Below are 143626 nucleotides of genomic sequence, written 5' to 3'. Positions count from 1 at the left end.
CTGCGGTCTGTGGATCCATCGGGCATCTGTGAAAGAGTTCCCCGGCTTTTGTAAATTCTTAGTATGAAAGAAGCAGAGGTGTCTAATGAGTCATCTGATGACCCTTTGTGGCCGGGCAGGGGGTGGAGCGCTTGCACTGAGTTGACTGTTGCACTGAGGCCAAAGCAGGACAGTGTTTAACTTTTAATGCCCTTTGCTGAGGTTCATACGGCCCCACAGAAGCACCTGCAGAACAGATGTGTTGTGGAGGGAGGCAGAGCTAGGTAGGTGAGGGGCTTGGGGTGGATCAACACGCTTTAAGGTGGTGGTGGTGGTGGTTTAGTTGCTAAGTGTGTCTGACTCTTGGCAGCCTTATGGACTAGTCCGCCAGGCTTCTCTGTCCATGGGATTTCCCAGGCAAGAATACTGGAGTGGATGGCATTTCTTTCTCCAGGGGATTTTCCCCACCCAGGGGTCGAGCCTGAGTCTACTGCTTGGCAGGTGGGTTCTTTGCCCCTGTGCCCCCAGGTAAGCCTCTGACTGGAGGTGTAAGACCTTAATGAACAAGGTCCTCAGGCAATTAGAACCTGAAGTGGGAAGAATCCAGCTTTGTTCCCTGAGGCCCCATGCCCTTGGCCCTTTCCTGAATTCCTGCTTTCACTGTCCCTCTGAGTGTGTTTTGGACCAGCTCAGAGCCAAGGAAGGTGGGTGTTGGTCAGTGCATGAGGAGTGAGGGAGGTGTTTGGAGTAGGGGAAACGGGAATGGAGGAAACTGGGAAGCTCAGAGTGCGATGGGGAGGGGCAGGACCAAAGCAGGGGGAACTTTTAAGGCCCAGTAGAGAGTTTGGGAGCTTCCCCGGTGGCTCAGTGGTAAATCTGCCTGCAAGGCAGGAGACCCGGCTTCAGTCCCTGGATCAGGAGGATCTCCTGGAGAAGGGAATGGCAACCCACTCCAGTGTTCTTGCCTGGACAATTCCTTGGACAGAGGAGCCTGGCGGGCTACAGTCCATGGGGTCACAGAGTCAGACGTGATTGAAGCAACTCAGCACTGCAGAGAGGATTTGGTCCTGGAAAGGAGTGGGGGCCATCGAGGGGCTTGAGGAGCAGAGTGAAGACAGATTTTGTGTTTTTGAACTGTCGCTGGGTCTGGTGCAGGAAAATTGGTTGGAGGGAGCAAGACCATGGGAAAGGTGGCAGGTGACCTGGACCAGCATGTTGCTAGCGAGGACCTCATGCGTGGCTGAGCTTCTTAAAGTCTAGACCCAAAGATCAATCCTGCTGTTTCCTGTTTGAGCCCACAGTTTTCTGCCTGGGCACTGGCGTTAGGAACTTAGTTAGTCTTTTTAGAAGAGGTTTGGTCCTTCTGCCTATAGGTCACCTAGGACGTCATCAGGGTGATTGTCTGTGTGTCAGGGTGAGTCCAGCGTCCACGCAGGAGAGGGACATGGGGCACAGTGGGTGGGAGGGCAGTGGGGAGAGGCTGGGTCTCAGGAATGGAACCAGATCATGGATTTGGTTTATTAGCTGGGCTTGGGGGCCCTGAGAGTTCAGATGTGTTGTGTCAGAAACGTCACTTTGGAGACTGGGACCAGAGGGGCTGAAACCGGAAGCAGGGTGCCTGTCAGCAGCCTAGACAAGTTGAGAGGACCACAAGGCGTGGCAGAGGGTGTGGATTAGAGAGCGATTTAAGAGAGAAAGGCGCACGACTTTTGTTTGTGGAGGTCTGGACTTGGCGTGAGGGGCAGGGAGTCTCTCCCAGTACAATAATAGAAGTCTCTGTGATAATGAAGATGTTCTGTGTTCGTGCCCTCCAGTAAACTCGTGGGGATGTGTGTAGTTTAAGCACTTAAAATGAGACTAGTGTCACCAAGGAAATGAAGTTCACTGTTATTTAATTTTATTTGAATAAACCCAGGAAGAATACCCACTTCCTGCATGGGGTATAGGGCAATCACACTGTCGTAGGCTTTGCTAGTTTAAATGTTAGCCTTTTTCATGTTCTAGCAACCTTGAGATAATAAGATAAAGGAAATACACAGCTCAGAGAGGCTGAGTAACTGACCCCTATTTGAAGTTGTTCAGCCGGTAAACTCGGTTGTCAGACTTCTAAGGCTGGACTCTCTGGGCTGGACCCTACTTCCTCCCGCAAAGAGCCTCAAAGTCTCTTTCCCAGGAGAGTGAAGTCCTTTCCAGAGGTGGCTTTGTTTCCAGGCTGAGCCCTCCTTATCTGTCTCTGCTAAAGTTAACACAGGCTGTTGTGTGATAAGCCGCAGGCAGGGACCCAACAAAACTCTTTGAGCTGGTTGTTTTGCCTGAGGCTGCTTCTTGCTGCCTCTGAATCTTCCTGATGGTGGCTGTTTATTTCAGCATTCCTGGAGAATGGATGGAGCAAGGAAACAGGTGAACCTGCAGACCAGCCGCGCCATGTGGTTTGATTTTTGTAAAGTGGAAGTGTTTGTTGTTCAGTCGTGTCCAGCTCTTTGCTGCTCCACAGACGGCTGCCACCAGGCTCCTCTGTCCATGGGATTCTCCAGGCAAGAACACTGGAGTGGATTGCCATTTCCTTCCCTGGGGGATCTTCCTGACCCAGGGATCCAACTAGGATCTCCTGCATTGCAGGCAGATTTCTTTACCATCTGAGCCACCAGGGAAGCCCTGATGTAAAGGTTTGGTAGTAAAAAGAGCTATAGATTAGTGCCTTACATGAACTTTTGGGGGTCACAGTGGACCAGGTGGTGCCTGGGATAGTGGCAGGATTATGGGGCTTGGGCCAGGAGTGAGTGTTGCTTGTCCCCTGACTTCCTGGGGAACCTTTACCAAGACACTGTCTCTCAGTCTCAATTTTCACATTTGTAAAGTAGGGTATTTGACATCACAGAACCTTTAAGACTCCTCCAACTCTGCAGTTCTATAATTTTAGATTTCACTGGAGGTTTATTTTCTATTAATAGAACATCTCTTATTCCTCTTGGGATGGATAACGCTGGTGGTTCAGCATGCCTTAGCCTCTGTACGGACACATTTTCCCCATTATTGGCTTATTATTGAGTAACATGTCTCTTTGAGTTACTATAGCGTGTCACATCCGATGGACAGACTGTTAGTGAACACTTCAGCTGTTGGCAGTGTTCCGAGTAAAAGGTCAGGTGTATTTGTTTGCCATCTGAGCCGCACTGATGTTCGGAGAAAACTGGGACGACTACCTTTATCATGGTGGTTGGCCTCTTGAAAGGGTTTAACGTCAGCCTTGGCCAGGTGAGAGGTAATAATGAATGAGATTGTGCCTGTAAGCGCGTAGTGTTTGCCCTTGGATCTAACAGGGGTGTAGAAGGTGTCAATAATTAGTGCTGCTTTTTGAACTAAATGGTGATCTGTACATTTTTTGTTAGTGGTGGGTTTTGTTGTTTTCTTGGTTTGAGCAGGTGAGCCCAGGCTACTCTGGAGTTGCTTTCAAGAAGCAAACGGACACGTTTCGATCACTACAGAATAAGGATTTTTTTTCCGCTGCAGTTTATGTCGACTGAATAAAAAGCGTTTGGTTAAGTAGCGTGTTTTCAAATTGAGGTTTTTTATTTCCTGAAACTTGGAAAAAAACCAGCTCATCCTGGAGACCTCTCACTAGTAATGGCTAGGTCAAGTGGTCAAGTTTCACCAGAATCCAGGTTAGATGCGTATGTAGTTGTGGAGAAGTAGTGTTAAAATGAAAGTCTGCTGATGCTGAGGGAGAGAAGCTGGCTGCTGGGGTGTTGTCAGTAATAGATAAACCTCTTCAGGTTAAGTGCTTTTCAGGTCTTTGGTGCGCTTAAAATCTTCAGGAGAATCCAATCAGTGATGGGGATGATGGCATTCCCTTTTGACAGATTTGGAAACTGAGGTTTAGAGAGTGGTGATGCTTCTGGTCTCCAGATCCTGTTTTCTCCACCGTGGCCCTGGGTGTTGTGGTTTCAGGGCAGGCCTCTCCTTTGCAGTTCTGGAAGCTAAGTTTTTGTCCTTTTGCAGCTCGTTTTCAGCTCAAGTGAACCTAATTAGGCCAACACACTCGCCAGAAATAACCTCTGTCAGTCAGGTTCCCAATAATTCATCAGTGCTTGAAAACTTCCTCTTGTTGCCCAGTGATTTCTGCTTCTGTGGCCCCCTCCCAGGTCAGCTGGGGGAACCAGATTGCTTGGAAAAAGGCAGTTTGTGGGAATCAGGTGAGACTGAGGGCCTGAGGGTGTTAACGGCCAGGGGAGGAGGGGCTCTGCTGACGAAGAGCTTGCTTTGTGGCCGGAGGCCTGCAGACCCGCCTGGGTGTACTCACCCGGGTTTGGCCTCCTGTAGGGACGTTCCAGTCTTTAGGAACCACACGGGGATAACACTCAGCTGTCATTTCCAGGTCTCCTGTCCCCTGAGGGCAGCAGGTGTAGAAATCACTCCTCAGGGTGGGTTCCTTGGGTAACTGGAGCAAATGGGGGTGTTGAGGGTAAGAGCTTGCTGCGTTGTCTGTTCAGGCCTTCATCTGAACCAAGTCGTTTGTAGTCAAAGGGGTGTGACTTTTCCCACAAATTCTGGGGGCATTTTATTCCATCGCTTGATGGATTGGATACATGAGTTCAAAGCCAACATTTGGAGATTTTCATGAATGTTTACAATGTCCCGTCCCTTGCTGTGTAAGAGGAATGTATTTTGAGCATGTTTCCCACATGCCTGCTTATCTCTATGCTCATTTATACTGCTCAAGAACCATGTGATAATTCATTTATAGAAAGAAATTGACTTTTCCTAAGGATATTTTTGAGGATCCCACAGATTTGAAACTTCTGTTTCATGGTTTGTACTTGAGTGAAGGTGTAATTTGTCACAGAAAGTGATTTAAGTTTTTCATTATGCTACTTGTAATAAAGGGCTTCCCTGGGGGCTCAGTGGTAAGGAATCTGCCTGCCAGTGCAGGAGACACAGTTCTGTCCCTGGGTTGGGAAGATCCCCTGGAGAATGGAATGGCAACCCACCCCAGTATTCTTGCCTGGGAAATCCCATGGGAAGAGGAGCCTGGTGGGCTGCAGTCCATGGGGTGACAAAGAGTTGGACACGAGTGACCAACTAAAACAACTTGTAATAAAACACTGTTCTTGACAAGCATTTTCTCCCTCCCCCTCGAAACTTTGACTCATTGACTCCCTGATGCATGCTTTTTTTTCGTTTCTCTCTTTATCTTGATACGCTTGGTCTTCTGCCCGTCCCTCTCCTCTTTCTGGTGATGTATGGCGTGGGGTGTGCGGGAATGAGGGTTTCAGGGGTCAGCACCTGGGCCGGGTTCAGCTGGATTCTGGCTGGCCCAGCAGGTGTGCTGTCCACTGGTAGCTGTCCTGGAGGCTAGACCAGCTTGAACGGGGCTGAGTCCATTCCAGCAGGGCAGGCTCCAGCCCCAGTGTGCTTATCACACGCCTGCTTGCTTGTTTGCCGACATCCCGTTGGCCAAAGAAGTCATATGACCAAGCCGGAGTCAGTGAGAGGGGCTGACTGGACCAGGGCATGGTGAAGGGGAGAGGGTTAACTCTCCGGCACGTGGAGTTAGGGAGCTGGGAAGCAGGGTTTGCTTTGCTAGCTCTAAGTAACGAGTTTGGTGTGTGTAGTTTGTTGTGTTTTGCGTTAGACTCAGTTAGATAAACATTTATTTAGGGTGGAACATAGGCATTCAACGAGTAAGGCAGTCTCTGACTACTCTGAAGTTCGTTCATAAAATGCTCATAATCTCAAATTTAAGCAGAAAATATCCTATCCAAACTTTTATTCATGACTTTGGATAAAAAGGACAGGAACTGCTTATACAGATCTGTGTTGGGGCCGGATTTTGCTCTCAGAAAATGCTGTTAGGTCCTTGTAAAAAGGAATGGGTTGCTATGATGACTGGGCTTTGGGCCTGCAAACTGCGGTGACGACACGATCACCAGGGAAACCGAAAGATGCGGCTTCTGAAAGGTCCCTGGAGGCTTTTGTTACTGTCGTCGTCTGGAAGCTGATGGGCTTAGAGGATGGTGCTGGGGTTGGGGGCAGAGTGCCAGAGGCGCGCTGTCCTGTGGGGACTTCTAGGATCGGGTACTCAGCGCTGCGGAGATCTCCTGCTGGGCCCTGGGTTTAAAAACAAGGCCAGATTGGGGTACTTTCTAAAGTCACTGTGGGGTTTGGCTCTGATAATCATGCTGCTGAAAGAACAGGAAATGAGGTAATGTCTTTAAACATGTAATGTTACAATGAACTGTAAATGTCTAAATATGGGCAGCTATGCAGTTCATCACTGCATAGTTATTGTGTTGAGATTTAATGTGATTGGGTACTTCCTGTGTTGGCGGGTGTGATCCTTAAAGGTAGCCATCAGCGTTAGAGTCTGGAGGCTCATCTGCCTGAACGTGCTGGGGAGCCGGTTCTGGGCCTTCATCACCTCCTCCTCTAGGAGGAGGACGAGGTTTGAGCACATAAGCCGGCAACCGGCCGCCCAGGAGCACCAGCCCTCACCTGTTACGTAAGTGCTCAGGGCCTGCAGTGTTGACTTGTTCTCTAAGAAAACTTGGAAATCACTTCATTTTGGAGTTAAGTCCAGCCCACAAAAGTTTAAGTTGTTCACACTCTTTTGCAGAAGTGTGCTTGTAGTGTTTAGGTTTTCAGTTTGTATCTGCGATCATACATATAAAGGAGTGTCAAAAGTAGTTGAACAATAATCGAGAGAACGACAGACAGATTTCCAAAGTTCTTCACAGTGGTGACAGTTTAGGGCATGTGACTTCTGCAGTCACTGGGCGCCCAGTGACTGTTCAGACAATATTCTAAACTGTCGTGTACAGCAGGGTGAGATAAAAGACTCCGTCCCATGTGGGGAAGTGGCGTAGATTATTTGGGGGGCAGTTGGATTCATCAGCTGGTGAGCATCTCGTATTGACTCCTCTCGTAGGGAGGAGTAGGAAGGACCCTGAGCTCTGTCCTGAGGGGGGAGGTTGAGAAAGCCTTTGCGGTGCCCGAGCTCTCTGACTCCAGGGTTTGAGTCCAGAGCACTTTTCCTCCGAGAGGTTCCCAAGCTTGCAGAACTCGGTCTGTTAGCAAGGTTTCCTGTTGTGTAGCTGTTAACACTGAGGGCTGGTGAAGAGCTAGGTCAGTCACTGAAATCGCCAGGCTAGGGCCCAAGGTCGCTTATCCTTGGGATTATAAGGTACAGTGGGAAACCTCAATATTTCTCCTTTCCTTAGAAAGTATCTAGCAGAGAGGAATGGAAGGACCTGACCTTTGATGACTCGGGAGGAGTTAGGGCCCAGCAGCACCCTGGCACAGGGTGGGCACCAGGGGGCAGCACTGAGCTCGCCTGCAGGCCTGCCTCAGCATCTGGGGAAGGGCCCTGACACCTGACGGCCCCCTGGACCTTCTCCCCTGGGTGGGGTGATGCCTACAGGCCGCTGCACGGGTCTGTGTCCATTTTCAGGGGATATTCTTATGATCCTCTTTAAAGCCTAACGATGCTCCTAGACTGGTTAAGCCTAGTTTCCTTACCCTGGAAAATCATTTTTAGTGACCCAGTTCTGAATGAGGGGGGAGGAAAAAAAGATTACACGTGTGAAAGGTGGTTTTCGGTTAGTGCGAGTTGGGCTGTGACCAGCAGGCACTTAGGCATTCTGCTGACTACTTCTCTGGAAAGTGTTTTGGCAGCATGTGCTGAGATATTTTACAGGGTTCATACTCTGTAACTCAGCAATTCTGCTTGTCAGAAATCTCTCCTAAATAAAATTTCAAAGTAGATAAAAGCTTTGTGTACAAAGTTGGTTGTCATAGAGCTCCAGTGATGTCCTGCCTTGGGGGGATGGGGTGGATGAAGTGCCTGATGGCCTTGCAGTGGGACAGAAGTTCATGCATGTTGCTGTAACACTTCTACTTATGGACAGTTTTTCTTTCCTCTTTTTTTTCCTTTAGTTTTTTCTCATTATGAATAGTTTTGAGTAACATAAAGAAATGTTTTTATTAAAATGCATGAAAAAGTAAGATATGACCTATGGTCTCGAATGATGTAAACATTTTCAAGTAAAAAATCTAGAGGGAACTATACAAATGCTAACAGTCATTGCTTGTAGGTAGTAGGATTATGGGCTTTTTAATCTTTATTTTTCTGTATATTTCCTTCTTTACAGTAAATATTAGGTATAGAATTGGTGGAGGCAATATGATTCTGGAAAGATGATAGAATGTGGAGATTGTTTGGCAATAGAGACCTAGCTGGTTTGAGAGTCCTGTTTTGTGTAAGCTAAGAACTGACCTTGGACTCAGACTGTTCCGCTGGACTGGGTGTTAGCGTGGCTGGGCGGAGGCCTGGCATGTCTCAGTGAGCCGCTCGGTGCCTTCGAGAGCGAGGCTCGTCCTGGAGACCCGTGTGACTTGCTTTGCTGTCCCCTGACGTTGTTTTCCCTCCCGTGATAAATCCCTGGTGTCCATGTCCCCGGAAGTGGTCCTAGAGCAGAGTGGTAAAGGGACAGCGCAAACCCCGGCCCTGAGCCGCTGCGTGGCCTCCTTCCCCCGCACTCCTTCCCAGTCTCCTCCCTCCAGAGTCGGGCTTTGGGGCTCCTAGGTCTAAGGCTCTGCCTGGCCTATTAAGTCACAGGATTAGGAGTGCAGGCTTAGGAACCATTCTGGATTGTGTTTTTGTATGTGATGGTTTTCAGTAATTCTGATTTAGAGAGAGCTCTGGGACCTTTGATTTTAATTCCAGCCTCATCTTTTTCAGGGTACTTATGAAAGAATTTTCACCTGGGAAGTAGAAGTTGCCTCTGAATCTCTTTAGGGCTCACAGATGGATTCAGTGGAAAAGACAACAAATAGAAGTGAACAAAAATCAAGGTAAATGACGTCGAGTGCACCTTCACACGGGTGTATAGCCTCCACTGCAAAGCTCCTCATGTGTTACTTAGTACCTGCGAGGGCCAGTCACAGCGGGTTAGGAGATGGTCTCAGAGGCCTTTGCTTCAATGTAAGAAACGTTCCAGGAGACAGTTCTCTTTCTGCCCAAGGAAACCACTGTCGCCTGGCCTCCGCACCAAGCAGCAGGGAAGCAGAGGGTCACCTCTAAGGCTGGAGGGTATTGTGGTTTGCAGGAAAGAAATCTCTGACGATAAACGGGCAGGTGATAAACTTTACTCCATGAAGTAACGCAGGAGGAAGTGCTTGCCGGGGAGTGGGTCGTGGAGGACCTGCGTTTTGCCAGGGATTTTCTTTTCTGTCCCTGTAATCAGGGATCATTTATCGTCATAGTTTTGTATTTACAAGCTCTTGGCAGTTTTAAAGGAATTTAAATTGCTGAGCTTCTTTGTTTACATACACGCATCACTCTTATCAACACCATGGGGGACTCGAGACGGACAAGACAGTAGAGTCCCCACGTCCCTTACGGAGTGAGGACTGAACCAGTGAGATGCGTACACAGAAAGGGAAGTGCATACGGAGCGCAGCGCACAGGCTCGCCCTGCGGTCAGTGTGGCGGGGTCGAGGCGTGGGTCCAGCGCCGGCTGTGTTGGACCCGCCGCCTCACGGACGCTCACGGCTGCAGCGTCTCCCTCGCGGTGGCAGTGCTTCCATGCTGGCTTTCATTCTCCCCCTCCCTTGTTTTTAAGCAGAAAGTTTTTAAAAAGCCTCATCCGGAAACAGCCCCAGGAGCTGCTCCTGGTCATTGGGACGGGCGTCAGCGCAGCGGTGGCCCCGGGGATCCCCGCCCTGTGCTCCTGGAGGAGCTGCATCGAGGCCGTGATCGAGGCTGCGGAGCAGCTGGAGGTGCTGCATCCTGGGGACGTGGCCGAGTTCCGCAGAAAGCTGACCAAGGACGGGGACCTGCTGGTGGTCGCCCATGACCTCATCCGGAAGATGTCCCCGGTAAGTGCTTCGAGGTCAGTGCTTCCGGACTCCCTGGGGCAGCTTGGCTCGAGGCCAGGCTGGTGAACCGGGAGTACGGGGCTTAAATGACTCCACGAGTTGGGCTCACGAGCCAGAAGGCCTTCAGTTCATCAAGATAGCATCCCTTTAAATGAGGGTCCCAGGAACCTTTAAATGGGGGTCCCAGGCTGCTCTGGGGACCAGCCCAGGGCCCTTGTCCTGGTTCAGTGCGGGGCGCGGCCGCCAGCTCTGCTTGGGTCTAAGCAGGTCAGCCGCGACTCCTCACACGACAGGTGGGTCCCCAGAGTGTCAGGGAGAGAACAGAGTATCTTTGTCTCTTTGGGACAGGACCCAGCAAGGAAGAGAGGTTGGCGTTGGGGCGCGTGCTCGCTGAGTGGTGCCCAGAGCCTGTCGGGCTGGTGCAGAAGCGGGGAAGCTCCCACAGGGCGCGGCCGCGTCTTTCCTGAACAGGCTGCCCTTGGAGCGGAGGTCCCAGGCACGTTTCTTCCATTTCTGAAAAAGTACAGCCATCATTTCATCTGGGGCGGAGAGATATAGGAGGATTCACAGAGGAGAAAATGAAACTGGTACCCAGAGAAAGCGCGGCTTGATGGCGATGGCGTTTACAGGGTGTTTACACTCTCACGTGAAAGCCTGGGAGGGGCGCAGACCGTGCGGCCTCCGCCTCGCGCCCAAGGCCGGCTGCCCGACTCCTGCCTGAGTGACCTGAGCGTTCCGGCGGAGGGGGGCGGGGGAGAGCGGCGGAGGGCCGTGCGTCCTTCCTGTGGGGTCTGACGCACCACAGACCAGTCGCGTTGTCGCGACATCTGCCAGAATTTGCCCGGTGGCCGTGGTGACTGTACCAGAGTCTGGGAAGCGTCAGCTGGGTGATGGTGCCAGGTGTGGGTGCAGTGTGAAACACGGGATGGCTCCATCATAGGCGGGTGGCTACTGCTGGTTTGAGTAAACCAGCTTTTACGTCCGTTTACCTATCACTTAGGGCTGCGTTCATGCTTCCGGAAAGCCGGCTACCGGCCGCTGAGCTCCTCACTCGCCGAGCCCAGAGTGGTCTGCCGTCCGGAGGCCCCTCGGCAGGGAGAGAGCAGGGCCGCTGGGCCAGGGGGCTCTGGGCGGGCCCCGGGCCTCGGGCGAGGGTGTCCCCTCTGAGGGGCAGCTCCTATGCGAGGTTAATCAACATGAGTGTCCGGGGCTTTATCTTTTCTACTTTTTTGTGTATTTTTGAGAACTTCCATAAAGAGCTAAAGTGAGGCCAGTTAGAGTGGTGGTGTTCTTCTGTGTTCAGCTGGTTGGGAGCAGGGACGTGGAGTGAGTGTGGAGTCGGTTTTCCCAGGGGTGGAGTTCTGCCTGGGGATTCCCGGGGAGCCAGGAAGGGCCGGGAAGTTGCAGGCATTTTTAGGGGTAATTATTGTGACACCCTGTGGAGCCTGAGCCGCGTGCTGTGGTCGGCCGGTGGGGTCGTGAGAGATGGGGTCAGTGGTGGTGGGTCTTGGTGGGGCTAAGCCTCCCAGGAGCCGGGGTGATGAGTCGGGCAGGTGGGGGACTTCTGGGAAGAGGCTGGCTGTTGGTCCTGCTATGGTTTGGGGTGTGGAGGTCCCCGGAGGAGGCGACGGAGGCGTGCGGACGCTGTGGTGCAGGAAGGGTCGCTGGACGTGGACCCACATGCGCTGTGACACGGCAGTGAGCAGGTCCGCCAGGTCTTCACCGGTCAGGCGTGCGGTGCCAGGGACGTGGACGCTGGTTCTCAGGGGAGAAGGAGGGGAACGCTCACAAGAGAGTGTGAAGGTGTGGGGGCTCCCTGAGGGCAGGCCCGTGGAAACGGATGGGGGCGGGGGACCAGAGCGTCTGGCAGCGGGAGCCCGAGCTAGGAGACGGGGACAGCCTGGAGGGCAGTGGGTCCTGTGGGCGCTCGTGCGTGCACGCCACAGGCCCAGGGCCAGGCTGGCTGGGGCGCCCCGGGGTCATGCGGGCCTCCTTGCCCAGCACCCCCCCTGCTCTTCAGGCGTCCGCCCGCCTCCCTCTGGCCCTGCCGGGCGGCTCCACCAAGCAGCTCTGCTCAAGGCCCCAGCGACCTCGGCGCTGCGTCCCGGGCCCATCCCTCTCCTGACCCCGGGGCTCTGCAGCACCGGCAGCGTGACACAGTGTCCTTCCCTGGGCGCCCGCCACCAGCCCCGGGCCTCCGTGGCTCCCGAGGAGGGAGAGCCCAGGCGGCCCTGAGGTCTGCAGGACACCCGGGGTGTTGTTCCGGGTCACCAGTCTGACCTCACCTGTGTCAGATGCCCTCGCTCACCTCCTGTCAGTTCCTGCTGGGCGTGCCCTCTCCAGAGCTGCCTCTTCCTTGGCGCTGGGCTCAGAGTCCTGTATCAGTGGTCCTCCCGATGCTCTTGACCCGGGCACCCTCTCCCCCACAGGGCCGAGCCCCCTTTCTCTGCTCTGCTTTGATAGCGTTGATTGCTGTTGACATTTCATTAACATATTGACACACTGTCTCCCTCTTCCAGAGTTTTAAAAAACTCTATGAAGTCAGCAGTTTTCTTTCTTTTATAAAAAATACTACTGTCTCTCTTGTTGTTGAGTTACTCAGTTGTGTCCAACTCTGGGACCTCATGGACTGCAGCACGCCAGGCCTCCTGTCCATCACCAACTCCTGGAGTTTGCTCAAGCTCATGCTCATTGAGTTGGTGATGCCATCCAACCATCTCATCCTCTGTCATTCCCTTCTCCTCCCACCTTCAGTCTTTCCCAGCATCAGGGTCTTTTTCAATGAGTCAGCTCTTTGCATCAGGTGGCCAGAGTATTGGAGTTTCAGCTTCAGCATCAGTCCTTCCAATGAACACTCAGGACTGATCTCCTTTAGGATGGACTGGTTGGATCTCCTTGCAGTCCAAGGGACTCTCAAGAGTCTTCTCCAGCTCCACAGTTTGAAGGCATCAAGTGTCTCTCTGGCACCTAGACTGTTCTCTTGTGCCTGGGGGCTCAGTGGTGGTGGAGAGACGGTGTCTCTGTAACCCCGGTCCTCCTCTCCGCAGCGCACGGGCGACAGCAAGCCCAACTTCTTCCAGGACTGCCTGATGGAGGTCTTCGACGACCTGGAGCGGCACATCCAGAACCCGCTGGTGCTGCAGTCCATCCTGAGCCTGATGGAGCGGGGTACCATGGTCCTCACCACCAACTACGACAACCTGCTGGAGATCTTCGGGCAGCAGCAGAGCAAGCCCATGGAGTCGCTGGACCTGAAGGACAAGACCAAGGTGCGGGGCGGGGCGGGGCACCCGCGGGCGGAGGCGCGGCGCCAGGGCGTCCTGTGTTGCGATGGCAGTGCGTGTCAAGTCTGTTCCTGCGGTTTTTCCTTACTGTCCTACTGTGAGCGTTTCCCCATCACGAAGCCGTCTTAAGAAGTGTGGTTTTAGATGGAATTTCATTATGAGACGAGGTTATCATTGTTGTGAGCATTTTGCCACAATTATAAATAGTGCTAAATGCAAATTCTTACCCTTTCTAAAAGTTCCTAGAAAAATGTTAGGGTCAAAGGGTATGACTGTTTTAAAGACAGATGATATAAATTATCCAAGTATTCTCCAGAAAGGCTCCCCGCTTACACACCACAGCTGTGGGAGGGTAACCCACCTTCCTTACCTTGCCAGCCCGTGGCGTTGCTAAAAACCCAACCCAGTGCGTTTCTCCCATTGGATGGGGCTCCCATTTTATGCTTTTATTTCTGTTACTGCTAAGGTTGACCATGGTTTCATCGTATCAGCTGAGTTTTCTGTGTGTGTGCGCGCCTGTGGGTTTACACCATCCCTGCCTGTTCTTTCCTCACTGCGGGGGCCGCGGGTTCGGTCCCAGACCCACTCCCCACGCAGGGACACCAAGGGCCGCTGGGCTGACGCCTCGTGGTGGAGCTCCGGTTCGCACCCTCCCCCGAATCATTAGTGACACACGACAGGACGCCCGCTCCACGTCCGAGTCACGTGGCTGCGTCCGTGGGGCCGCTCACTGTGGTACCTGGAGCGTCTAGGAACCAGCTGCAGATGGCAGGGAGCCTTCTCTGGCTGCTCTGCCCGCGCGCGTCGGTTGGTCTTCAGGTTAGTCTGTTTGTCTGAGGTGGTCAGTCCAGCGCGCTGATGGCAAGGTCCCGGGTGTGAAGATAAAAGGAATGTACGTGACGCACAGCTTCTCCAGGACCTTCATTCTGTGTCTTGAAATGAAGCCAGTAGAGAGCTACTTGATAACTTATTTTTTCTGTATGTATATATTTCAGGGTGTAAAATCAATGTATACCTAACAGTAATTAAAATATAACGTGATTTAGAATGGAAACCTTCATAATCTCCCTAAAGTCATCAGTCTTAGCCATTTGCTATCACCTGAAATGTTAAAGATACTTTCTGTATAACTGTCTTGGTCTTGAAACAGAGAAGTTCTTTTTAATATGGCAGGACGGGAAAACCAGCCCTGACAGCTGAGTTTCTCTTAGGTTTAAAGAGATAATAACAAATCATAGCATCTCTCTTACTTACACCGCGGGTAGGTCTGAGAAGCCGTGAGTCGGGTCGGGCACTCTCCCCAGCCTGTGTTCCTCTGTCTGCCCCGCCAGGTCCTTCAGTGGGCGCGGGGGAACATCAGGTTCGGAGTTCTTCACATTCACGGCTTGTACACCGACCCGTGCGGGATGGTGTTGGACCCTTCGGGATATAAAGACGTCACTCAAGACCCGGAGGTCATGGTACGCCCTCCCCGACGTGGCCCTGGTTGTGCCCCTGGGGCTGTGTGGGGGCTGCTAGCCATGGGTGGTCTAGCAGGGTCCAGGGCTCCCGCCTCTCGGCCCCTTGAACAGAGGCTCTGTGAACTCGAGCGAGCTTCTTGCCCAGGGATGCAGCTCTGTTTCGGGAGGGCAACTCACAGGCCCAGCTGAGGTTGGGAACGTCCCTCCGTGCTCGTCCTCTCTGTCCATCCGGGCACCTCCTTTCCTTTCTCTACTGAGCAGTCTCTTTCAAAACCTAGTTTTCAAATTTCATTCTCTGCAAGGCTTTTTTGTTGTCATAGACAAAAGGAGGTGTGGCGAAACTGCCTTGTGGCTTACTGTGAACTCACTTTTTATGCACTTAGAAGCCAAGGGGGTCCTCACTGATGGCTCTGGAGCTCACGGTCCGGTCAGGCTGCCGCTCCCCAGGCACGGGGTGGTGACGGGCTGGGCCCCTCCGCTGCCTTGGCATGGCCGTGGGCGGGCAGGGGCAGTCCTGGCCGACACTGTGCCTCTCTGGGTGTCTGGGTCAGCGATGAGCCTCTGTGCCCCCGCCTCAGGCACCATCACTGCCCCCCTCAGCTCCCCCTCAGCTCCTCTGCCCTCACTCCTGATGCCAGGCCCTCCCCTCGGAGCTCCCGTCCTCCATTCGTTGAGACAGGTCAGTTGCAGGGACTAGGTGTCTCCACATAACTGAACTGAAGAAAAATTCCATGTCCTTATCGTATGTTTTGAACATTCTAAACTGCATGTGATTCTGGAGGATTGGAATTGAGAGGCTGCTCTGGCTGCAGGTGGGGGCGGAGGGGGCAGCCGCTGCGCTGATGGGGGCCTGGCCAACACGCTGGCTCCCGGAACGAGCCCCCTCCCTCCCTCTGCCGTCCCCACTTGGCTCCTCTGCGGCTCTCGGGAGAGGCCTGTCGGGGAGCAGCGATGACGCGGCGTCGCACACAGGTAACGTGACGCCGTGAGAGCTTGCTCACAGTCGCGAGCCCAGCCTCCTGGTCGGTGCTTTCGCAGGAGGTTCTCCAGAACCTGTACCGCACCAAGTCCTTCCTGTTCGTGGGCTGCGGGGAGACGCTGCGTGACCAGATCTTCCAGGCCCTCTTCCTCTACTCCGTGCCCAACAAGGTGGACCTGGAGCACTACATGGTGGTCCTCAAGGAGAGCGAGGACCACTTCTTCAAGCACCAGGCAGACATGCTGCTGCACGGCATCAAGGTAGTGTCCTACGGGGACTGCTTCGACCACTTCCCCGGGTACGTGCAAGACCTCGCCGCTCAGATCTGCAGGCAGCGGAGTCCAGGTATGGCTTCTTCTGTTTGTTAGTTTGCTTTTTCACATTTCAGTGTATAAAACCGATGGGATTCTTCCATTCTACCCCCTTTTTATAGATATAAATTAAATGCCATAAAATTGAGAAGTAATTTTACATACCATTAGATTCACCAGTCTTCTTCTTTTTTTTTTTAATGTTTCTGTGTACTTAAGAATAGCAGATTGGGGTCATTGGCATGGTCGTGATAGCCTGCAAACTGAGTTTTTTAGTTAAAGCTGCGCGTATAGTTGTACACGTCCATTCCTGTCTCAGATGACATGCCCTGCTTCAGATTACCTTAACCGAGAAAGACAGCTGCCCCGCCAGCTCCATCAGCTGTGACCCTGGCAGCCTGCAGACGCCGCTGTCTCACACCTTTATCCTCTCACGCTGCATGTTAAAAAGTTAAAACCGCAGCACAAAACGATCGCATGAAGACTTACTTTCTTTTTTCAAATAACATCTTTTCCCTGTTCTGCTGAAGGCAGCGCCCCTTTTAAGTAATTCTCCTCAGCCCTCCTCTGGGGAGCTGATCATCTACCAGGAGTGGCCATGATACATGAGCACTTGTTCAGCTGGTCATCTTGCCATCAGGGCAGCTTGTGGCTTGGAGTTTGTATCATAAAACATGGGTGATGGCAGACCCGGAGAGGTCTGTGTGGGCTCACCTGTCCTTGTGATAGGAGCCCAGACATAGGCACCCACAGGTGGTGGAAGTGGGGTGACCGCAGTGCTGCCTGGGCATGACCAGCTGTGGACTCGAAGCCTGGAGAAGGCGAAGGCCAGGGTGCACAGTGCAAGGGTGATCTGGCAGCTTGGTTTCTCCCCACTGGCCCTTTTCAGAATTGACGGTAATGAGCAAAAGGGGCCAATTTAAGTTGCATTTCCATTAATGAAAGTGTCATCAGGGTGGCAGCTTTTTACTAAGAGAAGGAGCAGGGAGCTGACACTTGCTATTGCACATTGCTATGAATCTTATGTCCTTGACCTTATTTCATTTTTAGTTACAGTATCCACTGCCACTGGGCTTCCTGGTGACTCCATGGTAAAGAATCTACCTGCCCTGCAGGAGATGTGGGTTCGATCCCTGGGTCAGGAAGATCTCCTGGAGAAGGAAACGGCAACCCACTCCAGTATTCTTGCCTGGGAAATCCCATGGACAGAGGGATCTTGGGGGTACAGTCACTTGGGTTGCAGAGTCAGACAGGACTGAGCGGCTAAACAAATCCACTGCTACTAAGCAGATGACTTTAGGGCTGCTGAGACAAGCTCAGAGAGGTGGCTCAGTTGCCCATGTTTTGAAGCTGGATTGGGGTCCTGGACTGACAGCAGGCGGACGTGCCCTCAGGGCGCCCCACACAGGCCTGCCTGCTGACTTGGGCAGCAGCTCTTGCCTCCCCCGCTCTCCGCGGACCTCACCCGGGGCTCCCTCCCGCCTGTGTCCTTCTTGGCAGGGGATTCCTGTCCCCATTCAGGCCCCCTTTCCCAGGCCCTAGCAGCTGAGTGGCTTTGACAGGCTGCCGGGGGCCGAAGGTCGTTTGGACTTAGCATCTGTGGCTGTGTCTTTGAGCACGTGTGAGGGGACAGCCCTGAGGTGTCCTCCTGCTGAGAGCAGGAGGTGGGCTGGGGAAAGCGGGGGAGGGGGGTGTGGCACGATGGTGCCCGGCTGGCTCGGGGGCGTCGTCCCAGGGTGGAGAGGACGGTCAGGAGTCAGGCCCAGCTGCCCCGCATGCTGAGCGCCCCTGAGGCTGGGCAGGGCCCCCACGTCAGAGCCAGCCTCGCCCGCCTCCACCACGGCCGAGGAGGGAGAGCTGTCAGGCGGCTTCTGCTGACTGTTTTCCTTTCTTCTCCAGATGCCGATCGAGTGGACAGTACCACGTTGTTGGGTAAAGCAGATCTTGATTTTCGCCAGCCTGGTGTTTCTTTACACATTCTAGTCTTCCTACCGTCACTTATAAAATCAGAGAAGTGTTTCTCACATTAAATACTTAACCTGTGTTGTGTCAGGACAGCCCCATCAGGACGAACAGCAGCACCTTCATGAGGGTCGCTGCTGCCACGAAGGGGTTAAAGAGACAGCCCTTCAACTGCGGGGCTCAGCTCTGTCAGACAGGGGCCACCTACTGGCGCCAGGAGTGATGTCCTGTCCTAGAGCCCAGAGGCCAGGGGATTGGAAGAGTCTATTTGTATCATACCATTTGGTCTGAGATGTATTAACAGTTAACTTTTGACCCATTCTCTTCAGACATTTTAATTGCAAAGGTTCTGAGTGTTCATGTAAATTTTTCTATTTACTTACTACTTCTTTGAGATGTGAATACTCTGCCTGTTTGTGAACTGACAAGCTGTGCCTGAACTCGGGCGCCCCGCGTCCACCCCTGGTGAATGTTGAGCCAGGCTGCCCCACCTGGCTCAGTCCGTTGGGTTAGAAGAGGCTCCTCTCTGGTCAGTGCAGCAGGGGCCTTGGAGCCCTGGGCTCCTTGCCCATCTCAGCAGAGCCACAGATGGAAACTGGTTAGTGCTGGACGGCTTTGGTTTAGGAATTACTGAAGTTACACTCAGCTTTCCATTTCTAACTTATTTCTATGTGAAAGGACATATTTATTTTAGTTGCTTTCTTTTGACTCCCAGAACCATCCATCTCTGTTGAAAAAAGCAGTAGCTTGACAGACATCTGTACCTAACCACAGGGATTAGTTGGTAAGCTCTTCAGTAAAATCAGATTTACAAACTGGTCCTTGGAGGGTAAATTCTAGAATAGTAAGTGGTTTTTAAATAAAAATTTTCAATTGAAGTACAGTTGTGGTATGGTATTATATAAGTCACAAGCGTACAATACAGTGAATTCACATTTTTAAGTTATCTCCATCAACAGTTATAAAACCCTGGCTCGATCGGGGCCGCACATGCAGCCCCAACAGCTTGTGCCTCCAACTCTGCCCCTGCACCACCTTCCCCTCCCCCCTCCCCATAGTAACTAGGCTTTTTCCTTTGTGTCTGTGACTCTTTTTCATTGTATTACTAGTTACATTTTTTTAAATTCCATGTAATACCCTACAATATTTGTCTGACTTAACTTTACTTAGCATAATGCCCTCGAAGTCCGTCCATGTTGCTGCAAATAGCAAAATTTTGTCTTTTATGGCTGAGTAGTATTCCATCTTATGTATACCTGTCTACACACACACACCATATTCTTTATCTTCATCTGTTGACATTCACTTGCTTTCATATCTTGGTAACTGAAATCCTGCTGCTGTGAACACTGGGGTGTGTGTATCTTTTCTAATTAAGAGTTTTGGGAGGTTGTTTTTGGATATATACCCAGGAGTGGGATTGCTGGATCAAATGGTAATCCTATTTTTAGTTTTTGAGAAAGCATGATAGTTTTCCACAGTGGCTGCCCTCGATTAATTCCCACCAACTGTGTATGAGGTTCCCGTTTCTCTACGTCCTTGCCAGTATTTGTTATTCATGTTCTTTTCCATAAGAGCCATTCTTAGATAAAGTTTTTAATAAAAGTTTTCATCTTTCAGGGAATGCATGCCAGGACTGTGCAAAGAGGAAGTTAGAAGAAAACGGAATTGAAGTTTCAAAGAAACTCAGACAGTCAGATACAGGTACACAGTCTGTCCTTTCTGGGCCACTGCAGGTAGGCGTTGCTTGTAGGTATTTGCAGTCACTGTGCTTTGCTTCAGTGTTCCTGGGCTCTGGGGGAAGGAGCGATGCGTACATTGTTCCAGCTGCCCAGAGAGACCCACTTTAAACGTTTTTTGTTTAAGTTAGCGTGTTTCTAAAGAAAAACCTGAGAGAAGCACACAAAACGTAAGGTCAGCCCAGTGAGTTTTCACAAAGTGAATGAATACACCCACGTCGTCGCCTCCTGCTCAAATGAAACACTGTCCAGAGCCTGCCCAGCCCATCTCGTCCCTGTTTTACTCACCCCTCACCTCTCAGGGGCGGCCGCTCTGCTGATTTGTGTCACGTCAGTGTCTGACCCTCCAGGACAGAGTCTTTCCCTCCAGACTCTCTCCTGCTGCTGTCTCTCTGTGTCGGGGGTTCCTCGGTCGCCTGCTGCCGTGTCAGAGGGTGGCCTGGGCGACTGTCCGCGTTGGCTGTGCGGATGCTGCTGCTGCATGCGCGTGGCTCGTCCCACCCCAGCCGACCTCCGCGTGGTGGTGTGTGCGCCTGTTGGCAGCAGAGCACACTGCCTGGTGGGGCTCAGGAGCGGTGGGCTCCTTGGGGATGCCCCGCCCACACCAGCAGCCTCCTGGCCAGACGGCTCTGGCCGAGTGGAGAACGCCGTCTCGTCTTCCTTACGGAAAGCTTTGTCCCGCTGCGTGTGGGTGAGACCCAGGTTCATCCTCTCGGAGCTGCAGGCAGCCCTGTCGTGCACACACCCTGCCAGTCCGCTCCCGCTGGATGTGTGGTGAAACTGCCCCTTCTCCAGCCCACTAAGAGGGGGAGCATAATTCCTATTCCTGGGCTGAAATTTCCACAGAGCTTTGCAAATCTAATGTCATAACTGATTTTGTCCCCTGATGGTATTTATAAGTCAGAAAGCCATTTTTAGACAGCAGCCACTGTTTCCATTATGGAGGTATTTTCAAAGTCTTTAGCACATAAGAAAACTGTAAACAGCCTCTGCAATAGAGATCCCATTGCAAATACTTTTTTAAGATCAACTTTAATGTGGTATTCCTTTCTTTTTGTTGAAACAGATGACGCTGGAGGGTCTTGAAATCTTTAAAACCAATAAAAGCTGCAACCTGAAAACCAGCCTTCTGTAACCACAGTGCCATCCCCAACGAGGACGAATGTTAGAGAACTCCACACAGGCTCTCTCGATCCTAAACCATCAAAGACCCCGAGAGCCACGTGGGTACGTGCCCGCGAAGCTGGGTGAGGGAGTCTGCCGCGTGCTGAACTCTGAGGTGACGCGTGCACACAGCAGGTGTCCTGTGTGAGGACTGACGAGACCGCTCCCTCGGGGGCCAGAGCGGCGGGCAGGGACATTCCTGGTACTCCCAGCTCCACGCGACACGCCTCCTCCTGAGGTGGTCTTTCTCCTCCAGTGAAAGGGGGAGAGTAAAGGCTGTCCAAGCAACAGTAGTTGCCAAAGAGAAAATAGCACAGGAGACACTTAAATTTTATAATTTTTGTGTGGAAACATGTTACTGTAGAAAAAAAATTAGAAGTATGTTTGTTACATTGTTAACTACCGAAGAAGGAATGGATGCTGGAGGCACTGAGGGAACTAGTGAGGGTGCCTGGATCTGTAGGGCTTCTTTGGAGTTCTGTACTTGCAGTTATTTTGTTTTTTAAAGAAGGGCAAATCTATCTGCTACTAAGAAGTGAAGTCTCCAAGAGGCAGAAGGCCTTTTCAAAAGCACAGGGCAGTGTCCAGGTGTGTCATGTTACAGATAACCGAGAAACTGTAAGTGGAGCACAAGACCAAGTTTTAAACTTTTAAATCCCAAGCTCTCCTAGCCTTTATTCTAGGGGTTAAGGTCCAGCCTTTCTGTTCTTAGCTCTTTCAAGTCCTCTCCCCGCGGCCCACATTGAAGGATTTGCAGAGTGAAGACTTGACAGAGACTTGTGGGAGCACTATAGACGTCAGGGCTCACGGGGGCAGACAGCGCGCTGCTGTCTCGCAGGCCGTGTACTTGTGCCCACGGAGTCGCTCTCTGACCCTGGCACCGGCCCTGCGTGGCTTCTCTGCCGAGGCTTCTGTGTTACAGCTCCCCACAGGTTTAGACAAAGGGAAGAACAAGGACCAGGAACAGGGAGTGAGAGAGAAGCCAGAGAGCTCCTTAAGACCTTTTTTCTTCCTTTTTGAAGCATGGAAAACAAATCTTTTATGTCACTCTGGTCAGAAATAAAATTTTATCTTCAGCTCTGTTTGCTCGTCCTGTCTTTGGTTATGACACAATGTGGTATCATGTATTTAATGAGAAATTTTACCTTGAATTGTGAAATTGATTACTTGGAATATTTAAATATTTTTGAAAAGCAAACATCTTAAGTTGGCTTTTAAAAAATTGATACATTTACAAAATGCAACCAAGGCAACATATGTGAAGGTTGGTCAGACACAGGATACAACAATATCGGGCTTCCCAAGTGGCTCAGTAGTAGAGAACCCACCTGCCAATGCAGGAGCCGCAAGAGCTGCGGGTTCTATCCCTGGGTCAGGGAGACCTCCTGGAGAAGGAAATGGCTACCCACTCCAGTGTTCTTGCCTGGAGAATCCCATGGCCAAAGGAGCCTGGTGGGCTAGTCCATGGGGTCAAAAAGAGTTGGACACGACTTAGCCGTTGAGCATGCAGCAATATTAAAGCATAGAAATGACATGAAACAGGATATAAAACTGGAGAAGGAAGAGTCCGCTCAGGATAAGCTTTGAGCACCACAGAGAATCAGAGGCCTCCTTGCTATAATGAATCAATGTGTCTATAGCCAGTTCTGCTGTGATTCTTACTTTGAGATGAAAATTCATCCCAGCATGATTGATACACTAGAAGCAATCTGAGCACAGGCCTCCCTGGTGCTCAGCGGTAAAAAACCCGCCAGCAATGCAGGGGCTGCAGGAGACCCAGGGTTCACTCCCGGGGTCGGGACGATCCCCTGGAAGAGGGCATGGCCCCCACTCCAGTATTCTCACCTGGAGAATCCCCATGGACAGAGGAGCCTGGTGGGCTACAGTCCATTGGGTCGCACAGAGTCACAACTAACTCGACTTAGCACACATGCATACAAGTATAATTTCATCTCTGAGAAAGAGTGGGTCAGGGAGTGACTAAGTATGGCTTTGTTTGCTGCCTCAAGCTAGAATAGCTTTTACATTTTGTGTTAACTATTTAGCGTGTGTAAACCCAGCTGTTTATTAAGCTCCTGTCTCTTTATTTGGGGAGCGGGGGGCATGGTTTCCCATCACCCTGAGGTTCTCACTGTGTGCTTCTGCATGGCATGCGGGTTTTCAGGAGTACGGGTATACTGCGTTACAGCAGAACAGTGATGTACTCTGAAGGATCAGTGGCACTCCATGAGTCCGAGTTACGAGAGAGCATAGCCCAGGCAGAGGTCAGGGTCTGCCCTGAGCCCGTGTGGTGTCAAAGGGCAGCTCAGTGTTAGGTGCTGGCCGTCAGGAAAGAAGGCGGTGGTTTCGGTGGTGTTCCCACCACTGAGAAAGGAGCAAGGACAGCTGCAGTGGCACCTGAGAGCTCCAGTTCTTAGGGACAGAGTGCATTCTGTTTACCTGAAATAATATTGTTCAAAAGTGACTCACTCCATTACTTTAGGAGGCCACTCCTTGATTAAATGGAACTTGGGCCCAAAGCAGCCTTAAATACAAGACCACCGACCACCAGTACCTTAGAATTCTTTAATTCCATTTTTTAAATGGAAATGAAGTACTACTGAAAACTAAAACTTTCTTTCCTATCCCTAACAGTGCAGAGAGGGTCCACTGTATCCTTGGGCTACATATCTGTAGACTCAGCCAAACTTGGATTAAAAATAGGAAAGGGAATTTCCTGGTGGTCCAGTGCTTAAGACTGTGCTTCCACGGCAGGGGGCACAGGTTCAATCCCTGGTCAGGGGACTCAGATCCCACAAGCCACACCACATGGCCCAAAAAAAAGGAAAATAGTTGAGAAAAGATGTTGAAAAGTTCCAAAAAGCAGTACTTGAGTTTGCTGTGTACAAGCAACTAGTTACATAGTATTTACATTAATACTAAGCATTATAAATAATAGTAGAGATGATTTGAAGTATATGAGAGGATGTGCATAGGTTATACGCAAATATTATTACACCAATCTGTGTAAAGGACTTGAGTGTGCTTGGATTTTGAGATCCATGATGCCCAAAGATAAGGACGACTGCTTCCCTATGAAGTCAGTGTTAATTGGGAAAGCCTGTGTTCTTCAGTGTTTCCTTAACAGAAATTATATTCAGAGAACTTTAAAAGGCATAGAAGCAGACATAACTCAATTTCATCTTAAAATTTTTTGTGTTCCGAAAATTGCAGATTGTAGACATTTGAAATTAAGACTTTTTTATTGGCATTTCCAATATTAACTTCAGTTTCTCTGAAATAACTTTCCATGAAACAGTTTCAACACCCTATAACTATTTAAAAATTATGAGTTTCCCTTAAAGATTACTTAAACATACAACAAGACAAAATTAGAGTAAAGATGATGCAGGATTCAAAATTTTCTGACCGGCTTTCAGAATGCAAATTTAAACTGTGGTGGTTTCTTTGTTAAACTCAATCAAAGCTGACTCTCATGGGACACGTTACCTACTGGAGTGGGGCCTGGACACTCCTTCACAGAGGTGAGCTGTAGCCTCTCTGCCTGTAACAGTCAAGCTTTTCCACAAATGCCACAAAGGCCGCCTAGCTTCTGCTCCAGAAGCAGTTTGGGTCTGAACTGACCAGACTGGCCTGAGCACCGCGTGGCTGCTCCCGGCTCAAGTACCCTCTAGGTCCTACAGGGACTGGCGCTGTCTCCTGCTGCTTTCTCTGCCTTCAGTATCTGGATACTGAGAAAGATCTAGGGTCAAAACTCGGCTGAACATGCAGTCATCGTGCTGAAATGGAGAGAAGACAGTTAAAAGTCAGTGCAAGTAGAGAGTAAGAGGTATTAAATGTAAAGTAAGAGCCATTAGTGAGTCTGGATTTGCATTTTAAAGGAACCTTCTTATAGCCATCTGAGGTGTTAACTTCTGCATTTCCATCAGCTTTATGTGTTGTTTTTGGTAAGGGCACCAGAGTACGCCACCCAAAAATATGCGTCTTTTGCATGTGGATTGTTTTGAGCCAGAGGCTACTGAGAACCAGCAGATACAGGAAAAGCTCTAAAAGCTGAGCACAAATTTCCCTTTTGTAAAGGAAATTTACATCTTTGTAAAGGTGACATCCTCTGCACTCTGAACTCTTCCTCAGTGGAGAAGGCACTCAGCCAGCAGAGCAAATCCGACTGAACAGTCTGGCTACTGTGCTTTCTCGGGTCACTGTCCCATCGCTTGCCTTCCCTTCCCAGAAGCCCCAAGGGCCTTTTGCTTATTTTAGCCTAGGGTGGGCTACAAGTCCAAGTTCTCACCCCTCTGAGTTACTCACTGCTGGGTATGCCCACGTGTATGCACGATGCACATTAATGAACCGTCTGGTGTGACTGACAGGGCCCAGCTGAGACCTGGGTTCACCCCTGAAGAGTTCGCCCCTCCCCTACACAGTAGTGAGAACTTCCACTTCTCTCTGGCAGCATGCTTCCAGTGACCCCCTGACATTAATTAGGCACAGGAAGGGAAATTTATTTTATTTTTGGGGGGAAATTTATTTTTAATCTTAGTGCTTTTTTTTCCAGTTTTTTAAAAAAATTCATTTTTATTGGAGTACAGTTGCCTTAATTTTTATCTTAAAGGAAAACTCAGGAAGTAATACCTAATAATTGTTCAAGCACTGAGTGATCTGGAGGAGCTGCTCTGCTGCATTAGCTCAGCTACGTACTTTCAACGGCTTAAGAAACAGAATTACAGAAATTACTATACAATTTGGAGCTTTGTCAAATTCTTTGTTTTTTCTTTTAGTAGTTTTGGAAGAGAAATGGTTCCTTGTTAGTTCTACAACAGTGCATTTGTTGTTGCTAAAACATTCAAACACAGAAATATGGAAGATAATATCAACAGTTTACTCTGTGTAAGTTAATGTGTACTATTGTTTTAAAAACAAAATTATACTTACTGTTGTGCAGTTTTTTATTTCCCTTTTCACTTAAAATATAACTTGAATTTCTGTGTACTGCCATAGAAAAATATCTAAATAGTTACTATTAAGTCTCATTTGACTAAAAAATAGTTAGGCCTATATTAATAAACTGCAGAAATCAAACAGTATCTATACTAGGAACTTGTGGTGTCAGGACACACTATAAGGTGACTTTATCTCTCTTTACTTATCTTTACCTCTGGATAGATGCCTATCAGTGCATCAGCTTTGGAATAGAACTCCTCTTTCAGGGAAATGATTATCATCTGAAACTGTTCCTGAGTCTGCTCTTTGATGTAACTTGACACCTGGGAGGAAACAGAAAGCACACGTTTCATCAGCAAAGGCCTCCTTTGCAGGCGCTTTGAGGACAGACTCTACAGGTTTCTGAATCTGCCCATTTTAGGTGACGAGGCACTTACTTCTCTCTGTAAACTCAATAAATCCACTACAGAAATGGAAATAGTTCAGACTGTAAAATAAGAGGTTAGTAAAAAAATATATAAGGCTCATTAAATCTATGATTGAAAACTTGGAAGAATATTTTTAAGAATAAAACTCTAACTTAAGATACCATGATGTGAATCGGCAATCAGTCTTGACAATAAGATGAAACTACCACTCGGATATTTTGAGGGTAAAAGGGTGGCATTTAAACTTCCAACTTCCTATATTGCCATCAAAGCCTCAAGATGAGAAAAATATGGCAATTATATATTCATAATCCATAATCAACTCATTTGGTTAGAGGGGAACTCAAAGACTCCTTCAGCAGGCTTAATTCCAAGGAATAAGAACAAGATAGACTGAACAGAAATGGGTCTTGGTGGACAGACTCTACTCAGAACTTGGAAAATTATGAAGAACACTTTGAACTCAAACTACAGTTTAACAGATTTCTTGCCAACACCCTGGATTTCTCTGCAAGCTTACACTGTGTCTTCTCCTGACTGCACTCAGGACACGAAGGACACATTTTGGAAGCAGGAATGGCAGCTGCAGTTGAGGAATGAGTCAGCAGTTGAGGTGAATGATGAGAGGGAGAAAATGCTTCAGGCTAAGAGGCTGAATTCATGGAAGGAACTCCCTCATTAGAGGCAATGGTAGCCACTATGAGACAGGTCTTAAAAAGTCTTGGGATGTTGACAGAATGGAAGAGGAGATAGGATGCAAAAATGTAAAGCATGCATTTTGCTAGGAGTCACCTGTGATAAAGTTTGGGTACCCTGACCACAAGCGGGAGTGGAAGCTCCTTCACAGTTGCTCATATTACATCACGCTCATACTCAATTCAGCAGTGGGGTGCCAGGAACATAAATCTCAAAGGGAAACTGGAAATTAAGAGGCTTTTAGTACATAGGATAGGTGCCAATAGAAAAGAGTAGTAAGTAAGACCTAGTACTTAAAGATTCCACTAATACAAACATCTAAATTTTGCTAGAAGATATGGATATATTGGGCTTCCCTGGTGACTTAGCAGTAAAAAATCTGACTGCCAGTGCAGGAGATGCGGGTTTAATCCCTGGTTCGGGAAGATCCCGGAGAAGGAAATGGCAACCCATTCCAGTATTCTTGTTTGGAAAATCCGAAGAACAGAGAAGCCTGGTAGGCCACAGTCCATGGGGTCACAAAAGAGTCAGACATGACTGAGTGACTAAACAACAACAGAATATGCTTCAGTTCCTCTTCAAAGAGAAGGGGAGTGTACGAAGTCCACAGTGATAGAGCCACCCCCGCCCCCCCACACAGGGGAGATGGGATACAAAGTGCTAAAATTAACCTCCTGAGGGGAAATTCTCCCAAATGAGTCCAGCCTTGGAGTCCAATTAGCTGATACAGATTGGCTGGCATTCCAAAGAGATGAATCAAGATTCTCTCTTTACTCCTGTGTTTGCTTCTCCCAATCTTCCCAACATCTCTAGCAGGTCACAGAACGTGGCTCTGACCTGTTCGCTACAAGTTTCAGGGGACTCGTGATTTAGTTCCTAACTTTTGTGGGTGTGGCATTGATACGCTATTACGTATACCGTGACATGTTCAAAAAGCAAGGCCCTATTGAGATCTGGGTTAGATGAATACAGCCTGGGAAATGCTGGGAGATGACACTGTTGCCACTAGAAGTTACCCCAGGCTGTAGCTCCTGGAAAGTCCCTGCATCTCCCAGGCATCACACAAGAGGCTCAACAGAAAGAAATCAAGGGAGGTCAACTTCAGAGACTCAGGGTGGTGCCCAAGACTCAATACACCTCTCAGGGCTGGACTCATTAACCAAGATTGTAAGACTAAAAAGTATAACGGAGAATGCCAACTTAACAAATTACTAGAGACCTTCTCTGTCAGCATGACCAGAGCAGCCTCCTTATAAACAGCTATAAATGCAAAGTCCAGTCACTTCTGGAAGGCTGATGAACCTAGAATCAAAACCAGGAGTTTAATTCGTCTCCTTCCGGAAACGGATGGCTCTGGCAATAGGACCACGGCCCAGGGTCTCTGCAAGATGGGGCTGCTAGCATTTGCCTCCATCCGGTGGTCTCCTTCCAGTCTACCCCATTCTCATGTCCGAAGTTTACAGTCAAGGTGTGTGAGGCATCTGAGAGTCTCGCAGGCGGTCTGTCCGTCTGTGTGCTGACCTTTAGGCTGATTTTCAGTTGTGTCCTTAGTTCCCTTATGGTCTCGAATACTGAAAACAGCGTTATGTGGAAACGCACTAGCTGATGGGAGACATTTTAATACACGAAGGGGAGCAAAAGTTTGAACTGTAATTCCTCTGGAATTTTATTTAGATGTGTTATTTTGGTCTTTATTAAACAACTAATTTGGTCCTATTTGCCATATGGTCTACTTTTAGACCCTCTGGGTCCCAATACCTAGATTTGGGGAAAAGCAACTCACCCAGTAGCAGTGTTGTGGATCCAGCAGTGATCCTTACTTAAGTCCCCTAAACCCTGAGTGAAAACTACTACCCTGAATCATCTTATTTTTAGATTTTTAACTTAGATTTTGCTTTTATACAGCAACTGTCAAACTATGTTTGTTCAGAGTAAATTGCCTTCTAACTGCATCCTGACCCTTGAATTGTAAACACTGTACTGGAAGTTAAATCAGAAAGGAACTTACTTTGCCAATGTTAGTATTGTCCAGCGCTGCATCTACTTCATCTAAAACAAAGAATGGAGCAGGCCGAAAACTAGAAAAAAATTACAATCAAGTCAGTTACAACTTTGTTTTACGAGACTTGGAGGACAGGACTAAGAACATTCAGAACAAATAAAACGTGTCGTTTCGTATGCCTTTGTTTAAGTCACCAATGGCCTCTATGTCGATAAATACAGTGCTCAATTCCCAGTCCACATCCCTTCAAAGGAAGGTGGATGGAACCAGGGCGGTGCTCCCCAGCTTCCTCTGAGTCAAGGACACCACGGTCCGCTCCCCGCCCCACCACTGCTCCAGGTCCCAGTCTCCTCTGCCAGCTCCTCCACAGTCTAACTTCTCGACACTGTGGTGCCTCTGGGGCTCAGTGATCAGAGCACTCTTCTAACTAGATTCTTTGATGATTTCATCTGCTCTCAAGGTTTTAAGTATCATTCATTGATGGAATGCTCTCACATTTCTATTGACAGTTCTGACCTCTCAAACCCTTGCCTCACTGGTCCAATGGTTTACTCAGTTTCGCGTGGGTGTCTGCTCAAACTCAAGCAAAATCAAACTTTTCACCTATCCTCAAACCCACCCCTCCTGTGCTCCTCTCCAGTTCAGTTAATGGCAGCTCTTATCCCTCTAGTTGATTAGGCTCCCTCCTACCCCGTGCCTCATCTGCTCCCATACTAGTCCGAACCGCCACCATCTTCAACCCTGATTGCTAAAACAGCTCCCTAAACCTTGCGCCTGCCACTGCAGACAGTCTGTTCTCTACAGGCACCAGGCTCACTTGGACTCATTTCTTATGTCTAGAATATTCTTCCCTTAGAACTCTTCTCTAGAACACCCCACCCATGTGACTTGCTCCCTTAATTTCTTCAAATCTTTGCTCAAATATTACCCTTTCAAAAAGCCCTTCCCAGAAGATTTTTTAATATTGCAAACCCTTCCCTGTTACTACTGCCATTCCCTCCTTTGTCTCTATAGCAACTGTCATTTTCTAATAGTCTCTATATTAGAGAACTAATTTACTAATACACCTTATTTATCATCTGTCTTCCCCAACTAAAATTAAGTCTCTTTGAGGCAGGGTATTTGTTTTCACTCCGGTCTCTCCAATGCCCATTAACACCACTCAACACAGTAAATATTTAATAAATATCTGTTGAATAAATGGATGGGGGTGACACCTAGTAACAGTCATATTCTGCTAAGAATCACTCCACACAGGTTCCTGTTTAAGTCCCTGCCTCCTCTTTTTCTCAAGTCTTCCTGCATTAATGGCATCTTCTTTCCCTTTCCTATCATCACTAATTCTTTATCCTTCTTGAGACCAGTAACAAACAGCTATAAAACTTCTGTGTTGATCTTTCTGATAATGAAAATAGAGAGGCTCTATTATCTATACATTAGTTCTTCATCTAATGCTTTGAACGTTGAAAAGTTAAATGCTTTAATTTTAGCTAACATTTTTCCCATGATTTATTTTACAGACACAAGTGTCACCATCATCAGTGGAAATGAGGAGGTTAAACTTTTTTTTTTTTTTTCAGAAGAAATACTTTGCTTAACATTCCTTACTATATCACTGATCTCTGAATATGGACTAGGAAAATAACATAAAAGTTAGGTGTTTTTATTTTGTTTGGATTTGTTGTTAGAATTGTCTTTTGGCAATCTTGAATTCAAAACTGACCATTTGATACCCCCTTTTCTCCTTTCTTTTCAATTAAGCTGGACATTAGCAGCTTTTGATAATAACAAATTGAATAAAAATCTGTCAAAGACTGAATTCTCTCTTAAATTTGCTGTCTAAATTATTACAGGCCTATAGCATAACCTGAATTGTCTGGCTGAAAAAAAATGTTTTTTTTACCACATACGCTGCATAAAGACAAGTAATTAGCAGACCTTCTGTAGGAAGGGCCGTTTGGTCTCTGCCCTGACACAGAGTCAGAGGGCTCACTGTGACCGTACCTGTGCACAGCGAACAGGAGTGCCAATGCGGCCACGCACTTCTCTCCCCCTGACAAGTTATCCATCGGCATGAACCGTTTGCCTGGGGCCACACAGTTATAGCTGATCCCCTCCAAGTAAGGCTCTTCTGGGTTCTCTGGGCTAAGAAATGCCTGAAACACATGTTATTTATTTAGCAGTATCAGAAACTGCTAAATTATTAGTAACGTTCAACTTGGAACTGCAAAATACTATTGGTTCTGTTTTTCTCCATTTGATGGAAAAATATACCAATACTTGTAAATAATGTATTCAGCTCTACTTGTAATCAGAGATAACAAGGTTCACTGGATGGGGAGTACAGGGAAAACATTCTGACACACACAGAAGATAAACTCTTCCCATCAGTCTGCTGTTCAGAGTTCAGAAGCATATGCTGCAGTCTTACTGAAACAGCCTGCATTCAATTCTTCCACTGGTCCCCTCATCAAATCTTTACTGAACACCTATTATGGGTAAAGTCTATAGGAACAGAGATGAATCCTGCCCTCAAGGAGTTAATGGGTTTCTTCTAGTCTTACTTTATAAAAAATGAGTTATTTTTTGGATTAAAGATCTAAATGTAAGACCAGAAACTATAAAACTCCTAGAGGAAAACATAGGCAAAACACTCTCTGACATAAATCACAGCAGGATCCTCTATGATCCACCTCCCAGAGTAATGGAAATAAAAGCAAAAATAAATAAATGGGACCAAATTAAACTTAAAAGCTTTTGCACAATGAAGGAAACTATAAGCAAGGTGAAAAGACAACCTTCAGAATAGGAGAAAGTAACAGCCAACAAAGCAACTGACAAAGAATTACTCTCAAAAATACACAAACAGCTCATGCAGCTCAATACCGGAAAAATAAACAACCCAATCAAAAAATGGGCCAAAGAACTAAACAGACATTTCTCCAAAGAAGACATACAGATGGCTAACAAACACATAAAAAGACACTCAACATCACTCATTATCACAGAAATGCAAATCAAAACCACAATAAAGTACCATCTCACGCCAGTCAGAATGGCTGCTATCAAAAAGTCTACAAACAATAAATGCTGGAGAGGGTGTGGAGAAAAGGGAACCCCCCTACACTGTTGGTGGGAATGCAAACTAGTACAGCCACTATGGAGAACAGTGTGAAGATTCCTTAAAAAAATGGAAATAGAACTGCCATATGACCCAGCAATCCCACTACTGGGCATACACACTGAGGAACCCAGAATTGAAAGAGACATGTGTACCCCAACGTTCATCACAGCACTGTTTACAATAGCTAGGACATGGAAGCAATCTAGATGTCCATTGGCAGACGAATGGATAAGAAAGCTGTGGTACATATACACAATGAAATACTACTCAGCTATTAAAAAGAACTCATTTGAATCAATTCTAATGAGGTGGATGAAACTGGAGCCTATTATATAGAGTGAAGTAAGTCAGAAAGAAAAACACCAATACAGTATATTAATGCATATATATGGAGTTTAGAAAGATGGTCTCGATGACCCTATATGTGAGACAGCAAAAGAGACACAGATATAAAGAACAGACTTTTGGACTCTGTGGGAGAAGGTGAGGGTGGGATGATCTGAGAGAACAGCACTGAAACATGTATATTACCATATGTGAAATATATCACCAGTCCAAGTTCGATGCATGAAACAGGGCATTCAAAGCCGGTGCACTGGGATGACCCTGAGGGATGGGAGGGGGGTTCAGGATGGGGGACACATGTACACCCGTGGCTGATTCATGTCAATGTATGGCAAAAACCACTACAATACTGCAAAGTAATTAGCTTCCAATTAAAATTTAATTAATTAACTAAAAAAAACCACCCCACCACCACCACCACGCTATTCTTGGTTGAAATTCTAAGTATGTGATTCAAGATTACTTCAGTCATAAAAGAATATCATGAGAAAGAGGGAAACCCAAGTATATATAACCTGGTCTACATCTTTTGTCCACATCCAACTGCACAGTATTTGCTGTGGGTCCTGATCACGGAAGGGAGAGACCAGCACGACAAGGGGCGTGTCTAGACTTGAACCCTGCCTCTAGTTCCTTCCCTCTCCACAGACCCCACATCAACCTCTTTCCCCTACATTACCCTAACTCTACTGCAGAGACCACTCACAGCTCTACAAAGTCAAATTAGTACAGATCACAGAATTCCAGAACTGAAAGAGAACTTGGAAACCAGATGATCTAACCCACTCATTGTGCAGATAAAGAAGCAGGACCAGAGATTTTGACTTGCCAGGATGACTAGACCTAGAACATAGGTCACTGTGATAACCAGTTTTCATGCGCTGACTTTACCCAGTAAGTGGGTTGCTCAAGAAAGAGTGATGGTGATTTACCACCATTAAAGAAGAACAATACAAATAACACAAAGTTGCTACTCATAACTGAGGGTGAGAAATACATACTTGGGCACTGTTGTTTCTGCAGAGCTTCTTGTAGATTTGATCAATTGAGATTGAGATGTGCTCAAAACACTGGTTGAAAAGATCGTATCTCCTTTTTTTCACCTGTTCAAACTCTTGCCTACATATTCTGGCTTCCTTTCTGCTGGCCTCAAAAGCTAAGAGAGAATCAATGTTCTTTATTTTGAAGATCACTGAGGGCTTTTCTTATTTTAACTTTAAAGCATAAAACATTTTTAAGCGAGATTTTGAGTTTGGCCATCTTGAATTAAATCTACCTTCAAAACATCTCAGCTATTATTAAGTCCAAGAAAATGACTATTAAAATTGATGAGCCCCTTTGCTTGGTAGGGCTGATTTTTAAATAATAATAACAAATTCCAACAGAGTATCTAGTATGCCTCTTGTGCTGGTATGAAATAAGACACTGTTCAAAAATAACCAATACACCTGTTTTTAAATTAAAGCAAAACTCTTTTCAAAAAGGAAGAAATTAATAATTCAGCATTAAAAGTACATTACTATAAGATAACAGGGGAAAAAATATATATACATATAATCAAAACAAAGGAACAGTTCAGGGGGGATTATTGGTAAATGTTACAGAAATCAAAACCCCTAATACCAATGAATATGATCTTGCTATCAACTAAAGTTTAATTTCACCGTCTGTGGACTCCTGAAACTTGTCTCTGACAGTCTTCAGGTTCTCCACGGCTCTTAGGTTCGGGGCTGCTGTCTTCAACAGGATGTCTTCTTGGGATGCTACTTGTTGTAGGAGGAGTCTAAGTTGGGCCTCAATTTCTTTATCAGATTGTAGAGCCTATTATTGGTAAAGAACAGCAGTGATTAGCATGCCACTTTGATCCAAACTGCTGAGGTAAGTAGGCACAGGGTCCTTCAGGGTACGGCCCCTATTTCCCTCGCTCTGCATCCAGCCCTGCTGGCCCCGGTAGCCCTCTCTGAGGGCTCAGGCGTCATGGATGCTGCCCTCTTGAAACACACTTCACCTTACTATTTCTTAATCTGGCTTAAAAAGTAAACAATTCACATTATTGCTTCTTTTGAAAAAAATTTTTAATAGGAGAATAATTGCTTTATAATACTGTGTGGGTTTCTGCCATAAATCAACATGAGTCAGCCACAGGTATTCATATGTCTCCTCTCTCTTGAACCCTCCCTCCCATCTCTCTCCCCATCCCGCCCCTCTAGGTTGTCACGGAGCACAGAGTCACAAAGCAAATTCCCACTGGCTATCTACTTTACATATGGTAATGTGTATGCTTCCATGCTATTCTCTCAAGTCACCCCACCTTCTCCTTCCCCCACTGTGTCCACAAGTCTTTTCTCTATGTCTGCGTCTCCATTGCTGTCCTGCAAATAGATTCATCAGTACCATGTTTGTAGATTACATATGTAAGCATTAATGTACAATATTTGTCTTTTTCTTCTACTTATTTCACTCTGTATAAAAGGCTCTAGCTTCATCCAACTCATTAGGACTGACTCAAATGTGTTCTTTTTAATAGCACTGTATATGTGTACCACAATTTCTGTATCCATTCATTTGTCAATGGACATATACTCGTTCATGAAAAAATATTGATCATCTACTATGTATGAGGATCGAATGATGAAAACTACTCTGTCTTTGCCCTTAAAGAGCTAACAGGGAAGTCAGACATGCAAACTGGCGTTGACAACAGTGTGAAGCCCTCCACCAGGTAAGCATGAACACTATGGGGCAGCAGAAGGGATCCAGCCCATCTGGTTCTTGTTCAGCCACTAAGTCACGTCCAACTCTTTGCAACCCCATGGACTGCAGCAGGCCAGGCTTCCCTGTCTTTCACTGTTTCCTAGAGTTTGCTCAAACTCATGTCCATTGAGTCCATGATGCCATCCAATCATCTCCTCCTCTGCAGCCCCCTTCTCCTCCTGCCCTTAATCTTTCCCAGCATCAGGGTCTTTTCCAATGAGTCAACTCTTGGCATCAGGTGGCCAAAGTATTGGAGTTTCAGTATCAGTTCTTCCAGTGAATATTCAGGGTTGATTTCCTTTAGATTGGTTTGATCTCCTTGCAGTCCAAAGGACTCTCTGTGTTCTTCAGCACCACAATTTGAAAGCATCAATTCTTCAGTGTTCAGCCTTCTTTATGGTCCAAGTTGCACATCCATACATCACTACAGGAAAAACCATAGCTTTGACTATACAAACTTTTGTTGGCAAAGTGTTGTCTCTGCTTTTTAATATTCTGTCTAGGTTTTTTATAGCTTTTTTTTCAAGGAGCAAGTGTCTTTTAATTTCATGGCTGCAGTCACCATTCACAGTGATTTTGGAGTCCAAGAAAAGAAAATCTGTTACTGTTTCCACTTTTCCCCCTTCTATTTGCCATGAAGTGATGAGTCCAGATGCCATGATCTTAGTTTTATGAAAGTTGAGTTTTATGCCTGCTTTTTCACTCTTCCTCTTTCCCTTCATCAAGAGGCTCTTGAGTTTGTCTTCACATTCTGCCATAAGAATGGTATCATCTGCATATGTGAAGTTGATATTTCTCCTAGCAATCTTGATTCCAGCTTGTGATTCATCCAGCCTGGCATTTCACATGATGTACTCTGCATAGAAGTTAAATAAGCAGAGAGGCCATATACAGCCTTGACATACTCCTTTCCCAAGTTTGAACCAGTCCATTGTTCCACGGCTGGTTCTACCTGCTGCTTCTTGTCCCACATACAGGTTTCTCAGGAAACAGGTAAGGTGGTCTGGTATCCCCATCTCTTTAAGATTGTTTCACAGTTTGTTGTGATCCACACAACCAAAGGCTTTATCATAGTCAATGAAGCAGAAGTGGTGTTTTTCTGGAATTCCCTTGCCTTTCCTATGATCCAATCAGTCAATCAGTTCAGTCACTCAGTCACGTCCAACTCTTTTCAACCCCACGGACGGCAGCATGCCAGGCCTCCCTGTCCATTGCCAACTCCTGGAGTTTATTCACACTCATGTCCACTGAGTTGGTGATGCCATCCAACCATCTCATCCTCTGTCTTCCCCTTCTCCTCCCTGCTTCAATCTTTCCGCACATCAGGGTCTTTTCCTATGAGTCAGATCTTCACATCAGGTGGCCAAAGTACTGGAGTTTCAGCTTCAACATCAGTCCTTCCAATGAACACCCAGGACTTATTTCCTTTAGGATGGAATGGTTGGATCTCCTTGCAGCCCAAGGGACTCTCAAGAGTCTTATCCAACACCACAGTTCAAAGGCATCAATTCTTTGGCGCTCAGCTTTCTTTATAGTCCAACTCTCACATCCATACACGACCACTGGAAAAACCATAGCCTTGACTAGATGGACCTTTGTTGGCAAAGGTCTCTGCTTTTTAATATGCTGTCTAGGTTGGTCATAACTTTCCTTCCAAGGAGTAAGTGTCTTTTAATTTCATGGCTGCAGTCACCATCTGCAGTGATTTTGGAGCTCAGAAAAATAAAGTCAGCCACTGTTTCCCCATCCATTTGCCATGAAGTGATGGGACCAGATGCCATGATCTTAGTTTTCTGAATGTTGGGCTTTAAGCCAATTTTTTCCCTCTCCTCTTTCACTTTCATCAAGAGGCTCTTTAGTTCTTCTTCACTTTCTGCCATAAGGGTGGTGTCATCTGCATATCTGAGATTATTGATATTTCTCCCAGCAATCTTGATTCCAGCTTGTGCTTCATCCAGCCCAGCATTTCGGATAATGTAGTCTGCATGTAAGTTAAATAAGCAGGGTGAAAATATACAGCCTTGACATACTCCTTTTCCTATTTAGAACCAGTCTGTTGTTCCATGTCCAGTTCTAACTGTTGCTTCCTGACGCAAATACAGGTTTCTCAAGAGGCAGGTCAGGTGGTCTGGTAGTCCCTTCTCTTTCAGAATTCTCCACAGTTTATTGTGATCCACACAGTCAAAGGCTTTGGCATAGTCAATAAAGCAGAAATAGATGTTTTTCTGGAACTCTCTTGCTTTTTCAATGATCCAGCGGATGTTAGCAATTTGATCTCTCGTTCCTCTGCCTTTTTAAAATTCAGTTTGAACATCTGGAAGTTCACAGTTCAAGTACTGTTGAAGCCTGGCTTGGAGAATTTTGAGCATTACTTTGCTAGCGTGTGAGATGAGTGCAATTGTGTGGTAGTTGGAGCATTCTTTGGCACATTCTTTGGCACTGCCTTTCTTTGGGATTGGAATGAAAACTGACCTTTTCCAGTCCTTTGGGCACTGCTGAGTTTTCCAAATTTGCTGGCATATTGAATGCAGCACTTTCACAGCATCATCTTTTAGGATTTGAAACAGCTCAACTGGAATCACCTCCACTAGCTTTGTTTGTAGTGATGCTTCCTAAGGCCCACTTGACTTCACATTCCAGGATGTCTGGCTCTAGGTGAGTGATCATACCATTGTGATTATCTGGGTTGTGCAGATCTTTTTTGTACAGTTCTTCTGTGTATTCTTGCCACTTCTTCTTAGTATCTTCACGTGCTTCTGAAGCCTAGCTTGAAGGATTTTGAGTATTACTTTGCTAGCAGGTGAAATGAGCATAATTGTATGGTAGTTTGTACATTCTTTGCCACTGCCTTCCCTTGGGATTGGAATGAAAACTGACCTTTTCCAATCCTGTGACCACTGCTGAGCTTTCCAAATTTGCTGATATATTGAGTGCAGCACTTTGACAGCATCATCTTTTAGGATTTTAAATATCTCAGTTGGAGGTAACCCTTAAACTAGAACCTAAACCATGAACAGAACTAATTTGAGTGAGGAGAGAAGGGAAAAAGTGTGGCAGCCGTTACCTTTCTGGAAAACTTTCTTGACCCCGTAGAGGCATTATTTAACATCTGATAAAGTTGTGTTTTAATTCGTTGGAGGAAAGAATTTTTTAGAAGATGCTGAGTAAACTGGTTAATTTATGTACCTTTTAAGAAACAGATTCTTACCTCATACCATATACAAAGATAAATTTAAGATAAACAGGAAAAGAAAAAATCATTAACAGGAAGAAAATATTTATATTAATGTTGTAGGATAGGACTTATTAAATATGAAAGCACTGAATAACCTATAAAATAGATAAGAGGTTATTTTCTGATTTCCCAAAGCACCACAATTAACAATGAAAGATCTCAATAAAGCTAACAAAATATATTAATATTAAAAACATGAAATAAAAAGACGTGGTGGTTATTGCTACTTGACACCCATTTCTCCATTTCTTCCTTTCTAACAGAGCCCATGTTTGGCCATGTCTCCCTCATAGGGCCCATGAACCCTGCTCGGCCTAAGCTAAGCCCATCCCACTCCAACAGTGACTGGTCAGGAGTGAACATGTGACCGAATTCAGGACACTATGATGAGAGGACAACTGCCGGACCTCTGTGGAAAAGCCTTTCTTCAATCTTAACAATGGCACCACTACAAAAGGCACTCTCTCTTCTCTGAGGGCTGTGGTTGTACTGGCTGGAAGGCAAGAAAGGCCAGTCATTTTGCCCTCATAAAAGAAGCAGCTTCAGGACAAAATCAAAACACAAAGCAACATATGGTTACACGGGTAACAGAAACAGAGTCAGAGCTATTAAATTAAAGAGACCGTGAAACTGGATTTCCGGTCTGTGCTCTGCCACTATGAAGAACTTGTCACTTCCTGAGGTACTGCACTGAGACGCCGACAGGGTGATTCAGGATGCTGGAGTGTGTTGGCTACTTTTGTGCGTTTCAGGACTTCTCAATGACTTTTTTTATTCATTGTGAATCTTCAAGAACGGAACAGCCTTTCAAAATACTGGCAGAAACTTTTCTTCTTTGACAAGATCTTTCATGGTATTGGTGTACTACAGAGTGAGAAATGCTGATATAAACACTTTAAATGTTTTAAGCATTTTATATGTAACCTGTTTATACTATTTCTTTAAAAACTATTAGGAAATCTACTTTCTCCCCTAAACTATGCTCTGTCATCTAAAAATTATTCTGTAGGATTTAAATATTTAATACTACCATGAGTTACTCATAAACAACAGAAATCTTCCAGTTACCTTCAAATCCTCTCTTAGAGAGCTGTAGTCCACCTCAATGGCTGCTTCTTTTTCATATATATCAGTCGTTGCCTGGGTACTTTCTGCTTCAGTTCCCAACTGAAAAACACACGAAGCCCCTTCCTTGTTATCTGAAAATGGTGTTCTCTACTCTTGTGTCTGTCCCAGGTCCTCCAGTTGATGGCCACCTCACTCAGATTAGAAGATAAAAGCCTTACGTAGGCCGGCAAGGCCACAGTGATCTGGCCTCGGCTTCCCCTTTAACTTCACTCTGTGTTAGTCTCCCTGCTCCAGCCAACCTGGGCTCCCGGAACAGACCGTGTACACATCCATTTAGGGCTGGCAAAAGGCCCTCTGCCTGGACGCCCTTCCTCTACACAGCTGCATCTCTTCATCTCTTACCTCGTCTACTAGCCAGCTACCTTCTCTCAGGACATCCAGGGCCTCTGCATCAAATTCTCTTTACTTCCCTCCCTGCTTTATATTTTCTTTAGCCTATACCACTACCAAACACATAAATATTTTATTTGTCTACCATTTGTGTCTATCTCTCCCCTAGTAGAATGTGAAGGAAAGGATTTTGGCAGTTATATTCATTGCTATAGTCTCAGTGCCTACTGCAATGCTGAAAACATGTACTTCAGTTTCAATATATGTCACTCTCTGAATGAAGAAAGAGGAGGAAAGAAGGAACAAATAAAGAAGCACTTATTCAGCTGCAGACTGGTCTTTGGTGTAATGCTGACACCAAAAGCAAGACCTACAACTTAAGAGAAAACCCCTTTCTCACTCTTTTACAGATGTTCTCACCTGAAACAAACCAATAAAACTACTTTTGGAAGTAAGTCCACATGTTATATAATATATTTATACCAAAACAGTTCACACAGAAGGGGAATTTGAACACAAAGGGTAACACTGAACCCCCAAATCTCACAACTACTATTTATATGATTCAACATTGCACTTTGAAAAAAAAAATGCACTTTGTATTAAGCTTCTGTACGAGTCACCTAATGCCTTGCTATTGGAAGTGTGATCACTGGGACGGGGAGAGCGGGCCTCACCTGGGAAACAAGGTCCCCAGGGGCTTCAGTGCACAGCAGGATTTGGGAACCAGTGATCTGGTACAGTCTTCCCCACAACATAAGAATCTCCCATGAGAACTCTGGCAGATGTAGGTAACTCATCCCATGTCTGCACACGTCCCATGGAAGGGAAATCTCAGTTCTACCTTACAGTGGTTGTAAGACGATTCCTACAGCTGCATAAGACAATTAATTCTATGTGGTGATCCTTGTCCAGCCTTCTGGAAAGAGACAATTTATACCCGATGCCTTTTCAGTTTTGGGATTTAGATGACCTTGTATAGCACCCTCATTACATGGCTGCTGTCCATGAGGTCGCAAAAGAGTCGGACATGACTTAGCAACTAAACAACAACTAGATGTGCTTGTAAAATTTCAATCAGGGAACTCACCACTAGAGGCCTTCCCTCTTTCTAGGAGGAAGTGTTTCCCAGTAAAAGAAATCTGACTCTGTGTCCTCCATCCCTAACCCCAGTGTCCCCCTGAGGATTAGAAAGAACAAGTATGTTCTGTCTTCTGTGACAGACCTTCTTCTACTGGAGGGGAATAACCATATTCCCCAAGACTTCTCTTCTCAGCATGACAACAGTTTGGGCCTTTTCACTACTGTGAACACTTTACTCTCAGAAAACATCATGCTTTAGAAAGTAAATGCAACATTCCAATGTGGTTTGACCAGCACAAAGTAGAGCAGAACTATCACTTTTTAGATAATGATTCAGTATTAATCCAGCTTAAGGTATTAATACGTGCTCTGAAATAACCCACTATGAATATGAAAGTCATTCACCCTAATAAACAAGTACATAATTTCACATTCATGGTGGGCACATATGTTGGAGAATACTTCTGAAAGTTCACTAACTGAAAAAACAGTAGGACCAAAGCATCAGCAGGAATACTTGACCAGAAGCATTTACTTAGATGTCAGTCATTAAAGCTGCTGCTGCTTGTCCACTATTCTATGACAAACCTCTTCTAAAATTACAGCCTTTTAAATAGACTTTCTATTTCTCTCTATATTATTTTGAGTACTGCTTTTCTGCTTCCATCCACTTCTATTACAGACCCTCCCCTCCCTCTTTCTGCACCCTTAAGAGTGGACACATGACCCAGAATGAACCAGTCAGAGTTCTTCCTCAGGATTTTTCTAACTAAGGGCAGGAGAGAGGTGTCTTCCCCCTCTGGTCAAAGCTAGTGGTTACAGTTGCAGCCATGTGAGGAAAGCTGATCTGAACAAATAAAACCAATACATACTAAGTTCTCCACAATATTCAAATTCCTGGACCACGTCACAGGGAAGGCAGCCTCCACTTCAGTCCTATCCCCTTACCTCCCATTCCCCCTTTAAAGCCATCTGAGTGGGGCTCATGACATTTGTGGCCAGTAAAGTAGCTTCTCCTTTCCTTCCATCTGGGATGTGATCTCTGCTAAAACAGAGAAAAAAGACTCTTTTTTAGGCTGAGTCGTGCAGCTTACAGGATATTGGTTCTCTGACCAGAGATCGAACTGGGGGCCCTGGCAGTGAGACTGTATACTCAAAATTGACTTTTGAGTATAATATAATACCAGAATTATTCTATGAGAAGTAGTCAAAATCAGCAAGAGAAAAACTGTTTCACAGTTGCTTCATACTGAAGAAACCAAAGGATTGAACACCTCTTCTGGAGTAGAAACTGGAGGGAAATGCATGGATTTCTGACCGGTGGCAAAGCAGAAAGGGGAGGAAGGAGGTGGAAGGGGGACTACAGGGAAGAAATCACTAAAGATTTAAAAGATAATTTGAGAGGTAAAAGAACTATGTTCACCATCCTCTGCATTAGCTAACAGTAAGATACTCTTCTTGAACCATGTCATCATATCTTTCCTAACATGAGCAGCAGAACAAAGGGTATATAAGTGTCCTGCCGACCTAGAGTACTGTATAGTATGAATGTGATGAGAAAGCAAAGGAGGCTAACAGAAAAACGTCCACCATGAGGAGACTTCAGTCTCCTCTTCTGATTCCCTGGTATCTATTATCACCTTCCCCATACTCTCATCACCTGGACAGACTCAGTGAGGCATGTTTCTACTGAAAAGGACCCCAGGTTGTTGGTGAAGGTGCAGAACAAGATCCTTGCACACACCACCAACAGAGTTCCCAGAGCACAGCACTGCTCATGCTATCAGGCATGTGTCCCTGCCTGCAATGGACTGTGGCTACCCCCCTCCCCAGAATGCCCCTGAATGCCAATGGTCTAGTTCTCTGATTCCTCTTGGGTGTCTGTATACAGGTAAGAAACTGGCCCTATGGAGCTAAAAGGATATGGATTAGTAAGAGAAATAAGAGAGCTATACAAAGTGCCCAGTCTTCTGGAATGAGGATCATTTTGCTCTTTTCCCCTCCCAGACGAGATGTTTTTTCTGCTCCTAATAAAGCTTCAGAATAAGATTAAGAATCTGCATGGCTGCAACTTCACTAAGCAGACAAAGGCTTACATAAAGTTCCACACAACTGCACATATTTTAAAATCACTTGCTAGTGTACCTCCACTTCAATGATGTCATCCAGTGACCCCAACAAAAGAACTATTTCAATGTCTTGAACTTTGCAGTCAAGCAACATGTTATGCTTCTCTAATCGATTCTGTTCCAGAGAACTCTGAAGGATCACAACTTCTTTTTGCCATTTTCCCACTTCCCTGTAAATACATAGATATGAAAAAGTGATCATATTTTACTAATTACATAAAGTTCCATCAAGGAAGAAAAGCATGTATATAAACTTACATGAAAAAAATATTTTTTCTTTCAAGTGCTGTTAAGTTGCAGAGTTAGCCCATGAATGCTTTTAATTTAAACTTTAACACTCCTGACAAAGGCCACGAATACAATTATTTAATCCAAGGGAACATTTCCAATAATAAACATTATTATTTTAATCAGGCTAACAACAGTACAGTGCTCTCCAAGTCACCTTATTTTTAAATCTATACAGTTTTTCAAGCTGTATCTCTCTCAATATTGTGAGGCTGCACCATGACAGGCAGCCTAGATTAGGAGTAGGCCTGGTTTTCCAGGGTAACATGATTATCAGGCCACCTGGAGCCAGCCAATCAATATGCGCCCAGTAAGGAAAAGGGAACCTATCAGGGGAAAGCTGAAAAGCCCGCGAACGCCCAAGTTTGAAAAAAGCCCGCGAAGGTTTGAGCCAATAAGATTACTTTACAAACATGTAACCAATCCACTCAAGCCAGCTACCAACTGCTTATGCACACCTTATAAATTGGGTAACAGCTCGGGCTCAGCGCTTTCTGACCCTGCACCACTGCGTTGGTTGCGGCAGTAAGCCCTGACTCGAGCCAGCAATAAACTTCCCTTTTTTGCGAGTTGCATTGTCTTGGAAGCCTTCTCTCTTCCCGCTCGGGGATTCGGACATCAGGCATAACAAATATAAGTTCTACATTTTAGAACCTCAAACCAAGAGAGAGTCTGTTAGCAAGATAAATGTCTTACCAATTAAGTCATTAACACACCTAACAGTCTAAACTTTTTTACTACCATCACCACCACTAATGTAAGGCCTTCTATCTTAACGAGGGCTTAGGAGTTTTACCAGCTGAAACAAAAGGGGGGACCTTAAAGAGGACCTAGAAGACTAAAAATAAAAGAAAATAAATTAAGAATTATATGTTTTTCAAGAACCTGATGATAGAGATGTGGTTCTATTTAAATTAAATATGAGCCAAAAAAAATCATGCGTAAACAAACTTAATTCCACTCAAAAATCGAAAGACAAAGAATTTTCTTGCAGTATCTTGAAACACTAAGACTTTGAACATTGTGAAATATTCAAGAGTTTGAGCAAAAACAGAGCTCTCTGCATCTGTTCACTTATGGTTGTGTCAATCACACAGGAGAGCAGATGTCACTGGTTCAACAGGCCAGTGGACTCAAAGTGCTACTGATGACCATCACAGCAAATACATGCTCATCATATGCCAGGTACTGTTCTAAGTACCATATGAACTCATTTAACCCTTACGACTATTCTATGATGTAGGCACTATTACCACCGCCACTTGACTGCTAAGAAAATGAAGGCACCACATATAAGCAACAGAGCTGGGGCCTGGAACCACGCAGTGTGGCTCCAGAGTCTACACCTCCCTTGCTATGCTTTGTCACACAGACCCGCAGGGCCTTCCCAAGAGGAAGGGACCGGTGTCATGCAGATTTACGGTAAGGAAGCTGAATCTCCAACACTTTGGCCACATAACGCAAAGAATTGACTCATTTGAAAACACCCTGATGCTGGGAAAGATTGAAGGCCGGAGGAGAAGGGGACGACAGAAGATGAGATGGTTGGATGGCATCACCGGCTCAATGGACATGAGTCTAAGTAAACTCCGGGAGTTGGTGATGGACAGGGAGGCCTGGCGTGCTGCAGTTCATGGGGTCGCAAAGAGTCAGACTCGACTGAGTGACTGAACTGAACTGAACTCTTTGTATAGATCTGTTTTTACTCATTTAAAAGTACTATTCACTCTAAACAACTAACCACCTCTCCTGGTTTTTCCCCTAAGTTGCAATGCTTGATAGATACAATAGGAGACTAAAAGCCACAAAAGGTACACATTCAAATAATAAAACTTCTATAATAAATTTCAAATCGATGGTAAACATTTTTTAAACACTGATAAATTTCTTAATCACCTATCAATGGCCAAAAACTTCTTTCGTTCCTCTTCAATTTGAGCTTGGGCTTTCTCAACGTTGGTATTCTGAGTGACAAATTCATCCTTAAGGTGCTGCTGTTTTTCCATGAGTTCATCCACAATTTTCAGACAATTTTCTTCAACCTGTATGGAGATGATTTACATTACAGGTTTGCCATCTTTTACATTAGTAAGGCCAACAGGTCATCTTATTATTAATACAACCATACCAGTCATTCCAAGATAAACCCTGTCCTGCATGCTGCCAGAGCCTCCACTGTAGAATGTGACCCACTCCTGTTTACACTCCCAGGTAATCACTACCTACCTTTCTCTTTCACTTTGGATTCATTTCCCAGCTTGCTGCCATCTGACTTCTGTTTCCACTGTCCAGTGAAAACGTTCTTCCTACCAGACTTTACCTTCTGGGCTTTAACTTTAGCCTTGTCACTTTAACTTTGCTCACTTCCTTTCTCCTCACACCCTGGGGATCGTGGCTCTCCTCATAACCGAGGCAACCACTCCTTCCGGAACTCCATCCTTGTTCCACTGCTCTTTGCGCCTACTCTCTGAATTTACACAATGGATTCAATCCATTCCCATAAACCAGCCTAGACGTCTCCTGTTATCCATGTACTCGCTAACTACCTGTCAGAAATTGCTGTTTAGATGTCACACAGGGAAGTCATGCTCCACAGGTCCAGAATTTTCTCTCCTTAATCTCTCCTCCTTTCCACCCAAGTGAGAATTCAGGACCATCCTCTCAACATCTAGTAATTCATGAAGCTGTGTGGACTTCACATTAAGTATTTCTCAAATCTGTACCCCTCCCCCACCTTTTATCACTATTAGAGTTTTTCAGGAACTCAACAAATGCTTATTCATCAAAGAAAGTCATCATTTCAATGACACTTTGGTCACATATCATTAATTACCTTCTTTAGGTTATCAATGTCTTCTCTACCTTTCTGGATAGTTTCTTTTAATGTGTTTATCTTATTCAGTTTCTTCTTCAGCTGATTGCGACTATATTCAAGTTGAATATTAAGCCGAGTTTTTTGTTTCTCAAATTCTAATCTAGTATAATAAAGTCAAGCATTACAAGTGGTAAACAGAGTCCTTTAATTTTTAAAAATTTTTTTGGTTTTTATTATGGAAAACTTCAAACAAATATAAACATAAAAAAAAGAACACTACAATGGATTCCCATACAGCTATTACCCAACTCTAATAAGTAATTCATGGTCAATCTTGTTTTACCTATAATCCCACTTATTACTCCTTCCCATCACTGGATTATTTAAAGCAAATTTCAGACATCATGTAATTTCATCAATAAATATCTTAATGTTTCTCTGAAAGTGAGGTGACTTTTAATACATAACCATAAACTTCTATAGGTAGAAATGATAACATCCTTAATATCAAAGTGCTATCTTTGCCAAATTTCCTGATTCTCATTAATTTAAAAAAACTGGTTTGTTTGAATCAGGATTCATATACTGCATATGAGTGTGTTTCTTAAATCTTTTACAATCTATAGTTTCCTTATCTTTTTCTTTAAGTTACAATTCATATGTTTATTCTATTTAGTCAATTTGTCTTTTCAAATAGTAGTTTGTTCACAGACTCCAAACTTGGGAGCTCAAGAACATGTTCTTTCCTGACGTACTTTCCCACTATGTGAACTTCATACACTCCCCATAAAGAAGTCCAGTATCAAAAAGACAGTTTCTTCAGTAAGTGGTGCTGGGAAAATTGGACTTCTTTTATATGTAAAATAAAGAAATTAGAACATCCTCTAACACCATATACAAAAATAAACTAAAAATGGATTAAAGGCCTAAATGTAAGATCAGAAACCAGAAAACTCCTAGAGGAAAACATAGGCAGAACATTCTTTGACATAAATTGTAGCCAAATTCTTTGTATGTCAAACTCTTTGACATATTTTTTTGAATCTGTCTCCTAAAGCAAAGGAAATAAAAGCAAAAATAAACAAATGGTACCTAATTAAACCTGTAAGCTTTTGTACAGCAAAGGAGACCATTGACAAAAGAAAAAGGCAACCTATTAAATGTGAGAAAATATTTGCAAATGATGTAACTGCTAAGGTGTTAATATCCAAAATATACAATCAGCTCAAACAACTCAAAACCAAACAAGTAACCAATGAAAAAATGGGCAGAAGATCTGAATAAATATATTTCCAAAGAGGAAATGCAGGTGGCCAACAGATAAACAAAAAGATACTCAACACTGTTAATCAACAGGGAAATACAAATCAAATTCACCTCACACCTGTCAGAATGGCTATTGTTAAAAAGAACACAAATAACAAATGCTGGCAAGGATGTAGAGAAAAGGGAACCCTGGTACACTGTTGGTAGGGATGTAAATTGGTACAGCCACTATAAACAATATGGAGATTTCTAAAAATAAAAAAAGAAGACTAAAAATAGAACTTCCATTATGACCCAGTACTTACACTTCTGGGTACATATAAAAAAAACACCCTCTAAATCAAAAAGATACATGCACCCCACTGTTCATAGCAGCATTATTTACAATTGCCAAGATATGGACGCAAATAAGTGCTCATCAACAAATGAATGGATAAAGATGTGGTGTATATATATACACACACACATGTATTATATACACACAGTGGAATACTATTCAGATATAAAATAGAACAAAATTTTGCCATTTGCCACGTGGATGGACTTGAAGAGTATTATGCTAAGTGAAGTCAGTCAAAGACGAATACTATATACTATAACTAATATGTGGAATCCAAAAAAATACAACTAGTGACTATTAAAAAAAAAAGCAGACACAGAAAATAAACTGTGGTTATCAATGAGGAGAGGGATGGAGAAAGGAGCAACATAGGGGGAGGGGATAGAGAGGTGCAAATTAGTGGGTATACAATAAGCTACAATGATATACTGAATAACACAGGGAATATAATCAGTATTTTATAATAATAAATGGAGTATATTCTTTGAAAACTATGAATCAGTACACTGTACACCTGTAACTATATAATATTGTGTATCAACTATAAATCAATAAAAGTCATATCTTAAAAAAAAAGAATTCCAATATCAACTGTAGCTCATCCTTTCTCCATCTATCCTCTCTCACATAACCTTATAGAATCATTCATATAAGAAACATTTTAAAGCACTAATTGTATCAGACACTGTGCTAAATACTACTAATACAAAGGCAACAACAGCAGTAATGACAAAAAAAGAGTAATATTTAATGTGTTGTTCAGTTGCTAAGTCATGTCCAACTCCCTGCCACATTATGGGGTGTGCACATCCAGGCTTCCCTGTACTTTAGTATCTCCCAGAGTTTGCTCAAACTCTTGTCCATTGAGTCAGTGATGCCATCCAACCATCTCATCCTCTGTTGCCCCCTTCTCTCCCTGCCCTCAATCTTTCCCAACATCAGAGTTTTTTTCCAATGAGTCAGCTCTTCACATCAGGTGGCCAAAGTATTGGAGCTTCAGGATCCGTCCTTCCGATGAATGTTCAGGTTTGATCTCCCTGCAGTGCAAGACACTCAGGAGTCTTCTCCAACATCACAATTCAAAAGCATCAATTCTTTGGTGCTCACCTTCTTTATGGTCCAACTCACACATCCATACGTGACTACTGGAAAAACCATAGCTTTCAATCTATGGACCTTTGTCAGCAAAGTAATATCTCTGCTTTTTAATATGCTGTCTAGGTTTGTCCTGGCTTTCCTTCCAAGGACCATGCATCTTTTAATCTGATGGCTGCAGTCACCAATCATGGTGATTTTTGGAGCCCACAAAAATAAAACCTGTCACTGTTTCAACTTTTTCCCTTTCTATTTTCCATGAAGTGATGAGACCAGATGCCATTATCTTAGTTTTTGAATGCTGAATTTTAGGCCAGCTTTTTCACTCTCCTGTTTTCACTTTCATCAAGAGGCTCTTTAGTTCCTCTTCATTTTCTTCCATTAGAGTGGTATGATCTGCATATTGATATTGTCATTGATATTACTTCTGGCACTCTTGATTCCAACTTGTTATTCATCCAGCCCGGCATTTTGCATGATGTACTCTGCGTATAAGTTAAATAAGCAGAGTGACAATATACAGCTTTGACATACTCCTTTCCCAATTTGGAACCACTCCATTGTTCCATGTGCAGTTCTTATTGTTGTTTCTTGTCCTGCATACAGGTTTCTTAGGAGACAGGTAAGGTGGTCATCTGGTAGTCCCATCTCTTTAAGAAATTTCCACAGTTTGTTGCAAACCACACAATCAAAGGCTTTAGTATAGTCAATGAAGCAGAAGTACATGTTTTTCTGGAATTACCTTGCTTTCTCTATGATCCAACTAATGTAGGCAATTTGATCTCTGGGTCCTTTGTCTTTTCTAAATCCAGCCTGTACATCTGGAAGTTCTCGGTTCATGCACTGTTGAAGCCTAGTTTGAAGGATTTTGAGCATGACCTTGCTAGCATGTGAAATGAGTGTAACTGTATGGTAGTTTGTACATTCTTTGGCACTGCCTTCCCTTGGGATTGGAATGAAAACTGACCCTTTTCCAGTTCTGTGGCCACTGCTGAGTTTTCCAAATTTTTGACATACTGAGTGCAGCACTTTACAGTACCATCTTTAAGAATTTGAAGTAGCTCAGCTGGAATTCTATCACCTCCCTAGCTTTTTTGGTAGTAATGCTTCCTAAGGCCCCTTGAGTTCACACTCCAGGATGTCTGGCTCTAGGTGAGTGACCATACCATCGTGGTTATCTGGATCATTAGACCTTTTTTGTATAGTTCTTCTGTGTATTCTTGCCATCTCTTCTTAATCTCTTCTGCTTCTGTTAGGTCCATACCATCTCTGTCCTTTATTGTGCCCATCCCTGCATTAAATGTTCCATTGATATTTCCAGTTTTCTTCAAGAAATCTCTCATTTTTCCCATTCTGTTGTTTTCCTCTATTTCGTTGCATTATTCACTTGAGATGGCTTTCTTGTCTCTCCTTACTATTCTCTGGAATTCTGCACTCAGTTGTGTATATCTTTACCTAGGCTTTCACCTCTTCTTTTCTCAGCTATTTGTAAAGCCTTCTGAGACAACCACCTTGACTTCTTGCATTTCTTTTTCTTTTGGATGGTATTGGTCACTGCCTCCTATTTTACAGTGTTATGAATTTCCATCCATAGTTCTTCAGGCACTCTATCAGATCTAATCTCTTGAATCCATTTGTCACCTGCACTATACAATCATGAGGGATCTGATTTAGGTCATACCTGAATGGCCTAGTGGTTTTCCCTACTTTCTCAATTTGAGCCTGAATTTTGCAATAAGGAGCTCATGATCTGAGCCGCAGTCAACTCCAGGTTGTTTTTGCTAACTGTATAGAGCTTCTCCACCTTCAGTTGCAAAAAATATAATCAATCTGATTTCAGCATTGACTATCTGGTGATGTCCATGTGTAGCCATCTCGTGTTGTTGCAAGAGGGTGTTTGCTGTGACCAGTGTGTTCTCTTGACAAAACTCCATTAGCCTTTGTCCTGCTTCATTTTGTACTCCAAGGCCAAACTTACCTGTTACTCCAGGTATCTCTTGACTTCCTTCTTTTTGCATTCCAATCCCCTATGATGAAAAGGACATCTTTTTCTGTTGTTAGTTCTAGAAAGTCTTGTAGGTCTTCACAGAACCAATCAACTTCAGCTTCTTTGGCATTACTGTTCGGGACATAGACTTGGATTACTGTGATGTTGAATGGTTTGCTTTGGAAATGACCGAGATCATTCTGTTGCTTTTGAGATTGCCCCAAGTACTGCATTTTGGGCTCTTTTGTTGACTATGAGGGCTACTCCATTTCTTCTAAGGGATTCTTGCCCATAGTAGTAGATGGTCATCTGAATTAAATTCACCTTTTATTGTTCATTTTAGTTCACTGATTCCTAAAATGTCAGTGTTCACTCTTGTCATCTCCTGCTTGACCACATCCAATTTACCTTGATTCACTGACCTAACACTCCACGTTCCTATGCAATACTGTTCTTTAGAGCACTGGACTTTACTGTTACCACCAGACACATCCATGCTGAGTGCTGATTTCACTTTGGCCCAGCCTCTTCATTCTTTCCGCTTTCCTGGTGGCTCAGAGGGTAAAGCCTCTGCCGGCTATGCGGGAGACCCAGGTTCAATCCCTGGGTCGGGAAGATCCCCTGGGAAGGAAATGGCAGCCCACTCCAGTATTCTTGCCTGGAGAATCCCATGGATGAAGGAGCCTTGTAGGCTATAGTCCACAGGGTCACACAGAGTTGGAAATGACTGAGTGACTTCTTTCTGAAGCAGGGATTAATTCCTCAAAAAAACATAATGATCCCAAATATGAATGCACCTAATCACAAAACTTTAAAAATCATGAAATATAAACTGAGAAAACTGGAAGAAGAGAATGACAGATCCAAAAGTACTTGGAAATTTCAAAACTCCTCTCTTAGGGAACACTAGACCAATTAGACAAAGAGTTAGTAAGTACACAAAAGACACCAATCAACTTGACTTAAAAGCTACTCAGAAAATACTCTACCCAACAGAACAAAGCACATTCGTTTCAAGAGCACACAGAATATTAAGATATAATACATGCCATGCTATCAAATAGCATCAATCAACTTAAAAGGATTTAAATAATGCAAAATATATTCCTTATCACAATAAAAATCAGTAACAGAAACATATCTAAATCCTCCCCCATCACAACAATTTCTGTTAAATTAAACAATACTTCTAAACACCCCATAGATCACAGAACAAAACCACAAAGAATATTAACAGATACTTTAAATGGAATGAAAATGAAAAAAAACATACCAGAAGCAGTGGGATAGAGCTTAAGCGGTGCTTAAAGGAAAATAAACAGCTTAAATGCTTGTATTATAAGTGAAGAAAAGTGTAAAATACATAAAGCAAGCTTCTATCTTAGAAAGTAAGAAAAAGATAAGTAAATTAAACCCAAAATAAGTAGCATCAAGGAAATAAAGAAGTCAACTACATAGAAACAGATAAACCATAGAGAAAAATCAATGAAGCCAAGAGCTGGTCTTAGAAAGGACCATAAAATTGATACAACTCTAGCTAGACATGAAGAAGAAAAGAAGACAAGTTAGCAATATCAGGAATGAAAGGGCCATCAGTACAGATCCTACAAAACTGAAAAGGATGAAAGGGGAAATGTTAATAACTTTATATTAATAAATTTGATAACTCAGATGAAATACACAAATGTTATTTTCAACACACAAGCTACCAAAGCTCACTCAAGAAAAAAAGATATCCTGAATGGCCTTATATCTAATAAGGAAACTGAATTTGTAATTTTAAAATATTCCCATAAAGAAAAGTGGGTAGCACCAAATGGCTTCACTTGCAAAATTTACCAAACTTTTAGGAAAAAAATAATAAAATTCTACAAAAACTCTCCATGAAAAAACAGAGGAGAGAATAATTCCTGACTCATTTTATGAGTCTGACATTTCCTGATACAAAAATGTAAAAAGGAATATTTGCAAGAAAAATATAGACCAATACTCTCATGAATACAGATACAAAAATCTGTACCAAAAGTTTAATGAGTCAATCCAAAAGTATTTGAAAAGAATAATACAACATGACCCAGTGGGGTTCACGTTAGGTATGCTAAGTTGGTTTAACATTCTAAAAATCAATCACTGTAATTTAGTATATTAGTAAGCCACCTCCCCCCAAACTCCAACAGTATTATTATCCCAATAGATAGCAGAAAAAGTGTTTGACAAAATTCAACACTCACATAATAAAAGAAATTTCAGCAAGCTAGAAATAGAAGGGAATATCCTCCTCCTTTCTGGCAAGTGGCCTGAGGCTGCTTGTTTATAGAAAGGTCATACAATTTTACCTACATATATGGATATTTACAGAGAACTAAGTACATTTTTTCCAATCAGTCAACTCTTCGCATGGAAAAAATGTACTTAGTTCTCTGTAAATATCCATATATGTAGATAAAATTGTATGACCTTTCTATAAACAAGCAGCCTCAGGAGAAGCGGACGACAGAGGATGAGATGGCTGGATGGCATCACCCACTTGATGGACATGAGTTTGAATAAACTCCAGGAGTTGGTGATGGACAGGGAGGCCCGGCGTGCTGCGATTCACGGGGTCGCAAAGAGTCAGACATGACTGAGCGACTGAACTGAACTGAACTGAAGTACATTTTAATAACCACTGTGTGTGTAATTTTTTCCCCATTCTCTTATTGTGCATATTTGTGCTTTTTCTCTTTAAAAATTGTGGAATAAAAGAATTAGACTTCTTTATAAAAACTGCAATGTTTATTAGCTATTTCTTGATGAACTGAAATAAATACTACCTAGGGCATAATTCCTTTAAATTATGAAATAAGTTACATTTATATATAAATAATTGCTTACCAACATCTTTTAATAAAAATACCTTTTTTGATCAGCTTCCTGTTGCTGTTTAATATGCTTGTTCTCAAATTCACGAATATTTTCTACGCCGATTTCTTCACAGAAGTGTTGAAAAATATCATCTTCAACCTTTTAAATTATTTTAAAACCAAATGGTTTAACAATCAATTTTACAAAAATATATAGACAATCCTTAAATCTATGTTTTTCCCACCAAGATTTTCTGGATTAGGACAGACTATACACTACTCTGTAAAGTTGGTGCTTTCTCTTTAATTCCATAAACTACACTTACCTATTTTCAAAGTTCTTATTCTAAAAACTAAATAAGAAAGTTCATGGTGTGTTCTGAGAGAATAGCATTGAAACAAGTATACTATCAAGGGTGAAACAGATCACCAGCCCAGGTTGGATGCATGAGACAAGTGCTCAGGGCTGGTGCACTGGGAAGACCCAGAGGGATGGGGTGGAGAGGGAGGCGGGAGGGGGGATCGGGATGAGGAATACATGTAAATCCATGGCTGATTCATGTCAATGTATGGCAAAAACCACTAAAATACTGTAAAGTAATTAGCCTCCAAATAATAAAAATAAATGGAAAAAAAATAAAAAAGATAAAATATTAAAGAGCTTAAAAAAAAATAGAAAGTTCACGGTGGCCTTTTAAGTGCTTTGGCTTTATGAAGTGTTTAATACAAAATTGGAATGTTTACTTTAGCCATACCAAAACATAGTATTGTACATAAATAGAGAAAATATTTTTTATGAGTAATACTATAGATTCTTAAATAATATAAAACCAAGAGGACTAAAGCATAGAATTAACACTCGGAAAATTTGGAAAAACTAGAATAAGCCAAATTCAACAAAGTAACATTTAACATTAATATTTTAAGTTTCCCTAGTGACTCAGAAGGCAAAGAATCTGCTGCAATGCAGAAGACCTGGGTTCAGTCCCTAGGTTGGGAAGATCCCCTGGGGAAGGCAATGGCTACCCACTTCAGTATTCTGGTTTGGAGAATTAATTCCATGGACAGAGGAGCCTGGCAGGCTACAGTCTATGCAAAGATTTTTAAAGCCCAGCATTTATGCACGATTATAGGATAAGAGAGACCTGTTTTAGACACAGGACATGTAAAAGTTTCAGACTTCAGTTGAACATAAATTAAATATGAAAGTGATATGACTAATGCAACAGTAATCTATAAATTTGTATAAGGAGATAATCCAAGTCATGGAAAATTATGTTTCTGTGTGCAGAGTTCCAGAGTACTCTATACTGGTCAGACAGTATTTTCATATTATTTTTTGTTCTAGGCATTGACAACAGAGTACCCAAAGGCTGGTTACCAGAACTGGTCTTAAATCCAGAGTAAATATAAATAAATAAGTAATTAGCAATATTTAACCTGGAAAAGAGATAAGGGGCAACACAGGGTAGTTTCAAATTATGTGGTAAAAGGCAGAACTAGAGGCAATGGGTGAAAGTTACTGAGTGATGCTGTAGCAAACAATTTTTTAAAGGTTAAAGATAAGCAACAGTGGAATGAATTAAGCCAGAAAGTTCCTGTTACTTTATAAGCAGAGGTTAGATGATCATATCTTTGGGACCCCAGAGCCAAGCAGCTGTGCCTGGCATATAAATAAATGTTCAAGACAAAATTACTGAGTGAATACACAACCTTAAAAGATGAGACAAGGGACCAAGTTCTTTCCTTCTTAGGCAGTGGAAGAAAGAAAATGACTACAAATTTTACAATGGACAAGGAGAGGTTGGACAGCTGAAGAGAATAACCATGTACTAGTAGTCATTGTCTCTTGAGATGAGCAATAGTGGGTCTCAAAAAATACAAGGAATACAAGGAAATTAATACAAGGAAATTAATTTGGCAAACCAGTAAAACTTAGCATTTATCAAACTTTGCTTTAACACATACTGAAGAAGGCTTAAATTTGGTATCTGGTCTAGAACCAAGCCACATGCCATTTAGTAATAAATATATCACCCATAACCTTATCTATCTTTCGCTGAAATTCTTTAATTCTTTGTTGTCGTTCTTTGATTCCTTCACTCAACATGGCACATTGAGATTCAATATTTAGTAGTTCACTTTGTAGCTGAGATTGTTCCTGATTATAAAAAAGAAAAAATGTCTTTTTAACATGGCTATTTTAGCTTTATATAGTAAAGCCAAAAACATGATAGGTATCTTTCAGAAAAAAAAGAGAATCTGTGAGATAAGGTAAATTCAGGTACAACTGGATAACAACATTAAAATAAAGTCATAAAAATCAAGTAACTTAAAGGACTATAATATACCTCAATCACAAGGGAAGGTATAAAAATTACATGGTGCTTTATAAATGTAATTCCTCAAATTCTATATCTTGGTCCTAATTTCCATTAAATTTTATGTAAATCTATATTACCCGGTGAAAAGCAGCAAGGTGCTTCTTTTTAAGGATTTCTAGTTCACTTTGTGCATATTTGAGTCGTGTAGTAGTTCCTTGTATTAGAGCCTGTATTAGTTTCAAATCTGCTTCCTTGCGCACTATCTTCATTAAATCCTAAAAAGAAAGGGAGATATAATAACATTTTATAACAGACAACACTTTCACTTTTCACAGTACTTTCATAGATCATAAATCACTGCTTTTTACATGTGACCATATCCACAACTCTACCTTTCCTTCTTCTGATAAAAGATTGGGCAACTAAGCGCATAAGTCATCTGGAGTAACCAAGATGCCATACAGCCTCCTCAGAAAACTCACATCCTCACAGGAAAAAGGCATGAAAATGAAGAATGGGGGGTGCGCGTTCTATCCAAGGCACATAAATGGTGTAAATGAGACCATGCGATCTTTGTTGCCTTTCTTTAGTGCGTCCTTGGCTTGCCTCATCCATTTCCTTCTCTCTTCACCTATCCTATTGCGCAACCAAATAAACTCCCTCATATATGTTCCTCTATATTTTTACTTCAAGTCTGTATATGAAAACATGTGTATACATACTCACCTATATGTTTTTGTCAGTCTTGTTTTGCAATTTTAGAATCACATTCAACATACTTTTCTACCTCCTGATTTACTCATTCAGTTACTCACAAAAGTCAACTGATAAAGCTTTAAATTCATTCTTTTAATGGTTGTATATTATTCCAGTGTGATTGTAACAAAATTATTTCACTCTTAATGATGGGCATTCATTTTGTTTCCAGGTTTTTGCCACCACAAGCAGCACTGCAGTAACACACTTCTGTGTGTACCCTTAAACACTGCTGTTTTTATTTCCATGCAATAGATTCCCCAGAGTGAGATCAGTGGGTCAAAGGTGTTCATGTTCTTATTATACTAGCTGGTACTAACTGCTCTTCCAAAGCTTTAACCATTCATATTCCTATAAATGATGTATGAGTATGTGTTTCTTTATAAGTCTACTAGCATATATATTTTTCCCAACTCTTCTTGATACACATGAAGTAACCCTGAGTACTATATTCTATATTGAGAATTTTTTCAGGTTTACTAGCCATTTCTTCTATGAACTGCCTAAACCCCTCCTTTGCCTAGATGTTTCTATCATGGCTTTTTCAAATCAATTTATAGAACTCTTTGATAGTACAGAACCAACAGTCTTCATTTAAAAGTTAAAAAAAAATTATACAATGGCTTTTATCCTCATTTAAAGTACTACTTTTAAGTTTTCAATCTATCCATAATTTATTTTTATATGTCATAATATGGAGCACAAAATTAACTTCCCCTAGATGTGCCAATGAAAGTGAAAGTCACTCACTTGTTTCTGACTCTTTGCAACCCCATGGACTATATACAGTCTATGAAATTCTCCAGGCCAGAATCCTGGAGTGGGAAGCCTTTCCCGTCTCCAGAGGATCTTCCCAACTCAGGGATCAAACCCAGGTCTCCCACATTGCAGGCGGATTCTTTACCAGCTGAGCCACAAGGGAAGCCCAATACCATTTACTAAATAATCTCTTCTTTTCTCGCCAAACTAAAATTTCATTTTGCACTGTGCTTTGTCCCTCTGTCGTGTCCCACTCTGTGACCCCATGGACTGCAGCCCACCAGGCTCCTCTGTCCATGGGGACTGTCCAGGCAAGAATACTGGAGTAGTATGCCACGTCCTCCTCCAGGGGATCGCCCCCAACCCAGGGATGGAACTGAGGTCTCCCGCATTGCAGGCGGACTCTCCACTGTCTGAGCCACCAGGGAAGCCCAAAATACCATCCCAGTTGTATGTTAAACTGTCAAATATAACTGGGCCCTATTTCTGAAGTTCCTATTCTTTCTCAATTAACCTGTCCATTAGAACTTCCAAGAGAAGTTCTACTGCACTCTTTTGTTACATATTTTTTGACTAGTCTCAGGAAATTCTTCATTTGTAAGGATTAGAGAATCACTTTATCAAATAAAAAATCCTTGCTAATATTTTACTTGAACTTGCATTCAAATTACATTAATTGGAGAACTTCTAACCCAAGAAAACAGTATGCCTTTTCTTTCCGTTGTCTTGTCCTTCAGTAAGATTTAGTTTTCTAATAGTTACATGTCTTTATACTCATATTTATTTCTATTGTGAGTAGAATATTTTCCCCATTTTAGATGCTTTTTTACGGTAAAGAGAAAAACTTCAGAGTTTTGTTTCTTTATGCAGCCCTCTTATTACCTTATTAAATCTAGTAAGTTTTTAAACTACAATCTTATCAACAAAAGGTTAGTTTTTCTCCTTCTCAAAAATTTATATAAATTATTTCATTTTGTGCCTAAATATAATTAATATAATTTCCAAGACCATGTTAAATAATAACAGTGATAGCAGATATCTGTTTACTTCCTGATTTTAACTAAAATAATTTTTATGTTTCACCATTTAATCAATTATTTCTGTTGTTTTGGGCAAGAGATATTTATTTTTTTAAAGTAAATTTCCACAAATTACTCTTTTACTTAGAACTTTAATTAGGACCAGCTGCTGACCTTTATAAAATCTTTCTAATTAGGATCACATGACTTTTCTCTTGCCTTTAATTTGTAAATATAATTGATTATATTGACTGATGGCGACATTGAAACACCCATGTATTCTTAGAACAAATTCTATTCAACAGATATATTTTTCTTTCATGACATTGCTAAATTCTCAATAGTGATATTTAAATTAGAAACTACACATTATGCTCACAAGGGAAGTCTGTCTTTAGTTTTATTTTTGTGGCTATCTTTATAATATTTGATATTAAAGTTATACTACCTATATTAAATAAACTGAGATGTTTCCACCTTCTTCTATGAACTAGAATGGCTTACATAACATGAGAATTATATTAGAACTCAGCTGTAAACCCACCTGTTCCTAATCTTTTTTAATTGTGGCAAAATATATATACAATTAATCATCTTTGTCATTTTAAAGTGTACAGTTCAACAGTCTTTAAGTACATTCACACTGTTGTGCAACCAACTTCCAGAACTCTTTTTATCTTATAAAACTGAACCTATACCCATGAAACAAGCTTCCATTCTATTCCCCAGGCCCTGGCAGCCGTCCTCTACTTTTCTGCCTCTATGAATTTGACTACTCTAGGGACCTCATACAAGTAGTAGTATCATACAATATTTGTCTTTTTGTAACTTACTTATTTCATGTGCTTCTCTGGTAGCTCAGCTGGTAAAGAATCTGCCTGCAATGCAGGAGAACCTAGTTTGATTGCTGGGTCAGGAAGATCCTCTGGAGAAGGAACAGGCTACCCACTCCAGTATTCTTGGGCTTCCCTTGTGGCTCAGCTAAGTAAAGAATTCACCTGCAATGCAGGAGACCTGGGTTCGACCCCTGGGTTGGGAAGATCCCCTGGAGAAGGGAAAGGCTACTCACTCCAGTATTCTGGCCTGGAGAATTCCATGAACTGTATAGTCCATAGAGTCGCAGAGTCGGACATGACTGAGCAACTTTCACCTTCACATTCTATTTCACGTAGCAGAACATCTTGAAAACTCACCCATTTTTGCAGCATGTGTTAGTTTCCCCCCTTTCAAAGGCTGAATAATATTCTATTATATGTATAGGCCATGTTCTGTTCATCTGTTCATCTACTGAACACTTGGGTTGCTTCTACTTTTTGGCTATTGTGAATAATGCTGTTATGAACATGGCTACTACATTATGAATAATACTATTATTATCTAATACTATTAACTAGTATTATCCAGATTCTGCTTTCAATTCCTTGGGGTATATACTCAGATGGAGAATTGCTGGATCATTTGATAATTCTATTTTTAATTTCTTGTGAGTTGCCACAGTTTTCCATAGCTACCTCATTATTTTACATTCCTGGAGTCTCTTTTCAATGGGAGATCATTCAACTAACAGTGGCTTGAAAAAACATGGCTTTATTTTTCTCACACAAAAGCAGTCTACAATGATGTGGTTCCTCAACAATGGTATCTAACTTTCAGCTTTTTTTTTTCCACACTTTTTATTTTGTATTGGGGTATGGTGGGTGGTGGTTTAATTGCTGAGTCATGTCCAACTCTTGCAACCTCATGGACTGTAAGCCCACCAAGCTCCTCTGTCCATCGGATTTCTCAGGCAAGAATACTGGAATGAGTTGCCATTTCCTTCTCTAGGGGATCTTCCAGACCCGGGATCAAACCCACGGCTCCCACACTGCAGGCAGATTCTTTACCACAGGGAAGCCCGTATTGGGCTTTTAACAAACAATGCTGGCTTCTTAATACAATGGCTTTTATACTCAAGCTTGCTCTCTTGATATAAAACTGCTGCTGCACCTCTAGCCCTCTTGACTGCATCCCAGTCAGGAAGGGAAAAATGCAAAAGACAATATGAACATTCCCATTTATACTGCCAAAACTGTCACACGGCCTCTACTAGCTACAAGAAAACTTCAGAAATCAAATTTAGTTTTATGATTCTATAATAGATGCAAGCAAGGAAGGAAAGGTTGTGGATAGGTATTAGGCCAGCCAACTACACCAATCCCTGCCACTGTCTAATTTTTCAAATGTTCCACTTTTTTCCTGATTAATCTTGGCAATTTATATTTTTCTGAACATCATCCATAAAGATTTTCAATGTTTTAACTATATAATTATTTGCTTGTAAGATTCTCTTAAAATTATTCTAATTTTCTCATTCCTAATCTGTATATGATTACTTCTAATTTTTCTTCCCTTCATTAGAGTTGCAGCATTTATTTATTTTATGAGCCTTTCAAAACAACCAGTTTTTAGATTCATTTACCCTTTTCTACTTGAAGTTTTCTATTTAACTGTAGCTTTAAAAATTTTTGTTATTGTTCTGGTTGTTTATTTTGTGGTTCCAATTTCTTAAAGTAATAAATTCCCTTATATTTCATTTTTATTCTTTAATAACATATTTTCCTCTTGATACAGCTTTACTGTATCTCAAAGACTTTTGTGTTCACCATTTTTGAGACATTTTGCAATTTTCTTCTTGATTACTTGTTTGATTCCCAAACTATTGACAGGTACATTTCTTAATTTCTATGTAGACAAAAAAATTTTGGTCATTATTTCTATTTCATTAAATTATGATCAAGATGGTCTATAAAAATCTCTAAAAAATTACTGAGGTTTCCATTGTGGACAAGCATATGATCAGTTTTTAGTGTTTCACAGATAATTTAAATAATATCTCAAATTTATTGAGCACGTGTTTTGTAAAGTTTACATTAACCTATTTAATCCTCTTAACAATGCTATGAAATAGTACTATTACTATATCCATTATTATTGATGAGAAAATTAAAGCATTAAAGCATTTAAGTAACTTACTCAGAGCCAAGCTGCTAGTAAGTGTTAGAAATAGAATCTGGATTTAACCTTACTGATTGAATTACCAATTCCTCTAAATTATTGTTTTTGTCTACTTAGATGTGTCCAATTTTGAAAGACATACATAAGTGAAATGCTTCATTATAATTTCATTTCTGTTAACTAGTCTTGTTTTAAATATTTAGGCACTATGTGCTGCAAAGAGGTTTAAAACGGAGATCTTATTTTTTAATACATAATATCCTTCTTTATTCAATTTACTCAATAAATACTTATTTAAAGCTTACTATATAGTTGAAGATTTTTAACCTTAAAGTTCACATTGTCTGATACTGTTACTCCTGTTCTTTTTTGTTTGTATTTGCCAGGTGCTCATCTGTAATTTTCAACACTCAATTTTAAGACAATTACTTACAAATGACATTTAGCTGAGTTTTGCCTTTTAAGCTATGATGATCTTGGCCTTTTATTAACACATACATTTTTATTTACGTCTTTATTTTGGCTACACTGGGTCTTCGTCGCTGTGTGCAGGCTTTCTCTAGTTGTGGGGCACGGGCTTCTCACTGAGGTGGCTTTCTCTTGCTGCGGGGCACAGGCCCCAGGGCACAAGCTTTAGTAGTTGCAGCACATGGGCTCAGTAGTGGTGATGCACTGGCTGAGCTGCTCCACAGCAAGTGGGACCAGAATTCCTGGACCAGGGGTCAAATCCATGTCCCCTGTGTCAGCAGGCAGATTCTTAAACACTGGACCACCAGGGAAGCCCGACCTTGGTCTTAACGGGAAACTTAAATCTACTCATGTTTACGATAATGATTAATAAGCAAAAATTTTATTTCCCCCATCTTACTTGTTATCCTTTATTCTTTTCTTACGTTTTTGTTGCTATTAGTGTACTTTTACACACTCTAGTCCCACCCAACTCCCTCCACCCACCGAGATACAATCTTCAGAATATTCTTCATCTCCTCACAGGTAAGATCTCTGGGACATATTCATTCCTCTCTCCATCTCTAGTTCCCAGGTTTTGCTGAGTTAGGTTAGCACTGTTCATTCATTACCATTAGGTCTGTTCTAAGGCATGTGCTGCTGAGAGCACTTTCTCTGGTGTGTTTGCATGTGGAGCATGTGGATGATGTTGTCTCTGAATCTGCTTACCTGCAGGTTCCTAGAACGTAAATATCCTGGGATGCAGTGCTTCTCCCTCGACTGCCTACAGCTCTTACTCTAGTCTCAACTAGTTTTACAGTCTGATACAAGCTTAATTTTTTTAATGTATAAGGAATCTTTCTGAACGGGGGTGACGTGTTTTAGCATTGCCTCTAAAACCTATGACTTAGGGAATTACAACTACATCTGTGTTAATGTGTGCCTTTTCTCATTAATCCCACATGGAACTGTGCATGTCCTTTCAAGTGGTAAATTAAGGTGGATCCTCAGTTTAAGACACATTTTCTTTTTTTTAAAATTACTTCTCCTCTGTGCTCATTTTCCAATTTCTGAAAATTTTATTATTCTCATACCAAGACTCCTGAGTCTACCTAAGTTTCTATTTTTCTCACTATTTTCTTATCTTTGCAATTTTTCCCTCTCACTGAGATACTATTTCACTTGTCTTCCAGGTTATTAATATGGATCTCAACAATGGCGATCCTATCCTGCAATCCATCTATTGCATTCTATGGTTTAGAAACATATTTTTTTTTCTTGTGAAAGTCTTCTTGTGTGTGGGGTTACAGAGAGGTCAACATTACACTGTATCTCCTTGTGTGTGTTAGTTGCTCAGTCATGTCCGACTCTTTTTGACCCCATGGACTATAGCCACCAGGCTTCTCTGTCCATTGGATTCTCCAGGCAAGAATATGTGAGTGGGTTGCCGTTCCCTTCTCCAGAGGATCTTCCCTACCCAGGGATCAAACCCAGACCTCCCACACTGCAGGCAGATTCTTTACCATCTGATCTACCAGGGAAAACTCCGTATCTCTTTACTGCTTCTATTTTTTTTGTTCAAGTGTTGATGGCTCCTGGAACACCTTAAATGCATTTATGCATTTTTTTGCCTATTTGAGGTTTAGGCCTGGGTTAATTAAAGCACCCCTAGTAGCAGATGCGCCACAGATATTCTCCACACCCAAAGGAAAGCAAATACAACAGAAAATTGCCAGTGTCCCACTCAGAGATAGAGGAAAAAATGTCTCTGGTCTCCCTAGACTCTCACAAACTCAGCAATGGGGGGGGGGGGGCATAACCTACTAATATTTAGCTTCATGGGGGTTAAGACTAAGCATATTCACATGGGACAAATATTTAACCTTCCTCCAGGACTCCCCTGGCTCCCCTGGTGGCTTAGATGGTAAAGCGTCTGCCTGAAATGCAGGAGACCCGGGTTCGATCCCTGGGTCGGGAAGATCCCCTGGAGAAGGAAATGGCAACCCACTCCAGTATTCTTGCCTAGAAAATTCCACGGATGGAGAAGCCTGGTAGGCTACAGTCCATGGGATCACAAAGAGTCGGACACGACTGAGCTTTCTCTCTTTCTTTTCTTTCAGGACTCCCCTATGCCCCGATTCTTCTCCCAGCTTCCTTCAAAGATCAAAAGAGAAGCCCTACCTCAGTTTTTCCTGGTAGCCTTTCCCAGAACCCAAGATCTAATTCACACGCATCTCTCCACTAGGGTCAGGTGAGAGACACACAGGTGGGAACCTAGTATAAACACAGATAGGAAACCAGATTCATTCAAGCTGCCACTTTCCTTAAACTCCCCCTGTACCTAGGCCTAAATTTGTAAAGTCTTTAAAAGTTGAATTTTTGTATACCTTAGATCAAAGCATAGTTTGTGGTCTCATATTTATAGAAAAAGATTAAAATTAGCTGAGTAACTTTGCCAGAACACCTCCTTGAATCAAAAATTGATCATTTGTATAAACAAAAGAAGAACGCTAAATAGGAAAAATAAATAAATAATCTAAAAGCATTATCCTGATTTACTATCTGTTAAAGTTTACATTTCAAGTAAATTTGTGTGTGGGACTATAATATTCAAATAAATGATACTTTGGGTGGAAGCATTACTGAATTTCTTTTGTTATTTTCAGAAAGAATAATGTCTTCCTGAGCATGACATTGAAATCCAGAAGTTATAAAAGATTAATAAATTTGGTTACATAAAGATTAAAAATACGTGTGTGACAAAACAAAGTTAAATGTCAAACAGATACTGAAGAGTAAAAATAAACTTGTGATACACACAACCTGAATTTCAAAAGCATTAGGTTAAATGAAGAAAGCATAAAACAGAAGACTACTACTGTATGATTATTCCATTTATATGAAACTCTAAGTGAGAAAAAGGTACAGTAATAGAAAGCAGACTGAGCTGCCAGGTCCAGAGGTCCTACGGAGTCCAGGGGAAGGGAATGACTACAAAGGAGCCCAAAGGAATTGTGTGTGTGTGTGGGGGGGGGGTTATGGAAATCTTATATACCAGGATTTTGGTGGTAAATACATACACTTGTTAAAACTTACCAAACCGTACACTTAAAATTGGTGACTGTTATTGTATATACATTATAATATAGCCAACAAAAAAAGCTGAATATAAAGTATATTTACAACATACTTGCTAAGAAGCAATTTGCTTATTATACAAATAATTCTTAAAGTAGCTAATAAGACAAATAGCCTAATAATAAGTTCACAGAAGAAAAATTAATACAAGAGTAAATAAATAATAAATATGAGTAAATGCTCAACTTCAGTTATAAGAAATGCATATTCAAACAATTAGATTACATTTTTTTCTTTACCAGATTGGCAAAAATTAAAATATTTGCTAGTATCTAGTGTTGCAATCTAGGGACATATACACTCTACTACAGGTTTTCTTTCAATGGGAATTTAGCACCATCTATCAGCTTTTTAAATACACACATCCTCAGACCTCAGAAATCCCACATGTAGGAAATCATCTTAGAGATGTAAGTAAAGATATACTAACAACAAATATTTATACAGTACTTATATTTTTGTCAAGCATTAAGCATTTTATCTCAAATAGCTGATTTAATCTTTAAAGTAACTCTTAAAAGCTTCAAGGTACGAAGGGGATAGGGAACTTGCCCAAGGTCATACTGCTGTGGGCAAGTCAGGATTCAAACTCAAACAGTGTGGCCATAGGATTTATATTCTCAGGCACTGCGTTACTTTCTCTTTCCAAAGGAAGTTGAATGCTGCCTCATTTGTAATAACAAAAACCAAAGTGACACTGGTTAAAATCTATATAGTAAAATAGCAGGAAGGACTCATTAAAAAACAAAGTAGCTCTCTATATGCTAAATGAAAACATTGTCCATGTTGTGATACTAAGTAAAAAGTTTGTTGCAAACACAATCAATAGCAAAAGTCTATTATAAAACAAATCAGGAAAATAATACATAGACTTGCATATACAGAGAAAATTTTGGGAGTATATGCATCAAACTATGTGTAACAAATACCACTGAGATGTAAGGATGGGCAAGGGAAAGGTTTTTATTTTTTACTTTACTCCATTCTGCATAATTTGACTTCTTTAAACTAAAGGCATGGTACTTTCATTACCTAAGAAATTAGCTTAAAAACACAATTACTCTACTTAGTATTTTACAATTTTTACAACATGGATTTACCTTTAATTCTTGGATTAGTTGGGTCCTCCTGTCTCTTAAATTCTTTAACTCTTTCTCATCCCAGCATCTAGCCTTGGATTTCAAGTCACTTGACCCTCCAGAGATCACTCCAGATTTTAAAAATAACGTTCCATCAAGAGCTACTGTCTGTAAAATTAAAAATATTTTACCTTGGAGAAAGGTACATGAAAAAGATAAAAACAGAATATAACACAACAACTTATACAGCTAAGAATATGTAGTTATGAAAAACTATTTACTGAACTCTATTAATAAGACAACTAGCTTATGAGGGACACCAGCCAACAAACTCTGTTTTTTCAGGCACAAATGAACAGCAATATAAAAAGTTCAAAACAAAATTATGCTAGTTTCAAGCATATTCAGTATTGAGAAGAAAAAAACCAAGAGTATTTGTATTTATTTATTATTTATTTTTCTTATTTTTTTTATTAGTTGGAGGCTAATTACTTCACAACATTTCAGTGGGTTTTGTCATACATTGATATGAATCAGCCATGGATTTACACATATTCCCCATCCCGATCCCCTCTCCCACCTCCCTCTCCACCCGATTCCTCTGGGTCTTCCCAGTGCACCAGGCCCGAGGACTTGTCTCATGCATCCCACGTGGGCTGGTGATCTGTTTCACCATAGATAGTATACATGCTGTTCTTTTGAAACATCCCACCCTCACCTTCTCCCACAGAGTTCAAAAGTCTGTTCTGTACTTCTGTGTCTCTTTTTCTGTTTTGCATATAGGGTCATCATTACCATCTTTCTAAATTCCATATATATGTGTTAGTATGCTATAATGTTCTTTATCTTTCTGGCTTACTTCACTCTGTATAATGGGCTCCAGTTTCATCCATCTCATTAGGACTGATTCAAATGAATTCTTTTTAACGGCTGAGTAGTATTCCATGGTGTATATCTACCACAGCTTCCTTATCCATTCATCTGCTGATGGGCATCTAGGTTGCTTCCATGTCCTGGCTATTATAAACAGTGCTGCGATGAACACTGGGGTGCACGTTGTCTCTTTCAGATCTGGTTTCCTCAGTGTGTATGCCCAGAAGTGGGATTGCTGGGTCATATGGCAATTCTATTTCCAGTTTTTTAAGAAATCTCCACACTGTTTTCCATAGTGGTTGTACTAGTTTGCATTCCCACCAACAGTGTAAGAGGGTTCCCTCTTCTCCACACCCTCTCCAGCATTTATTGCTTGTAGACTTTTGGATAGCAGCTATCCTGACTGGCATGTAATGGTACCTCATTGTGGTTTTGATTTGCATTTCTCTGATGATGAGTGATGTTGAGCATCTTTTCATGTGTTTGTTAGCCATCTGTATGTTTTCTTTGGAGAAATGTCTGTTTAGTTCTTTGGCCCATTTTTTGATTGGGTCATTTATTTTTTTGGAATTGAGCTTCAGGAGTTGCTTGTATATTTTTGAGACTAATCCTTTGTCTGTTGCTTCATTTGCTATTACTTTCTCCCAATCTGAGGGATGTCTTTTCACCTTACTTATAGTTTCCTTTGTTGTGCAAAAGCTTTTAAAAATATGGAACGCTTCATGAATTTTTGTGTCATCCTTGCGCAGGGACCATGCTAATCTTATCTGTATCGTTCCAATTTTAGCATATGTGCTGCCGAAGCGAGCACAAATATTTGTATTTAATATCTCATACTTTGCATCATATAATACTGTATTTTATTTTTTTATATAATACTGTATTTTAAAGACTCTGACATCACATGTCAAAGACATTATTAGAAAACAGCCTTAGTTACTTTAGAATATCAAAAATATCATGTACTCTAAAATGAATATGAAATTGGACCCCAAATTTTAACTGAGTCAAATGTATAAAACAGCTTGAAATTTAGTTTTGCTTTATGGAACAAATGAAAGCAATTCTCAGTGTTTTTAAAATGTTTCTAATTAATTAGTCAAAGCAGAGGAGACAGCCTGTCGAGGACTAAAGCCATGTAATGTAAACTAAAAACAAAAAAAGCCAACAGGAGCCTCATTCATTCCTAGATTTAGACACTCTGGGTCACTGCTGTGTTTGAGACATTCTATACTGGGGACTGGAGTGACCAAAAGAGAGTCCAATATGGCACTGACCCTCATGAGTCATTCTAGTAAGGAAAAGAAACATATAAGCATATCATTACAATGTAAAGTATGAGACAACAGAAACAGAATAATCTGGAAGCATAAAATGGGGTGTTCCAACCCAGCCTGGAAGGTTTGCAGAAGGCTTCCAGAGGCGATGAACGTGAAAACGTTTGATACCGTCTTATCAAAGGTATGAGTTAGAATTAGATTAACTATATTTAACAGAAAACTTAGTCTATTTCTCTTTTGCAATTACAGAGATAACATTCCAGTGTATGTATGGTGGTTGCATAGTTAACCCACACTCCTGTAATACCGCTCTACCACCCTTAGTATTTTACTTGGATTACCCCTCAGAGGAGACCGGCCTTTTATTTTCTGGAAGGCCCTGGGGGCTTCCTTCCCTCCCAGCTGTTAGCTTGGCAATGAGTTTTCTCATCAGGTCTGAACTCGGGAAGGACACTAGATCTCTACCAGATACCAACAGCAATGGCATGGAAACTGAACTCCTGCAGGTGGTCTCTGGTCCAGAAGGAAGTTTCCCTGACTAGGAAGCCCGCTGTTACATGATCACCTTACTCCTCTGACCTCTCCATAAAAGCTTGCCTCTCCTGGAACACTTTTCAGTTCAGTTCAGTTCAGTCGCTCAGTCGTGTCCGACTCTTTGTGACCCCATGAATTGCAGCACGCCAGGCCTCCCTGTCCGTCACCAACTCCCGGAGTTTACTCAAACTCATGCCCATTGAGTCAGTGATGCCATCCAGCCATCTCATCCTCTGTCATCCCCTTCTCCTCCTGCCCCCAATCCCTCCCAGCATCAGGGCCTTTTCCAATGAGTCAATTCTTCGCATGAGGTGGCCAAAGTATTGGAGTTTCAGCTTCAGCATCAGTCCTTCCAATGAACACCCAGGACTGATCTCCTTCGGGATGGATTGGTTGGATCTCCTTGTAGTCCAAGGGACTCTCAAGAGTCTCCTCCAACACCACAGTTCAAAAGCATCAATTTTTCGGCACTCAGCTTTCTTCACAGTCCAACTCTCACATCCATATATGACCACTGGAAAAACCATAGCCTTGACCAGACAGACCTTTGGTGGTAAAGTAACGTCTCTGCTTTTTAATATGCTATCTAGGTTGGTCATAACTTTCCTTCCAAGGAGTGAGCGTCTTTTAACTTCATGGCTGCAGTCACCATCTGCAGTGATTTTGGAACCCAAAAAAATAAAGTCTGATACTGTTTCCACTGTCTCCCCATCTATTTCCCATGAGGTGATGGGACCAGATGCCATGATCTTAGTTTTCTGAATATTGAGCTTTAAGCCAACTCTAGCACAACTAGAAAACATCAATTCTTTGGTGCTCAGTCTTCTTTATGGTCCAACTCTCACAACCATTCCTTGGTAGCTCAGTTGGTAAAGAATCCATCTGCAATGCAGGAGACCCCAGTTCAATTCCTGGGTCAGGAAGATCTGCTGGAGAAGGGATAGGCTACCTACCCCAGGATTCTTGGGCTTACCTGGTGGCTCAGCTGATAAATAATCTGCTTGCAGTGTGGGAGACCTGGGTTTGATCCCTGTGTTGGGAAGTTGCCCTGGAGAAGGGAAAGGCTACCCACTCCAGTATTCTGACCTAGAGAATTCCATGGACTATTCCATGGGGTCGCAAAGAGTTGGATATGACTGAGCAACTTTCACTTTCACTCAAACCCAGAGTATATGGACCTTTGTCAGCAAAGTGACGTCTCTGCTTTTCAACATGCTGTCTAGGTTTGTCATAGCTTTCCTTCCAAGGAGCAAGAGTCTTTTAATTTCATGACTGCAGTCACTATCCACAGTGACTTTGGCGCTCAGGAAAACAGAATCTGTCACTGCTTCTACTTTTTCCCTTCTTTTTGCCATGATGTGATGGGACTGATGCCATGATCTTCATTTTTTTGAATGCTGAGTTTTAAGCCAGCTTTTTCACTCTCCTCTTTCACTTTCATCAAGAGGCTCTTCAGTTCCTCTTCACTTTCTGCTATCAGAGTGGTATCATCTGCAAATTTGAGGTTGATATTTCTCCTGGAAATCTTGATTCCAGCTTATGATTCATCCAGCCCAGCATTTCACATGATGTACTCTGCACAAAGCTAAATAAACAGAGTGACAATATACAGCCTTGACATACTCCTTTCCCACAACTGAACCAGTCAGTTGTTCCATGTAAGGTTTTAACTGTTGCTTCTTGATGTGCATACAGGTTTTTCAGGAGACAGGTAAGGAGGTCTGGTATTCTCATCTCTTTAAGACAGGGACTAAAATCCGTAAATCAAAAGTTGATCAAACATCTATGTCCATTCTCTTAACAATCAACATGTTATAGACCTCCTTTAATTCTAAAAATGAAATAGGCAGCAATTCATAAAATTATAGGGCTTTTAAAAATAGTTTCTAGGTTTATTAAAATGTTTACTTAAAAAGTAAACTTAGTATCAAATAACCTATTTTCATTTGATTGACAGTCAAAGCTATTCCGGAAGGACTACAATTTCTATTTCTAGCCTGCAAATTCCTTAATTTATAGTTTACAATGGTTGCTCAGTGCAGTCATCCTATGCCTATTTGGGGGGTTGCATTCCCAAAAAAATAACTTAGATGGCACAACTGGGATCTCATATAAAATAAGGAGTTGGAGGAATTTTTAAGTATTAGTAGCATTAAATAAACGTTCCAGAGAGCCCAGCTTAGGAAAAGGAGGATTTCTTTGGCATTAAAAATTTATTCTGAGGTATATCTGATCATTCCACTGAATCAACTTCAACTGTTTGAAGAAATTTTGTTTCAGTGTTATAAGCTGCTAAAGCAGATCCTCTATAACTTTTGTGTTATACAGGCTATACGTATTTTCAAGCTGTCTTTCACAGGTATGGAAAATAATATACTTTAACATTTCCTTTTATTTTTGAATGGGTAAGATATTCACATAGTTCAAACTCCAAAAGATACAGGGCATAGAGTAAAAAATTTCCCTTGCATTGCTAGGCCCCACCACCCAGTTATCCTCCCCAGAGATAACCAATGCTGTCAATTTCTTATGTATTCTTCCAGAAATATTTTTGCATAAATAAATACACATCTCCTTTCCTCATGTTTTACACAAATGGTAACATAATAAACACTAGTCTACTCACTACTATTTTAAAACTGACTATATCTTGGAGTAGTCATGTACAGTCTTGCTGCCTATTTCATCTATGAAATAAGTACTATAAAGAAAGCAAAAAAAAAAAAAAGAAAGAAAGCAGATCGCTGAAGAATTGATGCTTTTTAACTGTGGTGTTGGAGAAGACTCCTGAGAGTCTCTTAGACAGCAAGGAGATCCAACCAGTCCATCCTAAAGGAAATCAGTCCTAAATATTCATTGGAAGGATTGATGCTGAAGCTCCAATACTTTGGCCACCTGATGTGAAGAAGTGACTCATCTGAAAGACCCTGATGCTGGGAAAGATTGAAGGCAGGAGGAGAAGGGGACAAGAGAGGATGAGATGGTTGGATGGCATCATCAACTCAATGGACATGAGTTTGAGCAAACCCTGGGAGTTGGTGATGGACAGGGAGGCCTGGCGTGCTGCAGTCCATGGGGTCACAAAGAGTCGGACACAACTGAGCAAATGAACTGAACTGACAGCTTGGAGATTATCTGACACTTGTACATAAAGAGTTTAATTCCCTCTATTTAATACTATATAGTGTCCCATTTTATAAATGCATTATAATTTTACTGAACAGTCTTAAGCAAATTGTTTCCAAATTTCTTGCTACACACAATGGTTCAATAACTAAATCTTGTATGTATATCATTTTATACATATATGAGTTTATGTGTATGTAAAGTTCTGATGAAGTACAACTGCTAGACTTGCCCTTCACAGAGATGGCACAAATTTACATGCCCAGAGCAGTGAACCCAAGGGTCTCTTTCCCCATAAAGTGTTATCAAACTTTGATGTTGATCAATTTGACAAGTGAAAACAGTATTTCAGTGTAGCTTTAATGGGATTTCCTGTATTTTAAGTGAGGGTGAGTTTTCATATTTAATAGCAATTATATTTCCTTTTATGAACCTAAGTTTGCTCCTCTCCTTTGTCTATTTTTCACCTTTATTTCTGTTCTTTACCTGATTGATTTGTAGCAAATTTTCTTTTTTATGAGTAGACAATATTTTCTCTGGTTTGCCATGTCTTTTGATTTTGCTTATAATGGTCTTTTCTATGCAGAAATGTTTATGCTTATGTAAATTTACCCATAGCCATTAATAATGGCTAACCACTCCAGTATTCTTCCCAGGAGAATGCCATGGATAGGAGCCTGGCAGGCTACAGTCCATGGGATCACAAAGAGTTGGATATGACTAAGTGACTAACACTTTCACTTTTCACCCATGTTTTTAGCCTTGGGGTTGGCTTTTTATATTTTTGGTCATATTGGAAAGGCCTTACTATCTCTGAGATTAAGAAAAAATTTTCCCATAGTTTCTCTTGGTACCTTTACAGTTTTATTTTTTAACATTTACAATTCTAATCCAGGAATATACTGATATAAGGTATAAAGTATAGATTCAACCATATTTTATTCCAGATGATACCCAGTTTTTTCAACCTACTGTACCCTGCATTTTTAATTCTCTCTTGTTTAATGTATTTAATTTTTGGAAAAATGATGTTTTCACAGATTACCAGTTAGTTAATGACATTTTACTGGGTCTGTTTTTTGCTACATCATATTAGAAGGGTAAAGCATAAACGAAAGTGAAACTCGCTCAGTTGTGTCTGACGACCCCATGGGTGTCGTTGTGTCTTTGCGACCCCATGGACTGTAGTCCATGGAATTCTCTAGGCCAGAATACTGGAATGGATAGCCTTTCCCTTCTCCAACGGATCTTCCCGACCCAGGGACTGAACCCAGGTCTCCTGCACTGTAGGCGGATTCTTTACCAGCTGAGCCACAAAGGAAGTCCAAGAATACTGGAGTGGGTAGCCTATCCCTTCTCCAGTGGATTTTCCCAACCCAGGAATCAAACTGGGGTCGCCTGCATTGCAGGCAGATTCTTTACCAACTGAGCTGTTAGGCAAGCCCAAAGCATAAACAGATATATCTATATATGATTTACAGAAATAACCATCCAGTTTATGGGAAAAGGAAGCAAATGATTGTTGTTTCTTTGCTTAAGGGAAATGGATGAAATAATCACATGTATTGAAAGAGATTCTAGATTTTAAAATTTTGTTACATAAATTTTTAAAATATTTTAAGATTGAGTTATAAATATCTTAATGACTAAACTACAGCTAGCAAAATCACTGTAATTTATATTATTATATAGTTTACATATACTATATGTAGTTCATAAACTAACAAAAATATAATTTTGTGATGTAACTTGCAATGTTTGAACAAAGAAAATTTTAAACCACATTATCAAGTCAATGGAAAGACATCAAGTCCATGGAAAACAAAAAGCACAAATTAAAAACCTCAGATGATTTCTGTGAAAATATGACATCTATCCAAATGTCTCCTGCATCCTAAAACACAGAGAATATTCTTCAAGTGGAATAATAATAATGGGAAGAAGAGTCCCTGGAATATACTTCAAGATAAAAAGATGATATATAAAGCTGATTAAAATTTTGAAATAACAAAAAGAACAAAATATAGCTTAAAGGGGTAAGGCATATTACTATGAACAAGATATAAACCATAAATATATGGTGAACGAAGGAAGAGTTAAACATAGTCTTATGTTTATGTGACTTCTTTAAATTCACCACACAAATCTTCAAAAACCAATTTTACAAATATACAAAAGTCAACTTTAGTATAGTTAATGAGGTAGCAAAGTAAGGAAGATATCTTAGTAGCTCACTTATTATTATTATTAAATTTAATATAGAGAAATCAATGACAGAGATCACATTATTATAGCTACAATTACTAAAGTGTATGAGAAGTTAATCATATAAGACAAGTCAATACATTTAATGCTGGAAATTCCTATCTTTCATAAGAATAGCCTGCGTTGTGTTAATTTGTGATTCTGGACATTTCACATCAAATGTGTAAACTGACTAGTAAATACAAAATGACTATCACTTTTTTGAGAGCTATTTCCTGGGCACTATAAAAGCATTTTGCATGTTATTACTTATTTAATCCTATAACTCTATGAAATAAGTACTGTTATTTCCGCCACTTTAGATGAACAAACTAAAAGGTTTAGAAACTTGCCTAAATTAACATAATTAATTACTAAGTCGTATCACTGGTCTTTTTTTTTTTTTTTTGCAAGTCGCTCAGTCATGTCTGACTCTTTCCAACCCCATGCACTATACAGTCCGTGAAATTCTCTAGGCCAGAATACTGGAGTGGGTAGCCTTTTGCTTCTCCTTTGGATCTTCCCGACCCAGGAATCTTCCCAGCCCAGGGATCAAAGCCAGGTCTCCTGCACTGCAGGTCAATTCTTTACCAGCTGAGCCACAAGGGAAGCCTAAGAATACTGGAGTGGGTAACCTATCCCTTCTCCAGTGGATCTTCCCCACCCAGAAATCGACTGGGGTCTCCTGCATTGCAGGCAGATTCTTTACCAACTATCAGGGTATCTTTACCAGCTATCAGGTTCTTTACCAGCTATCAGGGAACTGGTTAACTGGTTTTACTCCATAGTTAATGCCCTTAAGCACTATGTTATCACAAAGTAGTTTTTTAAAAAACACTATATCAGATAATTTGAATAATTTTACACTGCTTAATTAAATACAAACTCTATTTCAACTGAGAGGAAAACAGTATTTTTAAAACCTAAATTATTTGAGAGACTAATATTTAGTAACCTCATTTCAATTGTGCTATTTCTATATAACTTCAAATGTGTTAAAACCTTGAATGTGTAAAAGGACAGTTAGTAGCTTCATTAAACTATAGAAGAATAACTGAGAATGTAAAATAAGCACCTAAATTCTTTCGTGGTATTTAGAAATGTATGTATTATATATGTAAATACAGGGAAAATCTGAGATCCAACAGGGACATTTATTGTATATATAGTTAAAAAATTAACAGCTTTAGAATATCACTACAATCAATCTAACTTCCAAAATATGATTTCTGATTTGGGTAAATATTAGAGAAATTAATTTTTTGAATACTTAACATTATAAAAACTACTGCAGCCATGAACATCTTAGGTTGTTAGTCTTCCTCACATAGGAGAACATGTGAAAGCATATATAAATATTTGAATATGTAATATGTTAGTCTTACAAATACTGCTTTAAATTATCCAAAGCTGCAATTTAAATCTCTTACTTTCCGTCTTTCAGGTCCAGCGAAGGCAATATGCCTTGCCTCTTCCAGAGTCTCACAGACAAGGCCATTTCCACACACAAACTGAATTACTTTCTTCAGCTGAGGAAACTGAGTCTTTATGACATCAATCACCATTTTACAGCCTTTAATCTCCCTTAATCTTTCATTGATTGGTTTGATCTAAAAGGTTTAAAAAATACTTGATATATATTAGGTTTATTAAAATATAAACCAAATACTCAGTACCTTCTTTTTTAAAGAACACATATAGACATGACAGTAAGGGATGAGTAGCATGCACTTACACACAATAAAAGTTTGACGAGAATCCTGATGAACAAATACCCCTGGCTTCATTTAATATTTTTTAAAAAGACACTTCATCAAATGTCAGAAGATATAATTTCCAGATTAAATTTTATCACTAACTAGTTGGAATTAAGCAATGACTGAGAAACCCTTCCTGCTCTCAAAATCATAAAATCTAGTGGGAGAAAATACCTATTTATATACTTTCAAAAGAGTGGCACAATAGTATGGAACTCAGAAAACCATTTTAGGCTTAAGTATTAGGAAAGCTTGTAGATCCCCTTTGACATGATTTAAGTTGGGTTGATAAGGAGATCAAAAGATATTTGCAACGTGTTACTGAAAACCAGCAAGTATAGTTTCATTTTCATAAAACAAAAACCCTATATATAACCAAAATATATGTGCACATATAAATATTATGTAAATTTTAGATACTCTTAAGACCTTTCAATACATACCTCAAAGCTCAAAATTTAGCTTGCTCCACCAATAGCTGACACATATTTACTGGACCCCACATTTACAACTGAAACTTTGGGTTAGCATTTCACTACAGAACATATGTTTCATCCTTCTCCAACATACTATGCTACAGGAGAAAATAAATTGCTGGCTAGTGGTACACTGCTAGAGCAATGTGCTCAAAATCATAAAGGTAAATTATGGCAAAACTAGATTAGGAAGAAATGATATGAAGGCAAGAAAGACAGCAGCTGCTGCTGCTGCAAAGTCACTTCAGTCGTGTCCGACTCTATGTGACCCCACAGATGGCAGCCCACCAGGCTCCGCTGTCCCTGGGATTCTCCAGGCAAGAATACTGGAGTGGGTTGCCATTTCCTTCTCCAGTGAATGAAAGTGAAAAGTGAAAGTGAAGTCGCTCAGTCGTGTCGGACTCTTCACGACCCCATGGACTGCAGCCTACCAGGCTCCTCCGCCCATGGGAGTTTCCAGGCAAGGGTACCGGAGTGGGTTGCCATCACCTTCTCTGGATATTATTCTTTGCCTGTCAATATATTTACACCAGCCATCTGAATGACTAACTGGCATCTAATCAATAACTTTGTAAATCACTACCATAGTCTCAGGCAATAAAGACATACTTTAAAAGACAGAATTTTATCACTACTAAATACTAAGGATTACAAATTTCTTACATCAAGGTAATCTAGTGCAAGGAATGTCTCAGGTTCAGCTCTTTCCTCCTTCAGAAATCGAATACAATCTTTTGCTACCTTTTCAGAGGCTACAACAATGGCAACCATGTACCGACCAAAAAGTTTAGTAACAGCCAGCTGGTATTTCTTATGAATAGGATGACACAAGTCAAGTAGTCTTCCAAACTTAGCAGGTTTCAAAAAGGAGAAAAAAACAAACACATTAATGAGAAACATATAATTCATCACTTTTTAATGGAACAAAGCAGCACAGACCAAAACTAATTTTACAAAATTATAATCATAATTTAACAGTCTCAAATGGAAAATAGAAATAAATTTCTGGTGGCTCAGACAGTAAAGAATCCGCCTGCAATGTGGGAGACCTGGTTTTGATCCCTGGGTTGGGAAGATTCCCTAGAGGAGGGCATAGCAATCCACTTCAGTAGTCTTGCCTGGAGAATCCCCATGGACAGAGGAACCTGGTGGGCTATGGTCCATGGGGTTGCAGAGAGTCAGACACAACTGAGCTACTAAGTACAACACAGCACATGAGATATGTTAGGTGTGTCATATTTCATTTAACAAGAGACTAGTAAGGAGAGACTAGTCATACCAAGGTATTAAAGTATTTTACAAAGCTAGTAATTAAACAGTATTCATTCATGACCTTATTTATTAAGTAAGAATCTGTGAGGCATCTACTGCATGCAGGTACTGAGCCAGACACTGGGTAAACATGCCTGAACAAAACAGATCCTCTCTAACAATCACAGAGCTTTCAGATTAGTAGGGGAAGAAAATAATCAATAATTGTATGCATGTACAAAGCAGAGCTAAAATAGACACTGTGACTAAGCACAGAGTGCTCTGAGAATATATAACAGGGACCAGGCTGACCTGCAAGCCAGAGATGGCTTCCCAAAGAGAAGTGTTTCTGAGGATCAGTCAAGAATCAGACTGAAGTTCAAAAAGTCTAGAAAACATCAGAATGCCAGCCGTCCTGTATCAATGCTCCCTAGCATTGTATTGTATCAATGTATTGAATGCTCTCGCAGATTCAATTTTACATCTTTAGACTCTTCATCTGCTAGGTTCTACGTCAGAAATACCAATTTCTTTATGATAGATCATCATTGTCTTTAATATTTATTATCTTGTTTTTTCTCCTCAGTTATGATTAACTCAAATCTGACTTCTAGGTCAGTAATTTGATTTTCAGCTATGTAACCCACTTCTTGCTATTTGCAATTTATTAGTTCAGTAATGTTTGTTCTTGATTTGTTTTCTTAGCTCTACAGCTTTTTTAAATTTTATTCTAACTCATATTTGAATTTGACTTTGTGAATTCAAGCTGTTATTAAATTGTCTACAGCACAAAAAACTTATGGGGGATTTTGTTCTGTAACTTTCTTCCACAAGGCTATTTGACTTCTAAACGCCTTTTATTTTTTTTTTCTTTTAATATATGTACCTATGCGACTTCACTTTCACTTTTCACTTCCATGCACTGGAGAAGGAAATGGCAACCCACTCCAGTGTTCTTGCCTGGAAAATCCCAGGGACGGCGGAGCCTGGTGGGCTGCCATCTATGGGGTCACACAGAGTCAGACACGACTGAAGTGACTTAGCAGCAGCAGCAGCATGCTGCCATACAGTTTCTCTTCACCTTTCCTGTATTTAATGTGGGCAGCTCTGTGTAAACCTTTTATTTTCTGTGATGGCTAATTTTTTTTGATTGTCTCACTTAAAACTGAGATGGTAAGCAACAAATGATGGACCAAGTATTTTCTGTTCTATATTCCAAGAATTTTCTGATTGCCCATCACCCAGATTTGAACTGGAGCGGGTTCCCATACCCTCCTCCTGGGGACCTTCCCAACCCAGGAATCACATCGGGGCCTCTGACACTGCAGGAAGACTCTTCACCAGGTGAGCTACCAGGGAGCCCAGGGCTTGAAAAGCGAGGGTAAGTAAGAGCTGTGCTAAAGCTATGCACATATTTTACTTGAATAACTGAGTTTTGTTCTTTCTTCAATTAATATCCCATACTAAGGTTTTTCTTCTTGGGGGAAAGAGAACAAATCCCGTTTTGGGGGAGAGGGCTTTGAATTGGCTTCTCAATTTAATGAAGAGCTCCAGAGCTTTCACTTCCATCTAAGAGAAGCAGAGGTCCATATTCTCTGATTCAACTTGAGTGCTAGTTTTTTACTCAGAAGGAAACAAACAAAAGTTTGCTTCTTGCAAAATTAAGGGATATTAAGTGAGAATTCTCAGGAATTAATCAATTTATCAGTTTGCCTTCTGCAGAATTAAGAATTAACAATGCTATATTTTAATCTTTAAAAACAAATCCTGGACTATTACTATTTTCTGAAGGTTAATAGAGCATGATGTATGAGCCCCTTTCCTCTTTTGGTTGTTGAACTAGTTTTTCACTAGTTTTTGTGATTTTCCTGGTATTGGGGTAAGAATTCTGTGACCCACCCTTATTCTTCTATCACTATCTAGAAACTAAGACTAACACTTAAGAGTCAGAAAGGCAAATAGGATGCTATAAAGGAAATGAAGATGGGTGACCAGAGAAATAGGAAAACCAACAGTGTGGTATCAAGGAGGCCAACAAACAAGTGTTTCAAAAAGTGCAAGTGGTTAACAGTGTCAAATGCTGAAAAGGAAGGCTGCCATGAAACAAGGAGCACACAGTGTACACTGGTGTTAGTGACAAGAGAGTGAGATGACAGACCCCGATACCAAAAGAAATAATTCTATGAAGCGGACACCTCACATAACACGTTAGACATTGCTGCATTGGGGCTAATGAAATAAACTAGTAATACTGGATGAACAGTCAGATTTAGAGAATAAAAATTCACTGTTCAAAAGTGAATGAAGTAGGCCAACAATATCCACTGAAGAAAGTACTTTTTAAAAAAACTGAAGTCATGAAGAAAATGAGGTTTGAGGCTATGTGTCTACAAGGCAACAGACTATTTCATATACCCATATCCTTTGGGGATATCTGGACTTTCTGGGTAATGTGTTCATATCAATAATGTTTCTCCCCAATAATTACTTACCTATAGACATTACTGGGGATTATATACATTTTACTGCAGTTACTATTATGCCTTAAATATAAATAATAAAACACAAAATTTATAGGTTTCTGAAATAATATTACCTCCTAATAATTTCAAATTTTTAATCACAAATAAGAAAGCTTAGCCTTTTTATTTCAATTACCACTGAATCTGGGTAAAGTCTCTTAAGGCGTTCCAGAATCTCTGCTCTCTTTTGCTGACGTTTTCCTTCATGGGTATCAATTCCAGCATTCTGCAATTCACTTCTAATAAGATTCAACTCTTCATTAACTTCAGACATTCTTGATTTTGTTTTTTCCATTTCATTCACTAAGTTTTCCTCCTGCTCTTTTTTTTCTTTCAAGCAATTCCTATATGACAATAACAATAATACATTATACAGCAAAAAGAAAAACCAAAATTTAGGAAGTGCAATACACTCTAGCCTGGCATCACAGGGGAATGGGACAGTGCTCTATCAATTTCAAACGGTGAAACATACAATATAATAAACCTAGCACCAAACATGAGCAAAAGATATTTTAATCATTCTTTCTTGAGTCAAAAGATACATATTTCTGGATTCTGAGAAGAAAGATCACTCACTATAACCAGAGCAATCATCATGAGCTTAACAGTAAGTAAATATCAATTTAAAAGAAATTCTTACTGATAGAATACTTAAGTGCTGACAGTTTTCATGACATACTTTTAATATAAAATATCAATACCAAAGGAGAGTTTTAAGTTTCACCACTGTTACACATTTATATTTTCAAAATCTCAACCTTAAGTGGTTAATTATAGTTTTTAAATATCTACAATGAAATAAAAAAACAATGGGAGAGTGAGAACATTATGATACAGGGGAAGCATTCACCACAAATATACAAGACCCTTGAGATACAAGAAAGCTGCAAGCAATTTTTTTTACTATACCTACGTGCATGTTTTTGTATACTCCTCCAACTTCTCTATTCGCTTTTTATGATCTTCTATTTGTTCCTTTATTTGTTTTATATTTTCCTAAAACAGGAAATGAAATCTGAAATCAATTATAGCAACTCCAAACAAATAGTTTTTCACTAGATGCCTAGAACCTATAATAGCATGCATGTGTACATGCTAACTCACTTCAGTCATGTCCAATTCTTTTGTGACCATTTGGACCTTAGCCAACCAGGGTCCTCTGTCCATAGGATTCTCTAGGTGGGAATACTGAAGTGGGCTGCCATGCCCTCTATTCCAGGGGATCTTTCTCACCCAAAGATCGAACCCACGTTCTCCTGCAGCTCCTGCCCTGAAGGCAGATTCTTTATTGCTGAGCCACTGGGGAAGCCTATAATAGCATAAGTTGTTCTAAATTTGAAATATACATATATTGTTCTAAATTTGAAATATATAGATAACCATATGAAAATTCTCAGGAGAGCAAATTTTAATTTTGAAAAGGCAGTATGGTAAAGTGTTCTGAGGTTTCAGGAATCAAGGTTCAAATCCTGGCTCCATCATTTACTAGATATCTATCTTCAGCAAGTTTACTCTGGTAACTTTAAATCCCATGGGGATTATTTTCAAATATCTATATACAGTCATATCTCTCTCTCAAACTAACTCATTCAACAAATATTTATTCACAGCCTACCATGTACTAGAAACTACAGATACTATAATGAACAAGACAGTCTCTGCTCTCAAGGACTAAGGTTTGGTGGGAGAAACAGACAAGTAATTCCACTAGAGTGGCTCAATGCTATAACTGTATAGGAATCTAAAAGGCAACTACAGGTTCATGGAAGGAGAACTTCACAAGTCTTGCTCCATTCACTTTATCACTAAGTCCAAGGATTGTGGTAGTCTTAATTTGTTTATCTTTAACCTTTTCCCTGTCTAATTCATCCTGTGCATTACAGCAAGATTAATCTTACTCCTTTACTAAGTGATCTAGAACCAGGAGTTGCCACAAAGCAAGTCGCAATAAATGTAAGAAAACTAAAACATATCAAGCATGTTTTTTGACCACAACCGAGAATAGAAATCAAACAGAAGGAAAAAACTGCCAAAAAAACAAACATATGGAGACTAAACAATTATTATTAAACAATCAATGGATCACTGAAGAAATCAAAGAAGAAATTAAAAAAAAATACCTAGAGACAAAATACAATGATCCAAAACCTATGGAATGCAGCAAAAGTAGTCCTAAGAGGGGAGCTTATAGTGATTTAAGCTGAGGTAGCAGTTCAAAATGGCAACCCACTCCAGTATTCTTGCCTGGAGAATCCCAGGGATGGCGGAGCCTGGTGGGCTGCTGTCTATGGGGTCGCACAGAGTCGGACATGACTGAAGTGACTTGGCAGCAGCTCTGAATGGGAGATGTTTGCAAACAATGTATGTGGTAAGCGGTTAACATCCAAAATGTACAAAGAACTCATACAACTCAACATAAAAACAAGAACTAATTAAAAAATGGGCAGGTTATCTGAATAGACATTTTTCCAAGGAAGACATACAGATAGCAGGTGCACGAAAAGATGCTCAACATCATCAGAGAAATGCAAGTAAAATCACAATGAGATATCATCTCACCCCTATTAGAATGGCTGTTATCAAGAAGACAAGTATTGGCAAGGATGTGGAGAAAAGTGAACTTTTATGCACTACTGGTGGGAATGTAAATTGGTGCAGCTACTATGGAAAACAGTATGGCGATTCCTCACAAAATAAAAATAGAACTACCATGTGATCCAGCAATACTAATCCTAGATATTTTAGTGAAGAAAAGAAAAAAGTAATTAGAAAAGATATGCACTCCCTTGTTCACTGCAGTATTATTTACAATAGTCAAGATATGAAAGCAACCTAAATGTCCATCAATAGATGAATGGATAAAGAAGGATGTGGTATATATACAATGGAATATTACTCAGCCATAAAAAAAGACAGAGAAAAAGACAAAAAAAAAAAAAGATATTGTACAAATGAAGAAATCAAAGTTCAAAGAAGTGAAATGATTTAGTTATACCAACACAGTCAGGGACAGGACAAGACTGGATGGAAGCCAAGTCTCTCTTACTCTAAGGCAGAATAGTATACTGCTGTCTTGCTGGTCACCTCAATGCAGACTATTAAGCTCCTCTTGGGCTATGTCCTTAATGTTTCCAAATGACCTTTCACTTATGCTGTTCGTTTTTTTCCCTTTAGTTATGCTCCTCCTAACCTCAGTGGACTGACCTACTTGTAAGAATAGACAATAGCATCCACCTGTGCCTATCATTATGTTGTTGTTCAGTCGCTAAGTTATGTCTCACTCCTTGTGACCCCATGGACTGCAGCACGCCAGGCTTCCTTGTCCTTCACTATCTCCCAGTTTCCTCAAGCTCCTGTCCATTGAGTCGGTGATGCCACCTGATCATCTTATGTTCTGTCGCCCCCTTCTACTCCTCCCCTCAGTCTTTTCCAGCATCAGGGTTTTTTCCAATGAGACAGGTCTTCACATCAGGTAGCCAAAGTATTGGAGCTTCAGCATCAGTCCTTCCAATGAATATTTAGGGTTGATTTCCTTTAGGATTGACTGGTTTGATCTCCTTGCTGTCCAAGAGACTCTCAAGAGTCCTCAGCACCACAGTTCAAAAGCTCAATTCTTTGGAACTCAGCCTTCTTTATGGTCCAAATTTCACATCTGTACGTGACTACTGGAAAAACCACAGCTTTGACTATATGGACCTTTGCTAGTAAAGTGATGTCTCTGCTTTTTAATACATTGTCTAGGTTTGTCATACCTTTCTTTCCAAGGAGTAAGCATCTTTTAATTTCAAGGCTGCAGTCACCATCCACAGTGATTTGGAGCCCAAGAAAATAAAATCTGTCACGGTTTCCACTTTTCCCCTTCTATTTGCCATGAAGTGGTGGGACAGGATGCTATGATCTTAGCTTTCTGAATGTTGAGTTTTAAGCCAGCTTTTTCATTCTCCTCTTTCACCTTTGTCAAGAAGCTCTTTAGTTCCTCTTTGCTTTCTGCCTATCATTATACAAGTATGCATAAAATGCTTACTGACTATGTGAAGGAAGACACTATTTTTATGTTATTTTTATCAGTTTCTTTATACTTTTTATTTTACTTATTTGGCTGTGCTCAGTCTTCACTGAGGCACGTGGGCTTCTCTCTTAAATTTGGTGCATGGGCTTGGTTGCCTCACGGCATGTGGGATCTTAGTTCCTCAACCAGGGATCAAACCTGCATCCCCTGCATTGGAAGGCGGAGTCAACCACTGGACCACCAGGGAAGTCCTTACACTGTCTATATCTTAAGACTATGAAAGAGCACCTAAATGGTACTAAGCAGTCTAAAAGTCTAAATTAAAGAAAATTTAATTAATTCCTCATATCTGATGTAAAACCATTTATATACTGAAAAACAAATATAAAAAGTGAATAAAATTTCATGAAAAATAATTCTAAATCATTTATTGCACAAACCGAGGTACCTGAACTTCCCCATGTCTCCTCTTTTCAAATGCCCATCTATCTTCATCAGACCTCTGTTCCCACTGCAGCTTTTCCAACTGTTGGGTCATTATAGCCACTTTCTTTCTTACTTGTTCCTTAAGTTCTTTATACTGAACCAGCTGTATAAAGAGCATTTAACCATTGATAATTAATTTAAAGAAGTGTGAGAGGAAATTCTCTCTATATTCTTTACTAGCAGATAATTAAACTTATAAAAATGTTTTATATAAATTATACTATAATTAGCCATCTTCTCCAGCTAAGACAGCATGAACACAAAATGAACATCTTATTTAAAACTGTTTAGATAGATCAACAAGGTATTCAAAACCAACTCTATAAGGTCTCTGTAAGAAATTCTGTAAGAGAAAGCACATTAAAACTCATTAATGGTCCAGAGTAAGAGGAGTTCAAAGAAAATTAAGTATTTTTCTATTTATACAGTCACAATTATTTTAGCATATATATTGTGAAATAAAGTTATCATAAAATTAATGAAAAAGATACATAATAGAAATTTAGTTAAAAGAATGTTTGAAAACTCTGAATTACAAATTTCTGGATATCTATTGTCGACTTCTATCTTGTATACTAAGTTGGATATTCATTAATCACTTAACATTTTAAACAATCTTAACCAATTTCCCTCCTGTCAATTAAGTGATCATGTCTCTTCAAAGCCATATATAATCTGACTTTTAACTTTTTAAAATATTCATGAGGAAAAAATAATTACCTTAAAAACATATGAATATAATTCATTTTATTACAAAATGATACCATGTAATCTTGCTGAAGTATTTTCTATGACTTTAGTTAACTCACAAATGTTATGATGTCATCTACTTTTATAAAGAAAAAACAGCCTAGTGTAAAGATTAAATTTAGATTCTCCATATAGGCTGAAAAATCAAAATCCCTATAGTTTAAATTTTGCAGACAATCTCTTAAAATAATCAGAAAGAGAAGTCATCCTTTAAATTCTAATCAAAAGGAAAAGCTGAAACAATAAAAACAAATGATTTCCCATATGCCAACTTTTTCACCTGACCAGCTTCTAGTTCAATGTCTCGCCCTTTATGTAACATTTCTTCCTCAATCTGCTTTTCAAAACTTCTCCATGCACCATCTAAATCAACCAGCTCTGTCTCTAAGGCTTTTATGTCATCCTCCTGTTTAGAACATTGTTTTTCACTGTCCTTTATTGATTTTTTAGCCACATCTAATTTCTTGAGGTGGTGAGAAGTATTTTCTTTAGCTTTAATGTATTGAGGCCTCTTCTGATTTAACAGTGCTTCAAGAGATCTAAAAAGAAAAATAAAGTTTGCTTTAAAGGAAAATTTTATATAAAGGCAAGAAGCTCTTCTGATCAAATTATACATTTAAAAAGAAATGCTAAATATTGACTTTCAGAGACTGTAAGCACATCAGCGGTTGCCAGGTAAGAGGGAAAATCAAATAGGTGAAGCATTGGGGAATTTTTAAAGAGTGATAAACCACTCTGTATGATACTGCAGTGATGGTCATATGACATCATGCATTTGTCAAAACCTACAGAAATTTATAGCTCCAAGGGTGAACTTTAACACACGAATTTTATAAAAATCACTTAAAGGTGAGCGATCCCAGATAAAATATAGAAAGTGACAAAATAATCTAACTGTAGTACAAATGTATGAAACAACCTTACTGAAGAGCGTAAGGGGAAACGTGTTAACCTAAGTAATGCTGGAAATGAGCAGAGTCCATAAAATTAAAAGCAAAAATAATTATACACAAGCCTTGTACTCTAGTTGATAAATTTGCTTCCCACAGGACATGGTTTAATAATTCTGGTACTGCCATACATGATTACTGGAATTGAACAATTAAGCAAATGGATATAATGTGGGACTTCCCTCATAGTCCATTGGTTAAGACTCCATGTTCCCACTGCAGGAGGCATGGGTTCAATTCCTGGTCAGGGAATTAAGATTCCACATGCTGTGTGGTGCAGCCAAAAAGCCCCCAAAAAACCATCAATAATGATGGCAGGCTGATACTATATTAGATAGATGATTTAATAATATAACACATATATTAAAAAATTTATGGTAGAGTCACTTTATTTATTTACTGGCCACACCATGTGGCTTGTGGGATTTTAGTTCCCCAACCAGAGCTTGAACCCCAGCCCTCAGCAACATGAACACAGAGTCCTAACCACTGGACCACCAGGGAATTCCCTGTATATGATACGCTGACGTTCCTGATGTACTATGATAATAATGGCATTTTACCTATGTGGTCTTCTTCCCCCAAACCCATAAACTTGTCTAATTATGAGAAAACTAAAAGAGAAATACTAATTGAGATACAGTCTACAAAAAGCTTGACCAATGCTTCTTAAAACTGTAAAGGATACCAATAACAAGGTTTAAGTCTGAAACTGTCACAACCAAGAGGACCTTAAGAAGACATGATAACTAAATATAATATGGTATACTGGATCAGAAAAAGAACATTAAAACATAAAAAAATGAATTAAGTATGGAATTTAGTTAGTAATAATGAATAAATATGGATTAATTAATTCTGACAAGTGTAGCATACTAATAATGTAAGATGTTATTTGTTGTTCAGTACCTAAGTTGTGTCTGACTCTTTGCAACCCCATGGACTGCGGCACGCCAGGCTTCCCTGTCCTTCACTATCTCCAGGAGTTCGCTCAAACTCATTTCCACTGAGGTGGTGATGCCATCCAACCATCTCATCCTCTGTAGCCCCCTCCTCCTCCTTTTCTAAGTGAGAGAAATTGAGTGTGGGGAATATGGGAACTCTCTACACTACCTTTATAATTTTTTTGTATATCCAAAAGTATTCCAAAGTAAAAAGTTTATTTAAAAAATCAACTTTCAAAGCATCACTTAATATTCCTATCAATCTAAATAAAATCCAGCTGTTAATAATGATTTTGAAAACTCACTTTAATTCTTTTTCTGTTTGTTGTAGTTGTCTGCTCAACATTCCATGTTCCTTTTTCTTGGCTTTAACTATGTTTTCATGATGAGAAAGAGACTCTTTTGTGACACTCAAATTCTTATTCACACGCTCTAACTCAGTATATAAAAAATTAATTTTTTTCTCATTGTGATACAGTCTGAAAAGCTGCAGTTGTATCTTGTTAATTTTCAGTTCTTCAAGGAGATTCTGGTAACGGTCTGCCTACAATAGTGAAATTCAACAACAGTTAAGAGGGAGTATATCTTACACTGACCTTTCATAAACTCAACTAAAATACTAACAAATGATCTCTAATGAATTTTCATTTATATCATTAACAAATTATATTCTTGCCCAAAGTACCATTATTGCAAGAAGGCTTCTGCATATACTTCTACAATAAACCAGTGAAGGATTTTATATTCATGCACACAGTGGTATGGTGGTAAGAACCGTATGTTAGTCACTCAGTTGTGTCCGACTCTTTACGACCCCATGGACTGTAGCCCACCAGGCTCCTCTGTCCATGGGATTCTCCAGGCAAGAATACTGGAGTGGGTTGCCATTTTCTTCTCCAAAAGAACTATTTGGGGCACCCACTAACGGAGTCCTGTCCCACTTCTGTCTTGACCTCAAAAGTTTGGCAAGCAAGTCTGACATCAGCTTCCCCACTTGTAAACTAAAGGAAGTAGTATCACTTTTAAAGTTCTGGCGATTTTAAATTCAAAGATTCCAGGTAAAATTTCTTCTATAGAATGCAATTTTTTCTATGAATAGAACTAATAGGACTGTTAAAGTTCTAAATTACATGCGAGATGGGAGAATTTCCTGAGTATTTGTACCATTAGTAAAGAAAAAAGGAATGTTCTACCTTAAGAAGAAAACTCTTAATCAATGAAATATTCCAAGTAACAGGTAAACAGCCATCTGCTAGGATGTTGTTAAAAATAATCATGAAGTTGGACTATTCTAACTATCCTTATAATGTTTAAAAGTTCTGCAATTCTATTCTGCTATAAGTTCTTTTAGTATATTACAAATACTATACCAAGAATACACGCACACTTATAAAAATCTGAAGCAACAGAGAAAAATCACTAACAAGGAACATGTCCACCTTTCATTTATTTTTTCAAATATTTATTAACTGGCTATTGTGTGCCAGGCCCTCTTCTATGTGCTGTGAAATATGGTAGGGAACAAGGTAGAAAGAGTCTCTGCTCTTCATAGATTACAACCAAGTTATCCTAGTGGGGCAGGGAGGGAAGCAGAGTCAGAGAATAAATAAGCAATAAATAATACACAAGATAATTTCATACAGCAAAATATGCTACAAAAGAAACAAAATAGAGTAATGCAATAGTACCAGCGAAGGGATGCTAATTTAGATTGGGAGAGTGGACAGCAAATGTCTGGCTGAGAAAATGGCTTCTTTATGAAAACTTGAATGAGAGTATTAGTCATGTAAAAATCAGGCACACAATTATCTAGGCAGAGGAAACAGCAAAAGCTCTAGAACACAAGAGAACGTGGTATTTTCAATAAATGATAAAGGTCAATGTGGTTGAAGAGTAAAGGAAGTTAAAGTTTCAGAGGTGAACAAGAGGCAGATCAGCAGGCTGGGAAGGGAGACTAGATTCTCAGTGCAGTGGAAAGCACTGCTCCAAAAGAGGTTTTATGTAAAACAATGGCAAAATCTGCTTTGCATTTGATAAAGAATACTCTAAAGGCAAACAATAATCAACAGTTTACAAGGCACTACACCAGGCACGGTGAAGGACACCAAGAAATACCACAGAATAGCATTTACAAAGTGTGACCATGGCCTCCTAGAGTTCCCGAACACCCTTTCATGGAGCCCCTGAAATCAAAACTATTTTCATAATAATACTCAGATTTCATTTGTCTTTTTACCGTGTTGACATGTGCACCAATGGTGTAAAAGCCAAAGGAGGGTAAAGTTCCTAGGTCTCACCACAGGTTCAACACAGAAACAGATATGAGAATTCACTGTTTTCTATTAAGCCAGATATTCATGAAATTATAAAAAGGTAAAACAATACTACCCTTCTAATTATTTGGTTTTAGAAAACTCAGTTTATTTTTCATAAAAATATGCTATTTATACTAACATGCAATGAGTTTATTATTGCTATTTTTAACAACAATAAATCATCAAAATATAATTTTTAAATGTCTCAGTTTTAATTTCAAATACAATAAATATTGATAGATAACTCTTTGGGGTCCTCAATAATTTTTAAAATATAAAAGGATAAGATCCAAAAATCTGAGGGCCTCTGCCATGTGAGATATAAATCCCTCAAGTTTAATTTTAGTTAGGAAAATCAGACATCTTTGCAGCTCAAGTTGTCCTGCCTATTTCGGAGAAAGAAACCCAAACAGTGGAAAATAAACCAAAAAGTTTATCTTTGATGAATAATGGGCTTTACTTACGTTATTAAAGGAATTTTTTTTAGTAACCCCAAACCAGTACTTAAAATTCTAACACAGGTTTTGCATGCAACACTTAATTGGTTACATCATGACATCTTACCTCTTCTTTCTCTAATTTTGCATGTTTGCGCTCTGCAGCTACATTTTTTTTCTTATTAAAATTAAATTGTGCATCTTCTTCGGCTTTCTGTAACTTTCTTTTCTTTTCCTCATATTCTCCTATAAGCTCTCCTGAACTGCTGATTTCCTCAAAAAACTGGGTTCTTTCTTTGGGTTTTTTCACTGAAATTGACTCCACAGTTCCCTTTCAAAAATAGTTAAGCACATCAACATATAAAATATGGTGATACACTTTCAAAATCATGAATAAAATCAAATACTATCACCACTTACCTGAAAAACAAGACAGTTCCGTGCTTTGACTATTATGCCTATCTTTTCCAGCTCTGTGATATAAGCAGAACGACTAACAGGATTATCATTAAAACGATATTCTGAGCATCCTCCTAAAATAAAAGAACAAATGCTGTTATGGGAAGTATAAATACCAGCTATATATCAAAAACTATTGAAATGGCCAGTTATGGCAGTAATATACATGTTAATAAATGCATTTAATCAATCAACAAATGCTGAGTGTCTACTACAAGCCAAGGAGTATTCTATAGCAGTGAACATAACAGACAAGTCTCATCTCAAGCTTATATTCTAGTAATGGAGGCAGACAAAAATGAGATAGGTAAGTAAAATAAATATCATGTGGGAAAGTGTTTAGTGCTAAGGAGTAAAATGGAGGTAGGAAAGGGGTATGGAAGTTTCTGTGTAGGAGAAACAGGCATTACTATTTTAACTAGGATTGTTTAATGGTCTAAGTGTGTCTCCACTGAATTCATGTGATGAAATCCTAACCCCAAAAGTGATGGTGTTAGAGGGTAAGGCCTTTGGGAGGTGATTAGGTCATGATAGTGGAGCCCTCATGAATAGTATTAGGGTGCTTATAAAATAAAAAGATCCTACAAGGCTCCCAAGTCTCATCCACATGTGAGTATACAATGATAAGTCTGCAACCAGAAGAGAGCTTTCATCCAACCATGCTGGCACCCTCATCTTGGACTTTTAAAAAACAAAACCAAGAGGCATCTATTTACAGAAGCCCAGTAAAATCCTAGTATAAATAGAAATATATATATATATAACTCTGAATCTTATTTACTCAGGAAATACAAAGATTTGCGAATAAATCATAATATAGAAAATCAAATATTTCATGCAATTTGCTTTTTCGTGCTAGGATAAACTTTCTATACAAACCAAAAATATGCATTTATAGTTACTTCATCACTAGGAAAACCAGATAAAGATACATAAAGAATCTCAGGAAGGACTTTTATGATATCACCACCTTTGAGGTAAACTCCCTCTTTCATTTTAACCAATAACCAGGGAGAAAAAACGCTATCTGACAGTAGGGGAATTTAAATAAATATGTCTGCTTAAATAAAAGTCCAGTGGAGAATCAAATAGGTTCTATTATTTGCTTCTGATATCTGCTATCCCAAGGGGAAAAAAAAAAATACCTCGGATAGTCCTTGCAAATGTCTTCTCTTCTCCACTTTCTTCCAAATATACAATTTTTACACTTGCAGAAGAAGAAACAGGTTTTCCAATGTGTGCTCCATGAATAAGTTCTTGAATATTTTTCACTCTTAAATTAGCTATTTTTTCTCCCATTACAAAACTAAGTGCATCCATTACATTAGATTTCCCTGGGGAAGGAAAGACAGGAAAAAAAGTTATTTATTTTCAATGATAAAAAGTCTTGCCCAGCGCCAAAGAAACCAGACTACTAAGGAAAGTGAAATACAACCGATGCGCTAGTGCTAGTCACTTTCAGTCGTGTCCAACTTTCTGAGACCCCATGGATGGTAGCCCACCAGGCTCCTCTGTCCATGGGATTCTCCAGACAAGAATACTGGAGTGGGTTGCCGTTTCTTTCTCCAGAGGATCTTCCTGACCCAGGGATGGAACCCGCATCTCTTATGTCTCCTGCACTGGCAGGCGGGTTCTTTACCACCAGTGCTACCTTGGAAGCCTGATACAGCCGATATACATGTCTAAGTAGTAGTTTTTCCTGTATTCAAAAATGCATGTGACTGAAAAATTTTATGTAGATAACTGGTTTCTATGTAGCTATGGTAGAGTATTAAGTGATATAAATGTAAGGATCTATACCAGATCTAAGCCTCAGCTCTCTCCCACCATCAAGTATTATACCATGGCAAATCATTTAACTTCTCTGAATTTCAGTTATCTCCACCTTAGAAATTTTAAGTGTCACATTTTTTTAAAAGGGTATCTTCAGGATTTTCCCAAGGGCTAGACTAGGGTTGCTAGAATATTTATGGTGGGTTTGTGTTGAACAGTGTAGATCAGTTACATAGCATGTCCAAGGCTGTTATCCTCTGAAAATCTTGCTTACAAGATTAGCAGGTATTGTGGGATTAGGATTTGGATTCTGTGAGGATTCCCACCACTTTCTTTTTTCTGGCCATACTCCATGGCTTGTGGGATCTTGGTTTCTCACCAGGAAGTGAACCCATGCCCCGAGCGGTGGAAGCAGCATGGAGTCTTAACCCTTGGACCGCCAGGGAAGTCCCTCCACCACTTTCTGTTAAGAATGCATCACTGTGCCTAAACTGTTTGTATAAACAATATGATCTAGGCTGAACACTTGCTTTCTTTCTTGGAGTCTGGAATTTGGGGGAATGGAGGTGCTTATGTGACCATTCCCTAATATAAACCCTCAGAGTTGAGTCTTTAACGAGTCTTTGGTTAACAACATCTCATGTATGTTGTCACAACTTGTTGCTGGAAGAATTAAGCCTGTCCTATGAGATTTCACTGGAGGAGGTTTCATGGAACCTTGCAACTGGTTTCCTAGGGTTCCTCATGTGCCTTTTCCCTTTGCTGAGGTTTCTTTGTTTCCTTTCACTGTTATGAGTAACAGTCCTGGGTACAACTATATGCTGAGTCCTATGAGTCCTCCCAATGAATCACCAAAACTGGGGGTAGTCTTGGTGACTCCCAACTCAAATGGCAAACTGTTCTACAACCAGGAGCACATAGTACAAAACAATTTCCAAGGTGCAGTGTCATTTCAACTACAACTATCTCTGTTTAATGTTTTTTCTTTTTCACATTCATTCCCTCATATCCACAAGCAATTTAAATTTCTCATGCCAAAAGCAGAAAAAGTAACATAGAAGAATATTGCAAATCACTGGAAATATGGCTTAGTTTGGAAGTTCATGGTCTTTTAAAAAAGAACTAGAAGTGGTTAAAAATGCTGCAAATATAATTAGCTAAGTTTCAGTTAACCAACAGGTATGAAACATGACTTTTTGGGGGGTTAATCGATAATGTGCAGATTGAAAACTATTGTATGATGGTTACATATATAGAAGGTGAAAGTCGCTCAGTCGTGTCTGACTCTTTGCAACTAGTCCATGGCAGTCTCCAGGCCAGAATACTGGAGTAGCCTTTCCCTTCTCCAGGGGATCTTCCCAACCCAAGGATCAAACCCAGGTCTCCTGCACTGTAGGCAGATTCTTTACCAGCTGAGCCACAAGGGAAGTCCAAGAATACTGGAGTGGGTAGCCTATCCCTTCTCCAGGGGATCTTCCCAACCCAGGAATCAAACCAGGGTTTCCTGTATTGCAGGTGGATTCTTTACCACCTGAGCATATGTAGGTTACATATATAGAATGTTAATTGAAGTTATTAAGTCTGATGGAAACAGAATTAAACAGAAATTTGTTTTAGCAATCCTTATTTAAAATCTGCCTAAAATAAATACCTCCCCATCCAAATTAATTCATTACATTAATTCTTTTGTGTGCTAGGTCATAAGGATACAGTAAAAGAACAAGAGAGATGACAACCCTGTCTAACAAATGTTATAATATACTAAAAAGTCAAACAATAAACAAAAAATAATTATATATTATAGTAAGTATCGGTGAGGAAACAAACTGAGGGATGAAACAGAGGGTAGCTGGGAGATGTAACTTCTGATAGGATCAAGAAACATTTATTAAGTAGGGACTTCCCTGGTGGGTCATTTAGTAAAGAATCTGCCTCCAATGCAGGAGACCATGTATTACCAACCACCTACTGACAAAAATGGATGAATGAGTGAACCAACCAAGTTAAGTTTTGTAATGGTCAGAGCAGGAACCTCTGCTATAAATAACTCAAAATCAACATCAGGAAAATAATTCTGGAAGAGTAATATTTTAGACTATCATCACTTGATGAAGATGAACCAAATATTCAAAGATCTAAAAATTACAGTATCACTCTCCCATCTCAAAACCTCAATTTTTGCCACTCATCTGCCCTCTTACCAAGAGCTGCTAAGTCCCTTCTGATTTCAACTCTGCATATCTCTTCCATTCTTCTCCTTCCTTACCATTCTTCTAGTTTTTCAAGCCCTCCTTACTTTCAGAAGACTCTTAGCTGGACTCAAAATTCACTCTCTTGCCTCTTCAAATTCATTCACTCATTCTACAAAATTTATGGAACACCTATTAACCAGGCATTCTCCTAATTACCGAGGCTAAAAAAGAAACAGTATGTGGGATTTTCCCTTAAGGTGCTTACAGCGGGGAATATTATCAATTTTTATTGAACTTCATTTCATAAATTAAAAAGCAGATGCTCACACAATCATATTTTGGGGTTAGGTGTCTAATTCCAAAATCTATACTCTTCCCATTAAAAGCAGGAAATTATAACTTACTACAGTAAGTTCTAAGCTAAAATTAATACACAAAAAACTATGAAGCACTTAAGAGCAGCACTAACTACTGGAGACTCTGAATAGGCTTTGCAGGAGAAACTTACGGGCTAAATTTTAAAGAGGAAGTAGAAGTCTGGGGAAGTGATGCTGAAGGTAAACATAACCGTTACAGGAAAAGAGAATAGCTTGATCACAGGTACAACCGGGAAAGCAAGGTACCATTCTAGTAAAAATCGACTTCCCAGATGGCACTAGTGGTAAAGAACCTGCCTGCCAATGCAGAGACATAACAAACTCTGGTTTGATCCATGGGTTGGGAAGGTCCCCCATGGCTATCCACTCCAGTATTCCTACCTGGAGAATCCCATGGACAGAGGAGCCTGGAAGGTCACAGTCCATAGGATTGCAAAGCGTCAGACAAACTGAAGCAACTTAGCACATTATAGTAGGAAAAGGGTAAGTAATGATACAGAGAGTCCCTTGGACTGCAAGATCAAACCAGTCCATCCTAAAGGAAATCAGTCCTGAATATTCATTGGAAGGACTGATGCTGAAACTGAAGCTCCAATACTTTGGCCACCTGATGCGAAGAACTGACTCATCTGAAAAGACCCTGATGCTAGGAAAGACTGAAGGCAGGAGAAGGGGATGACAGAGGATGAGATGGTTGGATGGCATCAAGGACTCGATGGGCATGAGTTTGAGCAAGCTCCAGGAGTTGGTGATAGACAGGGAAGCCTGGCCTGCTGCAATTCATGGGGTCGCAAAGAGTTGGACACAACTGAGCAACTGAACAGAACTGAACTGAATATACAGAGATGGAGCAAAGCTTGCAAGGTTGGGAATGACAAGAGAGAAACAAAACTTGATGCTGAAGATTATAGGAAGCTACAAAGGATTCCAGGAATAGTAGTGACTTTTTCAGATATGTTTTAGAAAGATTTCTAAGACAACCCACCAGAAAAATGGGTAAAGAACATAAAAGGGCAACTCAAGAGAATCAGTTCAGTTCAGTTCAACTCAAGAGAATGAGAAATACAAAAGACCTTTAACCACATGAAAAGACACTTGAGTTCAGTTCAAGTGTACTGAGTGGAGTTCAAGACTTTGCACACTCATTTCAAGTATCACACCATTGCAGATGCAAAACAGAATTGAGCAACCCTTCACATAACCATCAGTTAAAAGATGAAAATCACCTGGTGGTGGGCTCAGTAACTTCCTGAGTGGAGTCAGGATAACAATGCAGGAGTGATTACAATAATCATTTTTCAATGTTTTCTGATAACAGAGTAAAATGAAAATGAAGAAATACATTACAGAGAAGAGGCAAGGAAATCAAATATGTGAATACATCTAAGCTCAGGTATTCCTTCACGTGGGCTTCCTGGTGGCTCAGACGGTAAAGTATCTGCCTGGAATGCGGGAGACCTGGGTTCAATCTCTGGGTCGAGAAGATCCCCTGGAGGAGGGCATAGCAACCCACTCCAGTTTCTTGCCTGGAGAATCCCCAGGGACAGAGGAGCCTGGTGGGCTACAGTCCAGGGGGTCACAAAGAGGCGGACTGAGTAAGCACTCTTTCACATATACTAAATGCAAAAGAAAACCTTCTAACAACAGCTGTTTCTAAAATGCAACAGAAATTTCACAACACTTCCACAATAATTATATTCCAGATTTGGTGTGCCCAGAAAGCACACACTTAAGTGTCCTATTCGTGTCTGTCATATAAATTAACTTACTGAGGCAACAGGTATCTTTCAACTCAAACAAGGTTCCTGAGCTAAGAAAGGAAATCTGGACTGAGAAAGGCAAACTGGAGTCTCCAGATTTGGGAAAAATCTCAAGGTCACTATTGTTTTAGGGCTTACTCCCACCTGCTTTGGGTCATTATCCCACTCTTTCCAAACATGTAGTCAAGCAGAACCTGGCCAGGCCCCAATTCCAGTCCAGACTCTGCCACTTACTGGGCTGTCTTGGAAAGTCATCTGGACCCTCTGAACCTCAGTTTCCTCCACTGTAAAATGGAAATTATATGTATTTGTGAAGATTAAACAAAAAGAAAGGTGCCAGGAATTTGGGGAAAGTTCAGTTATCACAGTCATTTCCATAATAATCCTGCGAAGGTTCCTTGGATTCAAATGGTTGTTCGAGCCCCTTGGAACCAATGACTTCCTCCCCATCTGGTTCCCACTATGTCATCTGAGATGAGAAAGGGAAAGGGATGGAGAGGAGAGCAACCACGGCTAAGGGCAAGAGGAGGAACCCACAGGGCAGAAGAGCAGGGGCGAAGGAGAGGAGAGTCCAGGGTGGAACCCTCGGACAGAGGGTGCAGGGCGGGGGTCTGGCCTGGGTGGGGTCTGAGGGCCGGGGTCAGAAGGCAAGGGTCAAGCCGCTGGGGATGCGGTCTGAGGGTCGGGGAACTGGGGCAAGGGTCAGGCCCCTGGGGGTGCAGTCTGAGGGTCGGGGAGCTGGGGCAAGGGTCAGGCCCCCGAGGGTGTGGTCTAAAGGTCTGGGGGCCAGGGCAGCGGGCGAGGGTCAGGCCCCTGGGGGTCGGTCTGAGGGTGACGGTCGGCCGGGGCGGACGGCAAGAGGAGGCTCCTTGCCACTTCCAACCCGCCCTGGACGGAGTCTGAGGGTCGCTTCCCACCCTATCCTGCATCCCACCCCGTCCCTGAGGTGGGTGGCGAGGGTCGAGCCTGAGTCCAGGCCTTGAGGCCTCCCTCACGTCTCCTCAGGCAAGAAGCGGCTCAGCCGACTGCGGCGGGAGAAGACATTCTAGGTCCCGAGTTACCGGAGCCGTTGGGGCCGATGATGCAGGTGAACCTCTTGAAGGGGCCTATGACCTGGCGACCCCGCCACGACTTAAAGTTCTCCACAAGCAGCACTTCCAAACGGCCCATGGCTGCGCCCTCCGCGCCTCAGCTGCGTCCTCACACGCTGGCGGGGAAAAGCGCGGGAAGCGCCTCGTGCTGTCTCGCGAGAGGAAAGCGAGAACACCGACGAGCGCTACGCTGTTTCTTGGCAACCGGAGTTGTTTACGTTTCCGAGGAAACCGAGACTCCATGCCTCTGGCGCAGTGAGAGAAGGCCGATTGAAAGCCTCTTGGGCAAGCTCGCATCCTGCCAGACTCCTGCCCAGACTCCTAAGGAGCCAGCCTCGCTGGGCTTGAGTTTGTTTTATTTTTGTTGTCTTTTCTTTTAATCTCGCGTGTTTTTGAACCCTCTTAGAATTTATTAGCAATTCGCAGTCATGGAGGTAGCGCAGCCCAAGGACCTGCAGGAAGACTTGGTCCTGGCCAAAAGAAGATATGCGGAGCTGGGCAGGCAGAAACGGATTTTCAACGCCAGGAACAGGATCATTGGGGTGAGACCCTCCGGATCCGAAGGGAGAGGAGCCAGGAGGGAATGGCGAGGGAGGGGAGGGGTCGAGGGGGCGGGGGAAACAAGAGGCGAGCAGCCAGCGACAAGAGGAGATGAACCATTAGAATGAAACTTTTGATCCAGGCACAGCTGCGGACGGCTCCAAGCTTTGCCGGGAAGAATTGTTCCACGTATCGAGTTTGCGGAGGTTGAGGGAGACCTCATAACAGACCGAAAAATGCTCCCTGTCACTTGCCAGACAAGCAAATTGAGTCCTGCAGCGGGGAGCGAGCTTGCCTGGAGTTAGTGGCCAGAGACCGGAATGCGGTTCTCCTCTCTCTGAGCCAGACTTTCTACATTGCCAGGAATTTCCTCCAGTCCATTCAACAGACAAATACCAGTAGAGAGAGTTCTTATTTTGTGGCAAGCCTGAGCCAGGCCTAGGAGATGAGGAATAAGGCGATCCTTGACTTTGTGAAATTGATAGACCAGCGGACGAGGCAGGCATTAAAATGGTCACATTATAATGCAGGGAAGTCAATGCTGTGTGTGTATGGGGGTGGGGGGTGGAGCACAGGGTGCCAGGGAGCACCAGCTAGGGCTGGGAGGGGAAAACAGGGCTTCCCAGAGGAGGTGATGCTTAAGTAGTATTCTGAGGATGAGGACCTACTGAATAAGAAAGGAAGAAGGAAGCTTTGGGGAAAGTTAAAACAGGCTGAAGAACCAACAGAGGCACACAAGGGCATTTGGGTACGAGACGATTTGGTTTATAAAAAGATAAGTAGGATTGTTATCAACTGAATAAAATTGTCTGGCTCTTATTCTCTCCCATTGTTTTCCTTTCCCAGGGAGACACCACGGCCTGGGATGCTCAGGTTTGTGACCAGAACATAAAAGCAGCAACTGAAAAAGCGAGAGAGGAAACCTTTGGTGAGCATTCTCTAAATGGCCATTGAGTGGTTCAGGGCTGTGTGCCTTTAGACCCAGGTCACATTCCTCACGTGTGTAAAGCCTTGTCATTTTCACGCTCTTCTTCCTTTTAAAATTTCACAGTTTCTTGTGTTCAGTTAACTTAATGCACCGATTCTTCCACACTTGAAAATTAGCTATTGAATTCTATATGAGTAGGAAATATATTATGAGCAGACATGTATATTTTTCTGTTTTCTTTAAAAACTAGGTATGAAAAACCTCACACACACACATATTCTCTGCCAAAAGCTCAAGACCTTCTACCAGGGACAGCTGGTAACAGTAGACAACACACACTCTTGAGCCCACACCCCAGAGCTGACTCAGAACCAGGCTTGGTTCAAGTAACAGTGTTCTGGCTTGTGGGTCAGATTCTCAAATAGTATTCATTTCTGCCCCCATCATGTCCAACAATGTCTTTTGAAGCACCATAAGGATTTTTTGAATAGAAAAAAAAGGATACAAAATTATATGTACAATGGTTTATCAATTAAGTTTAAATATATAAATGTGTATAAGTTAAAAATATATTAAAATATGTTTAGAAAAAGACACAAAGGAACTATACCAAAATATGAGCAGTGGTAAATTTGTAGTAATGGCATGATGAGTGAAGTTTACTTTCTTCTTTATCAGCTCAGTTCAGTCGCTCAGTCGTGTCTGGCTCTGTGACCCCCAGCCTGCAGCACACTAGGCTTCCCTGTCCTTCACTATCTCCCAGACTTTGCTCAAACTCATGTCCATTGAGTCAGTGATGCCATCCAACCATCTCATCCTCTGTCACTGCCCCCTCTTTTGGCTCTCAATCTTTCCCAGTATCAGGGTCTTTTCTTCTTTATAGTGTTTCATATTTTCTTTTAAAATTCTAGTGTAAAAGTAATTGAAACCTGTGATAAACCATATGGAAAAGAATATGAAGAAGAATATATATATATATATATGTGTGTGTGTGTGTGTGTGTATAACTGAATCACTTTGCTGTATAGCAGAAATTAACACAGCATGGTAAATAAATTAACTTCAATACAATTTTTTTACAAAAGTAATTCAAACCTACGGAAATGATGTGACAGACATATACGGACCCACCACCAGACTAGATGTGAACGTTTTGCCAACCTGGCTTTAGATATCTTATATTAAGAATGATTTTTGAGAATTAAGTGTTACACAGAAGTAGCTAAAACTCTCCTCTATCTTACCATTTTCTTCTTCGTCCCTCCTCAGAGGTGTGATCATTCCCATGCATGTTTCTGTACTTGTACCCTCCATGTATGTATATCCATGACAATATAAAATTTGTGCGTGTGTTTTACATTTTTACATAAAAGATGTATTGAAAGTATCCTTTTGCAACATTTAAGAAATTCAACAACCAAAAAAAAACAAAAAAGAAATTCAACAACCTATTTTGGGAATTTGTAGGTGATCTCCATACAGAATATTCATTTTAATTGCTTTATGATATTTTCTTATGTGAACTTTAACCACAGTTTCTTCATTCCTCTGCTGGTGGCTGATTTAGGTTTTTTTCAGTTTTTTAAATAATTGCAAACAATGTTCACAACTCCCCTGCACTGTGTCCCAATGCTCATGTTCCTGGTGGACCCGGAAGTGGAATTGCCGGGTCATAGGATGTGCACCTTTTCAGTTTTAGGGGATGTTGGCAAATTGCTTTCCATGGTTATAGAAGTACCGAGTTACACTCTCACAAGCAGTAAATGAGAAATCTCTATGTTTCTTCATGTGCTTACTAATACCTGCTATTTTTAGCGTTTTAAAATGTTTCTTCAATTCACTGGATGTTTCCCATCTTGAATGGTTGATGATCTTTTCACAAGTTTATTGATCATTCAGGTTTCTCTATAGTGATTTCCCTTTTCCCTTCCTTTGCCCCATTTGTGCTTAGGTTGTTTGTTTTTAAGTTGATTTGTAGGTGCTTTTTTATATTCAGAATTCTAATCCTTTAATGGTTGTGTTAACCTTTGGGAGAGTTGGATGACTTTTAGAATCACTAAAAATTATTTTTTTGGGTGAATTCAAATTTCTTTCTTTCCTCTGAATCTTTCGCTAATGAATATGCTGTATCTTTTCTAGCTGCTGAAATGAGACAAAATGACAAGATCGCATGCATATCAGAAAACCGGGAAAGGAGAGATAGGAAAAATCTCTGTAAAGCTATCAGTGATTTCCAACAGAGCTTTCAGAGGCCGGAAACGCGCCGTGAATTTCACCTCTCTGACCCCCTAGCCCTTAAGAAAGATCGTCCAGCCCGGCAGTCAGATTATGATGCTTGGAATACAATATCAGGAATGCAGAAATTCATGGGAGAGGATTTAAACTTCCATCTGAGGAAGAAATTCCAAGAGGAACAAAACAGGGAATGGTCCCTGCAACAGCAAAAGGAATGGATGATTGGTCGGGAGAACCAAAAATGTGCAGGTAATAATAGAACCAAAAAGACAAGTGGGTCTCAATACTTTGTTTAACAAATCAACCCCAGTTTGTTTGTTTTTTCTTGTTTCATTTTTGTCTCTGAAGTCTCACTAACAGGCTACTGTAGCCACATGGCCAAAGAAAGAGACATCAGAACCTGTGTTTCAGGATTTGGATGCCTTTAGTCACACGTCCATCATGCAGGAAACACTTTCTGAGCTTGTGGTCTGTCAGGGCACCCGTGGGGTCCTGGAGCCCAGGGTGACTCAGCTCTGGTCTGGCCCTCCGTGTGCTCACAGCCTGCTGGGGAGACAGTGGGAAAGACATAGGTCTAGCCTATGTCAGTTCGTGTCCAGTAAGACACTTGGATCATCCCCCGAACTTGACCATCCACCTCCATCCATGGGAGCTCTGTTCTTTCTGCTGCTCTGGCCCGAACCAAGTCATCGTGACTCCTTCCTTTCTCTCAGATGCCGCACGCGTTCCCACAACAAGTCATCTCAAGTTCCAACCACCATCACTACCTCCACCACTACCACTAGACTCGAAGGCCAGCACATCCCAACTGGATCACCAAAGTCACCTCTAACTGGCCTCCCAGCTTCTGCCCTTGTCTCCCTACACTCTCTTCTCAGCCCAATAGCCAGAATGATCCTGTTAAAAAAAACTGCTGAGGGACTTCCCTGGTAGTCCAGTGGTTGACAACCTGACGTCCAGTGCAGGGGACACAGGTTTGATCCCTGGTAGGGAAACTAAGATCCCATATGCCATGATACAACTAAGCCTGCATGGCAACTGCTGAGCCTACGAGCTCTAGAGCCTGCTTGCCTCAGCAAAGATCCCATGTGCCGAGGCAAATATGTATATACATAAAGCTGATACTTCCCTGGTGGTGCAGTGGTTTAGATTCCATGTTCCCAATGCAGGGCACATGTCTTAAATCCCTGGTTGGGGAACTAAGATCCCCCATGACTTACAGCATGGCCAGAAATAAAAAATTAAGTGGTATCCTTTGTTCAAAACCAATAGCTTCTTACTTTACTCATTAATGGTGTCTCAGTTGGTAAAGAATATGCCTGCAATCTGGGAGACCCAGGTTCGATCCTTGGGTCAGGAAGATCCCCTGGAGAAGGGCATGACAACCCACTCCAGTGTTCTTGCCTGGAGAACTCCGTGGACAGAGGAGCCTGGCGGGCTACAGTCCATGGGGTTGCAAAGAGACACTACTGAGCAACTAACACTTACTCAATAAAAATCAAATTTACTTCAAGTACCAGCAAGGCCTTCACAGCCTGACCTTATCTCCTACTACGCTGCCCCCTGAGCCCTTCTCGCTTGGTGCCACAGATATGCATGCTCAGTCGTGTCCGTAGACATCACCAGGCCACAGAGATGATTGCTAACACTGCCAGGCACTTGTCTAAGAGCTTGGCTTGAATTAATCATCTTCGTCTCCCATGAGCCTTCCACCGCGTCCCCCTTCTGATGGGAGCATGATGGGGAGCGGACGCAGAAACAACGCTCCTCAGGGCACTCTGCACATCTGGGAAGGATGTGTGCCTGGGCAGGCACACAAGCTTTGACTGTATTTTTCTTCCTTTCAGAGGAGCTCTACTTGAAGACAAGGCTGCAGTTTGACGAGACAGCCAAGCATTTACAGAATCTGGAAACCGCCACCCGGAAGGCGGTTTGTGCAACTGTGAAAGAATTCAACAAGAACCAGGTGTACACCCCAGGCCTGTCTGGAGGGGGGAGACACACAGCCACCTCCCTGGGGTGCCCCAGTCTTCTCAACTCATCAGTGACAGCCATGGTTATTTATTTATTTATTTATTTTGCCACGCCACGTGGCTTGCAGGATCGGAGTTCCCTGACCAGGGACTGAACCCAGACGATGGCAGTGAAAGCCCAGGAATCCTAACCACTAGGCCACTGGTGGACTCCCAGAATATATATATTTTTAAATCTCTGCAACAATTATCTGATCTTATTAGTCACTGTGTTCAACAGCCGTGTCAGAGAGGCACCATGAACTCGATTGATTAAGAAACAGGCTCAGAGGGAGGAACTGACTTTCTTAGAGACAGCTGAGTACTAATCTGATTTGCTTTGGCAGATTCAAACACTGGACTTCCAAATACTACAAGTCCAGTATTCAAATCAGACGTGTCCAATTACAAAGCATGCACTTCTGTAATGTAGTGAGGCTGGCCTTCTTGTGAGCACCTGCTGTGTGCGGGCACCCAGCAAAGTGCCCCGTCTGTCCAATATTAAAGGGAACTGGTTTCATCCTTCTCTTGACTTGACGGAGAGATAACTGTAGCCCAGAGAGGGAAGGTGTCTTGCTGCAGGTCACACAGCGAGGGCCTGTCCCTTCTACCCATCGCCTTCATGTAAGCAGGGATTTGACCCGGAATTTATTTGTCTTGGGGGCTGAGGTTGCCGGGCAGTAGGAGCACCTTTTAGAAATCACCGCTTCCACGAATCACGTGGTTGGCAGTTCTTTGTGGCCTGCCCTGGGTGACCAGGACCACAGGGAAGGGTACGCAGCACTGTCCTGGGGGTGGGTGAGGCCAAGCCGAGGGGAGATGGCTGCCTAATGGGGGAAGGTGGTTCCCTGTTTTGGCAAATCACCGCAGACAAAGACCTGCTGGGATTATGCACGTGACCAACTGGTAGCGATCCTCTGAGCCCAGCGCACTCGCCCAGCATCACCCAGGCAGCCAGGGGTCCAGGGACCGCCCCACATCCATACCTGACAAGTCTCCACCCACCCGCCCAGGAGCCCTGTTTAGCACATTCTTCCTTCAAGGGCCCCTTCAAGGTTTGCCAGCCTGTGCCTCAGTCCCACCAGGCTCACTTAGACAATGTGTTGAGTTGCTCGGTCATGTCTGACTCTTTGCGACCCCACGGACTGTAGCCTGCCAGGCTCCTCTGTCTGTGGGATTCTCCAGGCAAGAATCCTGGAGTGGGTTGCCACGCCCTCCTCCAGGGGATCTTCCCGACCCAGGAATGGATCCCTGGTCTCCTGCATGGCAGGTGGAATCTTTACTGTCTGAGCCACCAGGGAAACCCCTTCAGAGCATCATCCTTAGTATCTTCCCCTGCGCAGGCCCTGGAGTCAGCGGAAAGGAAAATTCAAGAGAGAAAACAAGAACAGGAGGACAACCTAGCAGAGATCTCCAACCTACTGCGCGGAGACCTGCTCTCGGAGAACCCGCAGCAGGCAGCCAGCTCCTTCGGGCCGCATCGCGTGGTGCCCGACCGCTGGAAGGGCATGAGCCAGGAGCAGCTGGAGGAGATCCGCCTGGTGCAGAAACAGCAAGTCCAGGAGAAGCTGGTGCCTGTCCGCTCCCCCCTTCCCCAAGCCCCCCAGTGTTCCCTCCACCACCGCCCCCCTCCACCCGCCCCAGCCCTCAGACGTGGCTCTGTGCTCCCTCCCGCCTTCCTGAAACATCTAGTTATAGCCGCTGTCACCCTGGGCCCCAGAAGCTGCCCTCAAGGAGTCCATGTTCCATTTGTGGGGGAGGACAAGAGTGGAGTACTCCCGCAGGTGATGGATGCTGGGGAGGAGAGGAGGCTGGGGTGGGGCATGAGGGTGCTGGGAGTGAGGGTCATCACGGGACTCAGGGCCTTGAAACAAAGGTCTGAAGGTTGGGGGAGTCACCCGGGGAGAGGATTCTCTCTGCGGGGGTGGGAACTGCAAGGACCATGTCCTTGGGGAAGGAAGGCCCGTCTTGACCGCAGCCACAGTGCGGGGGGTGGGTAGGGCTGTATTGCCTTGAGGGGCTTCTCTGGAGCCCCTATTTGCTGGCGAAATAGGAGGGTGGTCAGCAGCTGAGGGGGACGGGTCAGGGTAGGAGTTTTGCAAGAACCAAAGTGCTAAAAGGTCATCTGGAAAGGGGAAGGGGCAAGTGGCCAGGCAGCCCCATCTCCCCTCCCTCCCCCCACTTTGAGTCCCGGTCATGAACTTGAAGTGACCCTTGTGAGTAGGGCCATGCTCGCCTATTACGGGAGAGCTGAGACTCAACGATGCTCAGGGCTTGCCTGGCAAGTGGGACCAGGTGGGAGGCTCGGGGTGCCCAGGTGTCTGCCAGGGGGTGTCAGCTGTGGACGCTGGGCTGAATGAGGAGGAAGATAAAGACACACGGAGCTCAAGGGGCCGTGGGGGGCTATCGAGTCCGAGGACTGGCAGTCACAGTGTGGGGGAACCCCGTGGGAACGAGGGTGTGGAGAGAGAGGGGCAGGTCCTCACTGCGGTGGACGGGACTCCAAGGTGAGACTCGGAAGGGTGGTGGTATTGGCAACGACAGGGTGAAGGCAGAGGTTCCCAGAGCAGGCTGTCTGGACCAGCCGCGCCTAGGAACTCGAGAGCGATGGAGATTCTGAGGCCCTCGCCAGGCCTACTGACCCGGAAACACTCAGCAAGTGCCCCCTGCCCGCCAGGGCTTCTGACACCCGCTGGAGTTCGAGGACCATGGGCATCATTTGCCCCCTGGAGGGGATGGCTGAGAGATTGGAAGGGGGTCTTTGGAGAAGAGGCAGAATCACTGGGAGGAAGGGAAAGGGTCATCTCTGAGGATGTCGAAATGACGCGAAATCACAACAGGAGAGAGATTTGGAGATGTTCTCAGACCTGCAGAGGATGGGCGAGGCTCCCACAGGGTCCGCAGATGACAGCCACGCTTGGTGTGATGCTGTGGTCGGTGTGAGCTCCCCAGCAGATGGGTGCGGGGAGGGGCGGTGGCCTGGACCAGGAGATGGGGAGCAGGTCGGGCAGCTCGCCTTGGGAGGGGATACAGACGGCAGCCAGGGGGTGAGGCAGGGGAGTCAGCCCAAAGTGGGAGGAGCCTGAGGCTGGCATCAGGATGCAGGGGACATGGCCACCTTCGCCAGGCCCGGCTCTGCCCTTCACAACGGTAGTTCAGCCCAACTGCCTGGCAAGGAAGTTCGGCCATCTGTCCCGAAAGCAGCACTTTTGGTCTGATTTTCAGTATCTGTAGAAACTTACTTAATAAGCTAGAGAAACACAAAAGAAGAAAAAATCCCACGTGAAATCTCACACCTAGAAGACCCCTCTCCCATCCCCCCTACATGTCTTCTGGTATCCTGTCCCTCCCGGCTCCTCTTCTATACAAGGACATAATTTGGAAAGTTGAGATCACGCTAAGAATACTCTGTCTCTTAGTGTGGGCTTCTATATCCCCATATTGTTCCCAATTCTTTTGTTTTTTTAATTAGAGCACAGCCAGGCATTTTTTTTCTAATTATGTTATTTATTTGGCTGCGTTGGGTCTCAGCTGTGGCATGCAGGGTCTTTATTGCACCATGTGAACTCACTTGTGGCAGGTCGGATCTTAGTTCTCCAACCGGGGATTGAACCCAGATTGGGGGCTTGGAGCCTTAGCCACCGGACCACCAGGGCAGTCCCCTCTGAGGCTCTCCTGCTGGGGGACGGGCGGTGGTGAGTCGCCGCTCCTCTCTGCAGAGGCTCCAGGAGGAACAGCGCCAGCGAGACATGGACTGGGACCGGCGGAGGATTCAGAAGGCTCGCGCCGCCTTGTTGTTTGAGCGGCAGCAGCGGCGCCAGCAGCGTGGCCTGCGAAGGGCCCTGGACTGCAGCAACCTCAGCCTGGCCAGGGAGCAGCTTCTGCAGTGAGCACCGGGCGGCGGGGGGCGGGGCCTGGGGGGGCGGGGAGGTGGGGGGAGGGCTGGGGAGGCCTGGCGGAGGGGGCTGGGAACAGGTCAAGGTCAAGGGCGGGGGCAGGAGGGCCCTGGGAGCACCGTCGAGGGCACCAGGCCTGGGGAAAGGGGAGGTGAGAGCTGGTGTCGTGCAGGGCCCATGGAGCAACCTGGCTCACCTTCCCTGAAGCTTTCCCGCCCACAGGCTCAGGACCCTTGGGGTATCTTTCACGAGGTCCCACCCCCGCCCCCCAACCCTAGCGGCAGTGGGTGGGGCTCTGGCACAGTCACTCAGGAAAGAGGAGCCGGGAGAAGGCTCAGAGCTAGGAAGCCAGAAATCAAGTGCTAGGAAACCATCGGTCCCCACGCAGGCCAGGGAGGGATGGAGACTCCCCTGTGCCCAGATTCCGTAGACACCCCTCCCTGGACAGTCCTCACCTGGGCGCCGGCAAAGCCCAGCGGGCCCGGACACAGGTGCCGGTGACGGAGTTCACGGAGGGCCCCGGGAGCCCCAGGGGAGCACTCCGTGTGGGCTTCTGGGAGGCGGCATGTGGCTTAGACACAGGGGACGACAGTGCCAGCTGCCCACCGCAGGGAGGGCCCGCCGGGCAGAGGGAGGGGCTCCTGAGCTGCCGAGAAGAAGCAGTCTCTTCTTCCCTATGGACAGGCCCCAGGAGTAGTTCAGACTTCCAGCTGCAGAAAATGTCAAATGCAGATCAGGAGGTGAACCTGTTCGGAGAAGGCAATGGCACCCCACTCCAGTACCCTTGCCTGGAAAATCCCATGGACAGAGGAGCCTGGTAGGCTGCAGTCCATGGGGTCACGAAGAGTCGGACCTGACTGAGCGACTTCACTTTCACTTTTCACTTTTATGCGTTGGAGAGGGAAATGGCAACCCACTCCAGTGTTCTTGCCTGGAGAATCCCAGGGATGGGGTCACACAGAGTCGGACACGACTGAAGTGACTTAGCAGTAGCAGTAGCAGGTGAACCTGTCACTAAAAACACATTATTTATTTAACTTTTAAATCTATCTATTCTTCAAGCTCTGGCTTGAACTCAGAGGGGACCCACAGGTATTTTTTTCCAATCAGATGTCTGTGGACTGGTGGCTCCATCTTTGGGGGCCTAAATGAGGAGAATTAAGGGATCATCTCACAGAAATCAAATGGGAGGAGCAAGCATCTTTACAATCACGGAATTCTAAGATGTCCCCCATCTCGCACGCACAGGTCCCTAGGCTAACCAGCCAGTTCAGTTCAGTTCAGTCGCTCAGTCGTGTCAGACTCTTAGCGACCCCTTGGACTGCAGCACGCCAGGCTAACCAATCAGCAGCGACGAAACGCCCCTTCTTCCCCTTGAGCGCATAGTGCTGGGATGGATTGTGTCTCCTGGGGATAAGACACCAATAAAAAGTAGAACATTTAGGAAGTCAGGCATTTGCTGATTTCTTTTTCTCCTTGTTTCGTTATCAGGAAAAAACATATGAAGGAACTCTGTACCAATCATGCCACTGAAGATTATTTCACACAATTTAATACAGGAAGTCGATAAGGAAAAATTCACCTTCCTTTCCTCTGAACAATTTCTGTATAAAGCGCAGTTATCTTGAAGAGTCATAGCTGGTTAAAAAAAAAAAAATGCACCCTTTGGTCCAGAAGTACCATTTGAACTGGATTTTTCCATTGTAGACAAAGCTTGATTAAACCTCTTCCTGTATTTCTGTGAGGAGGATTCCTGTCCACTCAACTCCTGTCCACTGCACTCCGCTCCGACCGTCTCCAGAGCACCTCTGGGTGCTGTGGACCCAGGGATGAAGGCCTGCAAGTTAGACTCTCGGTTCAAGTGGTGCATCACCCACACTCACAGGCATCATTTTATTTATTTATTTTAAAGAGTGTCATGTTTGTTTATTTCTTTTTATTTTGATTTTGTTTATTTGACTGCACTGGGTCTTAGCTGCAGCGTGTGGGGTCCTCAGTCTTCATTGCAGCACACAGGAGCCTTTAGTTTCGGCGTGCAGACTCTCATCTGTTTCCCTGAACAGGGCCGGAACCCAGCCCCACGAGCTGGGAGCACAGAGTCTTCACCCCTGGACCTCCCAGGAAGTCCCCACAGCAATCATTTTACCTGCTTCACATGGAGTGGACTAATTGCTCCCTCAGCAGCCGGGGGTGGGTGTTCTCATTACTCACAGTCTTCAGGTGAAGAGCCTGAGCTATAGACACATTAAGTGACTTCCCCGAGGTCACGCTGACGGAAATTGGTGGACCTGGGGTCGAACACTGAGAAATCTGGCTCTCAAGCACTTCTCTCTCCTGGCTCCCACGTGTGTGTGCTCCGTCACCTCAGTTGTGTCCGACTCATTGCGACCCCATGGACTGTATCCAGCAGGCTCCTCTGTCCATGGGATTCTCCAGGCCAGAATACTGGAGCGGGCTGCCATGCCCTCCTCCAGGAGATCTTCCCGACCCAGGGATGGAACCTGTGTCTCCAGCATTGCAGGAGGATCCTTTACCCACCAAGTCCCCTGGGAAGCCCCCCTGGCTCCCATAACGAGACCCAAAACCAGAGTGGCCAAAAAGGCAGAAGTTAATCTCCTCCTCCTGTCAGAGCCCAGGTTGAATGGTGCCGCCTCACTGCCCTGCCACCTCCCGTGACGCTGTCACACTGTGGCCGGCTGGGAGGAGAAATCGGGAAGGAAGAGGATATGAGAACCCGTGCAGCACACCTTCTGGGCCACGGCTCCCGAGAACTGTACATTTCACCTCTGCTCACACCTTAGTGGTCAGATTGCAGTCACGTGACCGTGCCTGGCTGCCGTGGAGCTTGGGAGGCTGAGCAGGCAGCAATTCCCTAATGGTGTAAAAGATGGAAGAGACCCACTGGGGACAGCTAGCTGTCTGCCAGAGGGAGTCCCGAATGGTGATTTGGAATTTGCCACAGGGGAGGTGGAGAGGCAAGTTACATGGGGGAGGGTGGGTTAGGAAGGGAGTTTGTCCAGCAGTAGTGGGGTCTCTAGACCCCAGGCCCAGGATCGCTGGGTCACACTCAGTTACCGCTCCTCCTCCATGTACGCGTCTTGATACACACAGGGCCAGTGACAAGGGGCAGCAAGTTCTATACATTTCAGTCATCTCCATTTTTTCAGTCTTTGCAACCCCCATGGACTGTAGCCTGCCAGGCTCCTCTGTCCATGGGATTCTTCAGGCAAGAATACTGGAGCGGGTTGCCATTTCCTTCTCCAGGGGATCTTGCTGACCTAGGGATCGAAACTGGGTCTCCCGTGTTGCAGGCAGATTCTTTACCATCTGAGTCATCAAGGCAGCCCTTGGTGGCACGTCATCGTTAGCCGAGATGGAGCCGGATACACCCGTGCTAGCAGCTCAGCTCGTGTTCCCTCAGTGTCTAAACACAGCTCCTGTTCTTCCCACGCTCAAAACCCTTCACTGGCTGAGGTTTGTTAGGTTTTCCCACATGGATCAGTTGGAGCTGGACACCCTCCTGGAAGCAGGTTGGGGGTGCATAGTTTCCTGGGGCTGCCAATAACAAAGTCCCATACACTAGGGGAGGCTGCGCCTTAAGCAGCAGAAATGTGCAAAGTTCAAGAGGAAGGTGTCGGCAGAGCTGCTTCATTCTGAGTCCCTGCAGGAGAACCTGCTTCTGACCTCTCTCCCAGCTTTGGGGATCTGCCAGTGGTCTTTGGTGATTCCCGGCTTGTAGATGCATCACCCACATCCATGCCTTTCTCTTCACATGGCGTTATCCTGCTGAGTCTGCATCCAGATTCTCTCCATTTTTAAGGCTGTGGTTGTGCTTGGTTGCAAAGTCATGTCGGACTCTTGCGACCCCATGGACTGTAGCCCACCGGACTCCTCTGTCCATGGGATTCTCCAGGCAAGAGTACTGGAGTGAGTTGCTATTTCCTCCTCCAGGGGATCTTCCTATCCCAGGGATCGAACTCGAGTATCTGGCATCTCTTGCACTGGCAGGCGGGTTCTTTTTACCACTGAGCCATCTGGAAAGCCCACTTTATAAGGACACTAGCCATATTTGATTAGGGTCCATCATAATGACTCTGCCCAAACTAATTACTGGAGAATTACTATTGAAAGAGTCAGACACGACTTAGTGACTAAACCACCATCAAACTAATTATATCTACAATGACCTTATTTCCAAATAAGATCATGTTCTGAGGCATTAAAGGTTAGGACTCTAATGTAACTTTGAGGGAGGGACACAATTCAGCCTTTAACAGGGGGACTACAGAGGGCCCCCTGGCCCCATGGCTTCCCAGGATCATCCCATTAAGAATGTTGCTGTCCAGGCTGAACAAGCCGTGCTTCAAGGAGAACACTGGTTGAGTGACAGCCTCGGTAGATTGTTCACCTTCCTGCTTTGGGGCAGGAAGGTAGTGGGTGATGGGGGGCGACGTCAGCCCATTCAGTGCACACCGCGTGCTCTTCACGTCCTGGATGCCGTGCCAGGCCCCAGGCTAGGATCTCTTCCAGGTTAGTGGGAGGTCCAGATATGGAAGTAGGTCCTGGCCCAGAAGCAGGGGGGAGGGGTGGGGGGGGGTGGGCACAGGCTAGAAGGGAGACAGCGCGAGGAGGATGCTGCAGCCATCAGTAATACTAGTTCTGTGCTTGGAATCACGCGGCAATACTAGTTCTGTTCTTGGAATCACGAGTCCAAAGTGGAGAGGCTTGTTTTGAGTCTGAATTTCACGTCCTTCCGGAAGGGATTCTGCAAAGACAAAGCTTGAAAACTTGCAACTTGCTTGCTTCAAGTATGCCCTCTGCTGGTGATCAGCAGTATGGTACATTCCCAGACAGGGGATGAGCCCCGTGACTGATTCGACTACTGCACGCCAGTGGTGGGCAGGTTCTTGCAACACCCATGCATCACTGGGTGTTGCGATTGCCATCCTGCTGAGAGAAAAGAAGAGAGGTGGAAAAATCTGACCTTCCTTTGAAAGCACAGCCAGGGTCCAGGCGCGGTGGGACCCTCTCCATGGCTCCTCTAAATGGCCCCATTACGATTTTACAGACGTACACACTCAAGAAGTTTTGGTTTTTGCTTTTTCGTTTTTTCCCGAAAACTTATTGTGAAAATTTTCAAATATTCAGAAATACAGTGGTATAGCCAAACAGTGGGATACTATTCTTTGCTTTAAAGAAAGGAGCTATCAAGCCGTAAGAAGACATGAAAAGTGGTGATGGTGGTCTAGTCACTCAGTCATGTCCAACTCTTGTGACCCCATGGACCATAGCCCGCCAGGCTTCTCTGTCCATGGGATTCTCCAGGCAAGAACACTGGAGTGGGTTGCCATTCCCTTCTCTAGCGGATCTTCCCAACCCAGGAATCGAACCGGGGTCTCCTGCATTGTAGGCAGATTCTTTACCAACTGAGCTACAAGGGAAGCCCCAAGAAGACATGAAGGAACCTTAAATGCTTATCACAGAGTGGAAGAAGCCAATCTGAAGAGACCAGACCCTGAAGGCTTCTCTGATGGTTCAGTGGTTAAGAATCCACCTGCCAATGCAGGAGACACAGGTTCGATCCCTGGTCAGGGAGCTGAGATCCCACATGCCGTGGGGCAACTAAGCCAATGAGTAAAGCCCCCACACCTGGAGCCCGAGCTCTGCAACAAGAGAAGCCACAACGATGAGAAGCCCGCACACCGCAGCAAAGAGTAGCCCCCACTTGCCGTAACTAGAGATAGCCCACGCTCAACACAGCAACAAAGACCCAACACAGTCAATAATAATAATAAAAATCAACGGATGCCAGGGATTTGGGGGTGGGGCTGTAAATAATGGGAGCACAGAGAATTTTTAGGGCAGTAAAGTTGTTTCATGTGGTGCTCTAGTGGTGGATTGGACTACAAAGAGTTGGACTATAAAGAAAGCTGAGCACCAAAGAATTGATGCTTTTGAACTGTGGTGTTGGAGAAGACTCTTGAGAGTCCCTTGGACTGCAAGGAGATCCAACCAGTCCATCCTAAAGGAGATCGGTCCTAGGTGTTCATTGGAAGGACTGATGCTGAAGCTGAAACTCCAATACTTTGGCCACCTGATGCGAAGAGTTGACTCATTGGAAAAGACCCTGATGCTGGGAAGGATTGAGGGAGGGAGGAGAAGGGGACGACAGAGGATGAGATGGTTGGATGGCATCACTGACTCGATGGACATGAGTTTAAGTAAGCTCCGGGAGTTGGTGAGGGACAGGGAAGCCTAGTGTGCTGCAGTCCATGGGGTCCCAAAGAGTCAGACACAACCGAGTGACTGAATTGAATTGAAATATTTGTCTAAACCCATAGAGTGCACAGCACAAAGAGTGAACCCTAATTAAACTATGGGCATGAGTTAATAATAATGTATCAGTGTTGATTCATCAATTTATAACAGATGTGCCACACTAACGCTGCTGCTGCTGCTAAGTCACTTCAGTCGTGTCCGACTCTGCAACCCCATAGCCGACAGCCCACTAGACTCCGCCGTCCCTGGGATTCTCCAGGCAAGAACACTGGAGTGGGTTGCCATTGCCTTCTCCAATGCATGAAAGTGAAAAGTGAGAAGTCACTCAGTTGTGTCCAACTCTTCACGACCCCATGGACTGCAGCCTACCAGGCTCCTCCATCCATGGGATTTTCCAGTCAAGAGTACTGGAGTGGGGTGCCATTGCCTTCTCCGACACTAACGCTAGAGGTTAATAACAAGGGAACTGGGTGGGTGAAGGAGGTATCTAGGACCTCTCTGAACTTTTCACTCAATTTTTCTGTAAACCTACAACTGCCCTAAAAAGTAAAGTCTGATATATAAAAGAAGCCATAAGATAACTAGGAATGAAAAAAAGTCAGTTGCATGTTGTTCTTTATTCTGAGTTCAAATTCTAGTGTTCAGAATAGTGGAGGGGAAACAGAAATGAAAGATTAGCTCCATGCTAAGAAATGTAAGGATTCTCGTTCGTAGCCTCTGTGTCACTCCTGGCCTCGCCTGTATGTTCTAGTTGAGTATGTACAGAAGGAATTCATTTGCAGACTAGGATCTTCCCAGGTGGAGATAGTGGTAAAGAAACTGCTTGCCAATGCAGGAGACTTAAGAGACACGGGTTTGATCCCTGGGTCGGGAAGATGCCCTGAAGGAGGAAGCAGCAGCCTGCTCCAGTATTCTCGCCTGGGAAATCCCATGAACAGGGGAGCCTGGCGGGCTACAGCCCTTGAGGCCGCAAAGAGTTAGATATGACCGAGCAACTGAGCACAGAGTATATAATCCTAGAGCCAAATTCCCTGTCTATCCTCCTATCCCTACTTTACAGATGGCCCAAAGGAGAGAACGTGCATGCAGCGTTTCATGACTGCATGATGATACAGACGTGAACCGTGCACCTTTATTTATTTACTGGCCACGCCTTGAGACATGTGAAATCTTAGTTCCCCTGCCAGGGATCAAACCTGCGCCCCCTGCCTTGGAAGCATGGAATCTCAACCTCTGGATGGCCAGGGAAGTCCTTGCACCTTTTTTCCTATCTGGGCCCTGTTGCCCTGATCCTGCCTTGTCCTAGTATCAATTTGTGGAGGCTGCTGTAATATCAAGAATCTTTGAACAATTAAGACCCTAAACACTGCATAGCATCTTTTTTTTTTCAATCTTAGTCATTTTATTTTTTACCTAAACACTATGTAGTATCTTAATGGCAAATATAGATATTTAAATTTTGGGTCGTTACTTCACCAACAGAACACATTTACTGATGAGGTAAAGAACCCGCCTGCCAGTGCAGGAGACATAAGAGATGCAGGTTCGATCCCTGGGTCGGAAAGATCCCCTAGAGGAGGGCCTGGCAACCCACTCCAGTATTCTTGCCTGGAGAATCCCATGGACAGAGGAGCCGGGCGGGCTACAGTCCATGGGGTTGCAAAGAGTCGGACACGACTCAGGTGACTTGGCGCACACACACACTGATCAGGTAACAGACGCAGAAGCTGCACACGCACAGTTTGTGTGTTCAATAATCTCTGTCTTTGCACACATCAGAAACTTGTTATTTTACATCTCAATGTTTTTACTAGTATCTTCCCCTGCCTACTTCCTCTGGCCTGCCCTCCTTTAGGAAAACCTAGTAAAATTATGTTGCTATTACTTGTCACCACTCAGGGCTCAGCACTTCTGACGTTGCTAAAGGGTAGATTGACTAAAGAAATAATTTGGAGGCATATTTTTATGTCGGTACCTCCTTACCTGTTCAGACGGTATGTGTATAATTTGTCCATCAGTTTGTGCCCTCTAAAAACTATGCTCCAAACAGAGAGTTTTCATTGGTTCTTGCCCACACCATTGCCTGCAAAACTTGGCCCTTTCATATCATATGCTCTTCCAAGATTCTCATCCAGAGTTTTTAATAAGCATTTTCTACAGGAAAACATATAGCCTCAGCCTAAGGGGCTGGTGTGAAATCATTTGACGCAATTATTTTTAAAACTTTTGGCGAATCTTCTTGCCTCTGCTGAGTGTTTTTCTCTTGCTTTTGTCTGTTTTCCAAATATGAAAATCGCAGCTCTCGCGGCCAAGTTCACACTTGGTTCACATAGTTGAAGTGTAAAATGCTCCTCCATCATCTCTGACAGCCCAGTCACGTGTGGGCCACGTTCCTTTGGCTTTCAAATGTCCCCATTATGGAAGCTGTTCCTGCGAACCCAGCACCTACTATGTGCCCGGGTAGGAGCTCAGGGAAGTGTGTTCCATGGGTCGTCAGCTCATCACAACAACCGCATGGTCGCTATTTACCCTCCTTTTACAGATGAGGAAGCCAAAGGGTGGAGAAGTCACTGATTGCAGAGGTCAAGCAGCTAGCGACGGGCGGAGCTGGTTTCAGACCCAGATAGACCGGTTTGCCTCCTCCACCCACTCTGAGTGTTCCCCACCACCCTTTGCTCCTGACCTAGGGAAGAAGCTTTGTGTTCTGTCACAAGTTAATCACTAAAGGGATGCTGCCTGTGCTCTTAAATTACATGTAATGGCCCATCTCTGGGAATCCTGCCTCCCAGGGGAGGAGCATGAAGCTGAAATACCTTTGTTTAGCTCGCAGGAACCCTCCTGACCAGGCCCACCTGTTACTGGCGGGCTTCTTGACCCCCTTGCTGCTGTGATCTGCTTAACTGCTCAGCTGTGTCTGACTCTTTGCGACCCCAACGACTGTAGCCCACCAGTCTCCTCTGTCCATGGGATTTCCCAGGCAAGAATACTGGAGTGGGTGGCCATTTCCTACTCCAGGGATCTTCCCAACCCGGGGATCAAACCCGTGTCTCTGAAGTCTCCTGCATTGAAGTCTCCTGCGTTGGCAGGCAGATTCTTTGCCGCTGAGCCACCCAGGAAGCTCCTGTTGCCCTCTGTAATCAATAGAGCTTGGTCAGAGGCCAGACAAGAAATTCAGGCGAGGCTTTGTTGGGGGCCCTGCTGCAGCAGTGGGGTCAAGAACAAACAACAAGTTCTCTTGCCCTGTCGCTCCCTGAAGGTGGGCAAGCTTGTTTCTAATGTGAGGGGAGGGGAGGGGTGTGTCCAGGGGTGAAGCCGAGGGGTGGCTCAGGTGGGTGCCCCCTTAGGTGATGTTTAGTGCAGGGAGTATGCACAGTACCCTGTTTTTTGCTACCCCTTTGCTTTCGCTCCGGGGCTCTTCAAAAGTAGCAGTTCGGTTTTTTTGTCTCTTTGCATTTTTTGTCCAGAATTTGCCCTGACTGCACAGCACGCAGTTATTTTTAGTCTGTATCTTTTCTTGTGTTTTGTTGCTTGAGGAGGGGTGTGTCCAGGTGCAAGCATTGCAGCAAAGGGTCCCAGGTCCCAGGCCTGTCTCATGCCTGTGAATGACTGTAGGAGGAAGAAATTCACACACACACCCTCCCCCTCAGAGGCTGATGGGAACGAGGAAGTGTTTGACTTTACTCCCCTCCCCTTTCAGTAGAAAAGAAGCCTGAATTCTAACTCAGGCAAGATGGGTCTTTGGGACATGAGTCCACCATCATCTCGGCCTGCTGGCTTTTCAAGTCAAGTCCCTATTTCTTGACCCAGCAACTCGTCTTTTGATTTACTGGCCTGTAGAGCAGCCAGCAGTATAAGCTGGGACTCAGTAACACCACCAGCCAATCCTGTTTCATGGACCCAGAGCACTGCGCCTTCAGAAAGCCATCGCTCTCCCTCCAGTTCTACCCACTAATGATCCCTGGCATCTCCACGCAGCATTGTAGACCCGGGTCACTGACATGATGTCTTTGGAGCCTTGTAACAGACTTGTGAGATAGGCAGTTGTCTATTACCCGAGTTTAGAGATAAGAAGACTGAGGTTTAGAGAGGTAAATAATATCAGAGCATAAGAAGAGCAGAGTGAGGATTCAAACCCGTCTCCTGCTGACCCCTGCATCAGTGCTCAGGCCGTCTGTCCTCAAAGAGAGCCCCAGTTCAAGCAAGAAACCCCCAGAATGGGTACTGCGGGCAGTCTCCATCTGTGCCAAGTACTATGTTAAGTATACATTCCTTTCGCATATTTCCATTCCTTGCAACAATCCTCAGAAATCAGATCATCTCCGTTCTTTGCAGATGAAGTCACTGATGAGGATTTCTGCTTCCAAAGAATGATGTATATGTCAGATTAAATATCCTAAAAAATCCACCCATGACGACTCAACTAGATCCTCGATAAATTACACCAAGCATTTTATATGCATTGCTGAGCTCACAAGAGGGTAAATGAAAGCATGAAAAAATGTGGTCACACACAAGAAGGAACAGTGGACTGAAAGCAGAACAGTTTCCAGTAACAAGAAATAGAAGCTCGAGCTGCTGGTGGCAAAGGCTGGTAACGGGAACCTAGAGCTGTGGGCTTAATGGTCTCATTAAAGAGACTCTCATAAAGGCAGAGCACCAAAACTGAGACCTCTGCATTAATCTGAGACCTTGGAAGATGGCTACACCCTTAGAGAAAATGCTGGAAGCCAATGCGTCTTCACTGTGGCTGAGACAGTGATCATGGTGGCAGTTCTGAGGATGATGGTGGTGATGATGGTGGTGATGATGGTGGTGATGATGGTGGTGATGATGGTGGTTCTTGAGAATTCACACCCAACATGCTCACTCTTACAGAGCCCCAGAGTTTTAACTTTTTCAGCAGGTTAGAAAAATCCCCAGCAGAAAAATTTAAGTGTTCTCAGATTAATTTTGCATTCTTGGTACCTAATAGAAGCAAAGACAATCTCTAGAAGAAGCAATGCCAATTTAGACTTCTCCTGATTCCTTCTCGGGTTAAACTTGACCAAAGACAAGCTCACACAGACAGAAAAAAACATACAAGTAAACAGAGTGCCATGAGTGTCAGCGGAAACAACCACCCACTTTAAGTCTCCCTAGAACTTTACTATTTAAAAAAAATATGTAATGATTTTCGGCTGTGTTGGGTCTTAGTTGCGGCAGGCGGGCTCCTCACTGTAGCTCAAAGGCTTCTCTCTAGTGGCAGCACGGGGCCTCAGTAGCTCCTTGTTGTGTGGGATCTTAGTTCCTCGACCAGGGATCGAACCCACGTCCCCTGCACTGGAAGGTGGATTCTTAACCAGGGAAGTCCTCTTAGAACTAGATGTTGAAGTTATCAGACAGCGGTATCTTAAATATGGGTCTTGAGCTTCCAGACTTAATGGAGTAACTAGACTATCTCTTCTGCGATAAACAACAGAAACTTGGACAAAATAAAACCACAGCTTCAGACACTGGACCACAGACTGCACAAGACTGAGATCCCCGAGGGAAGGGAACACCGTGAGCCGTACAATCGCTCAGGACTTCTTCCTGGAGGCGTGGCCGTACCTCCGCAGGGGAGGGGACCCCGAGCAGAGCCGAGGAGGCAGAGCTCAGCGTCAGGGAAGCTGAGTTTGTGGAGCAGAGTTACAGCATGACCCAGCAGCACCAAATGTTACACCTATACCACTCATTGATTGAAAGAAGCAAATCATTGATATACCCAAGAAAGTGGATGAATCAGAAACCATAATCAGAGACATCATGCCAGACCCCCCAAAAGTACAGAAATACAATATCCATGCGTGAAATCCTAGGTGTATGCCCAAAGAAGTAAAAACATGCCCATCAGAAATCTGTCCTTCCCTGGCAGTCCAGTGGTTAACACTCCATGCTCCCAGTGCAGGGGATGCGGGTTTGATCCCAGGTCAGGGAACTAAGATCCCACATGCTGCAAGGCATGGCCAAAAACTATTAAATAGAACAAAAACAAAATCTTGTACATGAATGTTCAGAGCAGCTTTATTCACAGTGGCCAAAAAGTGAAAACAACCCAAATGTCCATCAACGAGGAATGTGTGAACAAACTGTGTATGTGTATACACACAGCAGAATATTATTTGGCCATAAAGAGGAATGAAGTCTGATAAATGCCACAGTGCAGATCCACAATGAAGGCAGTATACTGAGAGAATCCAGACACAGAAGGCCACATTTTATCATTCTATCTACATGAAATGTTCAGAATAGGTGAATCCACGGAGACAGAAAGTAGATTAGCATTCTTCCGGGAACTAAAGTGTTTTGGAGTGATGAAAATGTTCTGAAACTAGATAGTCGTGAAGGTTGCACGACTCAATATATTAAAAACCATTGAAAAGTACACTTTAAAAGGGTGAATATTATGGTATGTAAATTGTATCTCAGTGTTTCAGAAGCCCATGAGTTACCATCACATATGCACTAGAATGGCTAAAATTATTTAAAAAAAAAAATTATACCAAATGATTGTCAAGATGCAGAGCAACTGGAACTGTAACTCGTTACTGGTGGAAAAGAGGCAGTTTTCACTTAATCATATATTTAACACTTAACAGAGTAACCATACATTTATCCTATGACAAGCTATTGCAAGAGAAATGAAAACATGTCCACAAAAAGATTTTTACAGTAGGGTTCATAGCATCATTATTCATAATAATGAAAAACTGCAGTCAGTAGAACTGTCTATCACCAGGCGATGAAATAAATGTTACACCTGTACCACTCACTGATTTGAAAGAAGCAAATCACTGATACACCCAACAAAGTGGATGAATCAGAAACCAGAATCAGAGACATCATGCCAGACCCCCCAAAAGTACAGAAAGAAATACAGTACCTATGAGTGAAATTCTAGAATGAACAAAAGTATATGTTTACCTAGGTCAGGGGACGGAGGATGACTGCAAAGGGTGTGGGCAATTTTTTGGAAGGATGGAAATGTACAGGAGAAAACACGCTGACCTGCCCCCCCAATCCAACCCCCATCCAGCCAGCCAGAGGAGGGGCCTCAACACGCCTGCCAGCAGGCGGCGGGAAATGAGGCCGCTGGCTGCCCACGCCAACGCCCACCAGCAGGGGGCGTTTCCGCACGGCCTGCACCAGCCCTCCGCGGGGCCCCAGGCCGGGAGCCGCCTTCCGCGGGTGTCTTGGTCTCTCCCGGCACAGACACGGGGCCGCCGTGGGGGCTGTGGGCATAACGGGCTGTGGCAGCCGCTCTGCAGGCTGGCACAGTGAGGCATGACAGGCCCCCTTGCTTCTGCCTGGCCACGGGGGCGGGTGGTGGTCCGCGGGGTGGAGCGGGATATGAAGCAGGCGCCTTCTCCGTACACTTTCCCAACAAGGCACCTTCTTGATCACGTCCAGTGTGTCCGCAGGATGTTAACACCTGGATGAAAAGAATTTGGAAGAGGCCTGGTGGGAGCAAGACCGAGCTCTGAGGAGGAAGTAGTTTCAGGGCGGGGCTTACCCCTCTGTGCTGACCCCCACCTCGTGGGGCCCAGGGGTCGCCCCCAGGTTCATACTGCCCCATCCTGGGAACCGGTTACCCCTCTGCCCAGGGCCGGCGAAGCTGGTTTCGCTCGTCCTGTGGCTGGGGTGTCTGTCTTCCTTGGTTTCTTTCGCCCATCGGAAGATGAGACCGGCACCTCCAGGGCCCGCCCTACTGCGGGGTGTGGCCCCGCATGTGGACGTGCGTAGAGAGGTGGGAAAACGGGAGGCCTGTGGTTTAGCCAGTCTTGTCTTTTTTACCAGAAGTTCTAGAGAGCTTTCCGAACCCACTTGTTCTAACAGGGCTCGAAGAGACTTCAACCCTCTTGTCCACAATTGCTGGGGGTGGAACATTCCAGAGCCCGCTGGAGACAGAAGCAGCTGGGGCCATCCCCTGCATAGCAAGCTGACCAGAACTCATCGCCCCATAAAGTTCCCACTGAGGTTCCTGGGCTCAACAAATACGCCTTTGTTGACCGGACGTCCAGTGGGAACTCAAAGGGACTGAGGATAGGCTAGATGACCTTCCAGGCCCCCCTGGGATGGAAGCAGGGTCCAGCCAGCCCTCCTGAAGTTTTGTACTCAAGGTCACACTGTCCTCAGCTTGCTCACATGGAAAGTGACCCAGAAGGGCCTTTCGGCTCCAGACCCACCACCGACGGCCCCGGTTTCCTCATTCCCAACTCAAATTCATGCCCAGGGAGTCTGACTAAACCAGGTCATCGTTTCAAATGGCAGTCCAGAGGTCACAGGCCCAACCCTGGTCCCTTTCGATGTGGCCAGGGGGATATGGCCCAGAGTTAACCATTGGTCCAAAGAGTGGTGGGCTTGCAGCAACAACAAACACATCCAGCAAAATAGCATCTGTAGGCGCCGCGCTCGTTGAGGCCAGAGCAATACTGACAAGGCAAATCCAGGGATTGAAACCTTCATGAATCTGGAGGGTGTTATTGCTAGTCTGGGGTTTCTCCGGTGGCTCCGTAGTAAAGAATCCATGTCCCAATGTAGGACACACCGGTTTGATCCCTGGAGAAGGGAATGGCAACCCACTCCAGTATTCTTGCCTGTAGAATCCCATGGACAGAGGAGCCTGGCGGGCTGTTAGTCCATGGGGTTGCAAAAGAGTCAGACATAACTCAGTGACTAAACAACAACACTGCTAGTTGTATTTCCCAGTTGAGAAACTGAAACTTAGGGAATAGGAGTGATTTTCTCAAGGTCTGGAGCCAGGCGTTGACCCCTAAGTCCCACAGGCTGACCCCCAACAAAGTGCCCAGAAGGTTGGTTAGCAGTACCTCAGAAAGTGGACATGGGGGACAGATCTCCAATATCTCTCTAGCCTGACCTCTGCCCTGAGCCCCAGGCTCAGCTTCAAACACTGACTTGATAGCTCTGCTTGGATGGCTAACAGATGGTCAGAAAGCCTGTGTCCAGACAGCTCTATCCCAGACTTGTTCCTCTGAACTCCTTTCCAACTCCGTCAACGGCAGACCCGTCCTTCCAGCTGCTCAGGCCAAATTGTGTGGCTTCATCCTTGGATTCTCTCTCTCTCATTCCACATCCAATTCCATCAGCAAATCCTGTTGGCTGGACTTCAACATATATAAAAAATCTGACCCCTTCTTACCATCTTCTTGGCTGAGCCCTTATCTCCTGCCTAGATAACTGCATTAGCCTCCTCACTGACATACCCCTGCTTCTCCCCTTGTCCATGCCCGTTCAATCTCAACACCGCAGCCCCGGAAACCAAGTTCAAGTGCAAGTCAGGCTGTCCTTGTCCTTCAAACCCTCCAATGGTTTCCAACTCAAGTAGAGTGAAGCTGGTTGTCTTCCAAGGCCCGTCTGACCTCGTGGATTGATATCTGTCTCTCTGATCTCCTCTTCTACCTTCTGACCCCCCACCACCCCCTACTCATTCCACCCCAACCCTGCTCACTTCCCTGCTCTTCACTGAGCATGCCAAATACACTCCTGCCTCAGGGCCTTTGCACCAGCTATTTTCTCAGCTTAAGAGGTTCTTTCTCTGAATATCACTGTGGCCAACTCTGTCAATTCCTTAGGGACACATCTCAAAAGCTACCTTCTTTTGAGACGAGGCCCTTTCTGCCCCTAAATAAAATGGGAACACCCCTCCTCCATGGCTCCGGCTCCTCCTTCCTCTCCTGCTTTATTTTTTCCCACAGCACCCATCGCCTGATGCATATATGTATCCCCTGCCACTAGAGTGTATGTCCCTTAAGGTCAGGGACTTGGCTTTGTTTGCCTCTGTTCCCGGAGCCCTAAACAGTATGTGACATGTATTTGGTGCACGAGATTGATGAAGGAGGGGGCGTGAGTTTCATAAGCTGAGCTGGTCCACCCAGCGTTCAGACGTACTCAGGGCACATCGTGAGAGCAAGTGGGTGAACCCACTGAGGTCTTGTTTGTGTGATAACTGGAGAGCTGCTGGGGAAAAACTGCCAGTGGGGAAAATGACAGTCCAGACACAGTGTTTCCTGGTCTTAGTGGCTTGGTTGATGATGGAGAGAGCTGTGGCTAGCTCCACGGGGCTCCCTTAGAGATCCAGGCAATGGCACTGGAAGCCCAAGCACCAGCATCCCTGGGAGCCACAGGGAGTACCAGGCAGCCTGTCTCTGCGGTGGTCCCTGAGAGATGCCCCTTGGGGTCAGAGAGCTTGACCGGCCTGTGTGTGCAAGCGTGACACCCGCCTCCTGGGGGTGACGGGGCCAAGAGGCCAGCACAACACCTCCTGAATCACAGCCATCTTCCAGCCCCCGTAACTCATGTATTAAGACCGAAAGACCTCTTCCTGGCAGATTCAAAGGTGATGGGATGTGACTTCTGCCCCAAACGGCTCACATTCTGTAAGGGGGAGCGCGGTTCATTCATTTGATGCATGTTTATCAAGAGCCCACAGCACGCCAGGCACCGTGCTAAGCCCTGGGCTGCAGCTGCTAACAAGACATGCAGGCTCACCGGAGGATGGAAGTAAACCAGCAAATAAACACACGACGAGATCAACACGAGCAGACATGAACGTTACCGAGAAAGTGACTAGGAGAGCTGTTTGGTTCTATGCAGCATTTTATGTTTTTATGCCAGCATTTTTAATGGTGACTTGGATGAAGTTCTAAATTACAAGCTTCTTAGCATACTGTAGAGCATAGGATGTTTTTGTTCGTCATTTGCTGAGTTGTGTCTGACTCTTTGCGACCGCATTAGTACAGCATGTCAGGCTCTCCTGCCCTTCACTATCTCCCAGAGTTTGCTCAAATTCATGTCCATTGAGTCAATGATGCTATTTAACCATCTCATCCTCTGCTGCCCTCTTCTCCTTTTGGCTTCAGTCTTTCCCAGCATCAGAGTCTTTTCCAATGGGTTGGCTCTTTGTATTAGGTGGCCAAGGTATTGGAACTTCAGCTTTAGCATCAGTCCTTCCAATGAGTATTCAGGGTTGATTTCCTTTAGGATGGACTGATTTGATCTCCTTGCAGTCTAAGGGACTGCACCCAAATCCCAATCTGAGAGCATAGGGAGATCTGCCTAACGCACTGTGGTGATGTGATTGGGAAGGAAGTCCAAAGCGGGGTATATGTGTGTGTGTGTGTGTGGCTGGTGCACTTTGCTGAACATCAGAAACTTACACAACATTGTAAAGCAAATATACTCCCATAAAAATTAAAAAAAATAAGTGCTCCTCAGGTCTCCAGCACATTAGAGCCAGACCCAGGACCCAGACAATCAGCAGGATGGAATTTAGCCATGACAAGCTGTCCAGATCTGGAGTCAGGCCCCGAGATCCATTACACGAGCTTGGAAGGTCAGAGTCGACAGAGCGTGGAGACAGAATGTGGAGGATTTTGCTCACCACAAGTCAAGGACAGTGTGGCTACTCACTACCATTCATTCCACGAATTTTGGGTGGATGTTATGGCACCTGATACTGTTCTGGGCAGTGAAATGACAAAACAAGATCCTGTCCTTATGGAGCTTACATTCTGGTGGGAGGACAGAAAAAAAACAAGTGAGTCTGGGCCTGTAGATGGTGACGGGTGCCAGCGATCAGGGAAGGAAGGGCTCAGTGAGTGTTTGGGGAGAGGATCTGCAATCTTAGGTGGGGTGCCCAGGGTCACTCAGTTCTCAGGGGAGCAGGCTCTGATTTGTAGATGGTGTACGTGTGTGTTAAGTCACTTTGGTTGTGTACCACTCTTTGCAACTCCATGGACTGTAGCCCACCAGGCTCCTCTGTCTGTGGGGATTCTCCAGGCAAGAACACTGGAGTGTGTTGCCATGCCTTCCTCCAGGGGATCTTCCCCACCCAGGAATCGAATTCACATCTCTTAATGTCTTCTGAATTGGCAGGCAGGTTCTTTACTTCCAACACCACCTGGGAAGCTCAATTTGGAGATTAGGGTGGGGGTATTTATTGGGGAGTGCAGTTGGGATCCCCAAGTGTAGGAGGAGGAGGGGAGGGAAGCAGGATTGGGCATTGGGAGAAGTTGAACTGAGACTTAGGCCAAAAGGCTCAGCCAACCTCCAGGGAGCTGTGGACACAGATGAGCTTTCAGAATTGTCTCAGATCTGACTTTTATACCCTGTGCTGACCTGTCATCGGACGAGGCTGCCTTGGAAGGACATGCGTCCTTAAACAGGAGGTTTTCTTCAGCAAATGGTCATGGTGGTGGTTTAGCCACTCAGTTGTGTCTGACTCTTTGTGACTCCATGGACTGTAGCTTGCCAGGCTCCTTTGTCGATGGGATTTACCACAAAAGAAATACTGGAGTGGGTTGCCATTTCCTTCTCCAGGAGATCCTCTCGACCTAGGGATGGAACCCGGATCTCCTGCATTGCAGGCAGATTCTTTACCAACTGAGCCACCTGGGATGCAGAGACAATCTTCAAAGGGGCTGAGAGCAAGGTGCCTCCCAGCAGCCAGAGGACCAGCCCTCCACTCCTGCAGAGGGGTCTGGACAAGGCCTCACGGTGTCCACTACCGCAGGAAAACTTCAATGAGAAGATGCTGACGTAGAATCTGGAGGCCTGAGGACCAAAACTTTCCCAGGCAGAGGAAACAGCAAGTGCATGGGTCCTGAGGAGGAAGGCTGCTCCAGTGGTCCAGGAGACTGGAGCAGAGTGGGGGAGGGTTGGGGAAGGGGGAGCGGGCTTGGCATTGACCGTCCAGGCCTTTGCAAGGACTGTGACTTCTCCTGGAAGTCGGACTGGTGCCTCTGGAGGTGTTGGTGGAGGAAATGCTACACCTCAGTTATAGGTTGGTGGAAATAAAGAGGTAACTTTTCTCATCCTCTTTTATGGCCCCCCTCCATCCTTTCCAAGGATTTCTCAGGAATCTGTGGACCCAGATGAAGAACCCCTGTATTGCACCCATTTTGCTGATGAGATGAACAAACCAGGGTACAGAGAGGTGAAGAGATTTGCTCAAAACCAGGCAGTACTTAGCTGAGCTGAGAGCCCCTTGAACGGCAAGGAGATCAGAACAGTCCATTCTAAAGGAAGTCAGCCCTGAATATTCATTGGAAGGACTGAAGCTGAAACTCCAATACTTTGGCCACCTGATGCAAAGAGCCAACTCATTAGAAAAGACCCTGATACCGGGAAAGATTGAGGGCAGGAGGAGAGAAGGGGGCGACAGGGGACGAGATGGTGAGATGGCATCACCGACTCAATGGACATGAGTTTGAGCAAGCTCTGGGGGTCGGTGAAGGGCAGGGAAGCCTGGCGTGCTGCAGTCCGTGGGGTCACAAAGATTCAGATATGCCTGAGCGGCTGAACAACAGCAACAACCACCACCGAGCGCCTGGGCTGTGCGGTCCCGAAGCCCACTTCGGACATCACCTTCCATCTGTAAATTGGAGATAAACCCGCTCACCTGCCTGGGCTGATGGGAGGACTCCATGCAATGTCTGCGTTGAGGCCTGGTCCAAAGAGGCCTCCGTAAACCGCCGCCCCTGGAGCCCATGACACTACGGTGAGGTGGAGGGCAGATAGTGAGAACGGGCTGCTGGTGCTCGCTCTGTAGCAGGCAGCTTCCAGCATCATCTGAGGCTGTTTTCAGGGAACCCAGTCCTCTCCCCTGTGCTGCAAGGGCCCAGCTGCACGCTGCGGCAGGTGGGTGGGGCAGGGGCTGGCTGGTCACCGAGGCACCACAAGGGAGGAAGACAGGCTTCCCTGACCTTGAGGCAGACCTGCCACGCAAGCCAGCCTCCTAAGAGGGATTGCACTGGATTGGTCTCTTGATTCTGTCCACGTGGCCGGGCGCGCAGGACGAACAGCACGGGAGATGCCAAAAGGAAGGATGTGTGCTGGGATCCAGGCTTCCTTCATGAGGAATTAGCTGCAGGAGGTCCAATGCCTTTTGCCTCTTGATCCACGCATGGCATGGCCACATTCCACTGAGACCCCATAGGGTCCTGGAGGTCCCCGGGGCTGAAGCTGACCCCTCTCAGCTTGGGTGCCCCAAAAGGACCTGATGGAGACCTGCTGTCTGATGGTAGGTCTCGGGCAAGGAGGGGTGTCGGGGGCCACAGAGAGAGGAGCAGAGTGCTGGGGCCGATGGGGGGACAAAGGGACGCGCTGGCATCCTCGGACCCAGGTTCAAGTCCGTTGTGTCAGGCAGCTTAACCTCTGCGAGGCTGTTTTCCAGCTGTAATATGGGACCGTAACACCACCTAGCTCAGGGTTACCAAAAGGAGAGGAGTCAGCAGAGGAATGTTTGTGAAGACCCATCCCTCCCGCCCCCAACTCGCTGTCAGCACAGAAGCACCAGGCGTACTGTGTGCAGTCGCTCAGTTGTGTTCAACACTTTGTGGCCCCGTGGACTGTAGCCCACCAGGCTCCTCCATCCATGGGATTTTCCAGGCAAGAATACTGCAGTGCGTTGCCGTGCAGCACCAGGAACAGTGGGTCATTGGGCCTTGGGGTCACATCCCTTAGGCTTAAAGACCAGCTCTGCCTCTGACTAGCAATGGCTCTTGGAAAAATTGTCTACATTTCCCAAGGCTGAGTCATGAGGTCTGTATATAATAAGCATGTCATCATCCCAGAACTGTTGTTAGAATTAAATGAGATAATTCATTAAAGTCCTTGGCACATAAGATATACTTCACAAATATTAGCTATTACTACATTTTTTTAAAAAAAAAGTGCTTTCAGGATATCCAGGACTCATGAATGGGGAAAACCACACCAGTTACTGGGACTTGAAGGGACCCCAAACCACTAATACAGAATTTGACACAGGAAAAATAAAGTTCTCCATTCAAGTTCAAGACGTCAGTTCCGTATAAATATTTTTCCGTTTCTGACTTACAGAAGCTGCCTCTCCCTGTAACTTAAGCCCTCGGAGCCTTTGGAAGGAAATGTCAAATGAGAAAACCTTGCGTGTCCTGACTTAAGGAATTCAGCTGTTTCTTTTTTCAGTCAACAAACACTCAGTGAGCCCTGTGGGTATGCCTGCCTGTGGGTGTGGTCTAGGGGTTGCCAGGGGGAAATGCCCAGGCCTTTGTCCCCAAGGAATTCGCCGTCTAAGGCCCTGGGACCTTCCTGATTGAGAGTTCAGTTCAACAGCCTAAAACTCACCAACTGGTTGTCTTCCTTCCACCCAGAAACACAGTGGGAAATGGATATTCTAGAGCAGTTTTCCAACAACCATTTCTTGGAATCGTAAATGTCTGAGAGTTGCTGCAATACTTTAGATTATCTTGTTTTCTTTATCCACTGAAGCCAAGATTTTAATGCTACATCTGTGTGAGTATCTTTTGATAATAAGAACCAAATGTTGCCGGTGGAAATGACTGGAAATTACACTTTGGATCAGAATGTGGGGTTTTAGATTCCCACTTGGAAGGCAGTGCTGAGAAACAAACACACAGGACGTTTTCCCTATAAATCACCTCGGATGTTGCAACACTCCTCCTCTCTCCCAGCCGGCATCAGGAGGCCTGGGATGAAGTGTCCTGGGGGAAGGAGTCACGGTTGGTAGTAAACATCCTGCAGCCAAAATGACACGCCCACCTCCCACCTACTCTGGCTTGTCCCATCAGCCACTAGAGCTCTCTCCACCTGGCTGTCCACAAGCGTCTCAAACTCGACACATCCAAAAAGTCACCAGGTTCTCCAAACCCGGCTCTGCTATCTGCAAACGCCACGTTGGTGAGAGGCACTGCCTCGTCCTGGGCTGGAAATCTGGGAATCCTTCCTGACCCCCTCCCCTGCCCGTGCTGCTCTCATAGCTGTCAGATGCTGGCCCTTTTCTCTCTGATTTAGTCCTCTCGTCCCCTGGCCCCTGTCCTGGTTGGGGTCCTCCTCCGGAGGACCATCTCATCCTCTGTCGTCCCCTTCTCCTCCCGCCTTCAATCTTTCCCAGCATCAGGGTCTCTTCCAATGAGTCAGATCTTTGCATCAAGTGGCCAAAGTATTGGAGCTTCAGTTTCAGTCCTTCTAATGTGGCTCAGAGGGTAAAGCGTCTGCCTTCAATGCAGGAGACCTGAGTTCAATCCCTGGGTGGGGAAGATCCCCTGGAGAAAGAAATGGCAACCCACTCCAGTATTCTTGCCTGGAAAACCCCATGGATGGAGAAGCCTGGTGGGCTAGCTACAGTCCATGGACTCACAAAGAGTCGGACACGACTGAGTGACTTCACTAATGAATATTCAGGACTGATCTCCTTTAGGATGGACTGGTTTGATCTCCTTGCTGTCCAAGGGACTCTCAAGAGTCTTCTCCAACACCACAGTTCAAAAGCATCAATTCTTCGGCAGTCAGCCTTCTTTACGGTCCAACTCTCACATCCATACCTGATTACTAGAAAAACCATAGCTTTGACTACATGAATCTTTGCCTTAGAAAGCAGCTAGGAACTAAATATTTGTTGGGTGAATTTACCTAAACCTGCTGCCCTATCAGTCTGCCCATGACACCCAGAAGGCAAAGTTGACAAATTCAGTGTGGTTTTGTCAACATGGTGACCCCTCTAGTGGAATCTTAAGAGCAGCTGATGTTTGCTGCACCCCTGCTTTTTCCAAAGCATTTTGCTTGAACTGGTTCATGTGTAGCCTGACTACAACCTGTGGGCTACACACTATAATCACACCCATTTGCAGGTGAGAAATTGAGACCGGGGTCAGCGAGGTTGCTGGTCCGAGATCACTCGGTGGGTCAACAGCGGAGTCAGGATTTGACACAAAGTTGGCACCCGCCGATGTTTGCTGAAATAGCTCTTGGATGCTTTATTTAATCAGATGTCAAACAGACTCCACCCCCCCAGCCACTCCCACCCACCCACCCCCAAACCCCACCCACCCCACGCAGCGCTTCTCTTGGATTCGGCACTGAAGGTCCTGTCTGCAGCCGTAGGTTGGTATCCGGAAGGGGAGTTTCCCACTCTCCCCTCATGCCGTGTAAATGGACCCACTGCCCTTTCCAAGCGGCTGATGCCCTGGTTGCTCCCAACCAGCGGTCAGCTCCGAGGTCATCACCTTCTTGGCCACCCACGGAACGCTCCAGCTTGTCAGCGGACTCACGATAAACGCCGTGTGGTTTTCCTCTGGGAGGGCACGGGCCAGACAGCGGTGGGGGATGGCCCCCCGCAGAGGAGGCTGTCCCAGGGCGTCCCCCCTCCAGCCACCCTGCCCTGCCTGAGTCTCGGCCCCCTCTGAGGAGCCGGCTTTAATTGGTTCTGCATGGTGGTGTTATGGCTTATGTCGAAATCAGAGCGAAAGAATTCCGAGGAGAAGGCCGCTGTCGGGAACCACATGGCGACTCCCGGCTCCGCCTCCGCTAACCTGTTCCCAATTAGTGGCTTGAAAGGCTGCAGGCCGCCTGTTTGTTTGTGAAGCTCTTTGACCACATTCTGCCTCTGAAGCCCCTTTGTGGAGTTCCTGCTCATCTTTTCCTTTTTAAAATGCAGACGAAAAGAAGAGCCCCATGGAGGTGAGAAAGAGCAAGGTCTCCCAGCACTATGATAAAACAGGTAACCGATGAGAACCGACTGTATAGCGCGGGGAACTCTCCCCAGTGCTCTGTGGTGACCTGGATGGGGAGGAAATCCAGAAAAGAGGGGATGCCTCTATATGTACATCTGAGTCACTTTCTGTACAGCAGAAACTGAACACAACATTGTAGAGTGACTACACGCCAATAAAAATAAAAAAAGAACAAGGTCTCGCAGTCTGATCACTACATTGGGTATGATGGGAAGGGTTGGAAAATGGTTAAGTTTTGTCCCTCTGCACTGGATCATGCCCAGTCGTCAGGCTGACAAGCTGACATTCCCTCAACTGGACGCTTCCAGACGTGCCTGGACACCGCGATTCATGAAAGAGCAAGCTGGAAAATTTGGGAAGAGGCAGCATTTTCTTCACCAGCTTGGACACCATTTTTGCCATCTACAAAAATACACTCTGCTATATTTAGGCAGCGCTAGTAACAGGGCCCTCTCTCTCTTTCTCTCTTTTTCCCCTCAGGAATGTTTCTTGGTTTGTTTTTGTCATTTCATATTTTTCCCTACCACCTGGGGAAATCGTCAAGCACTCACATTCCTGAATCCATCTTTCCTGCTGCTAGCTAATTAAAATAAACCTCTGGCCAAATTAAGACCTTCTCATGGATTTTAGGGACGGGTGGGAAGCGCTTGTGCACATTTCCCTGCCTTGGATGGGCTGTGAGTCGCTGGTGTTCCTGGGGAGTCATCTCTGTGCTGAGCACCAGGCTGGTCGCCATCTGTGCCTTTGTTCACGTCTTGTTACCGGGTGCCAGGGGGAGCTGTTATCATCATGCCAGGTTCGAGATGAGAAAGCCGAGCCCTGGCAGGTCAGGCCCCAGCCACAGCGGCTTGGGGACGCTGAGATCTGAATCCAGGCTTCTTTGACTCTAAGTTCTGTGTTGAACATGACACTCAGTCTGGGGCTGGAGACACTCACTGGGGACACGCACTTCCAAAGTTCTGTGGGTTCTAGCTTAGTGTGGAATTCCACTGGCCTTCACCTGGCCCTGGAAGTGTGCCCCCTGGAAGGGGCCTTGACCTGGGGGACCAAGGGGGCAGACCTTCCTCCTAATTCAATTCCCTACCCCTAACACCACACTGAGATGTCCGCTTACGTTCCAGCCCTCGCCCTAAATGGTAGTGACAAAGAAGCCCTCTTCACCTTTCCTGGGGACCCCAGGACATCAGGCACAAATTAAAGACAGTCCCCAGCTGCCTCTCCTGATGGAAGGCTTGGCAGATTGGAAAAGGGCGTCCGCTCTCTGGATGGGTGCGGTCCCATGTCCAGGCATTCAGTTTGGCCCATTTGCAGTGGGCGGCATCCAGGCCACCGCTCACCTCTTGGCCTGGCGTCATGTGCAGTAAACAGCTTCATGCTGGGCGGCCCTGACTTCCCTCAGCAAGGAGGCCATCAGTCACAAGTGCACGGTGTTCCGGAGCCTGCCACCCAGGACCCGTTCCAGTGACACGATGAGAGAAGAGGTCATATTGATCCATGCTCTGTGTGTGCCAGGCACTATTCTAAGCATGCCTAGTGGTATCAACTCATCAATCTGCACCGAGCCCCATGAGGCACATTCTCTTATCATCCCCATTTGACAGATGGGCAAACTGAAGTTGTCATTTGAAAATACAAGGGCCATGGGGCCAAGCCTCTTTAATTTTTATTTTTTGTATTATTTATTTTATGTCATCATACAGCCAGTTAACAGTTGTGATAGTTTTGGGTGGACAGCAAAGGGACTCAGTCGTACATACACATGTACGCATTCTCCCCCAAACTCCCCTTCCATGCAGGCTGCCACATAACATTGAGCTGCGTTCCCTGTACTACACAGTAGGTCCTTGTTGGTGATCCATTTTGAATACAGCAGTGTGCACACGTCCATCCCAAACCCCCTAATTCTCCCTTCCCCCGATCCTTCCACCTGGCAACCATAAGCTCCTTCTCTAAGTCTGTGAGGTCCAAGCTCCTTTTTAAGTTTCTTCGTCTGTTTGGCTGAGTGCGGTCCTGTCTGCAGCATGTGGTATCTTCCCTGCATCACGTGGAGTCTTTCGTTGCAATGCATGGACTCTCTAGAGGCGGCACACAGGCTCCAGGGTGCGTGGGCTCAGTAGTTGTAGTACTCAGGCTTAGTTGCTCTGAGACATGTGGGATCTCAGTTCCCTGACCAGGGACTGAACCCACGTCCCCCGCATTGGAAGGCAGATTCTTAACCACTGGGCCACCAGAAGCAGCCCCTTAAGCTTCTTTACACACATCTGACCGGTCCCTCTGCCCAGTCCTCTGGGCACCCCTCTGTATAACATCGGAGCAGGCGGGTGTGGTCCAAATCCTCCGTGGGCAGGCTCCTGCCTGTCACTGCAGCCACATCCCAGTGGGCCCTGCCCACCCTGCCCCAGTTGTACTCCAAACCCTCCCCATACAAGGCCTCTCCGCGGTTGTCTGTCCATCCAGTCTGCCTGGCAAACCCCTCTTCTTTATCTTTCAGTATGCGCACTTGAGCATCGGTCTTTTTGGTCTCTGTTCAGACCAGCTCCCTCCTTCCTTCCTTCAGGTCTGCGGCTCCCACCGTGTACGTCTGTCACGGGATGCCTGGCAGCTTCTCGGTGCTCACAGCCCGCCTCCTGCAGTCAATAGTGGGTCCTAGGAGACAGGCCTGGCTGCTGTGGGCAGGGTTTGGCAGAGAAGGGCCCCATCTCTCTCTTCCCTGCATCCCCCTCCTAGACCAGAATTCCAGGTTAGGCTCCTGTCAGAGATTCAGACCTAATGTTTGTTGTAAACAGCATCTTTCTAGATCTGATGGCTGCAAGATTCTAGTCTGTCTGCTCTCATACTTGTTTGGTGCCCCTGGCTTGCTGGCGTCCTGGGCCTGTGTGAAATGATCCTGCAGAGGCCTGGAGGGAAAGCACAAAGACACGTAAATCATGTGGACGTTCCATTCATTTCAATGAACCAGAGGCCAGGATCTTGGCAACGCACCAGGAAAGGCCCAGGAAGATGTTTGGTGAGCGAGCCTCAGCCTCGAACTTCCTCCCAGGAGACACATTTGGGTTAATGGGGACAGCATCCTGTGAGTCCAGGGTAGGGGCTTTCTGACTTGAGAGGAGCCCTAAGTAGGAAACTCTTACTCTCCTAAACACCTCATTCTGAAATCACACCATGCTTGCCTTCTACGGGGGCTCCCCTCAAAGGCTCAGCAGGTAAAGGATCCACCAGCAGTGCAGGGGATGGGGGAGACATGGGTTCAATTCCTGAGTCAGGAATTGGGTCATTCCTCGGTGGAGGAAATGGCAACTCATTCCAGTGTTCTTGGCTGAAAAACCCCACGGACAGAGGAGCCTGGCGGACTACAGTTCATGGGGCCGTAGAGTTGGACACGACTGAGCACGCACGCATGCCTTCTATGACTGCAAGAGGTGTGAACTGGGTGTAATACCCAAGTTCCTGGTGGGTTTTCCAAACACCACAGCAGTGTGGCATTCTGGGTCACGGTCTATGGCTTATGGAGGGTGGCTGGGTGGCACCCACATGCAGGCCCCCATTGCCACGAAGTGCTGACCCACCTGGCAATGTAAGGTCATGCCCACTGAGGCTCCAGCTGCCGAGAAACATTAAGCTTGGCAGCTCTGCCTACTTGTGTGGTCAGTCAGTTTTGGGGAGTGGTGGCTGAAGACATGGAGAGAAGTTAATGATTTGAGAGCTATGTAGGGGACTCCGCTGGTGGTCCAGCGGTTACGAATTCGCCTTCCAATGTAGGGGAAATGGGTTCGATCCCTGGTCTGGGAACTAAGACCCCACATGCTGCAGGGCAGCTAAGCCTGTGGGCCATAACTACCCACGCTCTAGGGCCCGTGCTCCACGACAAGGGAAGCTAAGGCAGGGAGAAGCCCGAGGACCACCGCAGAGAGTAGCCTCCACCCCCCACAACAGGAGAAAGCCTCTGCACAGCAACGGAGAGCCGTGTGCTGCCGCCAGGACCCAGCGCAGCCAAAAATAAATAAATACACATTTTAAACAACAACATGGAGTGCCGCGGGCAACTGCACAGAGAGGGAGGAAGCGGAGGGACCCTTAGCTTCTTTCTGGCTCAGCCGCTGCCTGGTTGGTCTTTCACAGAGGACGGGGACACAGGAGGCAAGCCAGGTGGGGTGAAAGCCTGCATATTAGCCGCTAGCGCTGCCGTCACAGAGTACTGCAGGCCGGGGGAGCTGAAACGCAGACGCAGATGTAGACACGTTTATCGTCTCTCGGTGCTGGAAGCGGGAAGTTCAAGGTCAAGGTGGCTGCAGGCTGGTTCCTGCTGAGGCCTCTCTCCTTGGCCCACAGCTGGGCGTCTTCTTGAGTCCTTACACAGTCATCCTCCTGTCTTTGTGTCCTGATCTCCTCTTCTTAGAAGGACACCAGGCTTCCCTGGAGGCTTAGCTGGTAAGGAATCCGCCTGCAATGCAGGAGATCTGGGTTCAATCCTGGGTTGGGAAGATCCCCTGGAGAAGGGAAAGGCTACCCACCCCAGTATTCTGGCCTGGAGAGTTCCATGGACTGTATAGTCCGTAGGGTCATAGAGAGTCGGACACGACTGAGCGACTTTGACTTTCATATTGCATTAGGACCCACCGTAAGGATCTCAGTTTAACTTAATCACCTCTTTGAAGACCCCACCTGCAAGTGCGGTCCCGGTCTGAGGATTAGGACTCCAACAGATGAATCTTGGAAAGACACAGTTCAGCCTGTAACAGGATGTGTTTAGCTTTTTTTTCTTCCTTTTTGGCTATGCCGTGTGGCACGTGAGATCCTTATCCCCCAACCAGAGATCAAAGCCGTACCCGCTGCGGGGTAGTGCAGTGTCTTAGCCCCTGGACCACCATGGAAGCCCCAGTGCATGTACTTTTAAACAGGTTGAGTCCTGGGGACCGTGAAAACACCCAAGAAGCCATGTTGGATGTGTATGTCTGGGTTCAGAGGGAAGCGCTTGGCTGGGACTGTGAATTGGTGAGAGAGTGGTCAGTGGTAAAGAAATGGTAACTGGGGCCACAGGGGCGGAGCAGTCCGTCCAGGAGAGAGAGTGGAGGGAGAAGAGATCCAGGTCCAAGCCCCCAGCAGCACAACACGGGACGGGCAGGTGAGGCTGTGGCTGGTGGGACCAGACGATCCTGGGGAGGGTGGGGTCACGGAAGGGACCCCAAGGAAGAGACTGCAGGTGTTCAGTCATCCTTTTGAACAAGTGCCCTGATTTCCATGCAGCCCTCTTTCTCTTTCCTGTCTCCCACAAGAGGGCAGATGGCTTGGGGCAGGGACTTACTCTTACTTTTATCCAAGCCCCCCTCCCACCCCATCTCGCCCCAGGGCCTGGTTCAGGATTAGAATAAAAATTGAAATCTGAACATCCATTTCCAGTTTTCCTTAGGCAAGTGTAAATTTCTGTTTTCATGAAATCAGCCTAGCCCTGGGAGTTAAAGGTGGGTAACTCTGTCCTCTGATGGCAAGAGGCTCCCGTGCCCCCCCCCCCGCCCAAGGCAATCCCGTGGCAGCAAGCGACCGTGAGCTAAAATGAAACACCCAGATGTGCTGTTCGACTTGGAAGGGGGAAGAAACCCGGCAGTGCTCACTGTGGCTTTGTCTGGCCTTTAAACACCGATTGGTCAAAGTGAGTGATGCTTTCCAGATGCTCCTGGCTGCCCCAGCCAGGAGTCCGGCTGGCCAGCTGGGCCCCCTCTGCGGGCCTCTCTCCAGCCCAGCCTCCCTCGCAGACAGACGGCCTGCCTCAGGCCGGCTTCCACCACCTGGCTGGAGCTGTGGGGCTGTGGCCTCGCTTCCTGCTGCAGGGTGGGGGCTGGGCGGATGGGCCCCAAGGCCCCTTCCAGCTCTAACAGGCAGCAGTTGTGTGCCTCCTGGGCCAGCCCTGGAGGACCCCCACGGGGGAGCGGTAATGAGGCCTTTTATTGAAGACTGAATGCTGGGAAAGGTTAAAGGCGAGAGGAGAAGGGGACGACAGAGGATGAGATGGTTGGACGGCATCATTGACTTGATGGACATGAGTTTGAGTAAGCTCTGGGAGTTGGTGATAGACAGGGAGGCCTGGAGTGCTGCAGTCCATGTGGTCGCAAAGAGTCGGACACGACTGAGTGACTGAACTGAACTGATATGAAAAGTGCTTGGTGATCTTCTGGGACACTGCCCCACACGTCTGTCCCCAGATGCCGGCCCAGCCAGCATTCTCCGGGCAGGGCTGTCTGGATAATGTACTCCTGGTGACGTCAGCCCCTCCTCCACCTTCACCCCACCCCTCCCCCACCCTCACCCCACCCCTCCCCCTGAGCTGCTGTCTTTTGGAGTTTATCAGACTTTGATGTAAGTCGATGAACAGGCTTCTTCTCCTAGAGTAACTGTCTCAGATTCTTACACTTGAATTGGTGAGACATCTATGTTTGAATTTCTTTCAAACTTCTAACTTCAAAATGATTATAGACTCGCAGGAAGTTGCAAAAATATCACAGGGAGACATTTCTGCTTTTGGAAAGATAGAGTCCATGTACTTTTCCCTATTCCTCCCACTAAGTACAGCTGAAAATTATGAATGCTTTATATAAAGCTAAAGATGGAGGGCAGGAGGAGAAGGGGGCGACAGAGGATGATATGGTTGGATGGCATCTTTGACTCGATGGACATGAGTTTGAGCAAACTCCGGGAGATGGTGAAGGACAGGAAAGCATGGTGTGCTACATGGGGTAGCACATGCGACACGAGGTCGCAGAGGGTCAGACACCACATAGATACTGAACAACAATAACAACAACAATATAAGAAGACTCTTAAAAGGGGAAAGAGGCAGGTGGGCTGAGTAGGGACCTCAGGACCCGAGGAATTGCACATCAGCCAGTTCGCCGGGTTTTCTTTTGCCTCATGTATCCCCTGGAGAAGGAAAAGGCAACCCACTCCAATATTCTTGCCTGGAGAATTCCATGGACAGAGGAGCCTGGCGGGCTACAGTCCAAGAGGTCGCAAAGAGCCAGACACGACTGAGCGACTGAGACACACACATCCCGGACTTGGAGGTGGAAAAGCTGGTGTTTGAAAACGCCAACAGGCACAGAAAACAAAAGCCTGTCTCCTGGGCCAAAGGACCAGGAAAGGGCAGCCAAGCAAGACAGAAAACTTTTAGACAATCACTGCCCTACTTTAACTAAACACACAGAAGAAAACACAGTCCCGCCCACACCAGACTCTAATGAGGTGTTCCAATGTCCCCACTGGGCTAGTGTCAGAGAACTGAGTGGGGAGCCAGGCCTTTCACCTCTGCCAGCTGGAAACGAGGCCCCTCTCTGGTGGTGTCTGTAGAGACACGTGGGGAGTCCAGAATTCCACCCCAAGCTGGCAAGTGACAAATCATCTCTCCTCCTCCCCACTGGGGTTTTGTCAGAGGAGGCCGGGCAGAGAGTCAGGCCGGTCCTCCGCCCTCGACATGTGTCCAGGTGGAGACAGGAACCCAAGCCCTTCCGCCCGCCCCAGCCAGGGAGATCTTGGTGGAGGCTAGGGGAGCGCCCACACCCCCGCCAGCGGTAGTGAGGAGCACATGGGTGCCAGCAAAGGCCAGGCGGGAAACCAAGATTTCTATCTCCACTTGGCAGACACCCCCCCACCCCACCCCACCCCACCTCCTCTGCCAGAGCAGAGGGAGTGGAAACCAGCTGAAAAAGAAGCTTTAAATAAGATCCAGGGGGCTTCGCTGATGGTTCAGATTCTCTAATCTGCCTGCCAATGCAGCAGACAAGGGGTTCAATCCCAGATCCAGGAAGATCCCACATGCTGCAGAGCAACAAAGCCCATGCCCCACAACTATTGAGCCTGGGAGCTGCGACTACTGAAGCCCACACCCCCCTAGAGCCCATATTCCACAAGAGAAGTCCCCACAGTAAGAAACCTGCCCGCCACAACTGGAGAGTGGCCCCCGCCCACCGCAATTAGAGAAACATCCCACACAGCAACAATGACCCAGCATAGCCAAAAATAAATAACTACAATTTTTTTAAAGAAGTCAAAAAATAAAAAAAGAAGTACTGGAATTTCAGGATAGTAATCAAAAAAGAAAAAAAATGAGATCCAGAAGTGCATATGTAGTATGAGAATGTCCAAGTTTCAAATAATGAAAATCACTCACTTTGCCAAGAACCAGAAAGATCTAAAACTGAATGGACAAAAGATAGTAAACAGAGCTCAACCCTGAAATGACAGGGATGTTAGATTGTCCCACAAAGATTTCAAAGCACTTATGACAATATGCTCAAAACAAATGAAAAAGTAGAAAGTCTCAACAAAGATGTATCAGACATAAAAAGGGAAGCATCTGTGAGCTGAAAGACAAAACAATAAAAATTACACAATATGAATACTTGAGAGATGATAGATTGGAAAAAAATTAACAGAACCTTGGGGACCCAAGGGACTATGACAGAAGATCTAATGTTTTTACATGAAGTCCTGGGAGGAGAAGAGAAAGAGAGTAGGGGCTGAAATAGTAACAAAAAACTTCCCAGATTTGGCAATAGCCATAAACTCATACATTTAAGAAGCTGAGAAAACTCCAAATGTGATAAGCACAAAGAAATCCAGACCAGGACACACTGTAGTCAAAATTCTAAAACCTAAAGATAAAGGAAAAAATGTTGAAAGCAATGAGAGAGAAATGGCACTTTACTGGTAGGAGAAACAATTCAAATTATACCAGATTTCTCATCAGAATTAATGGATATCAGGAAGAAGTAGCACAACTTTAATAAGGGTTAGAAGAAAAATTCAAAATTCTATACTCAGAGAAAATATTCTTTAGAAATTAAGGGAAAATCAAGACTTTATAAGATGAAGGAAAACTCAGAGGAGAGAAATTTTTGTCAGTTAACTTAAAAGAATTTCTGAAGCAATTTTTATAAACAGAAAGGAAACAATAAAACAGGAAAAACAGGAAAGTAAGAAAAAATATAGGAAAATACAATAAGTTTTCATTTTTCTCTTGAATTTTCTAAATTATGTTTGACATTGAAGCAAACACAATTTGCTTCAATGAAAACCACAGTCACAGAAAACTGATCAAACTGATCACATGGACCACAGCCTTGTCTAACTTAATAAAACTATGAGCCATGCCGTGTAGGGCCACCCAAGACAGACGGGTCATGGTGGAGAGTTCTGACAAAACGTGGTCCACTGGAGAAGGGAATGGCAAACCACTTCAGTATTCTTGCCTTGAGAACCCCATGAACAGCATGAAAAGGCAAAAAGATAGGACACTGAAAGATGAACTCCCCAGGTCGGTAGGTGCCCAATATGCTGCTGGATATCAGTGGAGAAATAACTCCAGAAAGGATGAAGAGATGGAGCCAAAGTGAAAACAATGCCCAGTTGTGGATGTGACTGGTGATGAAAATAAAGTCTGATGCTGTAAAGAGCAATATTGCATAGGAACCTGGAATGTTAGGTCCATGAATCAAGGCAAATTGGAAGTGATCAAGTAGGAGATGGCAAGAGTGAACAGCTACATTTTAGGAATCAGTGAATTAAAATGGACTGAAATGGGCGAATTTAATTCAGATGACCATTATATCTACTACCGTGGGCAAGAATCCCTTAGAAGAAAAGAAGTAGCCCTCGTAGTCAACAAAAGAGTCCGAAATGCAGTACTTGGATGCAATCTTAAAAACGACAGAATGATCTCTGTTCGCTTCCAAAGCAAACCGTTCAATATCACAGTAATCCAAGTCTATACCCCAATCAGTAATGCTGAAGAAGCTGAAATTGAATTCTTCTATGAAGACCTACAAGACCTTCTAGAACTAGCACCCAAAAAAGATGTCCTTTCCATTATAGGGGACTGGAATGCCAAAGAAGGAAGTCAAGAAACACCTGGAGTAACAGGCAAATTTGGCCTTGGAGTACAGAATGAAGCAGGGCAAAGGCTAATAGAGTTTTGCCAAGGGAACACTGATCATAGCAAACACCCTCTTCCAACAACACAAGAGAAGACTCTACACGTGGACATCACCAGATGGTCAATACTGAAATCAGATTAATTATATTCTTTGCAGCCAAAGATGAAGAAGCTCTATATAGTCAGCAAAAACAAGACTGAGAGCTGACTGTGGCTCAGATCATGAACTTCTTATTACCAAATTAAGACTTAAAGTGAAGAAAATAGGGAAATCCACTAGACCATTCAGGTATGACCTAAATCAAATCCCTTATGACTATACAATGGAAGCAACAAATATAGTCAAGGGATTAGATCTGATAGACAGAGAGCCTGAAGAACTATGGACGGAGGTTCATGACATTGTACAGGAGGCAGGGATCGAGACTATCCCTAAGAAAAAGAAATGCAAAAAGGCAGAATGGTTGTCTGAGGAGGCCTTGCAAATAGCTGAGAAAAGAAGAGAATCGAAAGGCAAAGGAGAAAAGGAAAGATATACCCATTTGAATGCAGAGTTCCAAAGAATAGCAAGGAGAGATAAGAAGGCCTTCCTCAGCGATCAATGCAAAGAAATAGAGGAAAATGACAGAATGGGAAAGACTAGAGATGTCTTCAAGAAAATTAGAAATACCAAGGGAACATTTCAGGCAAAGATGGGCTCGATAAAGACAGAAATGGTATGGACCTAACAGAAGCAGAATATATTAAGAAGAGGTGGCAAGAATACACAGAAGAACTGTACAAAAAAGATCTTCACAACCAGATAATCACGATGGTATGATCACTCACCTAGAGCCAGACATCCTAGAATGGGAAGTCAAGGGGCTTTAGGAAGCATCACTACAAACAAAGCTAGTGGAGGTGATGGAATTGAGCTATTTCAAATCCTGAAAGATGATGCTGTGAAAGTGCTGCACTCAATATGCCAGCAAATTTGAAAAACTCAGCAGTGGCCATAGGACCGGAAAAGGTGCTTTCATTCCAATCCCAAAGAAGGGCAATGCCAAAGAATGTTCAAACTACTGCACAATTGCACTCATCTCACACGCTAGCAAGGTAATGCTCAAAATTCTCCAAACCAGGCTTCAACAGTACGTGAATTGTGAACTTATAGATAGATGTGCAAGCTGGACTTAGAAAAGGCAGGGGAATCAGAGATCAAATTTCCAACATCCGTTGGATCATAGAAAAAGCAAGCAAGTTCCAGGTAGACATCTACTTTTTTGATTACTTTATTGATTACGCCAAGGCCTTTGACTGTGTAGATCACAACAAACTGTGGAAAACTCTGAAAGAGATGGGAATACCAGATCACCTGACCTGCCTCCTGAGAAATCTGTACTCATGTTGAGAAGCAACAGTTAGAACCGGACATGGAACAACAGAGTGATTCCAAATTGGGAAAGGAGTACTTCAAGGCTGTATATTGTCACCCTGATTATTTAATTTATATGCAGAGTACATCATGCAAAATGCCAGGCTGGATGAAGCACAGGCTGGAATCAAGATTGCTGGGAGAAATATCAATAACCTCAGATACGCAGGTGATACCACCGTTATGGCAGAAAGTGAAGAAGAACTAAAGAGGCTCTTGATGAAAGGGAAAGAGGAGAGTGAAAAAGCTGGCTTAAAAGTCAACATTCAAAAAACTAAGATCATGGCATCCAGTCCCGTCACTCCATGGCAAATAGATGGGGAAACAATGGAAACAGTGACAGACTTTATTTTCTTGGGCTCCAAAATCACTGCAGACAGTGACTGCGGCCAGGAAATTAAAAGACGCTTGCTCCTTGGAAGAAAAGCTTTGACCAACCTAGATAGCATATTAAAAAGCAGAGACATTACTTTGCCAACAAAGGTACGTCTAGTCAAAGCTGTGGTTTTTCCAGTAGTCATGTATGGATGTGAGAATAGAACTATAAAGAAAGCTGAGTGCTGAAGAATTGATGCTTTTGAACTATGGTGTTGGAGAAGACTCTTGAGAGTCCCTTGGACTGCAAGGAGATCCAACCAGTCCATGCTAAAGGAAATCAGTCCTGAATATTCATTGGAAGAACTGATGCTGAAGCTGAAACTCCAATACTTTGGCCACCTGATGCGAAGAACTGACTCATTGGAAAAGACTCTGATACTGGGAAAGATTGAAGGCAGGATGAGAAGGGGACAACAGAGGATGAGATGGTTGGATGTCTTCACCAACTCTATGGACATGAGTTTGAGCAGGTTCTGGGAGTTGACAATAGACAGGAAAGCCTGGTGTGCTGCAGTCCATGGGGTCGCAAAGAGTTGGACACAGTTGAGTGACCGAACTGAACTGAACTGAACTGGTAAGGTGATACCAATAGGCTGGTAAGTGATACATACATAATATAATATATAGAACAACCACTAAAACAGGTATATAAAGCAATGTATTAAAAATGCTATAGGTAGATAAAAATGAAGTTCTAAAAAATGTTCAATTAACCCACAAAATGACAGGGAAAAGAAAACAGAAAAATAAAAGATAGAACAA

At 44.1% G+C, this 143626-nt stretch overlaps 4 protein-coding genes and 1 non-coding gene across 10 annotated transcripts in view; 2 read left to right on the top strand and 3 right to left on the bottom strand.

Annotated features, from left to right (window-relative positions):
* FAM118A (family with sequence similarity 118 member A) overlaps positions 1-21830 on the top strand; it is a 22693-nt gene extending 863 nt beyond the window's left edge. The window contains exons 2-10 of one of the 5 annotated variants that reach the window (XM_061124346.1): positions 8717-8829; positions 9600-9855; positions 12903-13124; positions 14471-14599; positions 15638-15923; positions 16940-16980; positions 17789-17821; positions 19472-19555; positions 20657-21830. In XM_061124346.1, coding sequence (XP_060980329.1) covers positions 8783-8829; positions 9600-9855; positions 12903-13124; positions 14471-14599; positions 15638-15923; positions 16940-16980; positions 17789-17821; positions 19472-19507 — 1050 coding nt within the window. In that variant the 5' untranslated portion in view covers positions 8717-8782 and the 3' untranslated portion in view covers positions 19508-19555; positions 20657-21830. Of the gene's footprint in view, positions 1-8716; positions 8830-9599; positions 9856-12902; positions 13125-14470; positions 14600-15637; positions 15924-16939; positions 17822-19471; positions 19556-20656 lie in introns of all 5 variants that reach the window. The other 4 variants (XR_009689704.1, XR_009689705.1, XM_061124343.1 and 1 more) reach the window with 4 other exon arrangements.
* Positions 21831-24288: 2458 nt separating this feature from the next.
* SMC1B (structural maintenance of chromosomes 1B) lies at positions 24289-97787 on the bottom strand. Of its 2 annotated transcripts, XM_061124018.1 has the most exons (25): positions 97679-97787; positions 91661-91849; positions 90477-90589; positions 90184-90387; positions 87610-87848; positions 85691-85949; positions 84623-84763; positions 81079-81161; positions 80299-80506; positions 77053-77238; positions 75587-75766; positions 66121-66267; positions 56045-56182; positions 55628-55744; positions 53637-53743; positions 46071-46212; positions 45134-45279; positions 42966-43119; positions 39348-39446; positions 33955-34111; positions 33292-33446; positions 30826-30977; positions 28828-28897; positions 25908-26018; positions 24289-24533 (listed from the first exon to the last, which is right to left on the bottom strand). In XM_061124018.1, exons 1-25 carry the CDS (start codon positions 97785-97787, stop codon positions 24432-24434), a joined length of 3708 nt encoding a protein of 1235 aa, XP_060980001.1. In that variant the 3' UTR covers positions 24289-24431. The 2 variants fall into 2 exon arrangements, with proteins under 2 accessions (XP_060980001.1, XP_060980002.1); XM_061124019.1 differs by lacking the exons at positions 28828-28897; positions 30826-30977.
* LOC133044137 (U6 spliceosomal RNA) lies at positions 67677-67783 on the bottom strand. Its single transcript, XR_009689879.1, has one exon. It is a non-coding gene; the product is annotated as a U6 spliceosomal RNA (small nuclear RNA).
* Positions 97788-98136: 349 nt separating the features above from the next.
* RIBC2 (RIB43A domain with coiled-coils 2) lies at positions 98137-108889 on the top strand. The gene is made up of 7 exons (XM_061124017.1): positions 98137-98250; positions 99095-99176; positions 101316-101660; positions 103259-103377; positions 104767-104994; positions 107143-107309; positions 108811-108889. Exons 1-7 carry the CDS (start codon positions 98137-98139, stop codon positions 108887-108889), a joined length of 1134 nt encoding a protein of 377 aa, XP_060980000.1.
* An 11665-nt stretch (positions 108890-120554) lies between these two features.
* On the bottom strand, positions 120555-121262 carry LOC133043190 (putative hydro-lyase KRH_21160). Its single transcript, XM_061124016.1, has 2 exons — positions 121130-121262; positions 120555-121048 (listed from the first exon to the last, which is right to left on the bottom strand). The coding sequence occupies exons 1-2, from the start codon at positions 121190-121192 to the stop codon at positions 120671-120673; spliced, it is 441 nt and encodes a 146-aa protein (XP_060979999.1). The 5' UTR covers positions 121193-121262; the 3' UTR covers positions 120555-120670.
* Between the last annotated feature and the right edge of the window lie 22364 nt (positions 121263-143626).

Source organism: Dama dama, chromosome 22, assembly GCF_033118175.1.
Source record: "Dama dama isolate Ldn47 chromosome 22, ASM3311817v1, whole genome shotgun sequence".
Classification (NCBI taxonomy): Eukaryota; Metazoa; Chordata; class Mammalia; order Artiodactyla; family Cervidae; genus Dama; species Dama dama.
Note: the sequence above shows the minus strand (reverse complement) of the source record. Positions and strands in the feature narration are given on the sequence as shown.

Bases quoted from the DNA above. Each gene is read 5' to 3' on its own strand.
- SMC1B (XM_061124018.1), bottom strand. From the start codon at position 97,787: ATGGGCCGTTTGGAAGTGCTGCTTGTGGAGAACTTTAAGTCGTGGCGG. The intron at 91,850-97,678 runs GTAACTCGGGAC...TTCCTTCCCCAG, and splicing joins CATCGGCCCCAACGGCTCCG to GGAAATCTAATGTAATGGAT. The intron at 53,744-55,627 runs GTTATGGGTGAT...ATAATTTAAAAG, and splicing joins TTCAGCGAAAGATAGATAAG to GTTGAAGATGATATTTTTCA.
- LOC133043190 (XM_061124016.1), bottom strand. From the start codon at position 121,192: ATGGGGCAGTATGAACCTGGGGGCGACCCCTGGGCCCCACGAGGTGGG. The intron at 121,049-121,129 runs GTAAGCCCCGCC...CTTTTCATCCAG, and splicing joins GTGGGGGTCAGCACAGAGGG to GTGTTAACATCCTGCGGACA.
- RIBC2 (XM_061124017.1), top strand. From the start codon at position 98,137: ATGGAGGTAGCGCAGCCCAAGGACCTGCAGGAAGACTTGGTCCTGGCC. The intron at 98,251-99,094 runs GTGAGACCCTCC...TTCCTTTCCCAG, and splicing joins CCAGGAACAGGATCATTGGG to GGAGACACCACGGCCTGGGA. The intron at 104,995-107,142 runs GTGCCTGTCCGC...TCCTCTCTGCAG, and splicing joins AGCAAGTCCAGGAGAAGCTG to AGGCTCCAGGAGGAACAGCG.